The 140,576-nt window shown below is 32.3% G+C and overlaps 2 protein-coding genes across 5 annotated transcripts; one reads left to right on the top strand and one right to left on the bottom strand.

The window, feature by feature from the left end:
* The first annotated feature begins 50,057 nt into the window (after nucleotides 1-50,057).
* LOC134694621 (uncharacterized) lies at nucleotides 50,058-117,957 on the top strand. 4 transcript variants are annotated; one of them, XM_063555656.1, is made up of 3 exons: nucleotides 50,058-50,464; nucleotides 80,364-80,456; nucleotides 114,339-117,957. In XM_063555656.1, exon 3 carries the CDS (start codon nucleotides 114,408-114,410, stop codon nucleotides 117,156-117,158), a length of 2,751 nt encoding a protein of 916 aa, XP_063411726.1. In that variant the 5' UTR covers nucleotides 50,058-50,464; nucleotides 80,364-80,456; nucleotides 114,339-114,407; the 3' UTR covers nucleotides 117,159-117,957. The 4 variants fall into 4 exon arrangements, with proteins under 4 accessions (XP_063411726.1, XP_063411727.1, XP_063411729.1 ...); XM_063555657.1 differs by lacking the exon at nucleotides 50,058-50,464 and adding an exon at nucleotides 71,092-71,207; XM_063555659.1 differs by lacking the exons at nucleotides 50,058-50,464; nucleotides 80,364-80,456 and adding an exon at nucleotides 83,827-83,935.
* Nucleotides 117,958-135,183: 17,226 nt separating this feature from the next.
* Nucleotides 135,184-136,956, bottom strand: LOC134694096 (zinc finger protein Gfi-1b-like). Its single transcript, XM_063555091.1, has one exon. The coding sequence runs from the start codon at nucleotides 136,828-136,830 to the stop codon at nucleotides 135,217-135,219; it is 1,614 nt and encodes a 537-aa protein (XP_063411161.1). The 5' UTR covers nucleotides 136,831-136,956; the 3' UTR covers nucleotides 135,184-135,216.
* Nucleotides 136,957-140,576: the final 3,620 nt, after the last annotated feature.

Raw genomic sequence — 140,576 nt, 5'->3', positions numbered from 1 at the left:
TGTCCCAGTCCCTTAAAAAAAATGTGTTTGATTTTTGAAAGTATTTTTTTCTGCAGTCAGTACATTGAGTTAGATTTAGCATTTTTAAGCAAAGAAACAGTTTATTTTTAGAGGGATTGATAAGATATTATCTCCTGAATGGTTCAAAACAACCAAAATGGCATGTCCCTAGACCGCTTGTTCAACATTCATACTCTAAAATATCGTAAAAAAATGAAGAAATAAATGGGTTTTTTTTACTTTACATATAAAGTTCTTTAATAATTCAAAAGTATGTTCAGAGCCAAGATACTTTAATAAACAGCTTTCAATATAGGTTTTTTAATTTCAAAAGGTGTGTCCCTAACAAAATGTCCACTACGAAACGAAGTCATTAAAATATGCGAATAAACAGTTTTATAAAACCAATGTAAGTTTTGTTTGCAAGAGATATAAACATCATTAAAGAAGTGATGCTTTTATAACGGTAATTAAATTGTTGGTAAGAAAAATTGAGCACATCAAGTGGACCAGAGTGATACCGTATTTTTGATTATGTCCACTGCGAAAAGGGTCAAATCGCCTTCAGTATCTGGTTTAAAATTATGAAAAAAATATCAGTGTACAGCTTGATAAATGCTTTGATGAATACAATCAGTCTTGTTACTATTGCAATATAGGGGTTGTGGAAAAAAAATAAAACATGCGAATACGTCCCTTAAAAAACGGTCCCCTACGAAACACGTATGGGAGAATAACGTTTCGTAGTGGACCCTACCACTACCATGCAGTCTTTTTTTAATCTTTTTTCAATTATATTCGTGCAATTTTTATTATGTTTTTATAAACATATAATAGGGTTGATGTCAACTACGAAACTTTTTGTCCACTACGAAACGGTTTTGTCCATTACGAAACGGTTGTGTCCACTACGAAACGGTTTTGTCCTCTTCGAAACGCATCAAAATGTCTACTACGTAACATGAGTGAACCTTCATGTGTGAAGTACTGTCTAATCTTTATCGATAAAAATGGTTTTCCAATTCAGAAACAAATGATATTTGTCTAGTATTTAAAGTAAACATACTGGAATGTCTATCGGAAACATTTAGAATTGCAAACAAAATGTGTGTTTAGAAGAAGTTTCGTAGGGGACAAAAGTCCACTACGAAACAGTACACAAATTATGAAAATAATATCATTTTAAAGAATATTAAAGATTGCACTTTTTGTTTACAAACAGGTCTATTATAGAGGTATTCAAAATAACTCTTGAAAATAAATTTTAGACGAGTTGATTTGCCATATTTTTTAGGTCTAAAAGTTACGCATTTATTGAAAAACGCCTAGATAAGCCCGTTGGTTTTCCCGTTTGAATGGTTTTACACTAGTAATTTAGGGGCCCTTTATAGCCTGCTGTTCGATGTGAGCCAATGCTCCGTGTTGAAGGTTGTACATTGACCTATAATGGTTTACCTTTTTTTATATTGTTATTTGGATGAATAGTTGTCTCATTGGCACTCACACCACATCTTCATATCTATTAAGTTGAGGAATGGCAAACCCTTTCGCTGGCTGACATCATACAATTTTTTTACACATCATCCTTTTGGAAATACATCTTGAGACACGTTTCAAAATACCATAATAGTTGATAGAAATTTTGACCCTACGACTCAAAAGGAATTTCAAAGAGCAACGAATTCAAATCAATGATTTAGACCTCGGGGACGCATATTTCCTGCTTTAGGAATAACTGAACCACATACATTTTACAATTACATTTCTCCTTTTTTCAGAATCTTCAATTAATACGTTGGTTGGACGTACGGTGTCTTGGTTTTGCTTCGATCGATGTTACAGAATTGAATAAACTCCTCTTCAATTATCCAAATTTACACGATAAAGTGATCTTATTACAGGTATTTTCTAAAGGTTTTATGAACAAGTATTTGGACCAAAACATTTACGATCGATTATCCAAAATCCCTGTCGCATTGGAAAAATTCATGAGTGTAGCAAAAATGGTCGCATAGCTGGTCCATTTTTTACTAGACTTATATTTAATTTATGGAGTTCCCTTTAGGTGCAATTCCTTTTACAGACAACTTTATCAATGACAAGTTCACTACAGTAAATAAAATGAGAATGGAAATGGGGAATATATCAAAGAGACAACAACCCGACCATAGAAAAACAACAGCAGAAGGTCAGCAATAGGTCTTCAATGTAACGAGAAATTTTCGCAACCGGAGGCGTCCTTCAGCTGGCTTCTAAACAAAAAGTATTCTTCTTTTGACAATGCTTCTGATTATGATTAAACGATTGGGTTCAAATGTTGAAATTGGAAAAAAGGATAATAAATACGCCTTCAGAGATTTTTTAAAAAATTATCAAGGGAATTTTGATCTATTAGGGTTTAAAAATAACATGTTTAATCAATATCAACATGATTATTTCATAGAAAAATCATTGCCTATGGGATATTCATAATCAAATTATTAATTTGAAATATTTTCAACTTTTATGCAATGGGCTGTCGTTAATGAGTCCAATTCAAATCTTGATAACTATTTTAAACATTTTGTTTTGCCGGTAAAAGTAATTGTAAGTATTGTTAAAATCTGAAGATTAGTTTTGATACAGTGTGTTGTCGTCTTGGCGTTCCAATTGCTATCACAAAACAGAAGACTTACAACAAAATTGAGTTATTGAGGCTTCCTAATAGATACATAAAAAAGTGTTGTTACAAGTTCCAGTCAACAGTCGACAAAAAATTGGAGTTGAAGTCGAAAATTAAACGGGTATTGGTTAGGGAAAAAGGTAACTTAAAGGAACCTGCAATCTTTGTTTTAAGTTATAATATTTTTGTACAAAAGCTGTACCTGAAGGTATAGCATTTAGCAGACGATTTTGTTTGGCAAGTAGTCACGTTAAGAAACCTCATCTTTATTTCAGAGTCACAGCAGGTATGTATCAAGCCTAAATCCTTATCCTACGAAAACATGCTTACCCATATATAATTAGTATCATTACAATTATATCCGATGACTGACTCCAATACCATAATGTGTGTCCTAATAATCACCAAAGATTTTATGCTGTCCAATACCTGACTCCAGAGACACTATGCTTTCCATTGTGTTACTCCAATAACTACAGGCTATCTCATTCCTGCTGCTATTCTACCATGCTATATCCTGCTGATTCCTATTATTTGATACTGTTTCATGCCTGACAAAAAAAAAAACAATTCTGATTCAATGACATAATGCTTTCCCTTATCTGAATCAAATGATGCATTACTCTGATGACTCGTCTGCCCAACGACATTTCAAAATAACACTGTTCCTACTTTGCCTCACTACAATTTGCTGCCCCATGCTTGACTTCAATAAGTCCAAAGTTAAGTTTCATTTTCACTTTAATGACACCATGCTGTCCCATGTTGTTATAACAATGGTAAGAAGTTATGCGATGCCTAACTTCCAATTTCCAATTTGATACTTCATTGACTCCTTGCTGTCCAATATCTGATTAATTGACTTCAATGTCTGACTTAATTACTCCAGTCTGTTCTATTTTTGACTACATTGACTCTAATATATCCTATTTCTAATCTCCATGACACCATTATGTGTAATTTATAATTATAATGACTCCATGTTGTTCACTGATATCCTCTATAAACACGATGGTGTCACGTGCCTGATTTTAATGACCGTCCACTGTACCATTTCTGACTATTATCACAATTTGGCGTCTATGACATTACTTCAATGAATCCATACTACCCCATGCCGGACAACAATCCCATCATACTGTCACAAAACCTGATTACAATATTTTCATACTGTCTCAAGGCGAATTTTTATAAACTATGTAAGATTCCTATGACATGTTTATATATTTCATTCCTGACTCTTATACCAGTATACGTGGTAAACTGTGTTATGCCAGATTTGAATGCCATCATACGTGGTAAACTGGGTTATGCCAGATTTGAATGCCATCATACGTGGTAAACTGGGTTATGTCAGATTTGAACGCCATCATACGTGGTTGACTGTGTTATGTCAGATTTGAATGCCATTATGACATGTATGAGGTTTTCCAATTTCTGACTCCAATTATTCCATGCTATCAGATGTCTTACTCCTGCGAATCAATGCCTAACCCAATTCCATTTTCTTATTCTTTTCATCTTTTTTTTTCTTTTAAAATAGTCCATATTATTTCAAACACAATATCAATTAATGTAAATTGTTGTTAATCAATCGTTGTATTTGAGCAGTAAACATGCGTTAACTTGAAATTCAGACATTCTTTTGGTTTTTAAACTTTTCCGATTTGAGCATTTGAGTCTTTTGTAGACGACAGGCGAGTCTGTCGTACACAATGTGTCTATCCTGTTATCTATATTACGTTTATTGTATATTTGAATGTGATATTCAGTCCCTGAATCAGGTCACGCCTACAACTTTGTAATGATATTTACACACTTCGACGAGACAGTCACTGACATAAACTTTATGTTTTACCACGAAAATGTATCAATATTAGTGACCTTGTACGTATCATTTGATACATTTCATAGTGTCTAATATTCAGTATTTAATGTTGATATTACATTATAAAGGAGGGACAAAAGATACAGGGGGGGAGTCAAACTCATAAATCAACCTTAAACTGACACCGCTATGGCTAAAAATGAAAAGGACATGACACAACATAGAAAAAATAAAGAATAAACAACACGAACCCCACCAAAAACTAGGGGTGATTTCAGTGCTCCGGAAGGGTAAGTAGATCCTGCTCCACATGTGGCACCCGTAAAAAACTAGTTGCACCAGTTCAACTGGATGCTTTTTAATATCACATTTTAAACGTAACAATTAAAATTCAACGAAGTCCAAGACCCTTCCTAAAGTGAACCTATACATGTAAAAGTCGTTTTAAGAATTTTTTTTGAAAATGAAAATATTAAAATGTGATGAATTATTAATTAAAGTATAACGACTACTATTATTATTGAAATGTTGTCGACTGACATGAAACAATAAAAGTGTACTGACTTCATGACCATATAAAAAGTCAGACTGTAATTGTCTCCGTTCCTACGTCCTTATACACTCGTTACGTCAAATGAGTAAACTATTATTGCTTATAGATCACGTATCAACATTTCAATAATAATACTTAAACACTTTGGTACTATCCAAATCTGTTAGGTAAAAATTGAAGTATCTCTGTATATTTGAATATCTGTTGCTGTTTCTTTTATTTGCATGTAAATAATTCTTTTTGGAAATGTATTCTTTCCTAAAATGAATGAATTCATCCAATTCGAGTGCAACCGATAAAATTATCAATAAGTTTTTACATGAAAAATTTAATTATTTTTGTCATATACATTCATATTTTAACAGTATACTACTTGTACATATTTCTCAGATTCTTAATGACAACAATCATATAAATCATAATTACAAGATGCATGAAATGCGTTGTTCTTTAATAATTTGCTTAAACAGTTGGTAAGCAATGTAAGTACCAGAATCTGAGCACTTAACATAACCTTTATCAAAGGTAAGTACTTATTTGGCCTATCGAATTGGTATATGCCATTTAGTTGTAAACGGTCGGGATGACCATTTTACCTGAAATCCTATATCGTTCGTGTCAATAATAGTAACTCAATTAAATGATTTACATACCGATTTTCTTGTTAAAGAAATATAAATAAACCGTCATCGGGAACGCTTACTCAAAATTAAAAAAAAATACTATCAAAAGTGGTACATGTAACATTGTTTGGTATGTGACGTCACGAATGTCGTTTTCATATTGTATATAGATATCTAGTTCTATCATTATTATCATCAGCCCATCTTCGTCTCATTGTGATTTATCTCAGACAATTCTTACATTCATTCTGTTCGCATACTCTCCTTACTTTACAAGTTCAACATGTATTTTTATCAACAATGTTTGAGAAGTTCAAATTATATCAATGGCCCATGAAATTTATCAAGCAGGATGAAAAAGAACACTGCAACACACAATCCAACTTAATTCAAAATTTAATTACCTTTTCTCGAAGAACCAAAACTGTAAAGTTGAAATGTAATATACCGATGTAGTGAAGTCCTAATTTTTCACAATTCTGATACTTTCCTTTAGTATTAAGGAGGTTCTGAGTTAGAGTTCGTCATAGATATCAGAAGATGTGGTATAATTTCGGGTCATTGTTTTTGCAGTTTTCTAGATCCAAATTACTCTCATCCTCAATCAGACAGCACACATAATAAATAGTAATGCAAGTCTTGTTTTTTTTTACTGTTCATAAAACTGTGAATTTTTCGAAATGCCAAGGATGTTCTTATCCCAGGGTAACCTTAGCTGTATTTGGAACACTTTTGGGGAATTTTTGGTATCAATGCTCTTCAACATGGTGCATTTTAGGCTTGCTAACTCTTTTGATCTGCGCGTTACTGATGACTCATATGTAGACGAAACGCGCATCTGGCGTATCAAATTGTAAGCCTGGTACCTTTGCTAACTATTTGTCTTATTATATATTATTATCATTAGTATTAACATCTGTTTTTGTTAGTATTTCACTTTTCTATGTTTGTACAATTATATGATCGTATCACATAATTTTAGTACTTGAACCTCTTCAGAAGCTGAAGATACATTTGGGTGTTGTCTTACTATTTATAATGGTAAGATGGATACAAATTCTAGTACTGTAGCAATTGTATGTAGTGTTTGTAGGGGGAAATGGCACTCGACATTACACCATCCGAAAATTACATACAATAGAAAAATAACGTTGTCATTATAAAAGATAAAAAATAAAATCATACCAGACTACATGGATTCATTGAATATTATAGTTATTTTTTCAAACTTAGTGGAGACCATTGCTGTTTATAAGCAAGTCCTGAAGTTTATTATCAATATAAATTTCTATCCGATATTCGCCACTGAAAGATATTTTGTTTATAGAGTTCTGATATTCATTCTGTCCGCATAATCTCTTTACTTTCACGTTGAACGTCCCCTTTTTCAACGTTTAAAAAAACTAATACTATGTCAATGAACATTATTTTCACCCGTAAATTATAAAGAATGATGCAATCCAAAATCAAATGGAATGCTCATTCCAGTAAATCAAATTTAAAGTAAAACACAAAAATACTGAACTCCGAGAAAAAAAACGGTAAATTCCAATAATCAAATGGCAAAATCAAAAGCTCAAATACATCAAACGAATGGTTAACAACTGTCATATTCCTGACTGTGTACAAGCATGTTGTTATGTTAAAAAAGGTGAATTAAACCTGGTTTTAAAGGTAGCGAGACCTCCCACAGTCGCATCAAATTTCATTATATTGACAACGATGTGTGAACAAAACTAACAGACATCATAAAATTTCAAAAATAGGCGTGCAGAGGTCAACATTGTGTTATAATCTGAATCACTATAAAAACAAAATAAAATGTAACAAACAAATATGTAACGAAAAAGCATATAGACAAATAACGTTAGCAAAAACGAAAGAAAAGTAAACGAAAATTAAGGTTCAAATGTAATGTTCCGATATAGAGACGTCCTGGCTGTTCATAATAATGATAGTTTTATCAAATATGAGGGTTTTCATAGGATGTTCATGTCGGTATTTCTCAATTTTATAGGGCATTATTATGTGCCAGTCATTTTTAAAATTCGCCTGTTAAATTCTGTGCTTTTTTCAATATTTTAGCGCCCTATCATTCTCTATTCGGCATGCTTTGCTTATTTATCTTTTCTTTTTCTTTTCTGTGTTATTTTCTATTTTCTAAAACAAATCAAGTCTCTCACTTATCAGATTTTAAAATGAACATATACTGATTGACTAATTTGCGTAAACATGGTTAATACCTCTATTACATGTTTATTATTTATTGTGGATGCCGACATGCTCAGAACCTTTGATCTTCGGAAGGAATAAATCATACGTATAATACATTTGCAATGGTCGTTAAAACACTAAAATATTGTTCAGATGTTATTTCCCTGGTTAATCTCATATATTATAAAATGCTCTGTTTGAAGTTTTCACTTGCAGACGTGTTATATGAAGCAGATTCTACATAACTTACCAGAGCACCTGAGATCACCCCCAGTGCTTGGTTGGTTTGTGTTGTTCAGTCTTTTGTTTTTCTATGTTATGTTTTGTGTACTGTTCTGTGTCTGTTTCTATTTTTGACTTTTTACTTAAGCCATGGCGTTGTCAGTTTGTGTTCGACCTAATGTTTGAATGTCCCTTTTGTATCTTTCGTCAATAATTTATACTCCCGATCTGCATTCAAATATGAATTTCTTATCTTTTTGATAAGCAGAATGTATTTAAGTTCAACATTGACGTTAAGTTACTTTAATAGTTATCAAAGGTACCTGGTATAATTAAGTACGCCAGATGCGCGTTTCGACTTCATAAAACTCATGACGCTCATATCAAAATATTTATAAAGCCAAACAAGTTAAAAGTTGAAGAGCATTAAGGATTTAAAATGCCAAATACGTTAGACAACAAATGAATTTGTTAAAAATTTAGTATACACGTTTTTTTCTCACTGCCATACCAATAATTAATTAAAGGGTGCATTTTCAATATACCTAAAGGTTCGAAGTACTGGTCACAACAAAGTTCCAATTTAGGAAATCGAACATTATACAACAGTTAATACACAACTTTCAAAAGTTAAAAATCGTCCCCTAACAAACAAATAATGTTAAACCTGACTAAACCGAATCCTGCATAAATATAAAACCTGTATCAACCAAACGTTTTTAAAGGGAAACTTCGCACAAAAATCAAAATTTGATAGTATGTCCATTCTGTATAAAAATGCTAAAATTTATAGATATTAAAGTTTTATTCCGCTAGATAAGAGATCACCATCGATTTTAAATTTTGAGTATCAGTTCTCTGCGTTTCGCCTTTTTCTCATCTTCCCGATTAAAAATCAACGATATGTCTATAAACCACAATTACGTGTCGATATCTTGTAAATCGTACGGTTGTTTTATCTGATTCACTAGCTTGATACGGAAAATGTTGTTTTTTGTTTTAAATAACCATATAGTCTGTTATTTGTAAACTGTTAATATTGGAATTAGTTAAAAAGTTCAAATCATAAATAAGTGTTCCGTGAAAATTGTTTTCGAAAATCTAATTCGTTTATAATTCTTTAAATAATAATAAACTTTATTCAAATAAATTCGGATCTTCCCTCATCTGATCACAAGCATGGCTAAAGGTATTACTCCCAAAGGTATTGTGAGGGGTGTAAGGTGACACGTCCAGGTATTCAAGCGATTTCCTGTCGGGCTTGCAAGTTCATGCATCGTTTCACCTCTGTAGGTATTGATCAGTGTACATGGCCGATAACTTATAGCTTTCCATTTTGAACTACCAGGTGCTTGTATAATATACATCTCTGTCTTGCATGTCCGAAAGTGATATAATATACTCATACGCTTGTTTATAAATAACAATTCTGGGGTAAAGAATATTATTTATAAAAAAATAAATAATACCAACAAAAAAAAGATTTGAAGAAATACAAATCTATTTACATAATTTTTCCAAGGGTTAATTTGGGAAAAAAGTAATATATACTCGTTGTCAATAGTAAAGGACAGATGGAACATACCAGAAATATTGGTTTAAAAAAATGTGCGCACTTGTCAACAATTCGTTTATATATACGCCTGGATAGAAAGTTACGGAACTATAGCACAATTTAAATTATATACATGTATACATTGAACATAAGAAAGAAACATACATTTTGTGTAAATTGGGGTAAAAGTTTTGTAAATAGACTAGTCCACGTATGCCAACTGTATGTAATCAACGAGTTCGATAGACTATTGTATACCAAAAGAAGAAGAGGACGAATTTGATTTAAATACAGGTCGATCTTGGTTCATCAAAGTTATGAACATAGTAAAATCAAAGATTTATATATCAATTAGATTGATCTCGAATAAAGGAAGAAAGTCGTCATCATCACAATTGTTCCGACATTCATGCAGTATATATGCAACTGGAAGTACACTAATAATCCCCGAGGGATGTGAATATTTTCTAGTAAAAACCATTGAGTATTATAGTTTCAAATCAATTTCGGGATTTATTTTCTTTCTTGATATTCAATGACAGCAATTTAAAGAATAAACTGCTTGTCGGAAATTTGTCCGCTTAGGGGGTATTCTTGCCAGTTGAACAGACTTATAATAACATTCAAAAATAGGAAAAGATGACATTAAATTCGTTGTCTTTTTTTTTAACATCGTTGGTCAAATGGTAATGTAAGTATTATACGTTGTGATTAATAAGGACGTTCCCGATTATGAATAAATTTAGTTGACGTTTTTCACACTTGAAAAGAATATCTATTCGTATTTTTTCGATTCCATTCCAAGAACATCCTTAAATTTCCTGTCAATTTTAAAGTATTTTTTCTTTATATTATATTCCGCTTCGGTAGAGTTATCTTCAGATAGTTTTAAATATTAATTAATACATGGCTTTCAAAGGTCTAATTGTAAGTGTTCTCGTACACTTGTTCGCCTAATAAAGATAAATAAAAATGCTTTGGTAAAGCTATTTCTAATTTCTAAGTTCTCTTTTTTTATGAGACATAAATCAAGGACAAGAGGTGTATATCATTTCATTCTGACATATGAATGTGTATTTCTTAGTAAATTAACTTATTTGAGTTCAAATAAATAATAGCACCAAATATAATTAAATTATTCCACGGCGATCAATTTTTATTTGCCACCAACTTGAATATGTATTTTAAATGTGTGTATTAAATGCTCCCTTGTTTTATAATCCACTGATCCGAATAGACAGTCACACCTGGCAAGGTGTGCCCTAGAGGCGTGGTTAAATACCGAAGTGCAATCAACAATTTACCTTTCAACAAGCCATCTACGAGTATTGCAACAGAACCGTAAATACACACATCGTATAAACCTAGTCATAGCAGAAATAGTAAAAGGTCAATAAGAGTGCACCAACATATTGTCTTTACAGATTATTGTACTTTAATTTGTTCACCTTATCAGTCCGAAAATGCATTAATTAAAAATAAATTCATAAGTTATTGTGCTGTCTACAAAAATAATTATAATATATACGTTTTACATAGAAAATTTATCTCATGAATTTGTACAATTAAACGTCTGTGCGTTTTATCTTCTTATTATCGGATGGTTATTAGATAAAGCATAAGTCATCGGCGGGCTTATGATTACGTTAGAATATGATTCAAAACCAAGACTTTCAATGATTGTATTTTAAATCCCGGCATGCAAAAACCAGGAGAAAACGTCCCGACCTACAGGAAGTTGTTAATATTTTTTCATTGATTATTGAATTTCTCCTTTATTACTGCACATATAGCGATACAACTTTGTGAATATATATATATTATGTCATAATAAACATACATAAACCATTTGTAAAAAAAATCGTGAATTTTCCCTTTAAGCAATGTCATATTAATTTGTATGCGTTGTGAATCTGATAAAACCAAATCGAACACAATCTAAGATCCGAAGAGGTTCGGTTTAAATAGGTTTTACTGTATTTAATAGTTTTGAAAAATGTCACTTTGACTTTTGCTTTTCGGTCTAAAATTTGCTTTATAAAACTGAAAATGTATCTATATTTATTGCGATGTCACAAATAGAGTTTATTTGTATCACTATAGATTTTGGTTTGTGATCCCTCGAATTTGTTTTCGCGTAATATATTTATGACTATTTAACAAACTGTTGCCTTTATTTGTCAAGAGCTAAGATTACTAATTCAAATAGATAAAGACAAAAAAAACCTTAAAAATCCGGTGTACGAACTAAAACCGAGGGAAACACATCAAATATAAGAGGAGAACTACCACAAAACAGAAACACAACACAAAAGTGTAACACACACAGAATATAACAATTGACATTTTCCTGACTTGTTACAGGACATTTTAAACATAATTGGTTGGTTAAACCTGTTTTTGTGGCTAGCCAAATCTCCCGCTTTTAAATATAACTGTAAAACGACAACATTACATGACAGGACTACAATACAAAATATGGGAGAACATAAAGGACAGAGAAACTCAATACTCGGAGTTCAGTATTTTTGTGTTTTTACTTTTTTCATGATTAATAGTTATCAAAAGGTACAAGCTTTATGATTTAATACGTCAGATAAGCGTTTCGTCAACACAAATCTACCCAGTGACGCTCAAATAAAAAAAGTTCGAAAGCCAAACAATGTACAAAGTTGAAGAGCATTTATGACCAAAAGTTCCAATAAATAAAAAAGTAGTACAGTTGTTTTGATTTTGATTTTGTTGTTTGTTGTTTGATAACGTCGATCGTTTGTATCTTTTTAACCAGCGACACTCAGATCAAAACAGTTCGAAATGCCAAAATAAGTACAAAGTTGAAGAGCATTTAGGACCAAAAGATCCGAAAAGTTTTGCCAATGCGGCTACGGTTTTCAGCCTAGGATAAGCACATTATTGGCTTTTTAAAATAATTCATACTTTTGCCAACAGTGAATTTATAAAAAGGACTATATAAAAGATTAACATGATAAAACTGAAGTGGTGACTAACTACAGAATAAAAACAAATACATAAGAAAGACTTTTTTCAATCTACAATGATGTTTATTTCCATCACACTTTTCGTTTAGAACGCAGCTACAAAAAATCATTTTGTTTTATGCAGAAATCGTTGGTGTTATATATTTTTCGGTAGCACAAAAGTTATATTCAATCAGCCTTCCGACCGCATATAATGAAACCTGGCTAAACCGAATCCTGCATAAACCGAAAACCCTGTATAAAACAAACATGTTTTTAAGCACCGTCGAATCAAATTGAATGCGTTTTGAAACTGATAAAACCGAACAATGCCTAATATAAACTAGAGGCTCCAAAGAGCCTGTGTCGCTCACCTTGGTCTATGTGAATATTAAACAAAGGAAGCAGATGGATTCATGACAAAATTGTGTTTTGGTGATGGTGATGTGTTTGTAAATCTTACTTTACTAAACAGTCTTGCTGCTTACATTTATCTCTATCTATAATGAACTTGGCCCAGTAGTTTCAGTAGAAAATGTTAATAAAAATTTACAAATTTTATGAAAATTGTTAAAAATTGACTTTAAAGGACAATAACTCCTTAGGGGCTCAATTGACCATTTCGGTCATGTGACTTATTTGTAAATCTTACTTTGCTGAACATAATTGCTGTTTACTGTTTATCTCTATCTATAATAATATTCAAGATAATAACCAAAAACAGCAAAATTTCCTTAAAATTACCGATTCAGGGGCAGCAACCCAACAATGGGTTGTCAGATTCATCTGAAAATTGTAGGGCAGATAAATTTTGATCTGATAAACAAATTTACCCCGTGTCGTATTTGCTCTAAATGCTTTGGTTTTTGAGTTATAAGCCAAAAACTACATTTTACCCCTTTGTTCTATTTTTAGTTGTGGCGGCCATCTTGATTTGATAGTCAGGTCACCGGACACATTTTTAAAACTAGATACACAAAAAATGATTGTTGCCAAGTCTGGATTAATTTGGCCCAGTAGTTTCAGAGGAGAAGATTTTTGTAAAAGATAACTAAGATTTACGAAAAATGGTTAAAAATTGACTATAAAGGGCAGTAACTCCTAAAGGGGTCAACTGACCATTTCGGTCATGTTGACTTATTTGTAAATCCTACTTTGCTAAACATTATTGCTGTTTACAGTTTATCTCTATCTATAATAATATTCAAGATAATAACCAAAAACAGCAAAATTTCCTTAAAATTACCAATTCAGGGGCAGCAACCCAACAAAGGGTTGTCTAATTCATATGGAAATTTCGGGGCAGATAGATCTTGATCTGATAAACAATTGTACCCCATGTCAAATTAGCTCTAAATGCTTTGATTTTTGAGTTAAGCCAAAAACTGTATTTTACCCCTATGTTCTATTTTTGGCCGTGGCGGCCATTTTGGTTGGTGGACCGGGTCACCGGACACATTTTTTAAACTAGATACCCCAATAACAATTGTGGACAAGTTTGATTGAATTTGGCCCAGTAGTTTCAGAGGAGAAGATTTTTGTAAAAGATTACTTTAATTTAAGAAAAATGGTTAAAAATTGACTATAAAGGACAATAACTCCTTAACAGGTCAACTGACCATTTCGTCATGATGACTTATTTGTAAATCTAACTTTGCTGAACATTATTGCTGTTTACAGTTTATCTCTATCTATAATAATATTCAAGATAATAACCAAAAACTGCAAAATTTCCACAAAATTACCAATTCAGGGGCAGCAACCCAACAACAGGTTGACCGATTCATCTGAAAATTTCAGGGCAGATAGATCTTGACCTGATAAACATTTTTACCCCATGTCAGATTTCCTCTAAATGCTTTGGTTTTTGAGTTATAAGCCAAAAACTGCATTTTACCCCTATGTTCTATTTTTAGCTGTGGCGGCCATCTTGGTTGGTTGACCGGGTCACGCCACACATTTTTTAAACTAGATACCCCAATGATGATTGTGGCCAAGTTTGGTTCAATTTGGCCAAGTAGTTTCAGAGGAGAAGATTTTTGTAAAAGTTAACAACGACGACGGACGACGGACGACGGACGACGGACGACAGACGACGGACGACGACGGACGCCGGACGCAAAGTGATGGGAAAAGCTCACTTGGCCCTTCGGGCCAGGTGAGCTAAAAAGGAGATGTGGTATGATTGCCCTTGAGACAACTATCCACAAAAGACCAAACTGACACAAACATTAACAACTATAGCTCACCGTACGGCCTTCAACAATGAGCAGAGCCAATACCGCATAGTCAGCTATAAAAGGCCCCGATAAGACAATGTAAAACAATTCAAACGAGAAAACTAACGGCCTTATTATGTAAAAAACGAAAACAAATATGTAACACATAAACAAACGACAACCACTGAATTACAGGCTCCTGACTTGAGACAGGCACCTACATAAATAATGTTAAACATGTTAGCAGGATTCCAACCCTCCCCCTAACCTGGGAAAGTGGTATAACAGTACAACTTGAGAACGAACTATATAAAAATATAAATTTGAACAAAATCTGAAGTCCAGAAAAGGTTCGGTTTAAACAAGTTTCACTATACTTTTGTTATACACGTATCCTTTGTGGATATATGGACGTAAATAATCAAACTATGTCCTCCTCTCAAATCTTTTCCGATTTTTTTTTCAGCAAACGGTCTGGTGGTTGTTTTTTTTAAATCTGTAAAACTTCGTCATTCTTTTTTTTTATGTATTTCATTATAATGTTTAAAACTTATCAGTACTTTCAAAACTATTTCATATTTGTATAAATCTTCATTATGTCACGTGGAGCCAACATTTAAACTGCCTTGATTAAGGAAAAGTTCTGAAATTTGTCATTGATTTTGCCTGTAACATTTATTTAATTTATTACTTTTTACTACCAAATATTTTACATTTGGTGGTGTTTAACATTGTCATTTTGGGACCTTTTATAGCTGACTATGCGGTAATGTCTTTGTAATTATTGAAAGCCATACGGTGACCTATAGTTTTAATTTTTGTGTATTTTGGTCTTTTGTGGAGAGTTGTCTCATTGGCATCAACACCACATTTTTTTTTATATTAGACTAAGTAGAGATAAAAAATTTGATCCTCTGCAGATTGCAAAAAAGTGTGTATTTGTTTAGCTAACTTTAAAACCAATTTAATCAACCATTTTCTACATAAGAAGAAGTCTGTATATAGTCTGGAATATGACAGTTGTTATCCCCGTCTGTGAGCTTATCTTTTTAATATTCCTCGGAGTTCAGTATTATTGTAATTATACTTTTTTTCATATACAAGTCAAGTGGTTTATGTTATAAGAAAGATAACTTTTGTTTTCTACAGTGTGCAAACATATAACATGGGAGGTTACTCTTTTGTCATTTAACTTTGTTTTCCCTGTACTGTTTTTTTGTTATTTATTAGAACCTAGCTTTGTGTTCATACTGCGTTTTAAAATAGAGAATGGAAGAGATGCTTGTTTTGTTACAGTTAATTTGTCAGGCTATACATGCTAAACTCGTAACATCATTCACGTTATGAATTGACAATAATAAAAGATCTCAGGAACATATAAACAAAAAGTGTATAAACAGTATATATGAACCTTTCAAGTCAGGTGGACCATACTCCGGCAGTAAATAATGTATTGTGAAAAATATTGTTTGCATGAAGAGATATGTTTCGCATCACAATGAATTGGGTGTGATACGAAAACTGTGGTGATTTGGAAAAATTGTTCAGGATCATAAGACGATATTATGAAATTTTCATACGATATTCGTTACGTCATTTATGACTTTCAAAGATTATAATGAGGTACAAATAATATGTTTCGTCCATAGCAACGAATATTTTCAATTTCTTAAATAACAGACAACAAATACTCACACAATCGACTGCAAATCTCCTTTAAAACAACGTTTATTGCATTCCAAAGCATACAAAAAGTTTATGAATATCTGGTGTTAAACCTTGATGCCGAAACAAGACAATATGATGTCATACTGGTATGTACAGAGAAAATATCATCGATTCGATGAGTTTATAATTAAGTAGTACAATGAAAGTGTTGCTCATAGGTCTAAAATTGTATAAAATTTGTTTAGAAACAATTCGCCAAAAACTAGTTTATTATTTTATTGAAATTAAATGTACTTAACAAAGGCACACACAGTATGTTCGTCCATAGCAACGGCTAGATACGATGTCGTTAATAATAGACCAAAATATAATCACTAAATCGCTTACAAACCGACGTTTATTACATTATAAAGCATTCACAAAGTTTAGAAATATCTGGTGTTAAACATTGACGCCAGAACAAGACAATATGACGTCTTACTGGTATTTGCAAACGAAATGATCAACGATTCGATGAGTTTGTTATTAAGAAGTACAATGCAAGTAATGCTCATAAAAGAAGTGGGGTCAACAACTCGTGAGAATTGAGTCTCGTTTGAAGTCTAAAATTGTATTTAATTTGTTTAGGAGCAATTCGCCAGAAACTTGTTTATTATTTTATTGAAATTAAATGTACTTACAAAGTTGTACACAAATCGAACATTTTAAATTGTTACTTTGATGGAGAGTTGTCTCATTGGCACTCACACCACATCTTTCTATATCTATGTATTATTTTGTTTACAGTTGACACGTGTTTGGTTTATTATAGCAATGTCGGTTCGATTCTTGGTTTAAAGTCATTCGAGTCATTGCAGTCAAAGTGTAAAGAAGCATTTAGACAAATAAATTAATTAATATTATTGACTATATTATTTATTTCCAATTTTGTAGACCAGTAGTATCGGGAAACCAGTCCAAGCTTCTCAATACCTGAGTATTAAAATAAACTTTCCAAATTAGTATACTCAATTTATAATAAATGTGCGCTTGTCTCTGCAAGTGGCGTCTCCGATGTAAGAGTCTTTTGATAAATATTTTATGTTCGTTTAAGTTTACGAATTAGAAATTAAAGTTGATATCAGGCGATACCTAATTTTCAGTCGTAACAAAACCGATAAATATTGTAAAACAGTTAAGAATATTCGTGCATAGCAATATTTTAACTAATAATAGAAAAACTATGATAGCTGATAAAAAAAACACAATATTTCAATGCATTTATTGTGAGCAAACTACACAGTTGACTGCTTGGTTATCTTTATACGGAGGACACGACAGCGAGCCGCATTTAGTGCTGGTGAAATACAGACGACGACCATCTTTGTTTTCCTGTCCACCAGGAACATATTCAGGCTGTTTGTCTACACAGATAAAGGACGATGCACTATAAGCGTAATGATCCGAGGCTAGCAAACCGTTATATTCTTTTTTCCAACCTTGGTAACAATTTTCTCGTCCAGGAATCATGATTGATATATGTGTATTTACACTTTGACAAACTGCACAGGGAATATCTTCGTTTATCGCATCTGCTCGTAAAATTTTTTTTTCATATTCTGTACCAAACAGGTGACTCGCACCAGCGGTTGTAAAGTTCGATAACTCTGGATTATTCGGCAAACAAAGGTTATCTGAGGGACCTCCATAGTGGGCACTGTATTCACTTAAACTTTGGCCAGCCGTAAATCCTGTAGTGTATTCAAATAATCAAACGTCAAATCATGGCACGTGTTAAGTTACATATATCCCACAGTGTTTTAAATAATAAATCAAAACCAAGTTATAGCATGGAGAGTTGATAATAGTGGAGAAAACTTCCAATCTATTAATATGATTATCAAGTCTTTGAATTTAAAGTTAAGAAAAACATATATGATTAGAAAATGCAATAATATTTTCGTTTTTCAACAAATGTTAAGCAAACAGCACAATGCTGGCAACATATATGTATCCATAATGAGTTTTCGTAATATTATTCAATTGTTAAGGAAGCTGGCTTGTCATGTTTTAGATGTTTTGTCAGATTTTCGGAATCCTCTGGTTTTATCCATTTGATTGCCTTGGAAAAATTTGCCCGGTGACTCCCATTGTTCTTTTTGTAAATCTTTTACATAAATAATGATAAGCCATCTGTAAAAGTCTTATAAAAGGTTAATTACTTTTTAACAGTTTTTGAGAACTTCAACTTGTCAATGATAAAGCTATGAAAAGTCAAGAGAGAATATTTTCCCCGCCAAAATGTCAATGGCTAATATCTCGAAAACAAGCACGGTAAACTATATATATTTTTTTTTTATTTGGCTTCCTTTATTAATCCCCTATCTATATAAACTAGTGTTTTAAAAATTGAATAACTCTGAAACTGAGAAGCGAACACCCTTAATACAATCACTTGGAAATTTTCTGGTTTTCGATGGCAACATAAACTTGTTCAAAAGAAATGATTCAAATGGTAGAATGTGTAAATTTTGAAACACTGGGATACAAAACAGAGACGAATGTTCATTATCTGATTTTATAACAGTGTGTCTAGCTGTGTGATCCCTTAGTATGTTGTAAATATATTATGTGACTGTAAAAATTTCTGACTTAGACACTGAAACTCAAAGATATGCCTACAATATCTTACGGTAAAGTTAATCTAGTGTCTATTTTTTTTATATATTAGTTGCATTATTTTATAAGCAATTCGCAACTGCGTTGACTTTTAATTATTATCGTTTACTTTCCCTCTACTATTCTATGTGAAGGGGAGGGGGGATACACACAAACATGTTTCGTTCGTTAAAGGTATATTACAAATCTTTTATTGCATAAATTAGTTTTCTCTTTTGAATTTGTTACCATTTTTCTTGTCGTGGCATTTACAGCTGACTATACGGTATGAGTTTTGTTGTTACAGTGACCTATATTTGCTCTTATCTCTGCAATTTGTTACAGTGACCTATATTTGCTTTTATCTCTGCAATTTGAATTGTTAGATAGTTGTCGCATTGGTCATCATGCCACATCTTCACATTTTGATAAATTTACTGGTTTTTGTCTAATATGTTTACACAAGGGTTTGTTTTGGTGCTTCAAAACAAAAATGTGTTCCTTCGTTAAATATTTTGTTTATGATTTATACCAAAAAGAACATTCAGGAATCTGTACAGTAGTTGTCGTTTATTAATGTAATTTATGTTTCTCGTTTCTCGTATTTTATATAGATTAGACCGTTGGTTTTCCCGTTTGAATGGTTTTTCACTAGTAATTTAGGGGCCCTTTATAGCTTTTTGTTCGGTGTGAGCCAAAGCTCCGTTTAAAGGCCGTCCATTAACATATAATGGTTTACTTTTATCAATTGTTATTTGAATGGAAATTGTCTCATTGGCACTCACACCACATATTCCTATATCTAAGTAAACGTTATTTTTTAGGTGTCTTGGAGTTAGTCAAGAGTACATACCGGAATACACAAGCTGTGTATCTGAGCCAGAGCACGATGTCCTTCCCCAACGAATAATGTAGAGCCTGCACCTTTAATGAACATTAAAATACATTTTGATTATTTTTGTACCCGAAGGGTAGTTATTTGCATTCAATGTTTGGGAAAACAACTACTGCATCAAATAATAAAAAAAAAGATGGCGAATTTAAATGTTGCAAAAGAGACATCTTATTCCATGTCTGAATAGATGATAATTCAAGTTAAATATAGCTTCTATAAATTTATCCCTCATGAATTAGCGATTTTTAAAATACGTTTTTAGTTGATGCCAGCATTTGCAATTAACACAAAGCCAAACTTTCAAATAAGGAAACCAAAACAATAACAAGATAACAAGATAACAAGCTGTCAAATATGCAGTTTTGAGCGTTCTCGATGAAGGTAAATCAAGAAGTGCTTCGGACGAATGAAATTTACATCGTGATCTTTCTATTTTTTCTACAATATAGAAACAATCAACCAAAGCGATCAGAAAGTAAAAACTAATGAAAGATATGTACCGGTATCCATCATGTTGAACATTTAACATTTATCTTCCCTTGGTTGCTGCTTCATAAGCATACGCCGTATATCGTCTTAATTATTTAATTGCTGTATTTTGCAAAACTTTAAGGAATTTGGGTCCTCACTGCTCTTTAATTGCATACTTTCATTGCCTCTTTAACTCTTAGAGCAACACTGATAAAAACTTAATTTTAATCCCGTTATCTCATGAGTATGTTTCCTTTGCCTTTTATCTCTTTTTTATATTAGAGCGTCACTGGTAAATCTTGTAAAGGAGAAACGCACGTCTAGCGCAAAAACTCAATTTCAATCAAAAACTAAATTTCAATCCCGTTATCTCATGAGTATGTTTCCTTTGCCATTTATCTCTTTTTTAAATTAGAGCGTCACTGATTAACCTTTTTATAGGAGAAACGCACGTCTAGTGCAAAAACTAAATTTCAATCCCGTTATCTTATGAGTATGTTCCTTTGCCTGTTATCTCTTTTTTTTTTATATTAGAGCGTCACTGATTAACATTTTTATAGGAGAAACGCACGTCTAGCGCAAACACTGAATTTCAATAAAAAAACTAAAATTCAATCCCGTTATCTCATGAGTATGTTTCCTTTGCCATTTATCTCTTTTTTATATTAGAGCGTCACTGGTGAATCTTGTATTGGAGAAACGCACGTCTAGCGCAAAAACTAAATGTCAATCCCGTTATCTTATGTATCTATGGTTAGTTTATATTCTTTCTGTCTAAGGTTAATATGATTAAATTGTGATATATACCTGCACTCTTCAGCTTCTGGGCTGCAAGTTCTGTTTTGACACCATTCAGACTAGTTGTCAACTGCGAAACCAGATTTGTAAGTGACTGTACGTTCTTCGCCATTTGATTTATCTGACCGACAACATCCGGATCATTTTGAAGTAAACGTTTGTGACTAGCATCCCCTAAAACGGCAGAAAACACATACTGTAATACTATGAAACAATATAAACGTAAACTACTATAAAGCATTGTGAACTGCACTACAAGCACTCTGGGTAAAGTTCGAAAGATAAGACCTTAGATTTAACCTATTTAATAGTAACTTGTATCTGTTAAAACAACATATTGACAGACTCGTGATTTGTGTCACTGAAAGAATTGCTTCAAATATTTTGGAATTTCCGTTCTTTGCTTGACTTTCAACGTCGTAGGATTGTTTTGCAGGCGCTCCATTGTTTAATAACGTCTAGCGTTTGTATTTTTTATTCCTCTTTTTTTGCTTTTTACGTTGAGTTCGATAATAAAAAATATAAAGATGTGAAATGTTTGCCAATTGGACAACTCTCCATAAGAATTGAACAATTATAGGTCATTGCACGACATACAGCAATTAGAAATTTTTTTTTTAGTTTAGTCTTAGATGCATGATTTATTGATAAGTTGTAAGTGGCTTTGAACTAGCTGTCAGATAACTGCGAGTACTCTCAGATCTGTTCATTGTGTCTTTTTGTGTCGGGATGTATAAGTACCCGGCCACGTCCACTTATATTTTTGTCCATCGGATGAGTTAAGCCTTTTCAACTGATTTGTATAGTTCGTTCTTATGTTGTACTGTTATACCACTGTCCCAGGTTAGGGGAGGGTTTGGATCCCGCTAACATGGTTAACCCCGCCTAATTCTGTATGAATGTGCCTTTCCCAAGTCAGGAGCCTGTAATTCAGTGGTTGTCGTTTGTTTATGTGTAACATATTTTTTTCGTTCACTTTTTTACATTTATAAGGCCGTTAGTTTTCTCGTTTGAATTGTTTTACATTGTCTAATCGGGGCCTTTTATAGCTGACTATGCGGTATGGGCTTTGCTCATTGTTGAAGGCCGTACGGTGACCTATAGTTGTTAAATGTCTGTGTCATTTTGGTCTTTTATGGATAGTTGTCTCATTGGCAATCATACCACATCTTCTTTTTTATACTTTAAGTCTCCTTTAAAATGCCCAGACATGGTTAATGTAAAACAAGAAAACTAACAGCCTGATTTATATACAAAAAATACATATAACATACAGCAACAAACGACTGCATCTGCATACAAGAATACAAAAATTATATAGAAGAATAACACAATGACGGAGTGAAAAGGTAAAGAGCAACGTCATATGTATCAAAGACACACAATGACGGAGTGTATAAGTATTAAGCCACGTCATATGTATCAAAGAAACACAATGACGGAGTGTATAAGTATAGAGCCACGGCATATGTATCAAAGACACACATTGACGGAGTGTATAAGTAAAGAGCCATGTCATATGTATCAAAGAGGGAATAACACAATGACGGAGTGTATAAGTATAGAGCAACGTAATATGTATCAAAGACACACAATGACGGAGTGTATAAGTATAGAGCCACGTCATATGTATCAAAGAAACACAATGATGGAGTGTATAAGTATATAGAGCAACGTCATGTGTATCAAAAAACACAATGACGGAGTGTAACAGTATAGAGCCACGTCATATGTACCAAAGAAACACAATGACGGAGTGTATAGGTATAGAGCAACGTCATATGTATCAAAGACACACAATGACGGAGTGTATAAGTATGAAGCCACGTCATATGTATCAAAGAAACACAATGACGGAGTGTATAAGTAAAGAGCCACGTCATATGTATCAAAGAGAGAATAACACAATGACGGAGTGTATAAGTATAGAACAACGTCATATGTATCAAAGAAACACAATGATGGAATGTATAAGTATAGATCCACGTCATATGTATCAACGAAACACAATGGCGGAGTGTATAAGTATAGAGCCAAGTCATATGTAGCAAAGAAACACAATTACGGAGTGTATATAAGTATAGAGCCACGTCATATGTATCAAAGAGAGAATAACACAATGACGGAGTGTATAAGTATAGAGCCACTTCATATGTATCGAAGACACACAATGACGGAGTGTATAAGTATAGAGCAACGTCATATGTATCAAAGACACACAATGACGGAGTGTATAAGTATTAAGCCACGTCATATGTATCAAAGAAACACAATGACGGAGTGTATAAGTATAGAGCCACGGCATATGTATCAAAGACACACATTGACAGAGTGTATAAGTAAAGAGCCATGTCATATGTATCAAAGAGAGAATAACACAATGACGGAGTGTATAAGTATAGAGCAACGTAATATGTATCAAAGACACACAATGACGGAGTGTATAAGTATAGAGCCACGTCATATGTATCAAAGAAACACAATGATGGAGTGTATAAGTATATAGAGCAACGTCATGTGTATCAAAAAACACAATGACGGAGTGTAACAGTATAGAGCCACGTCATATGTACCAAAGAAACACAATGACGGAGTGTATAGGTATAGAGCAACGTCATATGTACCAAAGAAACACAATGACGGAGTGTATAGGTATAGAGCAACGTCATATGTATCAAAGACACACAATGACGGAGTGTATAAGTATGAAGCCACGTCATATGTATCAAAGAAACACAATGACGGAGTGTATAAGTAAAGAGCCACGTCATATGTATCAAAGAGAGAATAACACAATGACGGAGTGTATAAGTATAGAACAACGTCATATGTATCAAAGAAACACAATGATTGAATGTATAAGTATAGATCCACGTCATATGTATCAACGAAACACAATGGCGGAGTGTATAAGTATAGAGCCAAGTCATATGTAGCAAAGAAACACAATTACGGAGTGTATATAAGTATAGAGCCACGTCATATGTATCAAAGAGAGAATAACACAATGACGGAGTGTATAAGTATAGAGCCACTTCATATGTATCGAAGACACACAATGACGGAGTGTATAAGTATAGAGCAACGTCATATGTATCAAAGACACACAATGTCGGAGTGTAAAAATATAAAGCCACGTCATATGCATAAAAAAAACACAATGACGGAGTGTATAAGTATAAAGCCACGGCATATGCATAAAAAACACAATGACGGAGTGTATAAGTATAGATCCACGTCATATGTATCAAAGAAAGAATAACACAATGACGGAGTGTATCAGCATACAGCCACATCATATGTATTAAAGAAACACAATGACGGAGTGTATAAGTATAGATCCACGTCATATGTATAAAAGAAACAAAATGACGGATTGAAGAAGTATAGAGCCACGTCATATGGATCAAAGAAACACAATGACGGAGTGTATAAGTGTAGAGTCACGTCATATGTATCAAAGAAACACGATGGCGGAGTGTATAAGTATAGAGCCACGTCATTTGTGTTAAAGAAACACAAATAGGTATATACACAAAGCACATAATAAATTGACTATGAGGGTCCGTTGAAAACAAAACTTAACGACAAAAGAGATGATTTAGCTTCCTAATTGTGAACTTTCCATTTCTATGTAGCAACATTCCAGTAGCGACTGCACACGGATTTTGTATCTCCCAACTGATACGATATTTCCGGGCTTATATTTCCTAACATGGTTTCCTTGATAGAGGATTGCTGCTCACAAGGAAGCTATTAATCCAAGAGTTTCATATGGTGAAGTTGAAGTCGTCCCTTCGTAAATTTTAAAGACAAGTTGGTTGACCGTTATGGAATAACCGTTTCACAGATGATATCGGATATGTTCCTTATATCGTAACTACAATACCCTTCCCTTTCACGAATTTGACCTACCGAATTATACTATTTACCATATTTGTAATAACATAAGGAACACGGCGGGTGTCTGCTTACCCTTCCAGAGCACATGAGATCACAACCAGTTTTCTCTGGGTTTCGTGTTGCTTAGTCGTTAGTTTTCTATGTTGCGTTTTCTGTACAATTATTTGTCTGTTTGTCATTTTATTTTAAGCCATTACGTTGTCAGTTTATTTTCAATTCATGAGTTTGACTGTCCCTCTTGTATTTTTCGACCCTCTTTTTGCAACAATGAAAGACCAGAAAACAAAAAATATTAAAACAATAACACAATGAGTGATAAATAAGCACAAAGTCATGTCTAATGGATATCACCAAAAACAGACTAAACAATAAAAATTACTATTCATCAAAAACTTAAAGACCAACATGTTGTATCTGTGAAGTTGATACGAAATATTTATCAACAAGGTCTTGATACCTTCCGATGAACTTATTTTTAGAAAAAGCACACGCCGTTCTTTGACATATACCTGGTTCATCAAATTTTTGTTTAGACACTGGTGAAGTACGCCAGAAAGCAGAAAACAGAATAAGACACATATGCAGAAATTATATATGGAATTCCATACATAACTTCTTAGACAATTTGCAAGCAATCGTACATTACATATTTACAGAAAAACCTTATCCAATCAATTTCGTTTTGTATTGAACATGTTCCAAAAATGCATACTACAGTAGTATCTAATAGGTATCGGCATCGTGGTTAACAGGAGTAGCAATGCGGGCGTCACATATGCAGCAGAAACTGTTGGCCTTTTCGGAGTACCAAACTCCACTTAACCCTTCAATAAGATTTGGATGTACGAATTTACAACAACTGTTGTATAACGGTACAGTCATTTTGTTAAACAGATTAAACCTGGTTTTAAAGCTAGCTGAACCTCTCACTTGTATAAAAGTCGCATAAAGTTTCATTGAATTACAAGAATTTTTGTGAACATAACATAACAGTCAACATCACAATAACACGACGGGTGCCGTATACGGTGCAGGAAATGCTTACCCTTCCGGAGCACCTGATGTCACTCCCAGTTTTTGTGGAGTTCGTGTTGTTTCTTAATTATTATTTATGACCGTTGATGTGGGTGTCCTTTGGTTTTGTGAGTCTTTGTTTGCTCCTTGGTTTTGATTTTTATTGTCTTATACTATTATCATGATCACTTTAGAAACAATAAAATAAAGAATGTAAATGGGGAATGTATCAAAGAGACAACAACCCGACCATAGAAAAAACAACAGCAGAAGGTCACCAACAGGTCTTCAATGTAACGAAATATGATGAGGAAATTTCAGATTAAATTTTCCTCTGAGTTCAGTATTTTTGTGATTTTTCTTTTTTTCATACCATATGTCTAGTTTTCTTCGCGTGAAGTTGTTATTTCTATTTAAACGGATTCACTTATAGTTGACGCTTCTCGTGTGTTCAATGGATTCTATGAAAAAAACTATTCAAAATATCAAACATAAGAGGGGCGAAAGATACCAAAAGAACAGTCAAATTAAACTGGTTGAGACAAATGATAATTCACAAGACATAAAATAGAAAGCTAAAGACTTGGGGTGATCCCAGGTGCTTCGGAAGGGTAAGCACATCCTGCTCCCCCATGTGCCACCCGTCGTGTTGCTCATGTCATAAAATGTGATCTGAGTCCGCTAATAAGAATATCAAAATATGCAAGCAATAAGACAAACCTATACTGAATGAACTAAGATGAAAGTAGTTATGCTCTTGGTTTTTTTTTCTAATCTTATTTAGTACTTGTTTGGCTTTATGAATAATGTGATCTGAGCGTCACTCACGAGTCTTATGTAGACGAAACGCACGTCTGGTGTATTAAATTATAATCCTGGTACCTTTGATAACTTTTTATCGATGTTCAAATGTCATTAATTGAAGACACAAAAACTTATGGCATCGCATGAACTTTTTGAACCTTTGACGTTCATTTTCACAGTCATAGTCATAGTTATATTATCTACCACAATCAAATGAATATGCGATCAATATTTTTGCTTTGTTGATTCATTTTCTAAAGAGAAAATTCTAACTGGGACATGCAAGTACTCTCTAACGTCCATTTACTTCAATTGAACATCGGTTAAATACTGTTGCCTAAGATATTGTGTTATGTGACTGTTGTTCGCTGCCTGGCCATTTTTCGGTTTTTTTTTGCCATGGCATTGTTTGTTAGCTTTCAAATTTAAAAGCTCCTTTAGTTTAGTTCAAACATAGTTAATGTGCTTAAATATGCAAATGGGATGCAACAAAAGTTAATCAAACGTATACAGTCTTGCCTCCTTTGGTTTCATTCGCCCCTTTTATTTTTTTATTTCAATTTTTATTTTAATTTAGTTTTTAAACTAACTTTAGTTTTCGATCAAGTTCATCATAACAATATGATACGGTTATCCAAGTTCAAATCAATCATGTTTACCAATTCAGGATAAAGTTAATTTTCTTATCGTTCGGTCTGCGAACAAGAAATTCAGTTACAACCTTCGATCAATTGAAGCCCTGTGACCTTGACCTTTTTAATTATCTCCCACTATATGCCTGCTTACCCGCGTTAACTACGTCATTGTACGTGTCCTACTTAGGTATACATTGTTAGCCTTTGGCATAATTCTTCCGATAGAGACTGCAGACTTATTGATTTCCGTATAGTGTGACGTCAGTCCCTGATTGTTTTTCCTACTGTTGAGTACAAGTGCCTTCCATGAATCTTAAACGCTTTAATTATTTTTTTCCAAAGTGAATGCCCTGTCGATTTTGTATTAATGACAAATAAATCAGGTCAGGTCAGATTTTTAATGATTTTGGTATAAGGTTTACGGTATATTTATTGAGTTTTCAAATGCAAAGGAATTCTTACAAAGTAGTAAATCATTTCTGGTATTGGAAATATAATTTGATTATAACAAGGTAAGAAATTGTCAATAATTCCTGGGAAATATATTTGCTTGTTCTAAAAATAATTAAAAGCAAAAATTTTATTTATATTAACAATTAATTAAACTTTTTTTTGTATTAACTATCGAAATCTTTTTAAAATGCATGTATCGTAATTATGGTTGGACATAATAAATTAATAAATGAAAATCAAGTTCAAAAATAAAAAGTTTAAAATTTTTATTCTTTTTGCAAACGCCCATAGTATCACATGTATAATGTGTATAAAAAAGTTAAACATAAAAAAAAAACGAACTTCAAAGAAAAAATTCAAAACGTAGTCTTTTAACAAATGTCAAAATCTTAAGCACAAACACATCAGTCATATGGAGCATAACTCGTATATTCTACACTTGGAACATGCATTTCCATAGGCAGAACATGGTGCTTAAAAATGATTGTATATCTATCCAAGCCTCTCACTTGTATAACAGTCGCATAAAATTCAATTAAATTAACCAAAAAAAACAATGTGTGTTCAAAACTAACGGACAAACCAGGCATTCTAATATGACGTCCTTATTACGTTTTGTTAACAAAGCCGTGTTCTAATGAGCACAAAAAATATGTTTGACACATGCGCACGTACTTTTTATACTAACGTTATTTCCATCGTTATCATTTTAAATATTTGCATTTAAGCAGCTAACATAAACTTTTATTATATATTTTTATCAAACAACATATATTTACCCTGCTCGTAGTTTTTAAACTTATCAAATATGAAATGTAATATACAGACTCCTCGTCGAGGAAACGGGAACAGCCAAACATTCTTACGGTATTTTCGTACGCTTCGACCAATAAATATATTGTATTTGTCATGTTAGAATCGAAATAATTCCTTCATGTCATGTTCTATGCTCATTTTAACATGAGTATGCATTATATTTGACCATATTTTACACCTCGCTAACGCTCAGTGTAAAATATCGACAAATATAATGCCTACCTATGTTAAAATGAGCATAGAGCATGACATGAAGGAATTATTTCTTAAGTAATGTCAACAATTGATGTTAATATCTAACTATAATCAAAACCATTCCCATTTAAATGGTTTTACACTAGTCATTTTTTGGGGCACTTTATAGTTGCTACTAGGTGTGAGTCAATGCCCTATAATGAAACTTGGATGGAGAGTTGTCTCATTGACACTCATATCAAATCTTCTTATAACTATGAGGGTAAGAGACAAATTCATCTTGTTGGGGCTAATGATAATCACATGCTTTCCATTCCTTTCCCTTCGGAGAATAGTTTACGTTGAAAACAGATTCTAACGTGCTTAAACCTTGTTACACACATTTTGGTTTTGTAAAACATTAAGCCAGTTAGAAGTGGAATATACCATTTACTCATTTCAATAGCTATTATGTCCAAAAACCAAGTGCTTAAACTTTTGAAAATAGCTTAACATTCAAATTAAACAACAACCCTTTGCGTTTTTTTCGTGGTTAAACGAACGTCTGAAAATATCGTGAAATGGTCTCGCTTCTTTAGGATTCCAGAGAGACATTCAAACTCATAGATTAAACATAAGCTGATAGCGCCATGGTTTATAAGAAAAAGACAAATAGAAAAACAATTGTACACAACATATGTACACAAAATAAAAATCTCAATACTAAGAAACATGAGCCCCATCAAAAGCTGTCGGTGATAACAAGTGCTCTGGAAGGGTAGGCCGATCCAGTTTCACGTGTGGCAACGGCGTGTTGCAAATGTTATTACAAGTTGAGACCCCTTAGGTTCTTGTCCATTTTTTTGGTATATATCAACATCAGGAAACTATTGTATCCTCTTCTATCTATATAACGTCTCGTCTACTTGTACGAGATTTAAACATCAGGAAACTAATGTATCCTCCTATCTATATAAAGTCTCGTCTACTTGTACGAGATTTGAACATCAGGAAACTATTGTATCCTTCTATCTATATAAAGTCTCGTCTACTTTTACGAGATTTGAACATCAGGAAACTATTGTATCCTCCTATCTATATAAAGTCTCGTCTACTTTTACGAGATTTAAACATCAGGAAACTATTGTATCCTCCTATCTATATAAAGTCTCGTCTACTTGTACGAGATTTGAACATCAGGAAACTATTGTATCCTCTTCTATCTATATAAAGTCTCGTCTACATGTACGATATTTCAATGAAAATTTTCAAATGTACCGCGAATCCCGAAACAAAGAAATATATAAGAGCGTCCTGTATCCAGGTAACAAATTAACCAATCAAAATAGAGAATACTCGGAACAATTTCTTCCGAGTAAATGTAAACAGTGATTCACGTGGTAATTATCCATTTTTATAAAATCAAAAACTACACTATTGTATCCTCCTATCTATATAAAGTCTCGTCTACTTGTACGAGATTTGAACATCAGGAAACTATTGTATCCTCTTCTATCTATATAAAGTCTCGTCTACTTGTACGAGATTTGTACATCGGGAATCTAGTGTATCCTCCTATATCTATATAAAGTCTCATCTTCTTGTACGAGATTTAAACATCAGGAAATTAGTGTCCACCTTTTATGCCTATCTATATAAAGTATCGTCTACTAGTTCGAGAGTTGTAAATCGGGAAACTATTGTATCCTCATGTCTCTATAAAGTATGGTCTATTTGGACTTGATGTTAAAGTACAATTGTTCTTTGCGACATTGAACGTTTTCATATATATTTATCATCACGACAAAAATAAACACAACACAACAAGAAAAATATTAACCTAATCGATGATAGAAAAATAAATCAGACAAACTCTTTCAGTCTTTAGAAAGTAACCATACGATTAGAATTACTAAGTTTTTTTTCTTCTTTTATAAAGATTAATATTATGCAATTTTATTTATACGGTGCATGAAATACTTACCCTTCCGGAACACCTGATTTCACTTCCGGATTTTAGTGGCGTTCGTGTTGTTTCTTATTATTTATAACTGTTGATGGAAATTGCCTTTGGTTTTGAGAGTCTTTGTTTATTCCTCGATTTCGATTGTTATTTTCTCTTTTATCAGAAAATGAACAATCAATGATATGCTATATCATCACTAAAGTGCAGACTTCTGAACTATTGAATTCGGAAGAGACTCTGCGAATGTACTATAATTCATAAAACTGGAAGCAAAAGTGATGCTGCTGCATCCAAAGTAGATAGCTAGATAACGCTTTTGCATTTAATATACCTACACAGTAACTTTTGCAAAAGGTACTTTTTCATTACCATAAATACATGTATGTAGGTACCTGTACATTACGGTACTTGATTTGTACTTGAAATTAAAATACTACAAAATTTGGTCACACCGTAACATTGTCAGCATTTTGAAAGCTTGTCTTTTTTAAATCTCTTAAATGTATGATTTTCAAACATGGAATATTGTGATCACTGTTGGTACTACTTCTGTACCAAAAAATTATAGTACAAGTCAAGTACTGTGAAATATAAGTACCTAAATACTACAATAATTTAAAAGTAAAGAAATAGTGCTAAATATTACACAGTAAATTCCTGTTCTACTGAATTGGAGTACAGAAAATATACATATGCAATAGTAGTGTAAATGTTAAAAGTATAAATGACCAATAAATCAGATGAAGCAGTTGATCCTGAAATCATACTGACTTGTTGTTGTTATGGTTCGTCATCAATGAGTGCCCTCATGGGGTTTTTGATTATGTGATTACTTGGCCGTTTTTTTAATGATTATTTGATTATTAAGCCAAATATTTCATGATTATTTGATTACCTAGGACTGTATTTTTAGTTTATGATTATTTGATTACTAGAGATAAGCAAATATTTAATGATTATGTGATTATATTGGCAAAAAAAATGGTGAGTTTATGATTACTAGGACCCCCCCCCCCCCCATGAGGTTCGTCATCAATGCTTCCTAACCACAGAGCTGACCACTTTGAACTCATAACGAGGCTCATGACCTAACAATGTTATTGTCCATTCATTAACACTCTCTGTCACACTTTTGTTTTACTTCATCACACGACGCCTTCTACCTTTTATCGTATTAGCTTCCGCTATTGATCTTTCGCTAAGCAGACGATGATTCTCTTTCCCGCCAGCACAAACAGTGACGTCAAACATTTTGTATGAAGAAGGGAAATCGCTTTGAAATTTAATGGGCTCTACGTAGATCATCAACTGTTTACCAAATTGAGTGGTAATATCCTAAATCATTTAACATAAAATGACGAGTGACTTTTTTTATTCTACCAAAACATTGTCTTATATAAATAAAATAATAGTTTTGAGTTCTCTTTTAAAAATTGTAAGCATTAAACCAAAGGATTATGTGACTCCATAGGTGAGTTATTTAACAATCATTATCATGTATACACTCTTTAAAAACTTTTATTTTTCTAAGAGAACGACCATTCAAATCTAAAAGGGGTGTGATATTTTTTTCTAAAATAAATTAGATTTCCCAACTCTGAAAAAAAAATTCTTAATCAAACGAAAAAATCTGTTGACGCTAAATTATTAAGATAAAAATAATTTGATTTGATGCCAGCGTGGTATAAAAAAAGAATAAAAATGAAAATAAAGTACAAAAAAAACACTCAAAATTAAATGGTTATCCCAATTAATGCTACGTTTTAGTATTATCTGAATTTAATTCAATTATGAATTTTATGAATTTTGGTTACTCAAAATGAATATAAGAACATAAATCTTAATTAGCAAACAGGTTACAAAGATATTTTAATTAAGGGTGTACTTAAGTGATGTTTGGTAATTTTTGTCAACTGTTCCGACTCCTATGATTTAGGGTAGAATAGCTTACCCCAAAACACCTATTATTTTCATTTAAGACTTTAAGAGCTCATAAAAGGGCATTTATCCAAGTTTAATGAGTATCTAGATTTCTTTACTTTCGATTTGAGGTTCAAACAATACTAATGCAAATATAAGATAAAAGTCTGAGTTAAATTTTGATTTTTTTTAATTTCACCTTAATTAGTACATCATCATGTTCAACTTCATGTTTCCTTTCATAAGAATGTGTTGTTCTTCACATAATTTCACATTCTCAATTATTCTCATAATAATTTAAAAAAAAAAATTCAATGTTGTCATGCTTTTCAATCCTGTTTTATAATCGCTTGAAACAGTTGAAGAAGAAACCATTAATTTGAAATTGCAATAGAAGAGATATTTCCGCATGAGGATAACTGAAATTTAGATCGGACGTAATAACCTTTATGGCTTTCGAGAAATACTGCGTTAGCATCGGTAAAATTAAATTTTGCATCTAAGACAACGCATCTTCAAAAAAGTGTATCATAATTGTGTGAAACAATTACATGTCTCTGTTTGGTGACGTTTCAACCACGAGGGTATCACCAGCCCAGTAGACAGCACTTCGGTGTTGACATGAATATCTAGTATATGGTCCTTTTTATTAATTTACTGTTTGCAAAAGTATGAATTATTCGAAATATTATTTTTTTATTTTCGCAGACATATAATACCGTGGACGTATTAGGCACATGTTTGGGGGGAATTTTGGGTCCTCAATGCTCTTCAACTTTGTACTTGTTTGGATTTTTAACTATTTTGATCTGAGCGTCACTGATGATGTTTATTTAGACGAAACGCGCGTCTGGTGTATTAAATTGTAAGCCTTGTAACTATTTACCATTATGTGAACAGGTTTATCTGTCTTCAATCTTGTTCATTTTCAAGTATATTAAAGTAGCTACCATAACTACCTTTTTCTGTCATTTTTTGGTTTTCTCTGTTTTTGTTTTCTATCAATTTAAGTTTTTTTTTTAATTTCTATTTATGTTTTTTGTAACTTTATTTAAAGATATGCAATAACTTTTAATAATTATGCTTTGTAAATAATGTATTTTTACTAAAGATAGTAAACAAGGCTTTTTTGTTAACAATTCTCCGTCAAATCATAATTAAATCAGTTTACTGTTATATAGTTTTGCTTAAAAAAATAGCAATGATATTTTTATAAATTTCAATATCGTGCAACTATTCTAATTTCGAAAACTTTAAAAGGAACAACTATTACAATCAAGTATTGTCTTATAATCATTTGCAAACCAAAGAGTTTTTGAGTCATGTTCAGTTGCGTCTTTTGTACTATTATTTGTCTGTTTTTGTTTTTATTCTTTTAGACATTGCATTGTCAGTTTATTTTCGATCTATGAGTTGGACTGTTCCTATGGTATCATTCGCCCCCTTTCAGTCTTCCGATTAATTTTAAGACGTAACGACTGCGGTAATACAGTAAAACCTGTTCAAACCGAACCTCTTCAGGACTTAAGAATGCGTTCGGTTTGGGCCAATATTCGGTTTTATCAAGTTCACAAAGCATATAAATTGATATGACGGTGCTAACAAAAATGTTTGGTTTATACAGGATTCGGGTTAATCAGATTTCATTGTATCAATACTGTTCAAACAATTCACTTGCAGTCAAGTAACATCTGTTCAATCTGTATTCAAACTGTTAAATAGAAGAGGGGCGAAGATGCCAGAGGGACATTCAAACTATGGGTGTTTTCAGGGGCTCCGGGTAGGTAAGCAGATCCTGCTCCACGTGTGGCACCCGTCGTGTTGTTCATTTCTTATGCTCAGTAGCTTTTTTTTACCTGTAGAAAACAATTGCAACAAAATACAGAATTGTATGAAACTATACAAAACAGTGCAGGATTGACTGCATGTAAATTGTTTGAACAGTACTCAATTTACTACAGTGAAACCAGGCTAACCGAACTATGCATAACCGAAAATCTGTATAAACCAAACATGTTCTTAAGCACTGCCATCTCAATTTGTATGCATTGTGAACCTCATAAAACGGAATATTGTCCAAAAACGAACACAATCTGAAGTCCAAAAGTGGTTCGGTTTAAAAAGGATTCATTGTATAAAGAAATAGCTTTCAAATAACTGACAAATAACAAGTCGGGAATGTGACAGTTGTTATTCATTCATTTGAGGTGTTAGAGCTTTTGATTTTGCCATTTGATAAGGGATTTTCCTTTTTTAGTTTTCTGCGGAATTCAGTATTTTTGTGATTTTACTTTTTAAATAAAGGCAATAGTAGCTTACCACTATTCAATAGTTAAAAATACAGTGAAACCTGACTAAACCGAATCCTGTTTAAACCGAAAACCTGTATAAACCAAACATGTTTGTAAGCACCGTCATATTAAATTATGTGCGTTGTGAACCTGATAAAACCGAATATTGGCCAAAACCGAACGAAATCTTAAGTCCTGAAGAGGTTTGGTTTGAACAGGTTTTACTGGAGATTGAACTGATACAAATCTGGGTCAATAACAAAAACTGGTGGAAACACATCAACTATAAAAAGATGTGCATGTATAAGAGGAAACTAATTTAACAACAGAGACACTGAAGTGCATAAAAAAACTCCGCCATAGAAACGGGTTATGTTATAACAACTGTCATATTCCTGACTTGGTACAGGACGTTAGAGGAAAATTGTGAGTTAAACCTGGTTTTATGGCTACCCAAACCTCTCGCTCATAAACTTTTATCAAGACTTAATGTTTTTGTTTTATACTTTTCAGTTGGTGTTAAGATTAAAATGACCGTTTAAGATAAAAAAAAATATTTACTAGTGGATTATTGTTGAAAATCTCTTATTCGTTTGGATTATCTTTCCTTACCATGTGTAGATCAGTACTAAGTACATACACAAATGAATGTACATTAAATTCTCCCTCGCCCTGCTCGTCCGAATTTAAAGTATTTCTACTCTAAATTCAATTAGGCTTTAAACAAAACAAACACATAAATAGAGTTAGTTGCTCGCAGTAACATTATTATCTTCTCTTGCGATACAAATTTTATTTCACTCTATAATACAAGTTTCTTCGATACAAACAACATAATATAAATACATGTAATAAACATAGCAGCCATTAATGTGACTAACTTCGTACTATACGACCTAACTGCGAGCACCTTCGATACTAATACATTTAAATGCTAAACTTTATATAGTACCCCACCCGTAGAAACCGCCAAAACTTTTCTCGTGCTTTGTACACGTAACATCAGACTTTATAAATAGTACATACTCCTGCAGAACTAGTTCTAAAACTAGTTACACTAATTCCCATCTATATATAATAACTACAAATACCTAAAGGGAAAACCCCAATTTCAAACGAAATGAAATATATTGTATATGACCCGGCGCATTGCCGCGAAACACAGCTAGTAGTCTTCATTACTTCATATGTTTACCAATATATATTGAAAAGAAAAATAACTCTTTATGAATTTGGTGTGTCCGGATTGCTTGTCTATGTTCATATTCATTTCTTATTACAACTTTTTTTTTTAAACAAACACTTCTTAAATTTGATGTGTTCAAAGCGCTTTTCTTGTTGGACATTCATCAGGAACGATTTAAACCAAACCATTTCTAAATATTAATACTATAACATTAAAGGAGTTTTAGAATCAAAAGTATGCTTTGTGAACCTGAAAAAGTCTCAAGTCCCGAAGAGGTTCGATTTAAATATGTTTCACTGCAAAACCCTACAGGTGCGTATCCAGGATTCTGAAAGGGGGGACAAACGAGACAAAACGTGTTGTGGAACTGGTTAAAAGTCTGGATAAACCATTCGTGGAGCTCCATAAGATAACCCCGGGCACAAATCCGGTTCTACGCTATTATCTTAAAGATTTCTGTTATTTGGTGAAAATAAAAAAAAAAATGTTATTAAAGACTCATAAAAAAGGAATCTGACAATGCCATAGTTTCTATTTATAGCCTAATACAGAACTACCATACAAAGAACTATAATTTCGTTTTGTTCCTTTCTTTACAAATATAAACTTTTTCTACATTGGTTAGAGGTATAGATGGAGGGTTGAGATCTCACAAACATGTTTAACCCCGCCGCATTTTTGCGCCTGTCCCAAGTCAGGAGCCTCTGCCCTTTGTTAGTCTTGTATTATTTTAATTTTAGTTTCTTGTGTACAATTTGGAAATTAGTATGGCGTTCATTTTCACTGAACTAGTATATATTTGTTTAGGGGCCAGCTGAAGGACGCCTCCGGGTGCGGGAATTTCTCGCTACATTGAAGACCTGTTGGTGACCTTCCGCTGTTGTTTTTTTTTTTATTTGGTCGGGTTGTTGTCTCTTTGACACATTCCCCATTTCCATTCTCAATTTTATTTACTATTTGGTCAAAATTGCACCTTGAGCGAGTTTTAAATGACATAACTGACGTGTATAGTATACGGAAGTACGTATTTGTAGGTTTTATAACTTTACATAATGACGAAGATTAACCAATGCATTATGTAAATATATTTGTAATTTCTCATTCATGAACTCATCGAAATTGCAAATTACACACAATTCACTGTGAAAACTACACGGAAAGTAGTAATAACGCCTTATAACTATTTCGCATAAATAGATGTGTGAACTTTATTTTTATACTTTACCACAGATGAGCATGTTATTATCTATATAGAAAGTAACATGCTTAAAATACATTGTAGCATGGATCATTTACATATCTATGGATTAATTGTTAGGGTGTGTCCCATATTGCGATATAATAGTCTGATTTTTATATGTATATAGGCTTAAAAGGAGATTAACAATATATATAATATTTTCTTTAACATTTCAATTATTAGACTAAAGACTTATCTTAAGATTTTTTTATTTTTTATTTTTCATATTTAGTTTATTATTCGATCTAATTTAGCAAGAAAAACTACAAACCATAACCACCGCCTCCCCCTCCCCCTTATAAGAAAAAAAGTCACCATAATATGATATCGGTTAGAGAGAGTTTCAGCAATCATACAAGGGTTCCATCATGCGGGGTTATAAAGGACCTGCGTATTTGATTTTTGTAATCAATTGGTGTAATTCAAGAAGTAGGGCGTGCAGAGAAGAGGGTGGTAAAGGGTTATTTTCGTGCAACGTAACGTGTTTTGCCATTTTTATTTCACGTGCAGCCGTGAAAAAGGTTGATTATTCACTGTGTTTCGTGAAATGGGTAAAAAGATCATTGTGCACGAAATTTTCAATTGTTCGTTCATCTTGAGACGGCAATTTCATTTCTCGTTCTTTCGTGCAGATACCCCCCCTCTTTTTGCCCCTCAGAGAAGTGACATGAACTGTTTAGGTAGGTATTGAAAACCCTGTCGTATGGAGAAACAGGAATGGGACAAAAGACGTCTGGGGAATAAGGAATATGATTGAAACGAAATTATTATAAGAATACATAAATGCATGTAAGGTGTTTTTGACGGAACCAGGGGGTGGGCGGGTTGGAGTTGGGACCCCCTATTTTTGACGATCAATGCATTTGTATGTGGACATATGGTTGGAATCCCCTTTGTCATGGGTTGGAAATCCTCTTTTGAAAATGGCTGGATCCGCCCCTGTGTGTAAATAGGCTGGGTAATATTTACCGTCTTACAACCTCCCCCCCCCCTCCCTGTGTGTAAATAGCCTCTGGGTAATATTTACATCTCACACCCACCTGTCAGAACAATGTTTCACCAGATTTCACAACGGCATCACTAGCCACAATGGATATTATTCTTAATGATATACAACGCCATTGAAGGTCCCAAGAATCTAAAATTTCATCTTGTTTAACGTTCCCAATCATCATAAACATAATCCATCCAACTTTTCAGTCGAAAAATTGAAAATATGGTCCTTCATTCATAAAATGTCTTCCATCACCTCGTTTTCATTCATGATATAATAAATTTACACCCACCCACGACATGTATTTTATGAATGGGTGTTTTTCATTGATAATAATATAAGTCCTGCATATATCCATTCATGACCCTTATTTATCAACAATTTGTTTAATAAAACGACATTTCAAGCAGATGGGACACAGGGTATTTACATTTATGACTTTGTTCAGCTTATTTTACTAAAGTTGTCCTGCTCGAAATAATGTGGGAGTATAAAGCGATAGTGTCACAACTATATATATAATACTTCACACGCCCCCGTTCAAATTATACTACGATTGTGGAAAGGTAAAATATGGAATATGTTGGTAAATTGTCAGTCTTACTTCAAAACCTACAAATGTTAAAAAGGGCTTTAGAAGGAAAAAACATTCTCTTGAAAGCTTCTATCAGTTATATTTTTCAAATCAAACAAACCAAATAGACAAAAGAAAACTGACAAATAATTCAGAATTATAGTGAAACCTGGAAAAACCGAATCCTGCATAAACCGAATACATGTATAAACCAAACATGTTCTTAAGCACTGTCATATCAATTTGTATGCTGTGAACCTGATAAAACCGAATATTGGCCCTAACCGAACACAATCGTAAGTCCCGAAGAACTTTGGTTTAAACAGGTTTCACTGTACATGTAGTACTTTGAAAAATTATACGCCCTTTTGCGGTCTGTAGTCATTGAGATGAAGGGAGCTTTATAAGATCAGAGGAACAAAAAAGGCTATTGCTTAAGATTTTTTTAACGATTTTCAAGGATTTTTTTTTATCAAAGATGTTGAGAGGAGGCGGAATGTACGCCCTCTACATCCTTGGGCCACATATGAACTCTGTTATCTATTCCGCGTATTTTCTTCATGCAAATGTACACAATCCTTCTACACACGCGACTCTGTGAAACTCATGGGACTGTGCAAGTTTTTAGACAAGTTCTTTTTAGAATAAGTGCCTAGAATATAGTCCTTTAATGATACCACAGCACAGAGGAATAAATACGTAAACACTAGAATTAAGAATTATAGGTTAGTCAACGGAAAAGTCTGGGGAAATCACACGCCTTCAAGATATTCAGTGAACAAATGGTGAAGATCTTCAGTTTAAAAAAAATACATATTAGAGTGAAACCTATTTAAACCGAACCTCTTTTGGACTTAAGATTGTGTTCGGTTTGGGCCATTATTCGGTTTTATCAGGTTCACAACGCATACAAATGTATATGACAGTGCGTAAGAACATGTTATGTTTAAACAGGTTTTCGGTTTATGTATGATTCGGTTAGCCAGGTTTCACTGTATATACTTTATGCTATTAATAGATATTTATAGTTTTACTGACCACTAGTACTAGTTATACATGCAGTTTTACTGACCACTAGTATTTATATATGTGTGTACGCATTATTTTCACCGTTTCCGCTGTCAAACGTTATATATCTTATATATTTCATTTATCTATTTATTTATTAGCTATAGTATGTGACAATATGTAATACTATTACAAGTCACGAATTCTGCCGCATTAACGTAGTACACCCCACATTTTTTATATAGATAATTGATGGAATATTTATACATCCATGATGGGCAATCATACCACATCTTCTTTTTTTATATCAACACATTACACGATTATTGATTGTTTTTCTTTCTTTCTTGTCTTTTTATCAATGTTCTTGACGTATATCATAATTGTGTTGTATAAGTATTTATAATAGTTCTAATAATTTGGATAATTTTGTTTGATTAATTATAAATTACATGTTTACAAAAAACAAAAATCGAAATACAACTGCATGTAGATCCATGTACAAGAACTCAATACTTTGAAAAATCTTTCTTAATTTTGAACCCCCATTGCTCTTCTAACGCTATTATGATCTATTATGCTTTTGTGACTGTTTTTATTCGATCGTCATTGATACATGCAAGTCTTTTGTAGACGAAAGTGTAACTAGCTTACATATTCATATGTGATGAGTTCATTTGAATTATCTCCCTTATACTACGGAATCTATATCGTATCCTAATATAATGCTCGCAATTCGTTTAAGCTTTCTCAAGTTATTGACCCCGTGAATTACATAAAAGCATGATTTATTGTGTTGAAGTATTAGCAGCTGTACTTCGTATGCATGAACCGGACTATTTGCCACTGGACATTTACTTAATGAGTAACCAACGGTTTATGAATCTGTTGGTGTTTCATGTGTTTGTCATAGAAATATTTGAAAAAACCCACGAAATCATATATATGCTTTAGGAGAGGAGTTCTAGGGTTGCTGTCTCATAGCCGTATAGTCCCGTTTTCTTTTTGTCGTTTTTACGATTTTTTAGTAGATAAAAATGGTATGGTGTCTTTCTAAAATGTGCACAATTGTTAAATAGAACAACGTGGATGCAAAGAAATAAAAAAAAAAACGAGAGCGATATCTACAAACAAATATGTCCAAATAATTTCCCCTGAATACATATCATGTCAAAACAAAATCTATTGGTAATTATTTCAATGTGCAGTATATAATTAACAAGTCAAAATACTATAACATAATATATATGTAGCCATTTCACACATATAAGACTGCGATTCGTACAGGAAAGATTAAAAGTCATTTTTTTTTACTAAAGATTTAAAGTAAAAAAAAAGCATGGGCTATGGACATTGTGACATTTTATGTTTAATGTGCGCGCTTGGCTTTGGTTGGTCTTGTTGGTTGGGTTGAGTTTTTCACAATTGTTGATTGATATTAAAGTTTTAGACAGGACACGAATTAGAAAAAATAGCTGTCACTTTACCGATATAGACCAGTATGCAGATCAATACATAATACGTATATTTAAACATTAACAGGGTAAATACATTTTAATAGACCATATATACATGCAGACATTTGATAGTGGTTAACCAAATATTCTACCCGGATATCGGTAATCTAAAGATTACTTGAGCGTGACGGTTGGATTTACGATAACGACTCCACCTACACTTTTGTTTAATCAGACAAATATAGCCTAATACACAAGAGTAGACCCATTATAAAGAACAAATATTATATTGTTCACAGCCCTAACAAGTGGAAATACCGGATACGGGGCGGATTCGTGGAGCACCCGTGGTTAAAGAAAATTAGTCTAAGATCCGTGTAAAAGTTAAATACGCACTAAAATGACTCTACTAAACGTGCTTTCGTTTAAATAACATTCCGACATAGCTTATCGGTTTATGTTATTACTTAATAAACAAGGCACAGGTTAATTTAAAATTTGAAACCTGTCACCTATTACAGTGGCGGATCCAGAACTTTTCCTAAGAGGGGGAGGGGGGGCTGTTGACTGACCTAAGAGGGGGCCCGCTCAAGTCATGCTTCAATGATTCCCTATATAATCAACCAAATGTTTTCCACGAAAGGGGGGCCCGCCCCCCCCCCCCCCCCCCTGGATCCACCTATGCCTAATGGTAAAAAGAACAAGAAACTTTTGTTCTTGTCTGAAAGGTTCCTTTGCAACCAGGGGTGTTACTTTCTATATTTTCGATGGATGAGTTTGCCGCAAAACAGGGTCGGGTTTTCATGCCCCTTTGGTTAGAACAGGGTCCACTTTTCATGTCCTGCTAGATAGAACAAGGTAGATTTTGCATGCCCTGCTGGTTAGAACAAGGTAGATTTTTCATGCCCTGCTGGTGAGAACAGGGTCTTTTTGTTAGCAAAGTATTTGTCTAGAACGGGATCGCTTATTTAACTGTTTGAGATACAGTCTTTATCCTGGGTCTAGAACGGCATCAATTTTATATGTTCTAGAACAGCATCTATTTTATATGGTCTAGAACAGGGTATGCTTTTCTGGGCGTGTCTAGAACAAGGTCTGTTTTTCAATATTTCTGTTTAGAACAAGGTACGTTTTTCAATATTTCTGTATAGAACAGGGTATGTTTTTCAATGTTTTCTAGTTAGAACAGGGTACGATTTGGCAAGTGCTGTCGGCACAGCTATACCCAAAAAGAATAGACAGGAACACCCCCACCCGGCTTTGCAATAATAGTATTCTAGGAGAGGGCGACGGAGAGCGTCAGATCTATTTCAGGATAATTTGACTCTTAACTTTTACAACTTTTTCTCCATTGTTAGCAAAACCGTTTCTTTATGAAATGCTGCAAATAAACTCATCGTATTTACCAGGAATAAATGTAATATTTACGCCAGACGCGCGTTTGGTCTACAAAAGATCTAGATTCATCAGTGACGCTCGAATCAAAATGTTTTTCAAAGAAGTACTATTTGACCAACAGGACTACAGCTTGATACTTTTTGGTCCATCGTCAACACTGTTATTGACATTGCATATAGAAATAAAAAGATGTAATCTCAAGACAACTCTCCATCAGAGACCAAATGACATAAAAGTCACCGTACAGCCTTTAACAATACTAGTAAGCAAAGCCCATACCGCATAGTCAACTTTAAAAGACTTAGAAATGACAAATGTAAGATATACAATTCAAACAAGAAAAATCCTATGCCTCATACAATGTAAAAATTTATATGATTAAAATACAAATATGATATACAGCAACACACGACGACCATGCATTGAATTACAGGATCCTGACTTCGGACAGACACATACGCAAAATGAGGCTGAAAGTTACTGTCTCTTTATTTACTTATTAAAATAAAAATGTCAATCAATTAATTTATTTAACTACTTATTTTTTATAACATATTTCAAGTATAATATGTAATATCAATTCACAGTGGAGGATCCAAGGGAGGGCGTAAAATGAGGCGGGGGTCCGGGGTTGCATTTAAATGGGGTCATATGGTTGGAAGGCCCCCTTTTTCCGGCTGGGTATGGGACCTTCATTTTCAGCATTGCTCGATGATGGATCCGTCCCTCATTCGTGTTCATTGTACAATAAATTATATGATGTGATTAAAAGTTTGGAAATTCCTTTATAGTAGATCTAGGAATACCAAGAAAAATCTTTGAATAAAATCAGATCAAACACACAAACTAGATTTACGTTTTTGGATTGAGTTAAGCCTTTCAATTGATACTTCATCGTGTGGTTTTCTATGTTGTGATGTCATGTATGCTATTGTTTCAGAAAAAGGGAGAAGGTTTGGTACTATCAAAACGTTTAATCCCGCTGCAAATGTTTGCACCTGTCCTAAGTCATGTTCAGATGTACAGTAGTTGTTGTTTGTTTATGTAATTCATACGTGTTTCTCGTTTTTTATATAGATTAGACCATTGGTTTTCCCGTTTTAATGATTTTGCACTAGTAATTTTGGGGCCCTTTTTAGCCTTTTATTTTGTGTGAGCCAAAGCTCCGTGTTTAAGGCCGTACATTGACCTATAATGGTTTACTTTTATAAATTGTTATTTGGATTGAGAGTTGTCTCATTGGCACTCACACCACATCTTCCTATATCTATAAAATTGATGACAATGCTGATAACGATAGATTTGATCGACTCACGCGATCATCACAGTATTTTGATTTTAGAGAACACTGTTTGTTTTGTGGACAGTCAGCGCAAATGTCAGATAGAAAATATGGAATAGAAGTATATCCAGTGAGAACTTTTGAATTCCAACAGAAAATTGATGCAATATGCAAAGACAGAAAAGATTCATGGGCTGCTGACGTTTTGGCAAAACTTGAATATGCACAAGACTTACCTGCAGCAGATGCTATTTACCATCAGAAATGTAGCGTCAACTTCAGGACAGGGAAAAATATACCAATTGGAGGAACACCAGAGCAAAAACGAAAAAAGCAAGGTAGACCAGATCACACTGAAGCAAATACAGCTTTTCTAAAAACCATGGATTACTTGCTAGAAAATGAAGAAGACCAATTGACAGTAAAAGACCTCGTTCATCAAATGACACAGTTTTGTGGAGATCTGGCATACACAACAGTACACATGAAATCAAAGATCAAAACACACTTTGGTGATGAAGCTTTTATTACCGACGTCTGTGGAAAACCAAATGTGGTCACTCTTCGTAAAACGGCATCTGTTCTTCTGCAAGAATTTCATCAGAGTCAAAAAACTTCCGATCCTGAAACAGAAAAAAGAGATATTATCAAAACAGCAGCTAAACTTATCAAATCTGATATAAAATCAATGGAATTTTCAAGGGCGGTGTATCCATCACCAGCTACAATAGCATCTTGTGAGGAAAACATTGCATACTTACCTGACAGTCTTAAACAGCTACTTGGTGGAATATTTTCTGAAAAAGATTGCGATCTTAAAGTGGCAGCCATTGGCCAGTCTATCATGCAAGCCACAAGACCAAGATCTCTGATTGCCCCTTTACAGCTAGGTCTAGGAGTTCAAATGCATCACCATTTTGGTTCAAAATTCCTTCTCGATACCTTATACCAACTTGGCTTTTCATCATCTTATAAGGAAGTTCAAAAACACGGCGTGAATTCTGCTCTTCAAGGTGATGATTCTCCTCAAGACCTTGAAGGGAGATGTATTCAACACGTGGCAGATAATGTGGACCATAACATCAGAACACTTGACGGTCATGGGACATTCCATGGAATGGGGATAATAGCAGGCATCACACCAGGATATAACCACAAAACTATTGTGCAGAGATTAAATGTTTCGCTTGACGATATAAAACAAATAGGGAAAATCGATCTCCATCAATACAACTTTGACCGAACATCAAAACTTAGTTTAAAATTCGAATCACTTGCAGCGCAACAGTCAGGTGCGTTACCTGATAACATCAGTCTTCTCTGTAGTACTCTTTGGCCAAAGAAAAGGATTGGTTGGTCAGCAATGTGTAATTTAGTGCAAGATGGAGCATACCCTGGTAAATCGACAATTGTATTTTTGCCTATGATAGACCTTGAGCCGGGAAACCTTTCATGTATCTTTTCGACCATGAAGTTCGTATGTAACGAAGCGTTTAAGTACAGAGCTAATCCCATGCTTACATTTGACCAACCGCTTTATTGGAAAGCTCTTACAATTATTGACAACGAACCAAAGGACAGCGACTTGAAATCGATAGTTCTAAGATTAGGAGGTTTTCATCTCGAAATGAGCTTTCTTGGTTCCATTGGTAATATTATGAGCGGATCTGGACTTGCAGAGCTCATGGAAACTGTCTATGCACCTAACGCTGTTACGCATATGTTTACCGGAAAGGCAGTTGCGAGAGCAGTGCGTGGTCATTTCTTGATTTACAATGCTTTAACTTCATTATTGTTGTGCGAACAGTTTCATGTATCTTCCACTGTCTTGAAAGATCATGACACTGAAAATGTAGAACATCTTTCTTCTCTTGAAGACTCTGAAATTCACAATGAAAACACTTTTATCCAGGATTTAAATAAATTGAGTTATATTTTTGATGAAATCCTAGAACGACATCTTCCAGTAGACACCCTTGATCAGAATGAGGTATTGAGAAAAATACGCGACAGTATATCAACTTTTAGAAAATCACATATCGAAAACCGGACAGCTCGACTATGGTTTCTATATATGGATATGGTGGACTTGCTGCGTAATTTCATCGAAGCTGAAAGAACTGGAAACTGGACCCTTCATCTTCAAACCATTCAAAAGATGTTACCATACTTTGCTGCTGCAGGACATAACTTATATCTAAAATCTGCGTATGTTTACCTGCAGCAAATGCATGGGTTATCAAGAACAAATCCTGCAATGAACGAAGCTCTCTTGTCAGGCTTCCATGTGATGAGAAGAAGTGATCGGTTTTGGTCAGGTTTATCATCGGATCTGATCATAGAGCAAGTTCTGATGAGATGCATTAAAACAACTGGAGGTCTCACCAGAGGTCGAGGGATGACAGATGCGCAGAGATCATTGTGGATTTTGTCTATGCCACAGTGTATTCAGATGAATGAAGCCATGCAACAAGTAACTGGTGTAAATTTTGAAACGAGCGAACAACACAAAGAAATGTGCATTCCAAGGAAGGTACGGGATACCAAAGACACAACAACATTTCTTGACTTTCTTGGAGAAAGAAGTCCATTTTCTATCGATAAAAATCTGAGGAACATCGAAACAGGAGCAACTGGCGACAGCAACGTAAATTCTGACAATGCACTGGTCAGAGGACACAATATAATATCGTCAATGGAAGGTAAATGTATTGACGAGTTTGTATTCAAAAGAAAAAACCAAGTAACAACTCTATCTTCAAAATTAAATATCAAAGTAGATAATGAAGAAATATCTGTCGATCCACAATTGTTGTTTCAACGACTAGTTACTACTGCTAATACCATGTTTCCAGATGTATCTCAAGTCTTTAAGTACGAACTAAGCGCTGTTCCAGCTGCTTTGTTTGAACCGTCTGGGTTGATGCGACAGGCACAGAAATCAACATTGGCAGATGAAATATGGAACACGGGAAGTTGTGTTTTTTCAGATGACCTTGGTACCGATGTTCGCCACGTAATCGACGGTGGTTCCCTGATACAGCGAATCCCATGGAAAAAAGGTGCGACATTTGCAGAAATATGTCAGTTATACATCGACCATAATAATAACAGATATCCCATTCCAATAATTGTCTTTGATGGGTATGGTTCCGGACCAACGACAAAAGATCATGTACATGAACGGAGATCGAAAGGTGTGACTGGTACACACATCTCATTCAAAGATAGCACACCGTTTAAATCAAAGAAGGAAATTTTCTTAGCTAATGGAGAAAACAAGCAAAACTTTATCAATATGCTTTGTAATAAAATGGATAATGAAGGATTTATTTCTCTTCAAGCTACTGCTGATGCTGATGTTCTTATTGCATCAACTGCTGTACGATATGCATCTTGTTACCCTACCGTTGTCGTTGGTGAAGACACTGATGTTCTCATACTACTGCTTTTCCATGCAGAGGAAAATTCTAAACCATTGGTTTTTCAATCCGATAAAATTCGAAAGTCTAAAGTATGGGATATTAAAAAGACTAAAGAGTTGCTTGGAAATGAAATAGTCGATTTGTTACCATTTATTCATGCTATCACAGGGTGTGACACGACATCTAGACTTTACGGTATAGGGAAGAAGGAAGGATTAAAGCGGTTGCGTGAGAATGCCTTTTTTAGAGAGTTAGCTTCAGTATTTTTAAAACAAGATGCAACGTCAGATGATGTTATACAATCAGGACAGTCAGCTCTTGTTATATTATACGGAGGTGAGACAGGAGAAAGCTTAGACCAGTTACGCTACAGAAAATTTAACCATAAAGTTCTTACCAATTCTTTGTCTTGTGTACATGTTCAGTCCTTGCCACCTACCTCAGAAGCAGCGTCTCAGCACTGCAAGCGTGCATATTATCAGATCCAAGAATGGACAAATGACTCTGTCCATATGTTAAGTCCATCAGACTGGGGATGGGTTCTACAAGGTACATCACTTTGTCCAATTAGAACAATTTTGCCTCCAGCTCCAGATAATTTATTGCACGTGATTAGATGTAAATGCAAATCTGGTTGCGATACACGCAGATGCACTTGTAGAAAAAACGGTCTTGACTGTAGCTCAGCATGTAGCGAATGTAAGGGACTGAACTGTTCAAACTGTAAAGTACTTGAGATTCACGAAGACGAGGACGATAGTGACATTTAATTCAAACATATACATGATTGGTTGGTGATGTGACTCTATAACATTTAAGCAAAAACTTTGAACGAAATTTTGCTTTTATAAGATTTACTTTTATGACAATGTGAATTCAGAAATATTGTATTTAGTCTCCCTCTTCTGTAACTGTGTTTTTTATTCAAACTACATTAATGTGTCAAAATAATGAATACGATGTTTCTGTTGAAGTCTAGTCTTTCTTTGAGGGATCAAAATTCTTCAAGTTAATATTCGAGATGATTTTTTTTTTTAATTTTTAGGTTTATAAATTTTCCAGTTTTCAGCGATTTTCTATTCAAAATCAGCGTTTTTTCTCAAAAAAAAAACTTACGGCTATGCATTTTTAAGATTTCATCACGATAATACATATAATTGCAACGTTTCCGAAAAAAAAATAGGGACTTCGAGTTAAAATTTAAAATTTTTTGATTTTTTTCCAGTTTTCAGCGATTTTCTATTCAAAATCAGCGTTTTTTTTTAAAAAAAACCTGAAGACTATGCATTCTTAATATTTGATCACGATGATACATATGATTGAAACGTTTTCTGAAAAAAAATAGGGACTTTGAGTAAAAATTAAAAAAAAAAATCATTTTTGCAGTTTTTAGCGATTTTTACATAAAAATCCCTATTTTACCCCCAAAACACAAATTTCCCGTGGTCTGTGAAACGCCGATTTTTAATATGTCACTAACAGGTATCCAATGAAACAAAATTGATATAAATTATTTCTGTTGCAATTACTTTGAGGTTGAGCCATTTTTCACCTCAGATTCCCTGGACTACAAAGAATGTACCGAGAAACGACGTCCAAGTCGACTCAACGGGCTTACACAACCGTAAGAAGCATGTGTGAGGGCCCTCATGGGGTTTTTGATTATGTGATTACTTAGCCGTTTTTTTAATGATTATTTGATTATTAAGCCAAATATTTCATGATTATTTGATTACCTAGGACTGTATTTTTAGTTTATGATTATTTGATTACTAAAGATAAGCAAATATTTAATGATTATGTGATTATATTGGCAAAAAAATGGTGATTATGTGATTACTAGGACCTCCCCCCCATGAGGGGCCTCATGTGTCGATACGATCGAATGTACTTCTGATTTGGTTTAATCATTGAGTAATGATGAAATATATATATATGTCACCAAAAATTCAGAATCCCGACCAAGGTCGAAATCAAATTAAGTAGAAAAGCCAAATGCTGAAATAATTGATGAAACAACAGTACAAAAGACGTCATGCTATTATTATTTTTTCGGATATATGTTTTTTAAGAATATTTACAAAGTCCCGTAGTATGTTTGACGTCAGAAAATACGCAAGTCTATCTCCTAGTTACCAGTTTTTCAATAATCAATAACGGGAAAAACGATACAGTTCAAATTATTATGAGAAAAAATGTTTTAAGAGTGTCAAACTCAGCAGAATCGTATTTTACGAACGATTGAAGAAAGAAGCACTCATAATATATTTAAGCAGATATTTTTTTGTTATTTTTTACCGCTAAAATCGAGTACGAAACTGTGGCTATTTACAAGCTCATGTAGAAAGGTTAAGAAGACCTTATTTTGCGTGGGAGGGGAACGAAATTCAAAAGTGTTGCTGTTATTTCTGTGACTTTGTTTACTATTTGAGTTTGCTATAACTTTTTCCTTGGAATTATTAGCTGACATGTGACACAACATTGATACGGATGATTTGCGTATTTACGTTTTGTAAAGTGACAACTCCCTTTAGAATTCTATTTCATCTTACAAACAACACTCAGGGGGAAGGATCATTACACACGGACTCGATATAATCAGTATGTATTTATTTATTATTTTCCTTTCCCTTAATTACGTTAATCATTGTTGTGATGTTTTATTTTCGTATTTTTATTTGACCTATATTCTATCGAAGCAGGTGCACGTGACCTGAAGAAAAATGCAGACGTAAAAGGTCAAGGTTGGATTGAATACACAAACTTTATCTAGTGAAAGGGTCATCTGAGGTCACGATCTTATAGCTATTATTGAATACTCTTGCGTAATCTTGAACACATTGTTTTATATGAAAACTTTACAAAAATGATATAGAAAAAAATGCTATCAATATTTTATTAACATATATTTTTTAACCAAAAAAAAATAAATGTAAAAGTGAAATTTAATATAAATTTATTTTACCAAGGATAAAATTTGTATAGTTAGTCTTAGTCAAAATAATTATGACGTCTGGCAAGGCTATTTTAATTTTTTTCTGCAAATTCTGGGACGCCTTCCTACGACGTCCCAGAAAAAATTAAAATGTAGCCTTGCCAAAGGTCATAATTATTTGGACTATATGTGTAAGTTAGTCTTAATCCTTGAATTTATTGATGATGTATTATACTGTTCACCTGTTCAAATAAAAATGAGGGGATAGGAGGGGTCCTGAGTGATCCCGAAATCCCTGACTTATAAAAACGAAATTCCAAGGCCCAAAATTTAAATAAAGAATATCCCGATGTCCCGAAATCAGAAAAAAAGGATTTGCGGATCCCAAACAGGTGAATCCTAAAATCCCGAGCTTAAAAACACCCAATCCTGGAGTCGTGATAAAGGTCCTTTCCCCTTAAAAATATAACAAAAATCATACCGGCCCGAAATCTCCAAAAGGGAGATCTCATGTCAGCTTCATATATAATACATACATGTATATGACACCTGAGGGGGTGAGTTTGCATGAACAGCATGTTCTAGTTAAATATATATGAGTAACTGATAGCTTTAATGCTTAGTTTACTTCTATTGACAATAAATAAAAGCCAGGGAAATACAAATGTTGCTCATTTTAGGTTAAAATATCTGAATGAGGAATGCTGTTGGTTGCTGTCTTGTCATATAAATTGTTTCAGTTATATTGTTTTCTGGTTTGAATTACAATTGATTCACTTTTTGTCTGACATGTCAGAGCCTCTTATTGAGCACATCAAGCACTGACAATATGGTAAAGGTTGTGCTAATTGTTGAAAGCCGTACAGTGACCTAAATATATATATTACGATCTGAATTTTTTTTTGGATGTGTTTTTGTTCACCTCTTATAAAAACAGAGTTCAACATTTTCCAGAGATCACCTTCATGACCTGGGATTGTACATGTACAAAATGTAGAGGGTGGTAAAGGGTTATTTTCATGCAACGTGATCGCCATTTTTTATTTCACATTCAACATGTTTTTACTTTTTTATTTGATGTTCAGTCGTGCAAGACGGATGCCTCGTTCAACGTGTTTTGCTTATTTAATTTTAGGTGCATTGTGATTTTCGAAGTCTTATTTTGCGTGCTCGGTTTTTTCAAATAATATTCAAACACTTGGCAGGGATCGTCAAGAAATACTTTTTCAAAAGCCGTAAACCAATTATATCATAAATGTGTATACTAAATCGGAAATATCAAGTAAAACAAAGAATTAATATATGCAAGTAACCAGTGACTCAGTCACAAAAGGTACACATAAAAGTATTTATTTTTCGTGCAACATTCAATACAGAAATTATGTCTTATTTCATGTTTCGTTTGTGCAAGCAGCCCCCCTTTACCACCCTCCATGTACATGGTCTTTGTGTGTGAACTGTAAAATGTTGGCACCTCATAATAAAGAAAAAAAATCTAGTATCTGTAATTGGTTTATTAGTCATGTTAGTCATGTTAGTTGTCTGATGTACAGTAGTTGTCGTTTGTTTATGTAATATATACGTGTTTCTCGTTTCTCGTTTTTTTTATATAGATTAGACCGTTGGTTTTCCCGTTTGAATGGTTTTACACTAGTAATTTTGGGGCCCTTTATAGCTTGTTGTTCGGTGTGAGCCAAGGCTCCGTGTTGAAGGCCGTACTTTAACCTATAATGGTTTAATTTTTAAATTGTTATTTGGATGGAGAGTTGTCTCATTGGCACTCACACCACATCTTCCTATATCTAAAATTGCTACATGAAAACAAGACCATTACAAATGTAGTATTGACCATGCCTACAAAAACCTTGACCAGTAGTGACCATGCAGGCTGTAAAACCCAGAACTAACTGGTCAATAATGATGAACTGAAATTTTTATTGGATATATATTACTATATGACTATAAAAAAAACCACCACCACCCTATTGCAAGTCAATTACGGTTATTTATTAAAACAATAAGGTGTTAAAGTCAACATACTCATCAGTAAATACCAGTTAATACCAGTGGTACATGAACATGATGAATGTAGGTAAAAACAGGGGGTGGTATTTTTGTATTTGCCACTGAAACTTGATAATAAAAATTATCACCTTGATTATTTATATGATGATGCTTATGAGAAAATTATCGTTGACCAAAGAACAATATATTTATGTTTAAATGTAAAGGAGTGTTCAATTCACAAATGAGGGGGGATAGGACCTTTAATGGGAATCCGGGATCGGGTGTTTTTAAGCTTGGGATTTCGGGATTGACTCTTTCGTGATCCGGGAATTCTTGTTTTCGGATTTCGGGATATCGGGATTTACTTTATTTAAATTCAGGACCTCAGGATTTCGTGTTTTTAAGCCCGGGATTTCGGGATCAGGACCCCTCCTAACCCCCCTCACAAATGTATGCTAAAAAATATGGTTTGCTGGTGAAAATTTTTAATATAAAAAAAGAACATGTGGTATGATTGCCAATGAGACAACTCTCCAAAAGAGACCAAAATGACACAGAAATTTACAACTTTAAGTCACCGTACTGCCTCCACCTATAAACAAAGCCCATACCTCATAGAAAGCTATAAAAGGCCCAGAAATGACAATGTAAAACTATTCAAATGGCCTAATTTATATATAAAAAATGAAGAAAAGTTAAGTTCATTATGCATGTCTACAAATTATCATAAATATGCCAACAACAGATGTGCATGTTTTGTTGTAAACTTGTACATGTTCTGTTGTTGGTGTCGTACATCTGTTAATTTTTCTCCATTCATATGACTATAATCAATGCATAATAATTTGTAACTAATACATTAAGTATTTAAATGTCTCAAGGAGATTTTATTCCCTTCTGTTTTAACGATTAAAAAAAAGGTTTTGACATTTGTAAACTTGTACATGTACTGTTCAAGCTGTTGTACATCTGTTCAACTTTCTCAATTCATGTGACTAATTAATGTAAAACATTTTGTAACTAATACTGTTACACCTCAATATGAATTAAAAAGACAACATCGAGTTCTTATACAATATTTATATATTGCAAACATGTAACCAACTTTTCACATCCAGCAACAACCTTAAAACTGACCAGAAAATACATTAACTCTGTCTTTATCTTTGAATGTTAATCATGTTAAAATAACCAGAAACTTTGAGTGTTCTTCAGTGGCGACTTTACGACCATAGATAAATAGCATTAATTAATTGCTACAGTTCTCTAGAGTTCATTCAGATGCTAAGAAAATATTACTATTTAACGGTTAACAGGTGTCACAGTTAAAGTTCTTGTAATGTCTATTACACAAATAATACTAAAATTAGCCTTTTAACATCTCCCTTTTCAAGAGAAAACACTGTTTTCGAAAATTCACTTTAAAATAAAATAAAAGGCGTTGCTCGAATTTACAGAGATGTAATAAAACAATAAAGCATAATGCTTAGAGTCAATCTTTGTTATATTCCTGATAAAGCATCGGTATTGTTCTTTAATGCCTCGGACAGTAACAATAATAGCACTTCGCCCCCAGGTTCAAATTCTCTGAACCTTGTATGATTGTCGTACCAAGCCTTGATCTTTTCTTTAACAATTTCTGGCATAGCTGCCAAACAATTACGCATAGTAATTCCATGTTCAATAACTGAACAGTGTTTCTCACGAAGTATATGTATAGTCATCGGACCTCTCATAGGCCAGCCATACAACAACACAAACGGCGCTGAAAAGCCTGTTTCTTCATACGGAACTTAACGATACTCGCTTAACGCATAAGGAACCAATTCATTTCCAGACGAAATGTTACCAATAACAATCTCGTCATCTTCGTATATTTTCATCACTTCCGTGGCATGTTCAACTTTGCTTTCAGGTGTATCATCGTCAGATTCAATTTCATCTTCGGCGCGCTTGGCTTTTTCTCTGGTTAGAACAAATGCGTTACTAGTTCGCTCTAGTATATCCATTCCCAAAAGTGCTTCGGCGGTCAATTTCGGTACGAGTCCAACTTTAGCGATACCTGTATAATACGGTGTGTCTATGTTAACAACAGCAAGCTTAGCACAAAACGGTTGTCCAATAGCAGATTGTAGAGTTACATTTTGTCCTTGTAAAATGTTCTTTTTATCCACAAGGTCTTCACGAATTAATGTCATGTCGGTACCAGTGTCTTTCACAAAGCTTACTTGCTTCCCGTTTACTTCTCCTGAAACACAAATAAGTCTATGCCCAACAAGCGGTTTAACCAAATAAGATGCAAGATTTCCTGTTGTCTTGTCCTTTTTTTCACAATCACGTGCATAATGTCCAACAGCTTTACATTTGAAACAACGGTTATTGTCAGTTCTATTTTCATCATTTTGTACATTGTCATTCTTTGTCGGTACTATATAGTCTTCTGCTGCTTCTAATACGGACGCGCTGCCTTTGTTTCTTCTGACCCATTGCGCTTGAACGGGTGAAAGAGCCATCAGGAAAAATTCCTCTTGTAAACTTTTGATCGGATCTTTGTCCTTGGTACATCGATTGAGATTTTGTATAATCCGCGCCATTAAAGCTCTGTAAGTTTCATTGTCAGCTTTTCTAACATTAACTAAGTCAACAAAATATTCATGGGGTCTCTTTCCATATCGATCGATTACGCACTTTTCAGATCGTCGTACGAAGTGGACGCTTGTGAAGAAACCTGTCTTGCTTCACCTGTCAACAATGTTCTTAATTGTAAAATCCTAATGTCATTAGACCAATTTGCCTGACCACTTACTGCATCGAATTCCGATAAAAATGTTAAAATGTCATCGAGTTTCGGATCAAATGGTTGTAATTTTACTTTAAATGGTAGTGACTGATATTTATCAGTATTTAAACAGTTTAATCCCTGTAAACGAATTCTTTCTCTTTCGATTTCTAGTTTTTCCCGTTCGATGACAAGCTTTTCCCTTTCAATATCTAACTCATGTCTATTTGTCTTTCTTGTTGCTTTTTTCGGCGGCGGAGTTTTCGGTCTTTGAAATACTTCTTCCTCAACTGGCACGTCGCTTTCATCTGCGCATTCGGCATCTGTAAATTGCATTAAATTTATATTTCTTCTTGGTCGATTTTTTGCTATGCTGCTTCCTTCTTGTACACCTTCTTCTGCCATTACGGATAGTATAACTAACTACAATTAATCCTGTGATTAATGGAAATATAACGAAAAAGTGAGTTTAAGGCTATGCTCGATAATTCAAAGTCAACGCTGAATCAACAGCCGGATATATTCCAAAATACGAAATCAATATCCAATAAACTAAACAAAAGCTTCATATCCAATCAATCGCTGAATCACACAGCTGGATATACTATATCCAATCAATCGCTGAATTACACAGCTGGATATACGCCGGATTAACGGCAAAAAAATAAAACACTGATAATTCACATCAGCTACATAAGCAATAATCCTATGATAGCACATATATCCTTTAGGAAAATTACGCTTATATATAGTCCACTACAGAATAATTAATAACTTAAATTAATTAATCCCATTTCCGCTGCCACCATTTATGTTACACCTCAATATGAATTAAAAAGACAACATCGAGTTCTTATACAATATTTATATATTGCAAACATGTAACCAACTTTTCACATCCAGCAACAACCTTAAAACTGACCAGAAAATACATTAACTCTGTCTTTATCTTTGAATGTTAAACATGTTAAAATAACCAGAAACTTTGAGTGTTCTTCAGTGGCGACTTTACACCATAGATAAAATAGCATTAATTAATTGGGACAGTTCTCTAGAGTTCATTCAGATGCTAAGAAAATATTACTATTTAACGGTTAACAGGTGTCACAGTTAAAGTTCTTGTAATGTCTATTACACAAATAATACTAAAATTAGCCTTTTAACAAATACATGTACACTAAGTATTTACATGTCTAAAGCAGATTTTATAATGATTTTTGATTCCCTTCTGTTCCTATGATTTTTTTGATAAAAATAAAATTTTCAACATTTATATTTGAATGTTACAGAGGTGAACAATACATGTATGTATGTTTTCATAAGTCATTTGTAAGTGATCTGGTTTCTCTTTTTTTATATAGATTAGACAGTTGGTTATCCTGTTTTAATTGTTTTACACTCATTTTTTGGGGCCCTTTATTATAACTATATTATAAGCTTGCTGTTAGGTGTGAGCCATGTGGGCTCAATGTTGCAGATCATACTTTGACGTATAATGGTTTAAATTTTACTTTTACAAATTGTGACTTGGATGAAGAGTTGTCTCATTGCCACTCATACCACATCATCTTATATCTACATATATATGTCACTCATTTTTTTTTTTTTTTTTTATGTACTAGTATTTCTGAAACAAGAATTATTCTGGTTAGTGTTAGTTGGTTCAAGCTGACTTTTTTTCACATGAATTCCCTGTCAAATATGAATACTCTAAACCAACTTATTTTCGCGAGCAATTTATTGTTGCGACTTTAGCTAATAGAAAAATAATGCGAATATTAATTGCCGTGAATATCTTATACATAAATCATACCTTATTGAACTTCAGAAAATCAGGAAATTAAATAGCCGCGAAGGTGTCTAAAAAGAGTAAAATGCAAAATTAAGTATCTGCGAAATTAAGTTAGTTTACAGTGTGACACCTGCATGGATTTTGTTTAAAGGACAGCTCCTATCCTCCTTCACAAATTTCATAGTCAAATGATAATGTAGCCTTAGTTGTACTGCTATAGACAAGACCTAAATTAATATATTGTTTGTTTCCCCAATCCAGACCCTGCCAAGCCAGGTACATGTATGGGTACATGTAGGTAGGTAGGGAATTTTTTTTTCTCCCAAAAAGCTTCAACATTATCTTAAGATCTGGCAAGCCTGAAAATCCAAAATGAATAAAATAATATTTGACTGAGTTTAGACAACAACATTTTATGAGTAGCACCATTTTTGCAGGGTCGGTCGGGATTGGGGAAACAAACAATATTTTATTTTAGGCCTCATTTTTTGAATCAACCAATCTTTCACCTCTGACCTGCACCGTACCTGCATTGCAGAAGTTACCTATTAACCCACAACTTTGGCCTTATACTCTTTAATTGGTAATCAGATAGTAGCTTTAAAGGCTATTTTTAAACTGTGTATACATGAACAATGATTTACATACACTGTACTTGAAAATTATACAAGTAGTTCTAAACTGTGAATTGATGACCAGGCCTACAAATTGAACTACTTTTTGTTGTAGTTCTTTAATATACTGAGTAAAATGTCATGAATGTGTACCAATTTAAAGACAAGTTTATTTGTCCAATCAATTGTTTGCTAATTGTTTAAATATTTGCATTGAATTTTTTTAGCTGTCAATAATGTCTTTCAAAAGAAGGCTGTCATACATATATATTGAACTTTCTAGAAATAATTGGCCATCATTTAGTTTTGATTTAATATATGTAGTTCAGTATATATGACTGTGACGCTTAGGGGGAGATTGATTAATACTGTCAGACTATAAACATTATGGTAAAAATTAATATTTTTGCAACCAGTTTATTAGAGTAATCACATATAAATCATAGATTTACAAACAGTTCTACAGTGACCCATCGTTGTTGATTTCTCTGTCATTTTGCTGAATATATATATGAATGTGTATAATTAGGAGTTACGTATATATCACATGTTTATCACTGAGCTAGTATATATATATTTGTTTAGGGGCCAGCTGAAGGACTCCTCCGGGTGTGGGAGTTTCTTGCTGCATTGAAGAACCATTGGTGGCCTTCAGCTTTTGTCTTAGCTGTTCTATGGTCAGGTTGTTAACCTCTCTGACTCAATTTCCCCATCCAATCTCAGTTTTATATGTAATATTTGCCACTGTTGAAATTAAGCACCCATCATTCAATAACCCATTATTGATCACTAATTTTTCTCTTTTGACTTTGAAACAGATTGTGCTTGTCCCAAGTCAGGAGTCTGTAATTCAGTGGTTGTCGTTTGTTTATGTATTACATATTTGCTTTTCGTTCATTTTTTTACATATATAAATGTATATATATATAAGGCCATTAGTTTTCTCGTTTGAATTGTTTTACATTGGCGTATAGGGGCCTTTTATAGCTGACTATGCAATATGGGTTTTGCTCATTGTTGAAGGCCGTACGGTGACCTATAGTTGTTAATGTCTGTCATTTTGGTATGTTGTGGATCATACGTTGTCTCATTGGCAATCATACCACATCTCCTTTTTTATATTTTCTAAAGGTATCCACTGAAAAAAGAAACCATACTAAAAAGTTCTCAATTATTCAAGGATTAATGAGTAATTGGGAGTGCATTTTTGCTTCAAATGAAAGAACAAAAAAAGAAATAAATGTAACTTTATTATATATACCTAAAGATATCATTATTCATTCTTCTGAAAACTCTTTAAGAATTAGTAATTTAGTAGGTGGCATTATTATATACCTTAAGATATCATTATCATTCTTATGAAAACTTTTTAAGAATTAGTAATTTAGTAGGTGGCATTTATTAAAGCTTCGTAAACTTTTTATTCTATGAAAAGCACTTTAGAATGTAAGAACAATCCACAAGAGACCTATTAACAGAATAACTAAAGGCGGACAAAAAAAATTCATTTCACGAAGAACCAGTGTAATAAACGACAAGTCAATACATTTCACGAAATGAGGGGTATTTCTCCCTCAAATTGACGTCAATTCTTTAGTCGAAGGATGAACAATAAATAACAAATTCGTAATTATCCTAATAAATTTTACGACCAGCGTCGTTGAAACAATAGGGAAATCATTTTAAATAGTCACCTTCATCAGATGAACGTTTCCAAAAATAAACCGATTGTCTCTGAAATTAGAAATGTTACAACTATTATTAGTTTTATGAGGTTTTGACGTAGGTTCAAAAATAGCATAGCACATTTATGGAAGATATATATATATAGGATATACGATATGTATCCTATATTGAGTATTGTTAAACCATAACCAGATAATATGATATTAAGACAGAAAATAATCAATTTTCTTCTAATGGCTTTTGAAACAATAAGCAATGATAAGATGTTTTCATATATAGAAGATTATTATCAATTTATAGTATGTTATTTTCATCACTATAACGTAAATACATATACCTATCAGTTTCTCGGAAGTAATTAAGTTTATATGGAATTATGACAACCTTAAGTGCAATACAAGTTCAAATTGGGAAGGTAAGAAAAGATATACTGTGGATTTATTATTATATATATGTTGAATGCCAAATTTTTCCTGGATTTCTTGGGTATACATTTTGAACCTAGAATTTAATTAAGGTGGTCCCTAACACTACAGGAAGATAACTCTGTAAAGTCAGCTTAAAGTTTTAATTATGTTGTGATGTAAAAGGAATATTAAGCTTCTCAATGATCAAAATTGGTGTTTGTTAATTTAACTGCTATATAACCAGTGTAATTTTTCTGACAAAAAGATTGGTTAAAATGTTTTAAAATTTAAAAATTTTTGTTAAAGGGTTTTAAAAGTAAATGTTTTGTCAAAATTTTATGAAAATTGAATGAGCCAAATTAATTTATATGAAAGTGTTGGGTAACCACCTTAATGTACAAAGAACTTGTAATTTTCTATCTGTCATGCAGTCTATTGTATATCGAAATTGGCAAAACCATAAAATTTGATATCCACAAAAAATGTAAGTTTTCCTAAATCCACAAAAATTGGTACCCACAGTTAATATATATATAATATATATTTGAATCCTGTAGTAAAAACAAATTGTATAAGCATTATCTTTTAAAAGAGTTTGGATTAGAGAGAGAAATTAAAGCGTCAAATGTTTATTTAGTCTCCATTGTCAATCTGATTAAAAAAACTGACTTTTTCACCTCAGGACAATAAAAGATTTTGAGTAGGCAGCTATTTTTTGGGGTAGGTGAGAACTAGGTAAAGAAACATAATCTTTTTATATGGCCTGGCAATATCTTACCAAATCTATGTTTTTTGAAATGTCAAGCTTCATTAACCTTATAGCAAACAGAACTGAAACAAAGAAAAAGAAAACTTTGGCCTTGGGTTTATAAAAGAGTAAGTTATTGACTTAATTGCAAAGTACATGTAGCTATATATTTATTATGTCTTGTATGTTGCTCCACCCTAATTTAAGTGGTACTCGTGCATTAATGTAACATTAAATATACCATGTATACAGTGAAATTGATCAAGGATGAGGGTGTTTAAAAAAGATTTATTGATGAATAGTTAATATATAATAAAGAGGGATATAGACCTTTTGCAATCATACTTGACTAGGATTGTCAGTTTTCCCAGTGAAGGTCAGGGTTCTCTCTAGGCACCCTGGCTTCCTCCACCAATAAAAACTGAATGCACAATAGTGTTTAGAATTGCATTAAAACACCAATCACTCACCTCTTTTAAGAGTGTCTTGTCGGTTGACCCTCTAATTTAAGTTACACATGTATTTATGAGCATATAATAATCATTATGAATTTTGAACCTCAAATAAAACATCACTTTTCTTATAAGCTCAGTTTTCTTTGGTCTTAGTTGGTCATGCTTAGCCTGTGACATACCTAAAATTGCTGTCAGAACTGCAATTACAGACTTGTAAATTATAAGGACTTAGGGCAGATTTTACAGTATTGTGTTCTGTCTCCTACTTTCATGTTGCTAATGTGACGGAGACAAAAATGAGTAACGTTAGCAACATTTGGACATGTCACATGAGCAACAACATCTTTAAAAGATAAAATGTATGCACACAGTGATGTTTAATATATGCCTGGAGTAATAAAATTGTACAGTCTGGTTTAGAATTTCTAAATATACAGAATGTCATTTGCAGGTGTACTTTATATCAAATGAATACACAAGAAACCAAAAAATTAGTAACGTTAGCGACATTTGGACATGTCACATGAGCAACAACATCTCTAAAAGTTAAAATGTATGCACACAGTGATGTTTAATATATGCCTGGAGTAATAAAATTGTACAGTCTGGTTTAGAATTTCTAAATATACAGAATGTCATTTGCAGGTGTACTTTATATCAAAGGAATACACAAGAAACCAATTTGTAATAGTAACATTAGCAACATCTACTATCATGACATTACGTTTTGTTGCTAACGTCTTTTTGATGGACGGAATACATTTAAGGTCCTCTTGTAACAATATTACATACAACTTACCTTCTTTGCTTCCCCATCATGTGAAGGAACTGACTCCGAATCTATTTCTGCAAAGGGCGATATCGTAACTCCTATACAGGAGAGTTACAGATCTAAATATATGTTGCTCATGTGACACTGATTTGGACGGAAACCTCGAGCAGTAACGTTCGCAAAAATTAAAACAGCCAATGATATTGATTCCTCAAGTCCTTTGACCCCCTTACGTCATCCAAATTTAATATGATTGCTATTTTCAATTATTTAAAAAACCCGGGGTAAAAATAACTACAATGGGCTGTCTGAGAACCAAAAAGAAAATTGCGATCGTGACATATCACAATGGACGGAAAAGACGTGACGTTAGCAACAATATTATTAAATTACCTTTTTTAGCCTTTACCAATAAAAATCTGCCTTAAAGTAATGATTAAAACACAAAAGAAGACTTTTTCTTAAAATATAAGTCCATGTTATTAGGCTCCACTTATAAATAATGCTTCAAAATTCCACTCCAAATAAGCTGGATGTCAGTAAAGTAGGTCATGAATGTCTATTCCATGTCCAATATTTTGAAATTGAAAACCCTCTAATTCTAACATAAAACACAAACACAGAGTAATTTTTATGTTTATTTACTCAGAAAGACACATTTTATTCATTAACATAATGCATTACTCCATTACACAGTCTGTTTCACAGTTTCAGCAATTGCTTTTTTGATGGATACAAAAAAACAATAATTCCTTCTTATTGTAAAATCTGCCTTATACAAATTATCATTGGTACCTCTTTAATGCTTTAAAATACAGAATGTCTTCTTGCACATTTGTTTCAGGTAAAATCATAATAATTCTCAATTTCTGTTATAAAATTTCTTCAGAAAAATCTAAACTTTGGGTGACCTAGACCTTGACATTTTGTATATAAGTACTTGCAATTATCATGATTTATATCTATTATTGAAAGTTAGACTAGAAATTGTGTTGGCTTCTAGATGCCTTTTGGTGTTTTGTGCACTGGAAATGTGGGTTGCTGTCTAATTGATGTAAACCCCATCCTCTCAATTCAATACACACCTCATGTTCAGAGCAGACGGTCATGCATATGAGTGTAAGATAGAGTTTAAAGCTATCTTTTCAATCATTGAAGCTAACTGATGCCTATTTTTTATGTGTGCATAAAGACAAAATACCCCCACATGTCGTCAGAGGGTGGATGTGTGGACAAGTATACATACTTTTTTTTAAAACAAATTTCCATCTGCAACAAACGGTTATTTTTCTATAAACTTCCCTCACTTCATTGTATGCATGGCTATACAGTACCATGGTATGTCTTCTGCAGAAATAAACATGCTAGAAAATTTAATTAAAAGGAGAAAAAACACGAAAAATGGGACCACAAGTGGGGGGACAGGGGTCTTATTGGTCAAGTACTATCTTTCAAAACAAAATTACTATAACTTTAATTTTCTGTAAAAATATCCCTCACTTTATTCAATGGCTTACCACTCACTGTACTATGGTATTTCTTCTGCAGAAATAAACTGCTAGAAAACTTAATTAAATTGCCACGAGAAAAACCTCGAAATGGGGACTCCTCGTCAATAAACCTCGAAATGGGACTCCTCGTCAATACCCATGATGTGATGTATGTTTATATGTTAGCGTGATTCGTAACAATCATGTAACGTGAAAAAGTTCACTCCAATCTTAAAACCACATCGTATTGTGGTCTGTATTTATTGATTGGTTTTCTCCATTGACGTAATAACGTAACTCGATTATAGATATTCCAATAACTTGTATGTAGTATTATTCATTGTGCGATAAAAGTACATTGTGATTATTATTTCTACTAGCTAGGTTAATGCTGATTCTCATTGGGTTTTTATATCGGGGAAAAAATCAGTGTAGGGAAAATCTTGTGGTTAAAAGTCCTTATCAATTATTGTGCTAGCTAATCTTATAATTAATAACCTAGTAGTAAGAAAAAATAATCTTGTGGTTGAAAGTTAATCAATTATTGTACTAACTTGACCAAGAAGTAAGGCAAATATTGTGGTTTAAAGTCCTTATCAATTATTGTGGCAGTCAGTGGGGCCCCTACGTATGAAAAACTCTGGGCCACTGAATATTATTATCACATATTTTTATTCTTATACATATATATATAAGCAATTAGTATATGGGAATAGAGCTTAATAGCTTTGCCATCAATGGGTCACTGAACTTCTTTCTTGTAATTTCTAAAGAGAAATTTGGTTACCTCAGTTAGGGATCTTTTATTGATGACTATGGGGTATGGGTTTTACTCATTATTGAGGTCGATGGTGACCCATACATTGTTAATTTCTGTGTCATTTGATCTTTTGTTGAGAGTTGTCTCATTGTCAAATTGCAATCACATACACATCTTCTTTTTATTGTTATTTTCACATCTTGAAAAATAATCATTATAGAATTGCACTTACAACATGTACAAGCAACTACATGAACTAATGTAGCTATTAAATTACACAATTCCAAACATCCAATAATGGTCAATAAACTCCAGGATAAACTGTTATTGACCTTAGAATTAATAAGCAAAAAAAATCTGATTTTCTAGAAAGTGAACAATCGCAATACATATAATTTCAAAGCTGAAATTATAGATGTGTGTAACTGTGTACAAAGGTTTGCTTTGAAAATATATAATTCTTTGACGCTTAATTGATTATTATTTGTTAGAATATCACATCTTTATCTTAACTTTACTACTCAACACAAGGAAATTAAAACTAAATTATAGATGATTAGTTGGTACCTAACATACGTCTGCAGGGAGATAACTCGGTAAAATCAGCTTAATGTTTTAATTACGTTATGTTGTAAATACTGAATGGAATATTAAGCTTCTCAATGATCAAAATTGATGTTTGTCAAACTGCTATAAAACCAGTGTAATATTTCTGACAAAACGGTTGGTTCAAAATTTTTGAAATTTTTATATTTTTGTTAAAGGGTCAAAGTAAGTACTTCGACAAAATTTTATGAAAATTAAACGAGTCAAATAAATTTAAGTGAAGGTGTTTGGTACCACCTTAAAAGCATATTAACTAATTAGTCTATTCATTTTAGAGTTATGTCCCTTACTACTATTAATAATGTAACAGCCAAGTTGATCAATACAATTCAAATGAAATAGCTCAACATGTATTCAGCTTGACAGATTTAAAAGTTTTATTATTGAACACAATTTAAAAATTTTATTGTTATTTTTTGATAGTTTTTGTCAATGTCTTCAACAAAATGCCAAAAAATATATATTTATGAAATTTGTTTGGGGTTTAGACATTGCCTCATTATTATGGTCTCTTTTGTTCTCTCTGGTGTATAGTTGTCTTATTAGCAATAACACCTGATTTTAAACTTATATAAGCTTTGGTTACATCTTCTGACATCAGACTTGGACTTCTCTTGAACTGAATTTTAATGTGCGTATTGTTATGCGTTTATTTTTCTACAATGGTTAGAGGTATAGGGGGAGGGTTGAGATCTCACAAACATGTTTAACCCCGCCGCATTTTTGTGCCTGTCCCAAGTCAGGAGCCTCTGGCCTTTGTTAGTCTTGTATTATTTTTATATTAGTTTCTTGTGTACAATTTGGAAATTAGTATGGCGTTCATTATCACTGAACTAGTATATATTTGTTTAGGGGCCAGCTGAAGGACGCCTCTGGGTGCGGGAATTTCTCGCTACATTGAAGACCTGTTGGTGACCTTCTGCTGTTGGTTTTTATTTGGTCGGGTTGTTGTCTCTTTGACACATTCCCCATTTCCATTCTCAATTTTATTTGATATAAAATAATAATTACCAGGACAGAAAGTAAAAAAAAAAGGGGGGGGGGGGTGGTGGTGGTGGTGTCAGATTCTTTGTGTCAGCAAAGTTTGGAAACCAATCTGTGTTAAGGTGGTACCTAACACTACAGGAAGATACCTCTTTAAAATCAGCTAAACATTTTGATTACATTGTGTTGTTGAGGGAATATTAAGCTTCTCAATGATCAAAATAAGTGTTTTTCAAATTGCTATATATATATAACTAGTGTAATTTTTTCTGATAAAACGGTTGGTTCAAATTTTTTTTTTTCATATTGTTGTCAAAGGATCAAAGTAAATACTTTATCGAAATTTTATGAAAATTAAATGAGCCATATTAATTTTAGTGAAATTGTTACAGGTACCACCTTAAAATTAGATTGAAATTCTCCCTAAAACAATATTTTCTTAGCTTAAAATGATAAACATCTGGTATTGGTCTTTAATAAGTTGTTTAAAGTTGTGGGTGTTTAAAAGTATTTGATCCCCTTATTAAGGTTAAATGCCTGTGAAAATAGATTTAATTTCCTCAGTTTGTTAGAAGTTTATTAAATACAAATATTCATAAAATAATCCTACCAACATGTAAACTATAATTATTATTAGTTCACCTAACTATTAGATTTTATAGTGAAAATATGAAAAATATCCTTTATTCATTTAATGCAAGTATAGTTTAAAGACTGGGGGTTGTGGAAAAGTTCAAAATAAATAGGTCAGATTACAATGATGTTACATAGCTTAAATTTTTAAGACATTAAAAAGACATAGAATTTTTAGTTCAACTGTCCTTATATAATGTTTATAATATTTTTAAGTCATTTTATATATGAAAAGTGTCAAGGTCATATGAATAATAAAAAAATGTCAAGGAGTCAGTAACATTGTGACTGTAAACCATCCGTGTTAAGTAACCATAGCATATTACCAGTGCAGTGAACTGGCACAGTAGCTGTTATCATGAATATTAAAAATTTGTTTTCTTTTTATATTCCAGATATAAAATGTATTGTATAGTGAAAAAAAAACAGGTTTGAAAATTATTGTCTTACATTTAATGTAAGTGGTTTTAAAAACTTGTAGGGTTATATATTTGTTTAAAAGTTCAAATATAAAAGGTCAGCTTACAATTTTGTTATGTAGCTTAATTTTTTAGACATTAAAAAGACGTTAGATCTTTCAGTTCAAATGTCCTTATTTTTAAATCTCTTTAAGTCATTTTATATTAAAATGTCATATTAATAATAAAATAATGTCAAGGTCATATTAATAATAAATAAAATGTCAAGGTGACAGTAACATTTTTAGTAAACTTAAGCACTACCAAAAGATACCAATCTATATAATCTCGATCACACATGCAGTATTATCTAAGAGAAAATTAATTCGACCTCCCCTCCCCCTACCTACTCCCCTACCTCCTACTCCCTCCCCCTTCCTCATTTTTATTTAGTAAACTTAAAGCCACTACCAAGAGACATCTATACACAATTTCTAATTAATCTAGATCACACACAGTATTATCTAAGAGAAAATTGATTCTACCTCCCCTCCCCCTACCTACTCCCCTACCTCCTTCTCCCTTCCCCTTCCTCATTTTTATTTAGTAAACTTAAAGCCACTACCAAGAGACATCTATACACAATTTTTAATTAATCTAGATCACACACAGTATTATCTAAGAGAAAATTGATTATACCTCCCCTCCCCCTACCTACTCCCCTACCTCCTACTCCCTCCCCCTTCCTCATTTTTATTTAGTAAACTTAAAGCCACTTCCAAGAGACATCTATACACAATTTCTAATTAATCTAGATCACACACAGTATTACCTAAGAGAAAATTAATTCGACCTCCCCTCCCCCTACCTACTCCCCTACCTCCTACTCCCTCCCCCTTCCTCATTTTTATTTAGTAAACTTAAAGCCACTTCCAAGAGATATCTATACACAATTTCTAATTAATCTAGATCACACACAGTATTATCTAAGAGAAAATTATTTCTACCTCCCCTCCCCCTACCTACTCCCCTACCTCCTACTCCCCCCCCCCCCCTTTTCTCATTTTTATTTAGTAAACTTAAAGCCACTACTGAGAGATATCAATCTGTATATATATCCAAAGGCTAATTAATCTAGATCATACACAGTATTACAAAGAAATTAATCCATATCACCCCTCCCTACCCTCCCTGACCCCTTCCCTACTCCCACCCCCATTCTCATTTGTATTTAGTAAACTAAGCCACTACTTAGAGATATCAATCTATATATATCTACAAAGTCTAATTAATCTAGATCATACACAGTATTACAAAGAAATTAATCCATATCACCCCCTCCCTACCCTCCCTGACCCCTTCCCTACTCCCACCCCCATTCTCATTTTTATTTAATAAACTAAGCCATTACTGAGAGACATCAATCTATATATATATATATACAAAGTCTAATTAATCTAGATCATACACAGTGTTACGTAGGAGTAAGAATTAATTAGTAAAGTATACCTTATCACACCTGTCATAAAGCAAGGTTAATTACAGGTAAGTCAGTGGACAGGTGTCTGAGGTGTGTGTTAAAATGGCATTGATGTAAAGGTAAGGATCGCTAAACATTTTTGTTGATAAATAAATCTCCATTTGCCTTATTTTGCTCTAAATTTTTCCTGTTTTAATTAAGTTTTCTATGAGACTTATCTCCCTTTAAAGAGATCTTCTTTATTTGGTCATTTACAGTCATTTCTAGTTGATAAACAATTTTGTTTGATAAATATATAATCTCTATTTTCCCAATTTTTGCATAAAACTCTTCATGTTTTACTCAGCCTTCTATGTGACTTATCTCCCTTTTAAGAAGATCTTCTTTTTTTGGTCATTTTATTTATAGAGTCAACTCTAGTCGTTGAACAATTTTGATTGATAATAATATTAAGCAAACCTCTGTTTTTCTAATTTTTGCACAAAAATCTTCATGGTTAGGCTTCTCTAAGACTTACCTCCCTTCAAGGAGATCTGTGGAAGTTATCTCCCTTTAAAAGATCTTTTTTGTTATGGTTGTATACAGCTAAGTCTCATCTTCTGAAAGACGAAGATGATTTAAGATCTAAGTGTTTGGAAATAAATGTAAAGAATACTGTAATGTGACAGCAACCCTAATGAAAAGTTGACACATTATGAGGGAGAATAGGAGGGGTCCTGATCCCAAAATCCTGGGCTTATAAAAACACGAAATCCCAAAATCAAGGGCTTAAAAATTCGAAATCCTGAGGTTCTGAAATCTGAAAAAAAAATCCTGAATCCCGAAATGGTCAATCCGAAAATCCCGAGCTAAAACACACAATCCCAGAGTCCCGATAAAGGTCCTATCCCCCCTCATCATGAGGTCAGGTTGATACGGTTGTAAAGATGTATTTTTCGTCTTGATTTCAACCAACAATGTCTGAATGTCATGAATGTAAGAGCTGTGTTTTTGCACTTGTAGATTTATATCTTCCCCTTACTACTATCATGACTATGTTGCTAGCGTTGGGTGATTTATTATGAAGCAGACATGATTGTTGATGATTTGAGGTGATAAATACTTCGAATTAAAGCATGGTAATGAGGTGTTCCTCTTGCACTGAGTTAGGGTTCACCACCCAAGTTATTAGTATAAAAATGTATTTATTGGTCTGAAAAATCATACTTTAAAACTTTCAGCAAATTGTAACTGAACAGTCTTTTTTTACACAGAATATCTTAATTATTCTTATGGTGCAATAAGATTAGCAAAGCCACATTTTCTACTTTCATGCCACAATCTTATAAGTATGGCATTAAGTAGCATATGTTAACCTTATGACTTTCTTTTACAAATTGTGACATGGATGGACAGTTGTCTCATTGGCACCCACAACAACAATATATATTTTCACTATATTCAATAGAGGTCAATATCTATTGATGCAATCATTGATGCAATTAGAAGTGAAAATCTAATTACGGTAGCAGAGCCATTTTGTAGTTTCATGCTTCAGATACTGACATGATCACATGACAAATGGTTTGTTTACATCCTATCTGGCAACATTACGTCTATGCATGATAAAAACCAAACAAACTTCATCTTTTATTAAAAGATTATTTTATCAGTGATTCTGATTGAAGTAGGTATAAACAGCCGCCCACGAAAACAATATTTCCACTATATTCAATTAGAGGTCAATATCTAGTCCATAAGATAAAATATTTGCATCTTCAGCACAGTGTACTGTTACATGTGTAAACAACAGGGTCATTGAATTTTATACTCTGTATCAAAAGTTGTGCATCACATTTGTATAGCATTTATATAATTTTTAATAAAAATGTATACATGTCTTGCATGTAGGCCATAATTGTCAACCATTCTTTTTTTTTTGTCTGAAATGGTGAATAAATTGTAAATGCAGAAACTGTGTTTGTTTTTAAATTATAGAACTACTGTATAGACTATTTAGGAATTTACTGATTAAAAAATATAAAGATCCAATGGCTTTTATTTTTTTGTTTTTTTAACATACTATAAATAGCAATTCTTAATTATTGAAATAGAAAAAATCTATTTCATGCTTTTTAGCTCACCTTGCCCAAGACAGCTGAATAGCTTAATTTGTTAAACCTCCATGGAATTTAAAAAAATTGACAGAGGTTGTTTATTGTCTCTGTATACATTTTTGTTCAGTACCTCAAAAAGTATACATAACAAAAACAAAACTTTGGTGGCAGTGGTGAAAATATGATGTTGTTCACTATACATGGCTGTTTATAGCTAGGTGTTTTGCTGTTCAGTATATTTAGTACAACTTTGGTGGATAAAGGTGTACAAAGGTTCAGTATATAAAGTATATAGTATATATTTAGTACTAATTTGGTTGATTTAATGGTGCAGGTTAATTGTTGTTGCAGTATATAAAGTATGCAGTATATTTAAAACAATTTTGGTAGATAATGATATAGTAGGTTTTATGTTGTTCAGTATATAAAGTTTAATTGTGGGCGGTAGTTGTTGTAGGTTATGCTCCGTTAATCAACATAATCTTGGCCAACTATCAAAATATGTATACTTTAAATAAACAATACCATTGACCAGGTAAACTACAGGTAAAAACTGTGAAGGTTTTTTTATATAATCATTAAAAAACTTAAGTGGATTTTCCGAGTAGGTCATATTTCTGTTTAAAACTTTTACTGATCAGGAAGCAACATGTGATTTGACGATCAGATAAATTTTCTGATTGCTATTTTTTTTTACTTGAGGTAAGAAGCCAATTACTTATTTTATGATTTTTAGGTCTTTAGGATGTAAATATATAGGAGTGGTAATAATTGAGGTCTAACTTTAATTGATATTGAAGGAACTTTTCTATTGAGTCTCTTTTTTTTGCCATGTCTGTCATTTAGACTTGGTTCCTGGAAGACATTTGGGGTATAATGAAGGGTCAGGTTTTGGAAGATTTATGGGGTCCCCCAATTATACTACATATTTGAGGTCATTAAGGATGTAAATAAATAGGAGTGGTAAATAGTTGAGGTTTTCAAGGTCTAACTTTTATTGATGTTGAAGGAACTTTGATATTAAGTTTCTGTTTAAGCCATGTTTGTTATTAGACTTGGTTCCTATAAGTTATTGGGGAGGTAAATGGCAGAGGTTTTCAAGGCATAACTTTTATTGACTTAAAGACACTCAGAACTTTTATATTGAGTTTCTGTTTTAGCCATGTCAGAATTAGTTCCTGGAAGACTAAAAGGTCATGAAGGGTTAACTAATTTTCCCAATGCCAAAACACATTTGGAACACACACAATTTTCACAGAATTGATTACTTGTACAATTATTTGCCTATTGAGCAATCCTCCCATTGATTTCTTTATTGTGCTGGCTTTTTTGCGATGTTAAGGGAACAATCATTTTAAGGGAGACAAAAAAGAATATTCTGATTGCAGATTTACCCCATATATATTATTGAATTAAACTTTGAAAAAATAGTTGCATAGATTATGCGTCGAAACTAAATAAATGTGTTCGTTCTTTAAGCTAAACCCATAACCCCTTTTGAAGTTAAATGGTTGCTCCCTAATTTGAAGTCGTGTCATGGGGGACATTAAGTTAAAAGTGTATGTCATGTATGTGGGTGGAACCAGCTGATGGTTTGTTTGTGAGAGACAGGTCAATTATGAAGTTGACAATACAATTTTATGAATAATTAATAAATTCTTGATTTATCTGATTTTCAAGGACAAATGTACTTATAATTGTGTGGTTTTGTTTCATTTTCTGTACTTATAGTGTTAGACTTTATAAAGTGGTCACTTGACTTAATTATCAAAATATAAGAATTAAGAAGATGTGGTATGATTGACAATGGACAACTCTCTACCAGACACCAAATGACATAGAAGTTAAGATCTATATGATGTAAGAACTTCAACACCCAAAACCACATCATATATTAGTCAGCTATAATTTCAGGTCCTATAAGGACAAATGTAAAACTATTCAAACAAGAAAACTTAGTACTTGGGACAGGCACCTACATAATGCAGAGGGGTGGCAGGGGCATATCCAGCCATTTATAAAAAAAGGAGGGAGTCCCAACACAGGAGAAAGTGGGGTTCCAACCATACGTCACCATTCAAATGCATTTATCGGCCAAAAAAAAAGGTGTTCCAACCCCAGAGCCCCCGCCCCCCCCCCTGAGTGGAACATGTTTGCTGGTGTGCCAAACCCTTCCCCTAGGTGGAACATGATAATGCTGGTGTGCAAAACCCTCCCCCTAAACTGGTACAATGGTGTAACAATACAACTTCATTTTATTTGGACTCTGAAAAATTGGCATACATTGTCTTAATTGTACAATACAAATAATAATGAATTTGCTGTGTCATTATAATAGATCATTATACCTTTAGATTGATTTCTTAATTCTTTGATGTTCAACATCAAGGTTTAGTTCGTATAGTTTGTAGGAAGAAGATCGATTTTAATCTACATCCTGTACGAAAAACCTTGGCATATTTTCTATTTTTTATATATCTTAATTACTCCAGAAAATTGCTAATTTTAGGCGTGTAAATGTATCTAAAAAATTTTAAACTGCAATTTTATAGTACTATATACCAATAGAATTTAGTGTCTCGTGAAAATGTAATTTTGTGAAGTTTAAACAGGTCCTGACACTGTCATATTTTCCCCAACCTGAACGATGGAATTTTGGTCACATTTTTTTACACAAATCATTTAACAATTTTTGTTCCTGATAGATAATCTACACTAAACAGGTAAATTATGAAAATGAAATAATGACTCTCATTTTAAAATTTTGAAATTTACATTATCAAGTTATTTTAAGCAGATTATGATTGAGTCCATATACATGATATGTATACCTATATATAGGACCTGAAATCCATGAAAATTGTATTAGAAAATATTAACTGTCAAAGATTCATGATTACTTATATAGATCTTGCTGTCCAGGGGTGAATCCAGCCATTTTAAAAAGGGTGGGGTGTTCCAAACCCAGAGTAAAGGGGGACAGGGTTCCAACTACATGCTCCCATTCAAATGCATTGATCGTCCAAAAAAGGGAGGGGGGGGTTCAACCCCTGGATCAGCCACTGCTGACCATCTATGGAGTGCTGTTTATAATGACCTTTGATTTATTTCTGTTTTTTGCTGACCTTTTGTTTATAAATTACTTTAAGAAGAAAAAAATATAGTTTTCTATCTTGTCCTTTTATTCATTAAGATATAGTTATGCCGGAAGATGAACCACAAAAGGTCAGAAGAAGATAAAATGCAAATGTGGTTTAATTGACATTAATAAGAAAATAACATATTAGGCAAAGAACAAATCACTTGTCACATGACCTTTAAGATATGACCTTAGCCTTAAAAGTCATATAGTTTCTTTTGAAGATATTCATGTCTTGCTGGGCCTGGCATTATACCTTTATTTTTTGTCATTTTTTTTAATGATTTCACTCTTGCATTCCAAAACAATAGACTTTTATGATTATTTAGTCCTTGAATATTGTTGACCATCTTTTTCTCATAACTGCATAGTCAGCAAATTAAAGTGTTGGACTATTAGGCATTTTGTGTACATTCTCATTTGAATGACAAATTGGATGAATTAATCTCTAAACCAGGATTAATTATAGCCTCTGACCCAATGTTTGTTTATAGTAGATGTTATTACAATGCCTATAAGACACTTACTACAACCAGGGGATATTCTATTATATATACAGTGAAACCTGGCTAACCGAATCCTGCATAAACCAAAAACCTGTATAATTCAAACAATTTTTGTTCTTAAGCACTGTCATATCAAAATGTATGCTTTATGAACCCGATAAAACCATACATTGGTCAAAACCGAACCAAATTTAAAAGTCCTAAAGAGGTTCAGTTTAAACAGGTTTCACTATATATATATATACATTCTACAATCATTCAATTTAGACTTTATATTTATATATACTAAATATTTTTTCATTTGGGCTTGTATTATATTTGCTTTCGGGTTTATATGATTCGTTCACCTATTTGGACTGAAAATTCAGGAGTCAGTAAATTGATGTTAATTATATGTAGCCTCTCAATTACTCTTTCAATTCCTTACATCACTGAAGAGACATTTATTGATGAAATACGGATATGCCCTGTACCATTTTTTGCACTTTGTTTTAGCTTTATATCATCTTTTCTGCAAGTTTATTGTTTTCTTTTGAAAATTGCAGTTTTTATCCAACGCAATCATAGGGATTGAACATTGTTTTCAATTTAGACTTCTATATGCATGTATTGTATATATAAATCAGGGATTTTTTTTTTTATTATTATTGTTCTTATTCACTGTACATTATCTTTATACATGTTACATGAACATTGACATATTTAAATTTTATATATTAATTTGGTGTTCAAAATTATAGAAAAAAAATCATTATTTCAATAAGACCCGTATGCATTGATGGTAAAATTTTACAAACTTATAGGAAATTTTAGAATTTGACCCTCTGAATTCATTTGTAGAAATTACAAAATTTTCTGCCATGAAATAAATTTTGCAATCTTCTATTCCTCAGTGGATCAATTTTTTTTATATTTTTCATTTAATATAGTCATGCAAATATCTATAATTTGTTTTAATCAAAATTTTATAAAAATCAAACGAGCCAAATCTATTTTTAATCATAGCCGCTATGTTCCTCCCTTTTAAGAAGGCTCGCAGGTATAAGATTTTCAGAAAAAAAATAAACATTAATTTTTCAATACAAATTTTATTTATAACCTTCAGTAGTTGTTACTTTATCATTTGGTACAAAAATCGTTCCAAAAATTCAATTTGTTATGACCTCAGGTGACTTTTAAAATGTAGATATCATTGAAAAAGCTCCAAATTATCTCCCTTTGGTGCAAAAATGCCATTTTTTGGCATTAAAATTGAAATATCTTTTTTAACTTATCGGTGGCCTATATTTTTTAATGTTGTTTTCAAATAAGCTGTACATAAACTAAATAATTGTACAATTTGAGCGATTTCTGTAATTTAGTTCTTTTTTTATTTTGATATTACCGTTTTTTCTCCTATAAGTTCAACAGAATAAAAGGACATCAAAAAAAATGTATGCTTCTTTCAAAGGCAGATTGTGAGCGTAAATGAACGGTGACCCCATTTTTTTTATTTCATTTTTCTATTAAGTATAAGATAAAGTTCATTTAAAGAAAAATATAAAGAAATCCTATATTAAATAAAAAAAATCATTTAGACCCGCGAGCCCCCTTAAGTGTGAATAAACATTGTATTATACTGTTTGGTAAAAGTCTTACAATTATTCCTGTACTGGCTCAAATGTTTTATATATTTTTTCGATTGGTTATTAAATATTTTTTTTTTAATTTTATAAAATTTCTTAAAAAAATAAACCAATTTTATTTTAATCAAAAGCTAGTTTTACCCCTCTTTTAAGTGTGAGTACACATTGTATAATACTGTTTAGTAACATTCTTCTATAATAATTAAACAAGCATGACAAGTATTCCCGTGTTCAATTTTTTTTCTTTCTTTCAAAAGTGAAAATAAATATTTTTTATTTTTTTTTGTAAAAATTAAACAAACCCATATAGATATATAGGAAGATGTGGTGAGTGCCAATTAGTCAACTCTCCATCCAAATAACAATAAAAAAAAAAAAAAAGAAGGTAAACCATTATAGGTCAATGTACGGCCTTCAACACGGAGCCTTGGCTCACACTGAACAACAAGCTATAAAGGGCCCCAAAATTACTAGTGTAAAATTTCTTAATAAAATTAACCCATATTATTTTAATCAAAAGCCATTTAAGGTACCCCTCTTTTAAGTAGGAATACACATTTTATAACACTGTAAAGTAACAGTCTTGCAAGTATTCCTTTGGCTCAATATTTTTATATTTTTATATTGTTTTCATTACTTATAAAAAAAAAAAAAAATATTTATATAAATTTCTTTAAAAAATTAACCATTTCTACTTTAATCAAAAGCCATTTAGGTACCCCTCTTTTAAGTTTGAGTAATACATTATACAATGTCTGTTTAGTAACATTCTTACAAGTATTACTGTAGCTTAATTTTTTTTTATATTTTTGTATTTTTTTTTTTTAAATTTTTATGAAAAAATTAAAAAAAATTAACCAATTCTATTTTTATCAAAAGCCATTAGGTACCCCTCTTTTAAGTGTGAATACACATTGTATGATACTGTATGGTAACAGTCTTACAAGTATTTACTCAGGCTCAAATTTTTTATATTTTTATATATTTTTTTTTAAATTTTTATAAAATATCTTAAAAAAATTAACCAATTCTATTTTAATCAGAAGCCATTATAGGTACCCCTCTCTTTTAAGTGTGAGTTATACATTATACAATGCCTGTTTAGTAACATTCTTACAAGGCTAATGACTAGTACAAGTTTTATTAATTGTCTAACATTATAATTCATGTTGACACATTGTTTTTTGTCAGTCGTACAATGATAAATGAGAGGTATAAAAATAACCTATCGTAAAAGACACTTGACGAGGCGTAAAAAAAAATTGGCAGTGACTGTATGTGTAGAGCACCACCAGTCGTTAAATTGACAATATGGTCGTCTAGTATCATGGAGTTTTTGTTTTAGATGTTTTATTTTCGATGGATTATTTTCTTGGAAAATGTTTGGAATATTTTTTTCTTGGTAAATGATGATCTATGTGTCAAATTGTATATTCGGTTTTTTTTCTATTTTCATTATGTGTAATGAAAGAAGAATTTAAGGAGTTATAGGTAGATGTAGTAATATATATAGTTATTATTTAGGTAAGAAATTAATCTTTCAGTTGCTTTTATTTTTTTGTAGTAGATAGCTAGAGTCATCAATATAAGTAGATGTATAAAAAAAAACAAATATTAAAAAAAAATTAAAAACCATGTATATTTTAACTTTCGTTAGTTTAATACATGAAGTACTGTAACCTTACCCCAGCCTTGGTAACCTATAATAAAGATAAATATTTAGCTGTAAAAATATTGTTTTTGAAAAAAAATGTTTGCAAACATCTTTTGCTTCAAAAATGAATTAAGTGAAACTTTAGCTGTATAATGCAAAGTGATTGAAAAATCTTGAAACTTTGAAAAGAGTTAAAACAAAAAAACAAAAAAATTGTAAGATAATGGGTCCTTTCAATTTGGATTATTTCCCTTTTGCTTCATATGTAGAGTTGTCTTTCTTTATATGTTCTTTGAAAGAATCGTTGAAAAAATATAATGAAACTGTATTGCATCAAAACTATTCCATGTATTCACATGGAACATCATTAGACTTAAGCTTTAAAAATACTTTATTCATATTTGCTTTATTAAAGTGTCATAAATGCAGTATTCAGTTTCATTTTATATAGAGAAATATATGCATTTACTGAATTAAAAGGGGGACTTGCTTAAGTGCATAGTTTCAATATTTATTTTGTTAATTTTATGAACTTCTTTTAACATTTAAACACTTAATTATTACTGATAAAAATGCATTACAATTTAGTATCATTTTGTGCATGGTTATTTTGATTGTTTTCTGTGAATTTCATTCATTAAAAAACAGGAAAGAATATCTTATTGATATACATCTGAATAAATGAGAAAAACCTGAATTTATGAAATGCATTATTAATGAAAAGTGCTATACATATATATTATTAGAAAAATCATGTTTTTTTTTTAAAAATAAATGGCTCAAGGCAGCAATTGCGTTGTTTCTATAATAATGTATTGTATTAAAAATTTACTAGTCATTGATAGCTTCACTATCATTAAAATCCATTTTACAAGAACCTGTTTTATATATTAGTGTTGATATTTTAATGGATTTAATTGTATAATATATTCATGTTTGAACCATATAAAAGACAGGTGAAATATTATACACCAAAAGGACATTCATACGCATTAAGTCATTAAGTGGCAATTATATAATACCATATCCTCTTCAAAAATCAAAACACATCATAGAAAACAAAAGACTCGATCAGAGCAACAAGACAAGGGTGGATCCAGCCATTTTTAAAAGGGGGTCCCAACCCAGGATAAAGGGGGTTCCAACAATATATCCCCATTTAAATGCATTGATTGGTCGCAAAAAAGGGATACCCCCTAGATCTCTCACTGAAAGAACCCCGTCGAAAACTTGGGTGACTTCAGGTAATTTAGAGGGTCAGCAGATCCTCAACATGTGGCCTTTTATATATATATATATATATTTATTGTGATTATTATGATAATTTTGGAAAAAATGCTGTCAGATTTTTTCTTTAAATTTTTAGAGTTTATAACTGTATTGACTTTTCAACTTGCAGGCAGTTTCTAACTTTTCATTCCAATGGCTGATCATTATTTTTAATAAATAAAAAATGGCTGTTCTTATAAGAGGGAGGGTAGGAGGGGTCCTCAGATCTTGAAATCCTGGGCTTAAAAATACGAAATCCAGAATTCCCAGCTAAAAAACACGAAATAGGCTGAGGTCCTGACATTTGAAATAAGAATTCTTGGATCCCGAAAGGGTCAATCTCGAAATCCCAAGCTTAAAGAAACCTAATTGTGGAGTCCTGATAAAGGTCCTATCCCCCTCTTATAACCTGTAGTATTATCACCTTGTGAAGTGATTTGGTTTACAGATGAATGGTTATGGTATATAATAATTAATGACACTGCTAGATAAGTGATGTGTATTGTACCATTATAGTGCTCTGAAAGTCATTATAAATACTCTCCCCAAGGTCAACATTTATCTTGTACAACTTGATACTGTAAATTCAGAAATTATTGTGTGCATTTATTATTGTGATTTTGTGATTTGAGAATAAAATGTGATTTTAATTTTTGCGATATTGAGAAAAATCCTGTTCAATTCATATATATATTGGTAAGAGGTATAGGGGGAGGGTTGAGATCTTACAAACATATTTAACCCCGCCACATTTTTTGTGCCTGTCCCAAGTCAGGAGCCTCTGGCCTTTGTTAGTCTTGTATTATTTTAATTTTAGTTTCTTGTGTACAATTTGGAAATTAGTATGGCGTTCATTATCACTGAACTAGTATATATTTGTTAGGGGCCAGCTGAAGGACACCTCCGGGTGTGGGAATTTCTCGCTACATTTAAGACCTGTAGGTGACCTCCTGCTGTTGTTTTTTATTTGGTCGGGTTGTTGTCTTTTTGACACATTCCCCATTTCCATTCTCAATTTTATTCAAATTGAAAATGTGACTTTATGTTATTATCACTAATGACAGGTGTAAAAGGTTGTATACATAGGAAAACAGCACACTCTTAAGAACAAACAGGTCTCTTCTAAATTTCAAACACTGTTCACTTGAAGAAACACTTATCAATAGCAGGCCTGTAGCCAGGAATTTCCAAGGGGGGGTTCGTTGGACTCACAAACTCGACTTTAACAGTCACAATTCAAACAGAACATTGACTTTAACAGTGCTTATTTGTTTTCAAGGGGGGGTTCGGACCTTGGCTACAGGTATGAATAGAAAAGAGAAAATGTTATATGATTGCCAATGAAACAACTATTCCCATAAGCCAAATGACACATAAATTAACAACTATAGGTCATATAGTATGGCCTTCAACAATGAGCAAAGTCATACATCACCCCACTCTCACCTAATGTATATGTAGTATGTCCTTGCTAGGAACACTGCAACCTTGAGGCCAATGGTCTCTTCTAAATTTCAAACACTGTTCTTCAGACTAAAGGCATACTTACCTATAAATTACATCTCCCTACTCTCACTGATATATATGTAGTATATACCACGCGTTGCTATGAGTAAATAAGTGCATACTGAAAGTGCCACTAACTTTTGTATTTTTCTTTTGTAGAAAATGCATTGTGCCAAAGTGAACTGTAATATGAAGATGTATTTTATGGTAGTTTTGGATATGATATAGATCTGGATTTATGAAATGTATATGGTGAGTAGTTGATTACCTATTTGTTACTGTCACCCCCTTTTTTTGAGGGGGGGAGGGGGGTCGAAGAAATGTGAATTCATCAGTTTGCCTGTACATAAAATTAAATGCATTTACTCCTTTTGAACTGCTGGAAAAATTATTGATGAGGCTTTTTAAAATTACACTTGTATCTGTATCATTTAAGGCCAGGGGCCTCGGTGGCCGATAAGGCTAAGTTAAAAAAAATTACTTCTGTAATCACTAGCCGGAGTGAGTTAACACTGAGGTTGTGAGTTCCAATCCTGCTCGTGCAGGTGCACTCAACTCCAATCTTAATTGACGAGGTTTGTCAGTTTTCCTATTGAAGGTATCTGGTTTACTCCAGGCACTCTGGATTCCTTCACCAATAAAGACTGGCTTCCACGAAATAGCCTTAATGTGGTGCTTAAAAGTGATGTGAAAACACCAAAAAACAATCAATCATTTCAGGCCATAAAAAATACATTTGTTTGTCCTAACCCACCTTCCCAGAAAATATATTTATATAAATGACATCAAATCTATATAATGAATAAATATGCCATTTCTAAAGTGCATAAGAACCCAATAATGCATAAAACATGAACAAAACGATTTTTACAAGTACATTGGACTCATATTTTATCAAGCTCTCATAAACTATTAAAAGTCTCCCTGCTTGAATAAGCTGTGGCAAATTTACATACGACTGCCTTGTCTGATCATTCATCCGGAAAAATAGAATGAATTAATCTAGACATAACCATTAATTGATAATAAGTGATCAAAGCCGGTTAAGTGTTGATTTCCTCTATTGTGAAATAGATTCTGTTAATTGTGAAATAGATTCTGTAAATTGGTGGCAATATGGAAAATTATGGCAATAATCATTTCTAAGATATGAAATAGAAACTTTATGTGTCAGTGTATTTGTTTATTAATTTTTGACATCCTGATGCCATAAATATAAAATAGGATATATGCTGAATTGTTTGTTGCCTGTTTTGTCATGAAATACTGTGGATTCATTTATTTTCATGGGCACCAATTTTCGTGGATTGACGAAAAACTTTTATTTTTTGTGGATATTTCCTTTCATTAATTTGGCAAAATCAGTTAAGATTCCTTTAGAAAATTTGTAATTTGTTGAAAATTTAAATTTGTAGTTCCCCTGTACCCATGAAATCCACAAAGTTGGTATATATGACGAATATTAATGAATCCATAGTATAATAAAAGTGTGATGAAATACCCCCTTTCATTTCTTTAACAAAAGCTTTCATTTTTGTATCTGAGGGTCCTCTGTGGCCTGCAAACACTCAGAGGCAGAGTTGGTGAAAAAGTGTCAGTCCTCAGAATTTCACCACCAAAATTTTGCATAGGACTGACATTATTTTAGTATTTTTCAATATTAATAGTGAGCAGATTTTCTTCAAGGACCACCAGGGGAAAAAAGATTTCGTGAACTCTGCAGTCTGGTTGTGAGTTCGAACCCCGCTTAGTGCGGGTGCACTCGTTTCAAATCCTAATTGACTATAGGATTGCATGTCTTCCTATCAAAGGTTGGTTTTCTCCGGGGCACTCCAACTTCCTTTACCAAGAAAAAACGTGTAAAATTTGTAATTTTCCAAAGAATTGTCTTATAACAGAAAAAAAGAAAAATTGATGACATATGATTTCTAGGAAATATATATGTAAAACTGACTGAAAAAAAAAAAAAAAAAATTGTTGTTAAATATATTTCCGGGAGAAGTTTTCGCGCAGCCTCTTTTTTAACATTGAAAAACCAAGGTTCTTTTATCCCAGTTTCAAAATACATTGATTGTTAAGTAAACTTGTTCAGTACCTTTTATAGCTGACTAACAGATATGGGCTTTGCTGAATTGTTGAATTCCGTACAGTGACCTGTAGTTCTAATTTTTGTGTCATTTGGTCTCTTGTGGTGAGTTATAATCATGGCAGTATGATACCACATCTTCTTTTTTATATTGTAAATTGTTGTTATCCTTTTTTATTGGTTCATTTAAAGTACAAATGTTTGTGTGGTAAAGGTTTATGAATTTATTAAGTCTATATATTACATTTTGATTAATATCTTTCGTAGAATTAAAATAAAAACATGAAAAATGAGAATTTATTTCAAGTAACAAAAAACATGTATGAATGAGTCAATCTAAAAGTAGGCTATTTATTATTCGTATCATTTGCATGAATATGCAAATTTTGACTAAGGGGTCTAGATAACAAAAGATGTACAAGAAATTTCTGTGTATTAAAAATATGCAGTGCAATGCCCCCTGGGGGTAGACATTACAAGATTTAGGTAGGAGAATTTGTCATTTTTTTAGGCCGTGTAGGTGTTTTTTTTGTTATATACACTTGTCATCATCTTGTATGTATTTGGTTTATGACTTGTCCCAAAATGATATATTTCCGAAATACATAAATTGACGATTATATCGAGGACAATAAACTGAAAGGATAATATAGGGATCACCTGCGATTCTACTGTACATCGTTTGTAAGGACATTAACTAACTGTAAAACTTTATTGTTAAATGCTTGGCAAACATTTTGATCAGGTGTAAGTTATAATTATTACCCAAAATATTACACCCACATTGTGAACTTCCAGTTTTTACTTATATGTCAAGGGTAAATAAACTGATATAAGTATAATACACTTACTGCAATATTTTCTGTCTTTTGAAGTATGATAAGAAGAAAATCCATTACCTTGAAATTTGACCATATTTTTGGTAATATGTTTAATTTCATTTTCTTTCATTTTAAAGGTGTTATAATTAAAACATAGTTTTACGTTTTTATAGTTTGTTTTTAAAGTTTAATGAGTTCAAAAAAATATTTTAAAGTTTTTAAAGTTTTGATAAGTACCTGAAATGATTTAGATCTCAAAACTTTCTTTAGTCTATATTTTCCTTTTAAACCACCCACTGAATGACTGATGATTATTAACAATATTCCTAGTTATTATTTTGTAAAAATTGATGAATTACTTGTGGAAACAAAGACTTAGATTTGTTCCATATTTTGCATGAAACAATGTAAGCTTAGAAAATGAGAGTCAACATCTTCCTAGTTAATATCTTTAATTATAAGGATGACCGACAGGCCCGTAGCCAGGAATTTTCAAAGGGGGGTTTGTTTGACTTACAAACTCGACTTTAACAGTCACAATTCGAACAGAACATTGACTTTAACAGTGCTTATTTGTTTTCAAGGGGGGATTCGTCCGGAACCCCCCCTGGCTACGGGTATGACTGATACCTGAAAAAAAAACCTGTTTTCTTCCTTCTTGGCATTTTAGTTTGCTCCATCATAACACTGAAAATTTCTTTTTTTGATTACTGTAGGATGAATAGTTTATCAAGGGTAACCTTTCAAAACAGAAAATCATACAGTCATCAAAAAAGAAATTATCAGTGTTTAGCAAACTACAATGCAAAGAAGGAAGAAAACAGGTATTATCGCAGATCTAATTTATTCGTTCATTGTGTAATCATACGTTTTTTGATTGAGTTAAGTCTGCCAATTAATATTTTATCGTATGTTTTTCTATGTTGTGATGTTATGCTATTGTTTCAGAAAAAGGGAGATGGTTTGGGCCCATTAATATGTTTAATCCCGCTGCAAGTGTTTGCACCTGTCCTAAGTCAGGAATCTGATGTACAGTAGTTGTTGTTTGTTTATGTAATATATATATGTGTTTCTCGTTTCTCGTTTTGTTTATATAGATTAGACCGTTGGTTTTCCCCTTTGAATGATTTTACACTAGTAATTTTGGGGCCCTTTATAGCTTGTTGTTCGGTGTGAGCCAAGGCTCTGTGTTGAAGGCCGTACTTTAACCTATAATGGTTTAATTTTTAAATTGTTACTTGGATGGAGAGTTGTCTCATTGGCACTCACACCACATCTTCCTATATCTATTTAAGTCATAAATGAGAGTCAGCATCTTCCTTAAGTTGATATCTTTATAAATTATAAGGATGACTGATATCTGAAATATATATATATACACAGTATGCATTAGTAAATGATTATAGTTACTTAGCATATAAACTGATGTGTCCTTAAGTCACTGTGAGTGCTGAGTATGTAGAGGCACATTATTAATTTTAAAAACAATCATATTTTGGGCTCTTTATAGCTTGCTGTTCAGTGTGAGTCAGGGCTCCATGTTGAGGATTGTAAATTGACATATAATGATTAATTGCTTTTTCAAATTGTGACTTGGATGGAGAGTTGTTTCATTGGCACTCTTACCACAATTCTTCTACATGTTCTAATATCTATTGGTTCCTAAATCATTCCTAAAACATTATGCCTAATCCACAAATAATAAGGATGATAAGTATATGATATTCATGCAAAATTGCAATATATACAAAAGATTGATACCTCCTAGAACTTAATTATTTCCTCATATTTGACACCTAAAACTGTCAGTTTTTGTAAATAAATATTACAACAAAGGGGACAAAGTACTTTGTGGTGGGGGGAAGAATGTAACACAGTAGTGGGTGCATATCTATTTTAGTAGGAAATCTTGGCACGAAGTCACTGGCACTATATTACTGTGGGTGTATAATTAGGGGGGTATAAATAGGATGTAGGTTGCACTTAATTTTGAGGTTCAATCCAGGGATTGTTTTTGTTTTGAGAAAGTGCATTTTCTTTTTGTTTCCTCTTCATTGTCATGTGCACTTAATTGTGAATGAAGTATGGGATATCATTTATACATGGCCATGCAGGTATCAGTACACGTTTAATTATAGTTACTATCAGTGTGTGTGAAGCTGGTCATAAGAGTGAAATAAGTAACTGAAAACAAGAGGTGCCAACTTCAGGGGGTCCAAATATAAATATAAAAAAGAAGATGTGGTATGATTGCCAATGAGACAACTATCCACTATTGAATATTAGATTTATCCTCTTTGTATTTAAATAGTTGCACAGATTAAACAGTTGTGAACACAAAAACAAATTATCCTGATAAGCGTCAGGGGCGGATCCAGACATTTTAAAAAGGGGGGGTTCCTAACCCAGGACAAAGGGATGGGGGGGGGGGTTGCAATTACATATCCCCATTCAAATGCATTGATCGTCCAAAAATAAGGGGGGTTCCAACCCCCGGATCCCCTCTGGATCCGTGCCTGATCGTACTAACAGAACTTTCAGGTTTAATGGTTACTAAATTATTGAACCTCCAATATCAGATCGATGCAATTAAAATATAATATTTTTAGCCTCATGTTTTGCAATGGTTTACCACAGACATATTAATTTTCATAATTTAAAATGATAAAATATCACTATTTATGCAATCAAATCTAAAAATATCATTGATATTAATTAATAGTAGAAATGAGTAAATTTGAAACAATAAAATGAATGATATACAGTGAGTAATTTTTTTATATGTTTCCTTGTACTGTGAATAATTGTAATTAATATTCCGGTCAAAGACCCTGAAGGAATGACAAAACAAATCAGTTTAAGATTTGACATCTTGTTTGAATTATGTTTGGTCAGCTCTGCAACAGATGATTCATAAAATTAAAATGCACATTCAGAAAGAGTGACGTGGGGACTGGATGAGATATTTTTAATGAGACGGCAAACACACAATACAATTACGAGTTACAACAAAGTGCAACAAAAGGCCTTTTGAATGTTGGAAAATTCTAGCTGTTTTGAATAGGCATTTGTAATGAGATGGCAAACATATAATACAAGTTCAACACAAGATCGAAGGACTTTAATTGAATTTTATGGAAAATTTTGAAAACTTCTAGCTGTTTTGGACAGACATTTTTAATTAGACAGCAAAAACACAATACAATTTTAACAAAGAAGGACTATTGAATTTTGAAAACTTTTTGGACAGACATTTTTCAAAACAGTAAACACACAATACTATTTGAAAAAACAAGGACTTTTGAATGTTAATGCACTTTTGAAAATATTCTACATGATTTTTTAAGGTCTTTCCCCTACATGGGAAAGACCTTATTGTTTTTCTAATGTTTTTTTTTCTTTTTTTTCTTCCAGCATTTTTTTGGCACGCCCTCCTACCGCTTCTATTGGAGTTATCAATCCCAAAATTGAACCATCGATAGACCTCAACATGAACTTTTACCAGATGAACTTTTGTAGGATTTCACCTGCCCCTTAAGAAGTTATCTCCCTTTTATTAATTTTTTTCAACATGGTCCCCCCAAAATGTGTTTAAAGATATCATGACTTTATTTGGACAATAGGTAGATCTCACAATGATGTATTACCATATGAGGCTGCATAGGATTTCATCATCTACTTTGAGAGTTATATCCCCTTGAAGCAATTTCTTTTATTTGCATTTTTTTCAAAAAGTATCAGAGATAGAATTTAATTGAAAATGACAGCATGTATTAGAACAGAAGGCAATGTTTATAAACATAAACAATTAATTTGTTACTAACCCTTATAAGGAGTTATTTCCCTTTAAAAATTAAAAAAAATAATTCAAAAATTTTATTTCGAGAACCGGAAGTCATAGAGACTTTGAACCTTCACCAATAATCTTTAATTCATGTGACCTTCAATATGCATCCAAGGTCAAAGGTCACAGAGTGCAAAAAAAAATTACGCTGCAATTTCAAGCTTACATATTAGGAAAACGATAAGACTTTGCTGCCTACATACAGCGTATAAAATGTTCCTCTCGACGAACTCTACAATTTATATAATAAGCCCAAAAATGTCCGATCGTCTGTTCAAAAGTTACAACGGGATGATTATTAAAAGTAAAGTATTTTGTGTATATCTTTTTAAAGGTAACAGATATCAACCTACTATGAACTTAAAAGATGATCAGTAGTTCAAGACCTTCAATTTGAGGTCAATGTCAGGTCATGATGAAATTTCACCTTGACCTTCACATTATACTATGACAATGACCTTGTGATATTTATAAGGTCAAGTGGTCCTGCGTTGAATGGTGATAGTCCCATGTCTTTACGACTTCCGGTTCTCAAGTTTTGTATTGCATCATATATTTGATGATTAATTGTGACCTTAGTGAACTTTATAATTGTCTTAATTCTTTTTCTATAATGTTGTCCTTTAACTGTAGATCATTTATCATTTAACAGATTTGAGATATCTATTGTCGTTTTAGAGATAATGCAGTTTTAAGTTTTGCGAGCGGAGGCATGTATTTCTGAATCATCAAGAGCTTACCACTTAAAATGTTTAAGAAATTGAAGAGGTTGACATAGTTATATGTTTGACAAAATACCAAAAACATTCCATTTAAAAAAACACTAAAAAATTCAATTTGAAATTTTCATGTTTTGCATTGACTTTGTAAGTTTCATAATTTCTATTTATAAAGTTGATATTGCATCATTATTTGCACTTTGTCAAATGGGGTCATCTGATATATCAAATTGAAGGTCTTAATAAACTCTACTTAAAAATGAAAATTTGAAACCCCCTTTTCATCCATGGGAGACGGGTGGGGTCATTTAGTGCAAACATTCAAATTTCTCAGATGGTAAGGTTGTCGCATATCAAATGAAAGAACATAAAGCGAACATTTCAAATTTCAAATTGACGTCTCCCAAAAATGAGTTGGATGGGGTCATTGAGTGCAAAAAATAAATGTTCTTTTAAGGTAGGGTTGTTGTATATCAAATGAAAGGTCATGATGTGTACATTTCAAATTGCAAATTCCTGACCTTCAAAAATTAGTAAGATAGGGTTATTGAGTGCAAAAATCAAACTTTCTAGAATATGGCGTTGTCGCATATCAAATGAAAGCTCATCTACTCTATGTTACATATATAATAATTCCGATCTCAAAAATGTAGGCGGATGAGGTCATTAAGTGATAAAAGTAAAAAGTTTCAGAAGGTATGCTTGTCGTATATCAAACGAAAGGTCGTACAAAGTACATTATGAAAGCATCACTTTTACAGGAAAGACCTTTCAATTGTTTTACAAACAATTGAGATACTAGTTTATAATTGAATTTGGTTTTGGGGGAATAATAGAAGGGGGCCTTTTGTTTTCATGTCTGCAATAATTTACATGCAATGCTATCTTAGTGTAAATTAGATACATTCATTAGGTCTTACGCCCTAAAAGTGTATCTAATGCTTTATTTTCAGTCACAGATATGGGTGGGTGCTGCATGATGATATACTTCACAGTGGATTAATTGTTATTGAGACCAAGAAAATTGATACTAGACATAATTGCTGTGTAGTTGAAATGAATATATTGTTCATGAGGAATTTCTTTTACTAATTCCCTGATTAAGACAAAAATTAAGATAAGATGGCTTAAACATGATCCATTAATTGAAGTGCTAACAAGACAAACATGAAAATGACACTTTGGCATGTTTTCAAACATGTTTTGAGCTAGAAATTGTGAAATTTTAAACTGTGCAAAAATTAAATGCTTTGCAGTATCAAATAGTGTGAACTAAACAGCCATATTAAGGATTACTTTTATTTAAGTACTGCTATTCTTGTAAGATCATGACCAAGAGACATGTAAGTGTTAAAAAAAGGGGGCGTCCAACCACATGTCCCCATTCAAATGCATTGATTGTCCAAAAAAGGGGGGGGGGGGGGTCCAACCACCAGACCCCCCCCCCCCCCCCGGGCCAGTAATTTTAATGTTTAATGGCAGAAATTGGAAATAGAGCTTAATTTGAGTCCTTTGACTAAATTCTTAGACTTACAAGGGGCCTCAGTCAGGAGTGACTAATTCTTAGACTTACAAGGGGCCTCAGTCAGGAGTGACTATTTCTTAGACTTACAAGGGGCCTCAGTCAGGAGTGACTAATTCTTAGACTAACAAGGGGCCTCAGTCAGGAGTGCTCTATTTGCCCATTCTTGTTGGACCTCAAATCTAAATTATCCTGGCCAGTAAGTTTTATGCTGATGTTTTGAAATAGTGCACTTCTAAAAGTATTTGATTATTCCTACAAGTGTCGAGTCATGCTCGTTCCCCAAGTGTCTTAAATTAAGTCCTCAAATCAGGTCTCATTTCCTGGCCGGTAACTTCTATGCACTGAACCTCATCAATAAGTTATTGACACACTGGGATTTTGTAGATCTAATTAAGTATTAAAGAAGATTGATTTTTCTATTTACTTTGCCTTAAAAATAGAAAAGTAGGCCATGCAAATATCAATACATGTGTTATGTCTTTTGTCTCCATCAAAAATAGAAAGTAGGCCATGCTAAGATCAATCCTTGTTGCTAAGACAGGGCTATCAATCAATCAAGTTAAGGTCATCACTCAATAAATTTAACGGTCGCCATCATGAGCTGATTGGCTGCATTATGACAAAAGTGTTTCAGAAATCATATCTGATATTCTTCCTCAATAAGTCATAATTAACTTCCATCATTACTGAACTGAACAAAGACGTAGAGATATTTATACAACACTGTAAGGCCTTCAACAATGAGCAAAGTCCATACCACATAGTCTTTTGTCTCAAAAGTCGAAAAGTAGGCCATACTTTAAGATCAATAGATGTGTTTTAATATGTCTTTTTGTCTCGGTGAGTCACACCTGTTATACATTAGTAGTTGTAAGAACATAAATGCATGTATGCATGTATATCCTTTTCAATTACAACATTCCTGTCTCATATATAGTGCATATAGTTTGTGTCCAGATTCTTAATTAGAGAAAAGTACATAGTTGTCATTTGTTGATGTGGTTCATAAGTTTTTCTTGTTTCTTGTTTTATTAAAGATAAGACTGTTGGTTTTCCTGTCTAAATGGTTTTACACTAGTCATTTTTGGGGCCCTTTAATAGCTTACTGTTAAGAGTGAGCAAATGTGACTCCGTGTTGATGACTGTATAATGGTTTATACTTTTGTAAATTGTGACTTGGACGGAGAGTTGTCTCATTGACACTTATACCACATCTTCTTATATACTGTATATATATATATCTATACATAGACAAAGTCGTAGATTCTTGATTGTCATATTTGTTTTTTTAGGCGGTTATATAGTTTTCTCAATTGAATTGTTTCATATTTTTCATGTGGGGGCCAAATTTATGGCTCAACAAATGATTTGGGATTTTCTCATTGTTGAAGGCCTTTAATTGTTAACACCCACTTCATTTGAACTTTGGTGGATAATTGTCTCATTGGCAAATCTAGCACAGTTTTAAGTAATTTATATCGAAGATTTGCTAATTTTAATTTGAAGGTCCCAGACTGACCAGATATTTTAATATTAAAATTCATTTGTATGGCAGGAAAAATCTATTTTGCTTTCAACAAAAAAATGCCTCAAAAAAGCTTTTCTATTAAAGTTTGCAGGCCTTTTCTAAAACCTTTGTGCTTAGTAAGTCTAATGGTTCTAATTAGAACTTTAAGGTACTTTTAGAGTAATTTATACATGTAACCGTACATGCTTTGATAGGTTTTGGCCTTTGTGCTTAGCAAGTGAGAGTAATGTTTATTGCTTAAAAGTACTTTATATAAAGTCACTACAAAAGAATTGTTACTTGCATGTATTTTTTAAGTTTTGGCCTTTTTTTTTGTCTTTGTTCCTGAGTAAGAGTAATGTTTTAAGGTACTTTTAAAGTAATTACATGTATTTAATTAGAACTTCTACAAGCTTCTTATTCTGATAGATTGGGATTCAATGAGATTTAGATATGCTTAGGATTACGAAGTTAGAGTTACGTGTCGTGGAAAGTAAATTTGGAGCAGTTTTAGTATTACAAGTCTAGACTCCATGTTTTATGACTGAAACAGATTTTGGACAAGGTCAAGATTCTCTGTAAATTTAATCATATTGTCTCTCCAACTTAATTATTCTTTTCTCAACATGGGTTTAATCATCTATTTGTCACAAATTTTATACAAGACTTTTCTAAGATTATTTTGTTTCTAAGGTCTAACCTGAAGAGTCAGAAAAAGGTGTTACACTATTGTTTCTGATAAGGGTGAAGGTTGGAACCTATAAAAATCGTTTAAAGTCGCTGTATTTGTTTGCACCTGTTGTAAGTCAGGAACCTGATGTTCATTTGTTGTTGGTTGTTGATGCAGTCTATAAATGTTTCTTGCTTTTTACATCTAGATATAAAACTGTTGTTTTTACACTAGTCATTTTGTTGAGCCATTTATAGCTTGCTGTTTGGTGTGAGCCAAGGCTCCGTGTTGAAAACCATACTTTGACCTATAATGATTTACTTTTACAAATTGTGACATGGTCGAGGAAATTTCTCATTGGAACTCATACCACATCTATACTTTGAGACTACCTAGACACTGAGAGTTTAAGAAGGAGCTTCATATCTTGTCCAGTTGGTTATATCTATTTATTTTTACCTCTGCACTTGAAAAGTATTTTGTCCTATAAATCCATTGTTTTAGTTTTTGTTTCTGTAACTCGCCCCTACGTATCAATATAAAAAAGAAGATGTGGTATGATTGCCAATGAAACAACTGTTCAATGTGACACAGACATTAACAACTATAGGTTACCGTACAGCCTTCAACAATGAGCAAAGCCCTTACCGCATAGTCAGCTATAAAAGCTATATCAATGCTACTTGATGTTAGTTTTGTAAATGCCTCAATTTATTATTTCGTTTATCATGTTTGTTTCTGTAACTATCATGCTTCAAGGCTTTGTGCTTAGATCCCTTACTGTGAATATTTGTTGGATACCAATTTTCCTGGATTTCGTACAGGTATAATTGAACTACTAAATTTAATGTTCAATGAAGGATATATTTTCTATAAGAGTATATTATGCAAAACTCGACACAACCACACAATTGAAAATCAAAGGACATGTTAGTTTTCCTTAATCCACGAAAATTGGTACCCATGAAAATAATTGAATTCAAAGTATACTATTAAAAATCTAATTTTTACATGTTTCTGTAAATGGTGCTCCAAGGATTAAAAATGTGCTTTAAATCTCTTATTATTAGTTTTCAGCCTACTATTGATTTTAATTCTCTAAACATGCTAAAGGTTATAAGCACTAAATTGCCTTTGGATCCTCGCTCTGATTCTCCGAGGGAGCTCAATTTTATATAATTTGCTGTGATTGAGACCAGGAAGTAATAAAGGCAAGTAGGTGACGGACGAGTTGAAAGATGTATGTCAAATTTCGTATGTATTATCATCTTATGAAGAATGGTAATAGATATAAAATACAGCTTATGTACAATTTACAAATATCATTAAGTTCATCTTAGAGTTATAAATTGGAAATATGACATATAAATTGATTTAATATCCGTTATATAATGACTGAACATTTTGTGTCCTCTTGTTTTGGTGGGGTTTTATTGGTCAACTAGATTTATACTGCTGTTAAGAAAGGGGGTGGGGTTGGGTGGTTGGGGGTCACTTCAGTAATGATATTTATGGTAGACATATATTTTACTCAACAAAATTGAAGCCAGCATAAACATCATGTTTAAACCAACTTATATTACTTGAAAGACAATTGAAAAAGAGTTTTATGTTTTCAAAAATTCTTTAAAAAAAAGGGGGGACAAAAATAGTTAGAAACTATTGTGACTAGGAAGTAATAAACGTATGTAGGTGACAGACAAGTTGAAAGATGTCAAATTTAATGTTTATTATCATCTTATGAAGAATGGCGATAGATATAAAATACAGCTTATGTACAATTTACAAATATCATTATACAGTTCATCTTAAGGTAATAAATTGGAAATATGACATATAAATTGATTAGTATCCGTTAAATAATGACTGAACATTTTGTGTCTTCTTGTGTTTTATTGGCTAACTAGAATTTAATACTTAAAGAAGGGGGAGAATAATCAGTAACGATTTTTTTTCGGAAGACATTTTTTATTCTACAAAATTGAAACATCACATGTTTTTACATGTACCACCTAATAACTTCAAAGAAAATTATAAAAAGATTTAATCTCTTTTTTTTATCATAGATTCTTTAAAAAAAAAAGGGGGGGGGGGCAAAATAGTTAAAAACTATTGTTATGAGGAAGTAATAAAGGAATGTAGGTGATGGACTAGTTGAAAGATATATGTCAAATTTTGTGTTTATGATCACATTATTAAGGATGGCAATAGATATAAAATACCGCTTATGTACAATTTACAAAGAATCATTATAAAGTTCATCTTAAGGTAATAAATTGGAAATATGACATATAAATTGATTTGATATCAGTTATATAATGACTGAACATTTTGTTTCTTCTGGTTTAAGTGGTGTTTTAATTTTCAACATACTTGAAACCATCACACACATTATTTTTAAACAATTTTTTAACTAATGAAAGACAATTTATAAAGGTTTTTTTCTTTCTCATAAATTCTTTGAAAAAAGGGGGGGGGGGGGGGGGGGGGGGGGGGGGTGAGAAGTAAAAAAATAATAACTACTAAAAAAACTAGAATATAGTAAATCTGCTGTTGATGAACCTGAAGTCATTCAAGTGAAATCATTAAATTCTTTTTTAAAAAATAAAAGGGGGGATAGTTAGAAACTTGAAAGGGTTCTGATATTGCATGGTGAAGATTACATCAAACACCGTCCATAATTTAGTCATGACAGTGAAATCACATTATATATAGAATTATGATAAATTTTAAATATTGTCTAATGAATTCAATTGGCATGTACAGTTTTGAAGTCAATAAATTTACATAAAATGATTTATTTAAATTTTTCAACGTATTATAAATAGAATTTGCTGCTATAAGAAGAGGGAGACTTAAGGAAGCTGGCTTGTCATGTTTTGGAATTTTGGTCAGATTTTCGGAAATCCTCTGGTTTTATCCATTTGAATGCATTAACAAATTTTGACTGGTGACACCCATTTTTCTTTTTATAATTCTTTTACATGTTTAATCATAAGCTGTCTGTTGAATTCTTTTAAAATTTTAATTACTTTTTGATAGTTTTTGAGAACTTTAACTTGTCAATGATAAAGCTATGAAAAATCAAGAGAGAAGTTGAACAGTACATTTTCCAGCCAAAATTCAAATGGCTAATACATCGAAAACGAGCACGGTGACCTATATATTTTTTTTGCTGTTTGGATTCTTTTATTAATCCCCTATCAATGTAAACTAATGTTTAGAAAAGTTTATTACTTTGATACTGAGAAGCGAACTCCCTTAAATCAATAAGGATACTTTTGCAATTGGTAAACATGTATTTTATTCAATAAAATTGAAGCCATCACAACCACCATGTTTACCACTTCTAATTTCTAAATAGTTCATTCTTTTAAAAAAAGATGGGGGACAAAATGTATAACAATAGTAAGAAATTTGAAAGGGATTCAGGCATCATGGACATTGGTGAAAATTTCATAATATGGCAACCAGAATTTAGTAATGCCAGTGAAATCATTTTATATATATAATTATGTTAAATTTAACATATTGTTTAATGAATTCAATTGGCATGTACAGTTTTAAAGTCAATATATTAACATAAAATGATTTATTCAATTTTTTAACGTATGATACATATGAAGTATCTTGTTTAACTGTTTCACCTTTGTACGTTATATAGTCCACATGAATATACATGTACAGAATGATTGATCGGTAACTAATGCGTTATTTACACGAATTCTCTTTATTTGATACACGTAATTACCCCCACACCTACCATCCGTCATGTGAGTGTATACGCCTACTTTTTATGACTTTACTAAGTACCGATATTTTTATGAATACATGCAGATGAAAGGGCATATAAATTTACAATTTAAAAATGTTTTTTTTATGATTCAGGATATATTGTAAATCTAACATGATTTTTATAGAAAAAAAGTCATGATTTTTATAATGTGTCTTCTCTTGAATGATTTTGTAAACCAGAAAAAAAAATGGAAAAGATAGTTTGTAAAATTGTATCTTTTTTTAGTATAATTTTTTAATGCATTGATGATTTTGTAAACCAAAAAAAAAGAAAAAAATAGTGTTTATAATTGCATCTTTTTTAGAGCATCAAAATGTTATAACTCTCTAAGTTTCTGACCGAATACAAATGCGTTTTCGCCTGGTAAATATTAATAAAGGCGATATTACGACTGGACACAATGAATTCTATGAGACAGAAAACAAACAAACATAACCAATTACACGTAAAGGGCAACATACATATTCTTCCATGATAAACATGGCGTCCATTCTATATTTTAAGCTATATTAATTGACCTGAATCTATGGGAGTGCCGATAGACCCCCACAGATCCCCCAGCAAAACTTAATTTTCCTAATAACCAAAAAGACATATGAAAATAACATGAGACAACCACTGTTGAGGTTTATGGTATTTTATAATGCAGAATCTGCTTAACCCTTCCGGAGCACCTGAGAGAAAGCCCCAATTTTTGGTGGGGTTCATGTTGCTTTATAGTATTTAGTTTTTTGTGTTGTGTTTTGTTCTGTTTGCCTTTTTTCTTTTTAGTCATGGTGTTTTCAGTTTATTTGTGCTCTATGACTTTGAATGTCGGCTAGTTCCCTCTTGTATCGTTCATCCCTATTTTACATGCAAATGAATTTGTAGCTATAATGAGGTTAAACTTGACACAATTTACGCGTAAAGAACTAAAAGTTTGAAAATGACCTTGACCTTGACTCTGATGACCATACGGCATATTGCTGTTGAGCTTTCAATCATTAGCACAAAACAAAACCTTGAAAACCAACCTTAGCCACTTTAAGTATGTCAACGTTTATTTTTTTGGTCCACATACCGTTACTGATTACATAATATAAGTTGACATCAGACAGACGGTTGTTTAATCACATTGTTAACTATAGATTTGACAGAGTCACTGTATGCTTAAATTAATTAATTGCATTTGAAAATAATGTTGATTTTTTTTTACATTCAATCCATATCATGCTGTTATATATATGGCAAACATTTTTGAAGACTATAAAATGTAAATCGGAGATTATTGCGGTTCAGAGAGCGTATTGTTAATTTCTGATAAAACTTTGTCAAATTTTGCGTTGTCCTCAGTGCTATATATAATATAAAAAAGAAGATGTGGTATGATTGCCAATGAGACAACTATCCACAAAAGACCAAAATGACACAAACATTAACAACTATAGGTCACTGTATGGCCTTCAACAATGAGCAATGCCCATACTGCATAGTCAGCTTTAAAAGGCCCCGATAAGACAATGTAAAACAATTCAAACGAGAAAACTAAAGGCCTTATTTATGAAAACAAATGAAAGAAAAACAAATATGTAACACATTATCAAACAACAACCACTGAATTAGAGCAAAAGGATTTGACGCAGCGGCCATTTAGTGTCAGAGTTTAGACCCCAGTGATATTGTTTCAGGGCATGTTCTAGTCCTAGGCGCTCAGTTATAAAACTTGACTTATTTGATTCAGAGTACACAAATTATGCTCTTAACATGCTTAATACATGAAATTCTAAATCTGATAAATAGAGTCAATATTAAGACTAAGATATCTGTCCCTTCAACAAAAAATCCAATATGCAAATTTTTTTTTATTATTTTCAAGACCATGTAATTTTTTAAAAATTATTTTTATACTGATTATTGATGATTTTAATTTTAATATGTCAAATATACAATTTATTCTTATTTTTTCAAAAATAAGTTTTTTTTAGAATTTTTAATTTATCTGAAGATTGGCTGCCAAAATTTGATTGACATGTTTCATTATACGGTAGATATGTATTGGTAACGAATAAAAAATCAAAAGAACAAATAGATTTCACTTCTGCTATGACATTTTATTGTAAACGTATGGAAAAGTCAAATGAACAAATTCAAGATTACACTACTGTTGTGACATTTTATTGTAAACATATGGAAAAGTCAAATGAACAAATTCAAGATTTCACTACTGTTGTGACCTTAACATTCACTCGGGAGACCGTACTTCCTTGTTGAGAAAAATCAATAGACTTACCTCCCCTTAATTTTTTAGTACAATGACAGTGCCTTTGGGGTTTTTTGTCAAGAAATTGATTATTTTGTAAATCTGAAAAAGATAATATTCTATTCTCAAGAATTAATTTAAAAAAGTCTAGGAAAATCTTTTTAGTGTTTTTTTTTTGCAATTTATAGGGATAGGTTAATTGTGTATAGTTTATATTAGTTATTATTACAATTTTAAATATTTATATATAATCAAGATTTATTATCAGTTATTGCAATCAGTTAAGTACATTTGTCCTTATTTTGCATCTATAATTTTAAAACATCTTGTTATTGAATTCAAAAATTGTAATAAAAAAGATAGTAATGTGTTGATATTAGGCCAGGCTTCCAAGTAAACTTCCCTATTTCGTGCAAAATGCCTAGAAATTCTCAGAGAAGAAAAAGGATCTGATAGTTATCAGATTATCTTTTGTTATCATTCAGTCTGAAGTGGTTTAAAAACAAACAAAACAATTAGTCAAATTTTTTTTTTGAGAACTATATTAAATCAAATTGTTTTGGGTCCTTTTGTTTTACGTTAAATACGCATAAAACCTTTTTATTTCTGATAGAGTTATCTCCCATTAAATCAATAATAAATAATAATATTTCAGAGTTCACAGAATCTTTCTTTTCCTGGTGGTCATTGAAGACATCTGCTGGTCCTCACTATTATTTCTATTGTAAAATGCCAAAATTGTGGTGGTCCTTTAGAAATTTTGATGGTCAAAACCTGAGACTACTATAACACAGTCTCAGTCAAAACCTACGGAACACCACTTTTCAAGAACTCTATAACTTCAGTGCTGTTTATTTCTTTTGATAGGGAAATATGAAATAAACAGAAAATGGTATCTATATTGCCTACATACATTATAAATGAATCTTAATAAATCATTCGGCATTGTGATAATTATCTCCCATGAATTGTTCTAGTTATCTCCCCCTGGTTAGCATTTATTTAAAGTTTTAGCAGGAATAAGGATTTTAGTGATTCAATGAACAGCAAACATGAGTTATCTTTTCCTCTGATAAATAGAATTTTCAAATTAGCAGGTTTTTTACCCCCATTAAATCCCTGAATGGTAATTTCAGTATAAACTCACTCTGACCATCTGTGTTCAACACCAGTTTTGATGGCTTAAATACTATTTGTACGTTTGTCAATTCTTTGTTTAGCTATTGCAGCTTATACCTGGGTTTTTTTACTCCAACTTTTTTTTATTGTTCATACTTTTATGAAATGTCCTTTCCTTTGATATTTATTCACTAAATATCATGTACAATTATGACTTTAAATGATCTTTCACAATTCTAAACCCCCTCAGAACCCCTAAAACATAAATTGTCTTGTTTTCCACTTTGAAGTATCTCATCTGTAAAGAGCCTCATTACAATAAATTTCTGTGAGTAGGTTGGGAGAAGTTCCACATAGAAATGTATTATGGCAGGATTCTATTTACCCCACCCAAAACCTTGTCCCTTAAACATAAATTGTCTTATTTTCCACTTTCACTTTGAAATCTACTCTAAGCTATCACCTGTAGAAAGCCCCACTACAATAAATTTCTTTGAGTAGGTGGGGAGCTTCCACATAGTACTACATTATGGTAGGATTTTAAATACCCCCACTCAGAACCCCGTCCCTTAAACATAAATTGTCTTATTTTTCACTTTCACTTTGAAGTGTCTCACCTGTAGAGAACCCCACTGCAATAAATTTCTGTGAGTAGGTAGGGAGCTTCCACATAGTAAGATATAATGGTAGGATTCTATTTACCCCAACCAGAACCCCTTCCCTTAAACATAAATTGTCTTATTTTCCACTTTCACTTTGAAGTCTATACTCTAAGCTATATCACCTGTAAAGAGCCCCACTACAATAAATTTCTGTGAGTAGGTGGGGAGCTTCCACATAGTAATATATATATTTACCCCACCCAGAACCCCTTCCCTTAAACATAAATTGTCTTATTTTCCACTTTCACTTTGAAGTCTATACTCTAAGCTATATCACCTGTAAAGAGCCCCACTACAATAAATTTCTGTGAGTAGGTGGGGAGCTTCCACATAGTAATATATATAATGGTTGTATTCTATTTTTGTGTTGTCTGATATATAGTAGTAAATAGAGTAAACAATATTTGTAAAAGAAATCAATAACCAGTGTATATTGCACTCAGGAGAAATTTACATGATGTAAACAATGGAATATACAACTTCTTATACAACACAGGTAAGGCTTTTAACAGCTGATTGTTTAATTGATAATTAACCAGAGGTGTAATAAGATATTTATAGATTCAAGTTGTTGTTTTGCATACTAAGGTTATTTTTTGGGGTGGGTTAGAACTAGGATTACTTTCTGTTTTGAAATGAGGTCAGTTAGGTCACTGTGGATGTTGTATCTGTGTCAAATGGAAAATTAATTGATTTCTGCTAATATTGGGAAGCTAAAAATAGATGTGTACTTTTCTAGGGGGTCCTAATATTATAGCCTGCTTTTGGTGTGAGCCAAGGCTCTGTGTTGTATACTATACATTGACCTATATAAAAAAGAAGATGAGGTATGATTGCCAATGAAACATCTATCCACAAAAGACCATAATGACACAAACATTAACAACTATAGGTCACCGTATGGCCTTCAACAATGAGCAAAGCCCATACCGCATAGTCAGCTATAAAAGGCCCCGATATGGCAATGTAAAACAATTCAAACGAGAAAACTGACGGCCTTATTTATGTCAAAAATAAACGAAAAACAAATATGTAACACATAAACAAACCACAACCACTGAATTACTCTGAATTTTCTTTTACAAACTGTGACTTGGATGGAGAGTTGTCTGATTGGCACTCATACCATATATATATATATATATATATATCTTCTTATATCTATTTTAAGCACAAGTCAACAACTGATTTAGTAGACCTTTTTACAATATATTTTATCAAAAATGTTTGTCTTATTTGATTAGAAAAAGATAAGAAGACACTTAAAAGGAACAAATTAGAAACCACTTTAATGGAATCATTTTAAACAGACAATAACAAACAAGGCTAAGAAGGAAAACTATCCAAAAGATAACCAAATATCCATATAATACTAAAAATTGAGCAACAAACCCCAACAAAATCTGGGGGTGAAGTTGTGTGCTTGGCAGGGGTCAGTATTATAGTACCTGCTCCACTTGTGTTCCTGTCTTGATGTCAGTAATGAAAAGTGTGAGGTTTGGCATGCCACAAAACCAGGTTCAACCCACCATTTTGTCATTTAAAAATGTCCTGTACCAAGTCAGGAAGATGGCCATTGTTATATTATTGTTCGTTTCTGTGTGTGTTACATTTTAACGTTGCGTCGTTTGTTTTCTCTTAATGTCATTTTGGTCCTTGTGGACAGTTGTCTCATTGGCAATCATACCACATCTTCTTTTTTATATTAGTATTGTATGAAGATTTTATGGGTATTATATCGAGGTATGGTGACCTATATTTGTTTACTTTTATGTTAGTTGATCTCTGTTTAAGATTGCCTCATGTGGCCTCTGTCGCTGAGTGGGCTAAGTAGTAATTAGTACTGTAATAACATATAGTCCGTCAACACTCACTGTGGTTGTGAGTTGGAACCCCATTGAACCATTCCTGGGAATGCACTATAAGTCTCCAATCATGACTGACTGTTCCTTTTGATGGTTGGTTGTTTTTCTCCAGCCACTCTGGCTTCCTCCACCCATAATAACTGACCACCACAAAATAGCCCAAAAGCAATGCATTAAAGTGTTGTTTAAACACAAAAAATCAATTCATATTTGTTGAAATGAACCATGATATAAATACTGCTTTAAATTTTTTAAACCCTATTAAAATTATAACATTGATGCTTTTTGGAATTACGTACTATAATAAATTAAATCACTGAGTTCCTTTTGTGAAATTGAAATCATATTTTGGGGACTAATTGCTTTAAAAAGTCATTAAGTTTTCTGGTTTTTTTTGCGCTTTGAAACACATATTTCTGAATGTAACCCACCCGTCTCAGATTTCAAGCAGCATTTGTGGTTTTACCTAGTTTATAATTCTGTGAAAAAATGCAACTTTATTTCAAACTTGAATTAGCCTCAAAAGGGGTGGCTTAGTCTGTTTTATATGTGCAGTTATATTTTGTGTTATTTTATGACAAAAAATATTTTTAGTCTCTGAAGGCAACTGACATTACTATTAGTGTAACACATATTCATTTCTTATATATATAGGATTATATTTACATTTATGAGATAAAATATATTATTGTTAAGTATCGATCTTAAAGATTTTTTTATCTTTTACATTTTATCATGAAATTTTAATATTGTAAATTTCGGAAATATCAAAATGTTGACTAATTATAAAAAAAAAAATTGTTTATGTTGTAATTGTGACAGTTGAGAAATAGTTTTTGCATTTTAGATTAATCGTTCCTAGCATTTTACTCTAAGTAGGCCATTTGCCAATTACCGATTTAATTCTATTATTACGTACACACTTTTTAAATAAATTAATTCCCTTTGTCAATTGTAGACTGGTTCCATACCGGACAAGATTCCCTTTTGCCAATGCAAAGCATGATGAATTGAAAGTGATATATCAGGTGTTTAACTAATTTTTCATGAAAAATAATTTCTGATGTCAAAAGTATTTAGCTAAACAACAAATTACATGTAATTTAAAGATTTTAAAACCTTATAAAGTACTCACATTCCGCACAGGTAGATTAGTTCTTTCTGCTAGCTCTCCATTGTAAATAAAAATAATGGCTGTCATAAGGGAGACAACCAAATTAAGGATCTCTTATTACAGGGTCAATTATGTGATTGGCAAATAGCCTATTAGACCAATAGATTATTTATCTTTTACATTTTATCATGAAATTCAAAAATATTAAAAGGTTATAACTAATTTAAAAAAAAAAATTGTTTATGTTGTAGTTGTGACATTTGAAATAATGAAGTTTTTCAGAGTTCGCGAAAAGTGTCAGTCCTCAGGATTTCACCACCAAAATTTTGCATAGGACTGACACAATCTAAGTATTTTTCAATAGATTCATAGTGAGGACCAGCAGATTTTTTTCAAGGACCACCAGGGGAAAAAAGATTTTGCAAACTCTGGTTTTTGCTAAAAAAATATTCTTGCATTTTAGATTAAATGTTAGTAGCATTTTTCTCTGAAATTAGATCATTATAGAATATAGCATGTTGTCCTTGTTTAACAATCACAATATAATAAATGCATCGCAAAAACTTTATGATTTACAATATTCATTTTTATATATAATTAATAAGAAGAGAATAACATCAATTTGACATTTAAGATTAAATGATACAATCTGCAGAATTATCTTTATCACCAAGTTAAAACAATCTTTAAAATAATTCCACAGGGAATAAACAGATTATCTTTTATGACTGTGTAATAGTTAATTGATTGTTTGTTCCAATTATCTGTAACTACTGTGTTATACAGTGAAACCTGCCTAATCCAACACCTGGGTATTCCAACATCCTGCTTTCACCAATCCATTTTCAAAGTCCAGAAATATGCCTATCCTTGCTGAAAATACATGAGTATCATTCCACATCCTGCTTAATCCAACAATTTTTTCTTGTCCCCTGAGTGTGTTAGATAACACAGTTTTCACTGTAGTTAATTTGATGTTTGTGCCATGACAGTGACAGGTCTCACTGTAGTTAATTTGTTATTTGTTCCATGACAGTGGTGTGGGAGGGAAGGTCGTTGACTTTATGACTGAACTGTCATTAGTATTTATTAAAAATCTGTCATCACGATTCTTGAACTACTTTTTGTAAGAATCCATGCTGAAGTCTATTATCTGATTTTATATAATATATACTCATTATAGATCATGCAACGAGGGTGTTTGTACTTTTAGGATCTTCTTTGGTTTTCCTTCTTCAAGGTTAGATTGAATATTATAAATTTCTTTCCAGGCCTATTATTTGACACATTTTTTAATTGAGTTTCAGTGATACCTTTATTGATCAACCAAATCCAAATCTTTCCCACAAATTGGGGGATGAGGTGGGGTTGTTGGCCCTTAATATGTCTCTACAGTGTGACTATCATTGTCTTAAAAAAAGGGGGGGGTTGACACATTTTTAGGATGTTGGATACAGTGGATAAATAAAAAAAAAATGTAAAATTTCCCTTTTAAAAACAGGTGGTTAAAAAATGTGTCACTCACAGGGATCCCTCTCTTTTCATTGAGGCTTTTAGAAAAAATGAAATATTGGGAAAAGAGAGATAACTTTATGTCATTACTCATTACTTCATATTAAAATTATTACTTACAATGCAAGGCAAATCTTGCAAAACAGTCATGGACTTTTTTTTTAACAAATTAGACACTGATGAGAATTATCACTTCCATTTTAAAGTACATTTAACCTTTAATTCTTTGATGACACAGTTTTTTGTGCACTTTTGTGATTTTAGTAGAATATTTTAACAATAAATATGTGATGCCAATTGATTCAGACAAGACTAAAGTAGGTTCAATTTCTACATTCTAATCCTTCAAGTGTTTTAAAACATGATGAAATGAAGCATATAATCAAGTTTAAAACCTTCCTAGATTATTATTAAATTTGATGTCAAACTGAAACTATGTAGATGCAGACAAACATTAAATTTTATGATTTAGCAATTTGTAGTGATTTTTCTATTGAGAATGTTCCATCGAGGCCAGACATTAAATGAATAAATTGATCTGAATTCTTAAGCTCCACCATCATGACATTAGGATACACTGACATGTTTCCTTATTAGGAGAATTGGGGGGGGGGGGGGGGGCAGTGACAGACCTATATATAAAGGGCTAGTAACCTGCTGCCCCCCCCCCCTCTGGATTCACCTATGTTTGATATTTTTATGTCATGAGAGAACAATAAGCTAACATCTAATAAACATTTTTTTTGGTCATTTATAAAACCAATATTGAATATAGAGCATTTATAAGGTCTTAAAGGGGCACTAGCTGTCAAATTCATGGTCACCGATTTGACTCAAATTCTCATATTTGATTTATAACAATATTATATGTAAAACATTTATCCAAACTATCATATGACCATATAAGCGATGTAAACATAATTGCAATAACGATATGAATAGATTAAACCAGCACATGCAATTGGATTTTTATAGGTCTGTTTGATTTTATTCTATAGATTAAAAATGTATGTTTATCATTGTTTTTAACCGTAGAATGATTTTTTATAGATCAAATTAGTAATCAAATGATTTACCATAATTTCACTTTCAATGTTGACATTTTTTTCTTTAAATAACCTGTACACGTTTAATGCATGCGTTGTCAATCTCTAATTAGGGGTTAAATTGAAGTTCACATGAATACAGATTTAATGAGGTCGTCTAATTCACTTGCAAATGAATGAGTAATTATCAATATTTCTTCGCTTAATTTGACAAAATTGAACCATTTTGGCTGTTAAAAGCGAATTATTATTTCACTATTTCACTTTCATTATTGATTGAACAAAAACAATCTTATTTAAGATTTTTATATATCTCGTAGCTAGTGCCCCTTTAAAGATTGCTCTACTTTTTAAATATGTGTTTTTTTATTAAATGTAGGACAGAATCTGTAATAAAGTTTATATATATATATTATAAAAGGTTGACATATATTTCTGTATTGAGAAAACTGTGAACAAAAAACTAAAGTTCAAAGATTTTTTTAAGGAAAACATTATGATACGTACCAATAATGATAATTTCTTCCAACAACTGTGAACAAAAAACTGAAGTTCAAAGAATTTTTAAACAGAAAACAATTATACTGATGATGATTTATTCCAACAACTGTGAAATAGTCATTAAAGTGCAAAGTATATTTGATTTTTTATGGTAAAAAATGATACCAGCAATTAAATATATATATATATATCAAAAACTGTGAAAAAAATAATTTGAATGGTATAGTAAATATTTTTTTCATATTGAAAAAATGATATCAGCTATTTATACCAAAAACTGTGAAAAAATAGACTATACATTATATTAATTTACATAAATATATAAAAAAAAAATTAACAGAAAACAATCATAATACCAACATATATAGTTTATACCAAAAACTGTTTAAATTTTTTTTTTAGTACAAAGTACATTTGATTTTTTAAGGGATAACAAACCAACAATATTTCAACCACTGACATTTTTTGTTAGAGTACAATGTATATATTGAAAAGTTTTTCTAGGAAAAAACAATAAGGAAAGAATAAGATCTACATTTCCTACTCAATAAAGCTGACGGCCTTGACCTAGATATTATTTTGACCTCTATATCTGAGAAATAGTTTGGCGTTCATTATCACTGAACTAGTATATATTATTTTGTATAGGGGCCTGTGAGCTGAAAGACGCCTCCGGGTGCGGGAATTTCTCGCTACATTGAAGACCTAGCTGTTGGTGACCTTCTGCTGTTGTTTTTTTTTTTTTTTTTTTTTGGGTCGGGTTGTTGTCTCTTTGACACATTCCCCATTTCCATTCTCAATTTTATTGTAATAGTTTATTAAGATCCATTTTGTTACATCTTGTGATCAATTTTATTTGGCAATTGGCAATGGCAGTCAGCAGGGTTTCAGAACATCAGTTGTACAACCTGCTAGTCAAATGGGTTTTGCTTAAATATACACTTTTTCACTTTTTTGGTCTTTTGGAAAATGTTGTTTGTGCTGTTTTTTTACCCTTCTACAACGAAATTTGATTTACATGCACATATATAAAAATTGTGTTTTTTATCCAACGCAATCATAGGTTTGAACCTAGTTTTCAATTTAGACTTGTTTATATATATATATATATATGAGCTGTCATGCATCAGCAACCTTGAACCAAGTAAAATGACAATTTCAGATTTAAATTCAAAGACTTATAATGATAGACAAGAACAACTATCTGCCATTTACAATCTAAACTGTACTTCATGCCAGAGATATGAATTTCAAAGCTTATAATTTTGTATTTGCCTGAAATTTAAAAATGATTAATAAAACATATATATCTATACATATTATGTATAGTGTTTACTATGCATTGTGGTTTTTGTCCATTGTTGAAGAATTTAGGCTGACCATGCAGTAGCTGTTAAATTTAAGTCTTCAGTTGTGTATAATATATTCATGTCCTAATGCTACCAACTACATTTTTGTGGTAAACAGTGCATATGATACAAAGTCCAGTCACTAAGTTTTAACCCCACACAAATTGCAACAGAAAAAGTTTTATTTCTAATCTATAGCATTATAGGCCCTAAATATACACAGACACCTCTGGGTGCGTGTATTTCTCACTTTATTGAACACCTGTTGGTGACCTTCAGCTGATGTTTTTTTCTGTGGTTGCGGGTTGTTGTCTCTTTGACACATTCTCAATTTTACAGACAAAAGTCCCATAAAATCTATCTTGTGGAAAACTCGAGGTTTACGCAATTAGTATTTTTAATTTCCTATGGAAATAAACATTGAAAGTGGAGATAACTCTGCAAAAATTAGTATTTTTTTTGTCAGATTTTGTTTTCTTTCTTAAAATGTATTTAAAGTAAGATACTTTGATAGGGATATTATTTCGTTTTTAACTATATTATATAATCTTCTGCTTCTGCATAACACCAAATTACGGTAAATAAATTAGGTAAAATGATTTTTATCTTTTAAAAAGCTTCTACCTTATTTCCTTAATTCTGTATACAGTATAAAATATGAAGACAATTCCGATTGACATCTTCCTTTTCGTCATTTTGTTAATTTAGCATTAAACTTGATTAAATGTTCTAGTCTCACTGTAATTTTGCATTCTTAGAAAATCATAATACAAATCAGATATGAAGAAACAAATTGCTCCCAAGAGGCATAACATTTATATATTTTTAGAGTTAGAATGTTAAGGTGGTACCTAACACTACAGGGAGATAACTCTGTAAAATCAGCAGAACGTTTTAATGACGTCATGTTTATAAGGGAATATTAAGCTTCCCAATGATCAAAATAAGTGTTTGTTAAACTGCTATATAACCAGTGTAATTTTTCTGATAAAACGGTGGGTTCAATTTTTTTGAAATTTTTATATTTTTGTCAAAGGGTCAGTAAATACTTTGTCAAAATTTTAAGAAAATTAAACGAGTCAAACTGATTTTAGTTAAAGTGTTAGGTACCACCTTAAAAGTTGTTTTCTATTTGAGTCTTTGTATGCATTTGTAAAGTGAAGACAAAAGAAAATCATTTTAAATCTTTACAATTTATATGCTTTTGTCTATCTAATATTTATGGGTGTTGATTGGCATAAATATTCTGACAAATATGATTTACAATGGAAAGACATTATTTTTGTTGACCCTTTTTACAGCAACAGAAAATTAAAAATATTTAGAAATTTAGACCCATTAAAAATTAAGAATATGAAATACTACTTTAGATTAGATTTTAAACGGGCATCTACAATGTGACCTCTATTATACATGGACCCTCATTTCTCCCACTCATCCATAGGAATGTGATCTGTACCTAGATAAAGGTGAAAGAGTATACCATTATATCATGTTTGTAAGATGATTAATATTGTCATAATTTATCTATTGTTTATAAGGGGGTCCTTCATAAGGGAAGCTAAGATGATGTGTTAGAGATGGGGGCTTCTTGAGGAAAAATTTCCTCATTTGTTTAACATGTTTAATGGAAGTTGAAGTAATAAAGAATTATAGGTATTTAAAAAAAAAAATGTTTTGAAATATTTTGAAATTTAAACTAGCATGTTTATTATTCATGTTATTGATTTATCAATAATGACATTTTTTAAGCCTTATTTATTTTTTATTGCCAAATTTTCAAATAAAACGTTACCAGAGGATTTAACTAATTTTTCATGAGATTGACTTTAATTATAGTATTGAGGCAAATTAATTAGAAATAAGGTAAAAAAAAAACAATTCCTGACTTTTATCATGTTTATGGTTTTATCAGCTCTTGTAATTATTGTAAATTTGGTTTTGGATTCTCAAGTATTTTGTTCTCCAGTATAAAAAAAGACATTTATTGTAGATATGTACAGCTCACTAGGTTAAAGGTCACTAAGTTAAAGCAGGGTTGGATCCAGGATTCCCAGTTAGGGGGGTTGCATATTTTGATTTTCACCTTGCGGAGTGAGGCGTCAATTTTTGTGACGACTTTTTTTAGGTAAAATTATTGAAATATTCTTCTAAATGGGTGAAATGTAGATATCTCTAACTTTTCAGTGTTAAAATTATCGAGGAATTAAAGTTTGAAGCTGAAACTGCCTTAATCCACACCTGACATCAATCTACAGATGGACGGGCGCGACACAAAGTGAGACGAGACTCTCAGATCACAATTGCTCACCTGACCAATATATTTTTCAAACGAAAAGTTCTACTTTTACCAGCGATTTTTAATTGTCCTTTCATACTATCTGTTTTTACTTTTTTGATTTTCGGAGGTCGTGCCACTATACTTGACTGTGTTAGCCACAAACAACTAAAATCAGAATGAGATGCATTTACGCATTTATATTTATTTTATTAGAATCCCAAGCATACAGTATTACGGTACAGAATTCGGCTAAATATTTAGGTTGCAAGTGAGAAATAAATATAGACAACAAGATACAAATTAATAAACTTACCTTTCGCTTGAAACAGTAATATATCTTTCATTATGGATATTATAAAAGAATCTCACCTGCCGACTGTTTTCTTGACCGTGTCATGATGAAATTGTGAAAGTGAGTAAGGGCTGTTTTGGAACTTCGATTATCAAACAAATTGATTATAAAAACCGCAAATACAATGTAACATTTGTTTTTACTTTAACTGCTAAAAACCTATTATATTTGTCATCAAATGCAGCTGCGCATTTAACACCTTCCTTTGAAATTATGATTACCTATAGAACTTAAATAAAGCGTAGGTCAGTTGATTAGTAATCACGTTGATTCTGTTAGACTGACTGTTTTATATCCTTTGAATGTTAAAAAAAGATTGAATGTTGAATGGTCTCTTCTGATACTTAAATATGTTGAAGTCAACCCATGCTTTGCAAATTTTAGGGGGGCGCAGGCCCGCCACGCCCCCGCCTAAATCCGCCCCTGTAAAGGTCATCTGGTTTTCAGTAATTGTAAAATTGAAAGAAAATTGTGTTTCTATTTTTAGGAGACTTGTTTTTTACTTCCTGGTTTCAATATTAAGGTTTAAATTAGAATTTTGGTTAACAAAAAATCATTATTTTCCTATGTAGAAAATCAAGTGGATTGTGAACCTGATTTTATAGCTAGCGAAACTGCATGCTTAATTCAAACAACAAGAAACTGAAATTTTTATTATCATTAAGTTCCAACCCCATTAATTATCTGGCACATGAAAAAGGTTTACTTTTTATTACATCATCAGAAATGAAAAGTTGAAAAAATAGCTATAAATGAATTCAATCACTTTGGGATCAAAAATCAACTACTGTGGATGCCCTTAACTGGTCAAAATGTTTCAACTGAGGTAATACACAGGCATCAAAAGGCGTCATTGTGGAGTAAGGGAGCTACCATTTGATTTTTATGGGGGGGCTAGGATGAAATTTGAAAAAAATAGGCAGGACCGGAGTTCTGGGTAAAAAAAAAGGCAGGATGAGACACTTGCAAAAAGAAAAAGTCAGGACGACAATTTAGGTAAAAAAAGTCAGGATAAACTAAAAAAAAAAAGGCAGGACCGAACAGAGTGAGAAATAAAAAGGCAGGACTGAGATTACAGCTAAAAAAAAATGCAGGACAACATTTTTCATCCTAGCCCCCCCCATAAAAATCAAATGGTAGCGCCCTAAAGGGTGTGGCGTCAAAAGGTATCACTATGGAGGAAAGGGTTAAGTAATTGTATACACAGTTTTCATTAAAAAACAACCACTGTGGGACAAAACTGCATGTTAAATGAATCTTGAATAGCTTGTATACATATTTTCATAAAAATAAAACAGTGTCTGTTTGTCAAAACTGTATCTGTGGACTTGAATGCCTATAGTTAATTGATTTAAAAATGAAATTTAACAGTTTGTCTCGTGTTATGTTCCTCGAAGGCTTTTAATGATAACTGCTCCTTTTAAATTTAAATCAGGATTATGAATTATAAGTGTGTAGGCAAATTTTCATAAAAATAAAACACTGTGGGTCAAAATTGTATATGTGAATGTCCTTAACAGTTTGTGTCTAATGTTTTGCTCCCTAAAATTCTATAAACCTGCATCCTAATTCGATTCATAAATAGTTTTATTTGTAGACAAATTTTCCCATGAAGAAATAAAATTGTAAGTCAAAACTATCCACTATGTCCATCAATGTAAGTGCATGGTTTTAAGACAAGTTTTAACATTTAACAGTTTTTCTTGCTTTAATTGTTCCCTAAAATGCACTTTGATTTGAATTATTGGAAAGATCAACATCTGCCAATGTTCGTAGTTGATATCGTAAACAATATTTTACACTTGGTATTAAAAATTATCTGGAAGTAATTAACAACTTTTCCAATTATCACATACTGTGGATTCATTATTATTCGTTGGATACCAATTTTCGTGGATTTCGTGGAAACAGTTGAACCACGAAATCAAATGTTCAACAAATGACAAATGTTCTCATGGTTTGTATGCAGACTTCGGCAAAACCGCGAAATCAAATATCCACGAACATGTAAGTTTTCCTTAATCCACGAAAATTGGTACCCACGAAAATAAATGAATCCACAGTAGACATGATAGATGTTTGTACTTTACATTAAAATCATATAGATGTATTTCAAATTTCACAGTTGTTCCAAGAATTTAATTCACCTTAAACTTAAATAAATTACCGGATAGACAGGAAAATACTGCTCTATTCTGGTCAATTGAAATTTTGAAAAGGCATTTATAAGTGTTAAAAACAACCTTAAACTGTAGCTGATATTTCAAACAATAAATTAGAAAAATTGATGTTATGAAGCACTTTCAATAAAAAAAATCATACATTTGTTGTTCTAATAATTTTACTCCCACCAATAAAATACAGAAAAATACTGGTCTTATTCTGGTCAATTGAAGTTTTGATAAGGCGTACATGTTATAAACAACCTGTCAGTTCTAACAAGATTAAATATTAGTTAAAATGATTGAAAATCAGTGGGCAAAAATCACAAAAAAGTTCAGTCCAAAGTTCTATAGTCTAAAATTTGATTCTTACATACATAGCTAATTCGTTACCCCTTGGGTGTACTTTTTAACTAATCTTTAACCCTCATTTAAACAGAACTATTTTGATGACCTTAACTATTTGATATCAATTGAGACATACCAAATTAAAACATTTTGACGTCAGTTGCTGACATTGGTGCTAATAGGGAAATAATTATCGTAGATTTAGTTTTCTGTTTTTTTCTCCCACTTCTGAAGTTTATAATGTGATATATAGCTTCCCATTGATGTTTTGATGTTTCACACACAAACATTTCAATTGAATTGACGTACATTTCATTGGTATTTGACAGTTTGCAGGATTATTTGTTCTCCGAAATAGTTTATCTGAATGCCCTCCTTAGAGTTGTTTGAGCAGAAATCTCTGAGATAGTTTATCTGAATGCCCTCCTTAGAGTTGTTTGAGCAGAAATCTCTGAAATAGTTTATCTGAATGCCCTCCTTAGAGTTGTTTGAGCAGAAATCTTTCGCTTTGAAACAGTAATATATCTTTCATTACGGATATTATAAAAGAATCTCACCTGCCGACTGTTTTCTTGACCGTGTCATGATGAAATTGTGAAAGTGAGATAGGGATGTTTTGAAACTTCGATTATCAAACAAAATTGCGAAATACACACACATTGGTATCCCACACAATAATCGAGTTCTAACCGCCTCTACCCATGAAATACACACATATTGGTATCCCACACAATAATCAAGTTCTAACTGGTTTTGTGAAGAATCATCCAGTTCAAAAGTGCTTTTTACATAATAAAATCAGATTGCATTCTAAACAAGATTTTTTCCCAACCAAATCTGACAGCCAAATCTATACTATTAAACGAGAAGACCTCATTTTTGGTGTCGCTTCTCTTCCTTCCACAATAAATCAATCATCATGCCTCTGTGTCCTATAGGTAACATGCATAGTCGCATTTGGCATCTGTTCTTATGATTATTCATATTGAGTTATTTTGGGAGAAAAACGACAAAAAAGGAGTCCGGATCTGATTCCGTCATCAGACTGACTTTTAGTCATAGATAAGACTTCCTGTTTGAAACATGCACAAATACAACTAATCGTTTGATAGATAACAAAAATGAAAAATAGATAAGCCAATCAGAGCGTTCTCCATTTCATGGTGTTTAGATCGCAAGAACCACAACTATTATACCTCCTTACAGTTGACAATTATTTTTCGCGTTTACCTACATGTAAACTACGATTATACTTAGAGACTCTCTGTATTCTGTTTACTGTTTCTTTTTAAATGTTTACTATTTAAGGGGTCATACCAGTTGCATTTATATTTAAAAAAAAAAGTACAACCAATCGTAGAGCGTTCTCCATATATCATGGTGTTTAATAGATCGCAAAAATCACATCTATACTTCCTAATAGAGAGGACAAATATTTTTCGCGTTTATCTACATGTAAACTACGAGTTTACTACTTTAATATATAGAGACTCTCTGTATTCTGTCAGGGAATTTCTATGTTAGTATAGAAATTTCCTGATTCTGTTTACTGTCTTCTTTGAAATGTTTACTATTTAAGGGGTCATATACCACTTGCATATATATTAAAATCAATAAAACATGCTCAACTTCATCTAAAACTACCTCGACCAAAAGCTTTTACCTGAAGTGGTACAGATGGACGATACGGACGGACGGACGACCAAACAAACGAAAGCACGGATGCACAGACTAGAAAACATAATGCCCATAATTGGGGCATAAAAAATTATGGTTAAAAGGGAAAATAGTGATTTGGCAAAAATGAAAGTAAGGTAGAGATTAGAGGGAGGCAGGACCTTTTTCGGGGCGTCGGGATGGGGTGTTTTTAAGCTCCGGATTTGGGGATTGATCATTATGACTGAGATCCGGGAATAAATTTTTCTATTTCGGGATATTAATTTCTTTAAATTTTGCATCTCGGGATTTCATGGTTTTAAGCCCGGGAATTCGGGATCAGGACCCCTCCAATCGACAACCCCTCAAATTAGCCTTAGTCGGTATTAGTCATTTATACATGATTCAAATCCTACCATTGGCATGTTAATAAGGCTCTCCAAAAAAAAGTGCTGATGGATTGTCATAGAAGCATATTTTTTAGACTAATAGTTACATTTAGTTCATGTTTGAAAAGGTGCAAATTTTTAATTTGATTTGTCTTTTACCAAAAGAAGCATTGTTGCAAAGGAGAAGATTATAATTGAATTTAACAGAAAGGAAACAAATATCGGACTTTGGAAAAAGGGAGATACCTTTTATGTATTTCTCCATTCATAATATCTTTTACAAAAAATCATCCTACAAGCTGTATATGCCCGCGATTTTGCGGGTGTGTTCTAGTAGCTATTAAAATGAATACATGGAGTAGTACCAGTTCAATGCAGTTTGAGCTTGTTATTTTCCCCTGGATATTTGGGATAGTCCCTGTTACAGCAGGTTTTTTTCTAGATTGTTTGCATTCACAGTTTTAATATACTGTAAATTAATATTTGTTTTTGTGTCAATAAACGTTGAAAATATTAATGAAAGTTTTTAAGTGCTAACAAGTTTTAATTGTTTTTGTTTTTTTATTTTCAGGTTTGATTGAACGTAGCACTGAAAGTTACTCAAATTTATGAAAAATGAAAAATAGATGAAAAAGACGCCATGAGAAGTCTAAATGATGGAGACATGACAATTACCAACCCCCTCCCCCCTCAGAATTTGAACACAAATATGATTGGTCAGTTGGGAACAAATGTTGGGGAGGAGCCAAGAAGGATTCTTGTCAAACAGGAAGCTGTAGACGAGGAAGATAGCTCGGTCAATAAAAGGAGATTTTTACGTCCCGAAGTTCCTGATTTACCGAAACAACATAGTGATCCATGTGGCCGTGTATCAAAAGAAGGAAAATATGAATCTGATTCAGAAAAGTTTTTTGCATATAACAGAAATTATGAATATGATAGAGCATATAGGGAACAAAGATCTGTTGTTGAAAGATATAATGTTGAAACTCTACAGTATCAAAGTTCCTTCGAGCAACGGTCTGTTATACGAATGCCTTATAATCAAAGTGCACCTAACCTTTTATATGATAAACAAGAGGATTCAGAAATGACCGGAAATTTATTTACACCTACGACCTTCAGGGATTCTGGTTATCTTGGCAATTATCACCTCGCTAAACAAAAGGAGGCGAAACAATCGTATTTATCAGTTTCTCCAAGAAGTTTAGGAAGAGAAGCATTTAGATCAGCTCGTCTTCCGAGAAGTGATGATAGCATAACTTCAAAAGGTCATTCAGATTTTAGTGGATCAGAAGACAGTTTTAGTAGTCGAGAACCTTCGCCGTATTCAAAGGACATCAGATCACCATCTCCTCACATCACGAAATCTTCGTCAACAGAAAGTAATGAGATTAAAAAAATTCATCAGATTACTAGCATTGTGATAACTAGTGACGATGATGTTGTGACAACAGTGAAAAGTGATATTGACACAATGACAGGACATGAAGAAGGAACTGAGGGATTGTTGTCCTATAAACGGGCATTGTTTCCAGGAAATTTCAAGAAAAATCTTCAACATCGTTACTTTAGTAGTCAGAAACGAAGTGGCTCTCAATCATCGTCGGATGCTTCTAGTTTTGATAAAGCGGAATCTGCTCGTTCTCTATCAAACTCACCCTCTCAGGAACGTAGTTTTGAGGAATTACCAAGCCATTCACCAAGTAAGTCAAAATCTTTAGACACTGAATCCATTTCAACAAACACAACAGAAGAAAGCGATGTTTTTATGGAGACTGCATCAAAAGTTCAAGCGCCAAAACGGTCTCCTCAAGGTTCTCCAGACTTTTTACAGATGTCATTCACTCAACAAGGGCATCTGCCCACCCAAAAATATTTTGGATCAGAACTTACACCCAATAAAGAACAAGTTCACCTTGTTCCTAGTCATCCGTCTCAGAAATATTTTGGGTCGGAAATGGTGATAGGTACTAAAGAACAGGAAATTTATGGACCTCAAAACACAAAACCACCATTTCCTTATCTACATCACCATTCACCAGGATTCCCTTCACCACATTTCCTGTCGTCGGCTAACCCATCACCATTGTGCTCTGTTCCAGAAGGAGGCCATATTTTCAACTTCAATATGTCAAACCCATTTGAGGGTTTTCATTCAGATGCAGAAATTCCTTCACCAAGCCCTGGTATGTCGCCTGGAATTCATTTTGCATTTCCACCGAGAGCAATGATGCTAAACTCCATGTCAGAACTAAATCGATTGGCCGTTTCTCCACGAGGAATTTATCCTAGTCAGCCCATCAGTATGCCGTTATCACAGATACCGTCCAGTCACCCTATCTTAGAACAAAATCGTGATCAACGTAGGACTTTGTCAGACTCTGATGCTTACATTTGTCCTGTATGTAATCAAGTGTTCCCGTCTTACGATAACTTAGCAAAACACATGGCAAAACATTTACCGACCGAAACTGTTCGACAGGGCGATAACAACAAAGTACACTATTGTAAAGTTTGTAACAGATCGTTTTCTCGTAGCGACATGTTGACACGCCACATGAGATTGCATACAGGCATTAAACCATATGAATGCAGTGATTGTGGACAAGTGTTTAGTCGTAGTGATCATTTGAACACACATAAACGCACTCATACCGGTGAAAAGCCATATCGATGTCCTCAGTGTCCGTATGCAGCTTGCAGACGTGACATGATCACCCGTCATATGAGAACACATTACAAAAGATCGGCCAAGCGGGGAAAGTTTCTGTCGGTACCAGAGAGAGAAGGAGATTTACGAAAAAGTTCCGTATCAAGTACTGACACGACCGATTCACAGGATGTATCTGGACGAACATATTCACAATCCAGTGTGGAAAGTGTAGATTATGACTCGACTGGATCTCGATCCATATCAAGAGGTGATAGTGGTGAGAGGATGTTGTTTCCTCTATCACGTGGAGATAGTGGAGAGACAGATAACAGAGCAGCAAGACCGTGGTCCAGTACAGAAAGTGCAGTGTTTGAAGATTCTAGCACTGATGGCAGATCAGCTAAACTACATTCTATTCAGCGTACTTCAGCAATTCATCGAGACATACCTATACAACGTGACACCCTTAAAGACCCGTTTCTTGGTTACAGGAAAATGAGAAACTGGTCTACAACAAGTTTTGAAAGTGTTGATTCAGAAGACTGTAGATCCCTTAAAGATTCCTTTGCAGAAGACACAATATTTGAAGCAGACGGCAACTCTGTTACCATGACAACATCAAATGTACAAATGGTTTCTAGACAGAATGAGAAATGGGAAGGACCATTAATAGGGGTTGAGAACTTACAAGAAAAATGTTCTATAAGTTCTGGGAGTAAAACAGTAGAAGATTGATAATTAGTTTATTAGGGTTTTAAAATGTTTATTTTTGCTGATCTTTTCAAAGAAGTTACAAAAGGCCTATTGTTACCTTGAAATAAGGAAACGACCTTTGCTGACACATTTTTTTCGCATTTATAAACACACATAAGATTATAAGTATTTAAAGTTAAATAGACTTTATCCTACTTTTTCCTCAGGTTGAAGGATAATTTTTCCCACAGCACAATAGTTTGACCTTTGGAAAGATCAGTAAAACTAACAGTAGAACAAATTTTATACTTTTTCTAAAAGTCTCAGAAACTGACGCATTCCTTTATTATATCAACACAAAGAATTGATATTTTTTAATTAAGAGTTTTTTATATTTGTTGTTATATTTTATATTGTCCATCATTAAACTCATGTTGTTATTATCACTCAACTGTATGTTAGGGAGTATGAGCCACACCTCATTATGTCATGTGACTGACATGTGACTGACATGTGACTTATCTTGAATATAACGAAGGCATCTGTAAGGCAGAGGAATCTTAAAAAAAACGTATGGAGGACATTTTCCCCCAAAATTCAATTTTTTTTTTTAAATTTTTTAAATTTAATTGAATTCTTGGAACTTATTTGCTTAACATGGGTGATTTTAGGGGCACCATTAACAAAGATTTATAAACAAGAAATTAGAAGAACAGTTTTATTCTTGACCTGTGCTGTGTGGTGGCCGGTGGCTTGTACTTCTTTTTATACGGTAGTGATAAATAATTGTCACTTTAAATTAAGGTGGGCTTTGATATTTATTTGCAGGAAGATACAATCTAACCAGATAACCCAACATTATGATTATGGCTGTATTTGAAAATATTTTTTTTTGAAGATTCTTTAAAAAAATATTTATTTGAAAATTGCTTGTGTCAAAATTTCATTTTAAATTAATTCACTAGTATTTGATGTTTATCTATGCTTTTCGGATAAAACAATTACAGCAGATTATATTTACCGATTTTGAACAAGTATACTGAATTATCTTCCCCTTGACCTAATTTACATATCAGGACGAATGCAATGTAGGAAAGAAATATCAGGGTCAGACCTTAATTAATGATGACAATTTTATCAAAATGCATTTTGTATTTTATTATGAATGAGGGTTGATAGTTTTAAATGGTACTGTTTTTTTTTATTATTTGCATATATATATAGCTATCAGAGTGTTTTCTCTAATTTAGTGCTGTTTGACGATTTCTATAGAAGAATTTTTATTTAAAAATCAGAGGTGAAAGTAAAATTACAACATGTTATGAAATGCAAATTTATTTCAATTGTTTTTCAAAAGTTTGGTTAAGGTGAAATGAACATTCCTGTGTTTCCGTTATCATAGTTTTTAATTTACCCTAAATATAAGCTTTAATGTATGCATGATAAAGAATACTGATCATTTTATAAATTAATAGATTTCTTTAGTTTTTTTCTTGTGTAAAAGAAGAAGGAAAGTTATATATGGTGTGAAAAATAAAGTAAAAAATGCATTTTGCATATTCATCAGAATTCTTGGTGTTTACGTCTGAATTTTAAAACAGTGAAATAATCTTGAAATTTTCACTTACTTTTCATATAAGTTATAAGGATACAATATTTAACAATCCTTATCCTTTTAATTTTACTAGATTTTGTAAAATTTTCTGATAATGATAAAAGTTTCTATCAAAGAATCTGTAAATGAATTCTGCAAAAAAATACTTAAAAAGATGAAGGTTGTGAAATGTAAGACGAAAATTTTTGACAGATTTGCATTTTTTATTTTTAAATTCAGACATTTAACATCAAGAATTTATTTCATATTTGTTTCATACCACAACTTTGTTGTGTTTAAATCAGTATTATGATAGTGGATATTATTTTATACAAGTGCTATTTATATGTTTAAAAAAAATTGTAATTTGAACAGTGTTTATGTTCAAAGGAAGTAAATTTGAATTTAAGGGGAGTTAACTTGTATTTTCAAGGGAAACAACTCATGTTTACAAAAATTCCAATTATATGTAGTTAATTTTTAAAATTATTTATTTGTAGTTTTAAGAGATCTTCTCAAAAAAATATATGTACATTTATTGAGTAAACATTAAATCGATAACTTATTTAAATTCCAAAGAAATGTCTGTATTTCAATGAAAGCATGTAACCATGGTAACAAAACATAACTTTTGAACATCTAAACAGTTTAAATTACAAATAAGAGTGGTTCCTTAGTTTGCTTTTCAAAGAGTACATAATTACCTTTATCTAGGAGAGTGTTGAATTATGTCCCTTTATTTCTAATTATAATCCAGTTATTTTTATGGGTTTTTTACAATGTATTTATACAAGCACTGCCAGGTGTTTTGTGCTTAGTTTGGAGTAGGCCACTTTTGATATATTAAGGCCATTTATTGGATTCTTAGATTCAAATGTGATTATTATAAGATTTTGGGTAATTAGTTATTTCAAAATTTCAATTAAGTTGCATTTATTAGGTTTTTAAATAATTCAATACTTTTCACCATTTTTTCTTTTGAAAAATTCTTACTTACAATGCAACTATGATCTCTTAGGCAGAGTTCAATTCAAACTCTTGAGGTAACTTTACTTATTAGGGTTTCAACAATACCGTTTCATTTGAACCACTCCAGTTAACCCCTCGTACTCTCCTTCAAACCCTCACCGAGCCAGGGTTAAACTCAAGGAACTCTTGAATGACGTCAAACCAATGAAAATATTTTATTTTCTTATGCTTGGTCAGGGCCTGACCCTAGAGTTACTTAGAGTTGTTCCGAATATCAACTCGAGTGCGTTCACGTGATAATTTACTAACTCTGAAGTCGATCGTAGAGTTTGAAGTGAACTCTGCCCTAATGTCAGGATGAAAAATCTAGGAAATAAAGTTATCTGGCCTTAAAAATGGAACCCTTCGAGTTTTGATCTGAATAGTATCTTTATTTCAAGTGCCTTAGTATTGATCCATTTCAACGACACATTTTTTTAATTTTTTTTTTAGTTCCACTGTAGAAATGGAGATAATCCAAAAAGGGAGATAATCCTGATTATTTATGGTAGAAATTTTAGATAGAACAATGTTTGTAAATAAATGATACTAATTGTACTGTTGTAAAATCAAAATATCAAAAAAGCAAAAGCCTGACATAGTGTGTGAGTGTTATATGAAGAATTCATCTTATCATACTCTAAAGGATTATGGGTAATCTCATTGTTCCTACACCAAAATGAAAACAGTGTTACATCATTGGATGGATTTCCAATGATCAGAAATTTTTGAACAAATTACCACGTTTTGGTGAACACTTTTGAAAATATTACCCAGAATGCATTAGATTCTGAAAGGCAAATTATGCTTAAATTCTTAACAAAGAATATACACAGAATATCAATTCATATCAATTAAGTTTTAATTTTTGTTACTGATTTTGCAGCTTTAAAACTTTGGTAGGGGTCATCAGAGGTCATTTAAAGGAGATGATCCTGTATCTTTGAAATTTAAAAAGCCTCCCTGTAATCTCCAGAACCACCCTTATTTCTTAAAGTACCTTTTAACTAAAACTGTGGTAAAATGGGGAGGGAAGTCACATTTCTTTCTGAATTGAACATTTTTATTATTTAAAAAGACAAAAATCATCAAAATCATGACAAAAATAAAATCTTTTTGTACATAGATAATAATGTTTTTTGTCAATTATATATATAATTTATATAAGTCATTGACACAAACTAATTTTTCAAAACATGTCACTGACATGCCAAAAATGGAAACTATCAACTTGAAAAGAAGATAATTTTAGACAGTTCATGATTTCTGTGGGCAAAAAATTACATTCTGTTTATATTTACACAATCACACATGGGCAATTAATGAAAGAATTTATTATAAGTGCTAAGTGCTCAATAACTTGTTTTGTAAAATTTCCCGGTGAATAAATATATATCGTATATATGCAGTGTATAGGTTTATTTTTGATGATTGAAAAAAGAGTGAATTGAAAAGTTGTAAATGATTTTTTTCACAATTTTTGAGAAAAAAAATAACACAGTATTAGGTTAATCTTAAGAGTTTCAATTAAACATGTATTTAAACAATGTGTTTAGCTTTGATATGAAAACGAGCAAAAAATCAAACATTTAACACACAACTATCTATCTTCAATTACTTATGTGGCATTTATTCAATTGTAATTATCATTCCAAAGTTCAGAGATCAGTTGTAAATTGTTTTTAATGTCGTAAGGGACCCATGAAAACTCTTTGAAATCATGTGCAATTTTGTGATATGTATATGTAAGAGCCTTATCATGTTTGGTACATATAATGTACATTTGTTTTCATCATTTCACATTCAGACATTGTAATTACCTCCCCCTTATTTAGACAGTACATTACCTCCCTTTCATGTACTTTTTTGTTTTATTTGAACAACAAATATCAGTCTATCCAAAGTTATTTATGATTTAAATACACATCAAAATAATAATGTTTTTATCAGCTTTTACACGTTAAAAGTTTGCATTATAATTTAAAATAACTATTTTGCATTTGATATTTGCTAATAAAAATATTAAAGTATGTTTTAACATAATTTCAATATGATTTTGTGGCTGTCTTATTTAAAATATGATAAATGTTTCAGTTATTTTGATGTTTGATGATGACTTAAAATATTCAATGCTTTATTTCTTTACCAGTATGTCCTAGTTTTTACAGCTTATTCTGAATGTTTTCAATAAAGGATGCACTGCAGTGAGAGTGTACTCCTTTTATAGACATCACATTAATAGTTTGTCATAGATTGTACATCTACTACTAAATGTTGGTTAAAACTGATTCAATTATGTGAAAGGTTTCACTGCAGATTTTTGTTTTTTCATGAATGTATATTGGTTACAACTTAATTTAGATAACATTAGACATGTCTGTGTAAGGGTCCATTTTCTACAATACTGTTAAATTAAAAATTCTGTAAATTAAGAAATTATTATGTGCGTTAACTATTGCAATTTTGTCATTTTAGAGTTAAATGCAATTTCAATTTTTGCATTATTGATAAAAATCCTCTTTAATTTATATAAAAATTTTGAAAATGCAAGTTTAAATTATTGTGATTAAACTTGTCGCATTTACAGTATTAAAAAGGACTTGACCAATTAGGACTATGCCTAATGTTTGTGACACATTAGTGATCTATAAAGCTCCATGAACATAGAACAGTTGCTGTACAATGTTTTATTTTGTTATTTTTTTTCTAATTTTGTAGAAAGTTAGAGGGATAGTGCAATGTCATCTTTTCATTTGCCTCAATCAGGGTAGACAACTCATGTTTATTGTGCAAAGCACAAATTATCTTGAACAAAATATCTGTCATCTGTCCAACAAGTGTTAAGATGTTAAGAGACATAAATCCTGCCAGTATTCAATATTATTGAAAAAGAAAAAAAATGTCAGCCATGTACGGTAGTTGTGAAGTAAAAATAAAGAACTGAAGAAGGCCAATGGCCAAAATGTCTTAAAAATTGGTTTATTACTACAATAATGTAAAATTATGTTCCTTATTTGGATTTTTAAAACTATGATAATTCAACATGGTAAAAAAAACTATGATTATTCAACATAGTAAAAAAATTGTCATTAAATTCTTATATATAGATTGAATATATAAAAAAGAAGATGTGGTATGATTGCCAATGAGACAACTGCCCACAAGAAACCAAAATGACAAAGACATTAACAATTATAGGTTACCATACGGCCTTCAACAATGAGCAAAGCCTATACCGCATAGTCAAGAATGGCATTTTATTTTTTACAAGTTGTTATTGGCATAGTCTGTGTTGTTGATTTAAAAAGCATATGTTAATGAAGTGTTAAACATTTTGTAATATTGACATCATGGTTGAACAGAGACAGATGTTTTGTTCAGGATAAAAAATTACATTTCATTTGTTGACATTTTAAGAATCATTATATTATAGATTGTTTTTACAAATTTTTATTCAGTTTTATATTGTGTGACATATTTTTTAGCAGATTTGAGCAAACTTATAGATCAGTTTGTCAGTGGAGTGTCTTATATAGAAAGCTTTATTTTTGTTTGTGTTATTTTAGAAACCTTATTTTAACCAGAATTTATTGTGTAAAATCAAAATGAGATTTTTTCACTATAGAAAAAAAATTGCAAATACTTAGTTCAAGATTAATTTTATTTTTTGCTTGTTTTGTTAGGTTTTTTTTGTCAAAAAATATTTTGATAAAAAATTATTAAATAAAACTTTCAATTTCTTAACCAATGCGTAAGGGCTTTAATTATGATAAAGGAACAGTAAAAAAATCACGTACTAATGGTCTAATTTGAATAATGTTTGCACCAAATAAAAAAGAGAGTTCAAATTAATTATCCCCTTATGTCCCTGCCATGTCTCTTTTGGAAGGGAACTTTTCATTTTTAAAATACAAAAGTTAAGTACCTTTCATCCACTACATCAATGCTTGAACTGGACGTTAAGCAACCAACAATCAATCAATCAATGAAAAGGATCTTTGACATTCTAAAGAACTGTTTATTTGAATATTCAAACAATACAGAGTCTTTCTTTATGTATAGTAAAAAAATTATCACTAAAAGGAAAGTTGAAGCATAAATTTGAATAATGATGAATTTTTTATTAAATCTACACGTTGAAAAAGTACATTGCAGTATGAAAACATTAATCTACATTCCAAGTTTAAAATACTACTTAAACTGTTTTGGCTGCCTGGACAAGACTTATTTAGTTATACAATAACAATAAGATGACCGTTAGTATGAATTTTCATTTCAAATCTTCATAAAACAATTTTTTTTATGATAAACTTTTCTTTTTAATGAATTCAAAATGTCAAGTGTGTTAATTGTCCTCCTTTTCATCGTAACCCATGTTGGTGCTCCTACTAAAGGAGGAAGATACAGAACATACAAACATGCAGTTACATTTTAATGAGCCAATGAGTAATCATATCATATTCATGTTTGATAAAGGGTAGATAATTTAGTAAGCTGTTAAAAATATATTAAAAATATCACAATATCACATATATTACAAATTTAAAGATCCTACCTGCTTAGCACGAAAAGAAGTAAGCTTGTAGAAGTAATACATTGAAAAAACAAGAGTATACAAATTAAAATTGTGTTTAAGGAGGTTGATCTTTGTAATGGGAAATAGCTCTTAAAGTCTTCAGCATGTTTGCGTCAACTATTTTCATAAATATATTCTAAGCTTCCAAGTTACATAGATTATTTCCAATCTGTTTCTAGTCAAAGCTTAAAATACACTGATGAAACTTGACTTCTATAAACGCATAACTGATTTAAAGAGTTATCTCCCAGAATTAAGGACTACCCCTGCAGTGAATTCTGTCAAATTGGATGTAAAAGAAAAAAATATCTGTGTTTTGAAAACAATTTATATATCTGTTTTCATATAACTGTTTGACCATATAGCCATACAGTGTTTGCTATTTAGAATGGTGCATTATTATACAGACAGGTTTCATTGTAAAATTAAACAGACAGGTTTCACTGTAAATCCAGTGGTTGTATTGTAAAAATAACAAAATTTTGCGTTGTGAATTAAGTAGATTTTTCTTGATAAATTGCATAATTTAATCTTAATAAAACTTTAAAGTACAAAATATTCTGTGACTTGGTGAAGTCAGTGATATAATTAAGCCAGGTTTTATTTCTAAGGAGAAGTTGGTATCTACTATCCTTCTTGTTTAAAGCTAATTTCCTAGTGCATGAAGAGTAAGACTTTGGTTAGCCTGCTTGCTGTGTTTGTATACAGTAAAACTGTTGTTGGGATAAGGATTGGATATATGCAGGTTTAACTATAATTGTCAATATTGTTTGAAGATGTCAATCTTAATTACAACGCTCGAGCTAATGTTTATACAAACAAATCAAGCAAGCCAACCAAAGTCTTAATCTACAAGCTTTAGGAAATGAGCTCTAAAAATATATTTTATGATCCGAGATTGACACATATGTGGACTATGTTGGTCTCAAATGATGTTTTTTTTAAAATTAGGCAATAAATATAGATAGGCATCTTAAATATCAGAGTGAACTTAAAAAAGAAATTATCACAGAGTAAAAAGATATAATTATTTTTACGAGACCACTTCAGATTGTTATACTGTTGTTAAATTGTTGAATTTTAAAACTTCATTGTCCTAAAATGTTGTTTTTAAGACATTTTGATCATACTAACTTGCTTTGGAGACAATTTCATCATTACATTATAAATTCTCCTTTGCTATTAATCCTTAAAATTGATTACATGTATAAAATGCTAAACACGATGTGATGAATTATAAAGAATATTCTTTCTTGTGAAAATGTTCTTAAAGATCAAAGCTATGATAAGCTTTAATAACCATTTGAGAAATATATTTCACATTGCTTAAGCTATTTTCTCATGTTTAACTTCCTTTAAAGGTCAAAAGCCATCAATATTTTTATATCTGTTTGGCTTTTGCATTAATAATGTGTATGGCTGTTATTTATTATCATTTTTTGCTATATTTTGTTACTATTACCCAGGGTGGTATATAAAAATATTGCCCAGGGCAGTATATAAAAATATCACCTTATGTTTTGTTATCGTCATTTTGTTTTGTTTTCATTGTTTCCCACTGTGCTCAGTGGTATCTATGGTTACCTCAACGATATGTCAATGGCCATAAATATGTCATAAAAGTGGAAAAAATGAGCTTTAAAACATGTGTTGTTGTTTATATTCCAATAATTTTCTAATCTCTGCTGCATCGGGAGATCAGAACGAGACCACATAAAACGCGGTAATTTTTCTCCTTCACCGAAGCTTTAAAACATGTGTAGTTTATACTCCAATAATTTTGAGCATCCTAAGAAGGGGCAACAGATACCAGAGGGACATTTAAAAAATCGTAGATGGACAATTAACTGACAAAGCTATGGCTAAAAAGGAAAAACACAAACAGGCAAAAAAAACTACACAAGACAGAACATGGATAACTAAAGACTAAGCAAAAACACAAACCCAACCAAAAACTGGGGGTGATCTCAGGAGCTCCAAATTTTGTCAAACAAATACATACTTATGCAATCTATAGAAATAAAAAGACGTTGTTTGAGTGCCAATCAGACAACTATCCAAGTCACAATGTGTAAAAAGTAAACAATTATTGGTCCAAGTACGGATTTCAAAACGGAGTCTTAGCTCACCAAACAGCTGTCTATAAAGAGCCCCCACAATATCCAAACAGGAAAACCAACACGAAAAACGAGAAATGAAAACACACTTGTGAACCATATCAACAAACGACAACTACTGAACAACAGGCCTCTGCCTTTGGACTGGTGCAAACCACTGCAGCGGGTTTGAACGTTTTTGGAAAGATTAGAAAAGATGGACGAAAGATATCAAAGGGACAGTCAAACTCATAAATCTAAAACAAACCGACAACGCTATGGCTAACAATGAAAAGGACAAACAAAAAAAACAATAGTACACATGACACAACACAGAAAACTAAAGAATAAACAACACGAACTTGTTCTTAATCTTTACTTTAGCACTGGCCTCCCTAACAACATGACAGGTTAGCTTCTGATACTACATGTATTCACACTGAAATGTAGTTCCCTATAGTTCTCATGTATGTGCACTTAATACACATGAACTGAAAAAATAGTATATTTTTGGAGCAGTTCATTCAAGAATGTATGTTACTAAGGTGTGTTGATGTGCAGGCTTTTTTTATATAAAATTTTGATTAGGTAATTGGGTATCGATACAATACTATATTGATTGACAACTTTCATTATCACCAAACAATCAGAGACAAGGTTGACCTTTAATTACAATGCACCACCTCCTAAACTGTCAATCAAATTGACAACATTACTTATCAACCTCAGGCTTACATAATAAGAACCTTCAATATATAACTTCAATACACAAACATTTGACCTCATAATTGAATACACAAAAGTATATATTAGATAATATATATAAGGATGATAGATTTATTCATTGTCGATTACTTTTGATCTACAATACACAAAGTGATTCTGTAAATTATGTCTGAAAGATAAATGATCAATGGATTAACAATTAAAATCTTTAAAAAAATGAAATATGAATAATATGAATATATAAAAGCTTTTCAAGTAAGGCCTACAATTTACTTGGTCAATTCCAATAATCATCTGTTATTAATCAACAATTATTTCACTTATTTTTGAAATTTTATAATTGAAATAAACCGTTCTTTATTAATTTATTCCCCATCAATCATTATGTCTATTTTAGTCATTTGAATTTATTAGAAGTGAATATATATTTTTGAAAGAAAGAAAGAATCCACATTTTAATAAAAAAAAAATTTCAATCCCCTGTTTTGAAAAATACTTTAATAATTGATCAAAAAACACTCTACTGTGAACTTTAAATCTTCAATGTCCTATAATATATGTTTCAACTTACAAAATGCCCCAAAAACAACATTATTTAGATTGATTTTGTTGACACTCTAAAGTTCTTACCTGTTGGTCTAGATTTTATGTCTTACAATGATAGTTGGAAGCATTTACTAGAAGAATTTTTGATTTGCAATTGTTTGTTTTTTTAAAATATGTTCAGAACAGGTAACATTATTTGGATAAGATATAAACTGCAGTTTAAATAAAATTGTATAAATTAAGAGACCCATATTATTTAATTATTATTCTCATACTGGAAAAGCCTGCTGTTTATGCAATTGTCAGCATTAGTGCTTTATAAATGTTCATTTTCCCCCACCATACCTTAATATGAAATTTTTCAAACTACTATTCTAATCTTTCCATGAGTGATTTCTATCACTTTGATTAACAGGCGCCAACCTTCATCTTAATATGATACAGTAATGTAAAAGAGGGACGAAAGATACCAGAGGGACAGTCAAACTCATAAATCTAAAATAAACTGACAACGCCATGGCTAAAAATGAAAAAAGACAAACAGACAAACAATAGTACACATGACACAACATAGAAAACTAAAGAATAAACAACACGAACCCAATCAAAAACTGGGTGCGATCTTAGGTGCTCCGAAAGGGTAAGCAAATCCGCATAGAAAGAAAATATTTTTACAAGATAACGGTATGACTATATAAGCAACACGACGGGTGCCACATGTGGAGCAGGATCAGCTTACTCTGCCGGAGCACATGGGATCACCCCTAGTTTTTGATCCTTGGAGGTTTCACCAGCCTAGTAGTCAGCACTTCGGAGTAATCATGAATTATAATAATATGGTCATATTTATAAATTAACTGTTTGCAAAAGTATGCATTATTCGGAATACTAAGGATTTTTTTATACCAGGCATTGATTACCTTAGCCGCTTTTGGCACAACCTTTTTAGAATTTTGGTTCTCAATGCTCTTAAACTTCGTACTTTATGTGGCCTTTTTAACTTTCTTTCTTTCAACCGTCATTGATGAATCTTTTATATGGTACCTTTGATAACTATTGTAGGCAAAACTCGCGTAAATTCTATTTTTTTTATTTTGGTATCTATATATGATGAGTTTTTACATGAAACAAAGTCGCATGCATACATCCTTTGGTGGACTGTAAGATCCTGCTAATTGGAGTTTATTTCTCTTAAATAACAATATATACGTCTTTTTCTATACTGCTGACGTCAATATATCCTAGCTTAAAAGATGACGAATTGATGCCTCACGTAAGAATAAACCACTACGTGTCTACGTTATACAAAAAATCACAGCATTTGAATGAAAATGTATTCAGTCATTTATTTTAACCGCACATGGTTCAGTCCCGAGGGTTCAGTTATACTTAAGACCGTCATTGTTTGTAATTGACCAAGAAGGTCAACATAAATACTCCGACTCAATATAGAAATCACGTCATTCAATTGCTTGATTTTTTACCGCACATGTTTCAATTAAATTAAGGTTCGTCATCGTTAGTAATTGACGAAAAAGGTCAACTTCTACCTCGGATCTATAAAAAACGTGGCAACTTTCCCCATTTTTAACATTGTCTTATTCATTATTTGCGTTTGATTATCTTCATTGATAGGCTACATTTGAATTTCGTTAACGGGGTGTGTCCCTAATTATAATATGATTATTTCATTCTTGGATCTATTAGAAAAGTGGCAATTTTTCCTACAACTTTAACATACCGTCTTATTCATTATTTACGTTTGATTATCTTCATTGATAGGCTATATTTGGATTGTCATTTACAGAATGTGTCCCTCATCATGAATACCAGGACCAAATTTCGTATCTACGACAGACACCAGACACGCGTTTAGCTTTCAGAAGACTCATCAGGTTCAACCCACCATTTTTATTCCCCTTTAAAAATGTCCTGTACCAAGTCAGGAAGATGGCCATTGTTATATTATTGTTCGTTTCTGTGTGTGTTGCATTTGAATGTTGTGTCGTTTGTTGTCTCTTATTTTTGAGATATTGAGATAAGGCGTGGCACAGTACTTGTTTATCCCAAATTATTGTATTTGGTTTAGATGTTATATTTGTTATTCTCGTGGGATTTTGTCTGATGCTTGGTCCGTTTCTATGTGTGTTGCGTTTCAGTATTGTGTCGTTGTTCTCCTGTTATATTTATAATGCGTTTCCCTCGGTTTTAGTTTGTTACCCCGATTTTGTTTTTTGCCATGAATTTATGAGTTTTGAACAGCGGTATACTACTGTTGCCTTTATTCATCAGTTAATCTCGAATCATTTTTTTTAACCTACTATGTTCGGAATTCAGTACAATGGATTCATTATTAATCGATGGATACACATTTTCGTGTGTTTCGTGAGAACAGGTAAACCACAAATTCAAATGTTCAACGAATAACATATTTTCAATAGGTTTTGTATACAACGTTTGGCAAAATCACGAAATCAAATATCCACGAATATGCAAGCTTTCAGCAATCTACGAAAATTACCCATGAAAATAAATTAATCCACAGTATTTTGTTGATTTTACTTTTCTTCCACTAGAAGCCCTTTATGGAAATGTATGCGACTACCATACAATGGAGAGGTGAAACTAGCTATAAAACCAAGTTTAAACCACCATTTTGTACATAAAGAAATGTTTGTACTAAGTCAGAAATATGACATTTGAGCTGATGATTTTATCATTTTGATGTATGCATGCTCTTTATAATAATTATTGCTAATGAGATTAATCTCAACCAGAGAACAAATGACGTAGAAGGTTTGCGACTACAGGTCTTGTACGACCTTTAATAATCATTAACCTATGCCACATACTAAGTTATAAATACCCAGAAATGATCAATGTTAACAATTCATAAACGAGAAAATTAACGAAACACAAATCGAAAAATAAATTTGACAAATAGCAACAAACGATAGCCTCTTAATGTCTGACTCCTGACTTATGAAAGCAGTAACAGAATTTGTCAAGGCTAAACATATCTGCGGACGCCAAAAACCATCCCTTAACCCGTGCTGCACCATGAACAATAACATAAAAACAAACTTTACAAACCAGCTAAACAGAGCTTTTTTTACATTGTCGTTTCCGGACCTTGTACAGCTGACTATGCGGTATGGGCTTTTCTCATTGTTGAAGGCCGTACGGTTACCAATAGTTGTTAATTTCTGAGTCACTTGGTCTCTTATTGAGAGTTGTCTTATTTGTAACCATTTTTTTATATATATACATATCAGATGAAAAGAGCTTAACTGATCAAACAAACCACAACAAACCACAAAATTGTCTTCCAGTGTCATTCATTGAATAGCAATGATGTCAATGGAATATTTCACTCAGATAAAAAGAACATCATCGTATTACACAAAACAAAAAGTAAAATCACAAAAATACTGAACTCCGAGGAAAATTCTAAACGGATAACAACTGCATATTCCAGACTTGGTACATGCATTTTCCTATGTAGACAGTGTTGGATTGAACCTGATTATTTTAGCTAGCTAAATCTCTCAATTGTATGACATTCGCATCAAATTCCATTATATTGACAACGATACGTGAACAAAACAAACAGTCATAATAGATACATATGTCAAAACTACAGCAGTCAACATTGTGTTATAATCAAATATATAACAAATATCAGGTCAACATTTGCAAGCAGAGCCGATACTATAACATACACTTGTTTTCGAAATACTTATAGGGATAAGCATATGAAACGATTTTAATCAATACAAATCAAAATGATGAGAGTTGGTGTTTATCCCGAACCTTCGCGGCAATTATTACAAAATCAAGGTTCGGGATAAACACCAACTTTCATTGTATCGATGTATCTTGGGCAATACAGAGTTCATTATGGAATATAAATATTTCATTTAATAATTATGATGTTTTTCTTTTAACAAGTGAGAGGTTCAGCTACCTATAAAACAAAGTTGAATCCACCATTTTCGACATAAGAGAATGCCTTTACCAAGTCAGGAATATGACGGTTGTTATCAATTCGTTTAATGTGTTTGAGCTTCTAATTTTGCCATTTGATTGGGGACTTTTCTGTTTTGATTTTGCCATTTGATTAGGGACTTCCCTGTTTTGATTTAACCATTTGATTGTAGGGACTTTCCTTTTTTTATTTTGCCATTTGATTAGGGACTTTCCTGTTTTTATTTTGCCATTTGATTGGTGACTTTCCTGTTTTTATTTTTGCATTTTATTAGGGACTTTCCTGTTTTTATTTTGCCATTTAATTAGGGACTTTTCTGTTTTGATTTTGCCATTTGATTGGGGACTTTCCTGTTTTGATTTGTCATTTGATTAGGGACTTTCCTGTTTTGATTTTGCCATTTGATTAGGGACTTTCCTGTTTTAATTTTCGTCGAAGTTCAGTATTTTTATAGATATTATAACCATGAAACATATTGCCACCTTGTTGCAGTACCAATCAAAATCCGTTTGGTGATTTGTTGATTTCGTCGGTCAACGTTTTTGTCCTGATACATATTTCATATAGATTTATCAAGTTTAAACATCAGAAAACTATTGTCGTTTACTCGTTCCTGTTACTTAAAAAGACATCAATCTCTAATTTTTAATGAACTTTGCATTTGTATTCAGATATCGCAGATCAAATTTATTCGTTCATTGTGTAATCATACGTTTTTTGATTGAGTGAAGTCTGCCAATTGATATTTTATCGTATGTTTTTCTATGTTGTGATGTTATGCTATTGTTTCAGAAAAAGGGAGAAGGTTTGGATCCATTAAAACGTTTAATCCCGCTGCAAATGTTTGCACCTGTCCTAAGTCAGGAATCTGATGTACAGTAGTTGTCGTTTGTTTATGTAATATATACGTGTTTCTCGTTTTGTTTATATAGATTAGACCGTTGGTTTTCCCGTTTGAATGGTTTTACACTAGTAATTTTGGGGCCCTTTATAGCTTGTTGTTCGGTGTGAGCCAAGGCTCCGTGTTGAAGGCCGTACTTTAACCTATAATGGTTTACTTTTTAAATTGTTATTTGGATGGAGAGTTGTCTCATTGGCACTTACACCACATCTTCCTATATCTATGAAAACAAAAAGCCAAAATTTGTAATTTTTCCATAATCACCGAAAATTAATACCCACGAAAATAGATGAATCCACAGTATTTTACTGTAGTTTGTATGTAGTGTTCAGTGCACTGTTTTTTTCCCTTTCGTTTTGTTCACTTAATGCCATGGCATTACCAGTTTTCTTTCGAATTATTAGTTTGAATATTCCTTTGGTATCTTTCGCCCCTCTATTACAAACCATACCCTCCACGGTTAAGTTTGCTGTTACGTATATGAAAAAAATCAAACGTGTTATTTTAAGATGATAGTATTGTTAAATTAGAGCTAAGTGTTGGTCGTAACTTTTTTGGTATAGTATATGTTATATACATTCTAAACTGTTAAGTATTGATTGCAATTTTTTGTATAAGGAATATGTTATATGCTTTTCAAACTTAAACTATAATAAAATACGCTATAGCTAATTATGGATTGAATTTTTTTAATATGCATGAGACGCGCTTTTCATCTTCAAAAGAGGGACGAACGATACCAGAGGGACAGTCAAACTCATTAATCGAAGATAAACTGACTCTGCTAAAAATTAAAAAAGACAAACAAACAAACAATAGTACACATGACACAACATAGAAAACTAAAGAATAAACAACACGAATCCCAAAGACTCATCAGTGACGCTCGAATAAAAAAGGGTAAACAGTCTAAATTAAGTACGAAGTTGAATAGCACTGAGGACAAACATGACACACTGTATAGAAACCTGCCTATATTTCAAAAGTTTATGTTGACATTTAGATGTCATAAGGTTATTTGTATCGGACGTATACTGTCCTTCTGGCGTTCACCCGACATTTTTACTTATTGTGTTTGTTTGTTTTGGTCATGCATCGGTTGTCCATATAATGGTATTTGAAGCGACTGTCACACAACTGAGAGGTTAAGCTGTCTATAAAACCAGGATCAATCCACCGTTTTCTACATTACAAAATGCTAGTACCAAGTCAGGAATATGAACGTATTATCCATTCGTTTAATGTGTTTGAGCTTTTGTATTACCATTTGATTAGGTATTTTTTCTTTTTGAATTTTCCTCGGAGCTCAGTATTTTTGTGATTTTACTTTTTCATGTATGGTTAATTGTTTAAAAAAATATATATTTTTATATATGCCATAACGATACTCGTTGATATATTTGATTATAGTCATATTAATGATAAAATTTAGTTGAAGTAATTTGCTACCCTTATGCATGCCATGGTATGGTATATTTTGTTAGCATATTATTTCGTTCAGCCTTTATTTTTGATGAATTTGTCAATTCATAAAACGTAGTCCCTTGATCAAACAAGTAAACGCTAACTATGTAGATTAATTTAAAGATCAGTATTTTTCACAATATATGTAATCCGAGTAGAATGACATATATAACACCAAAACCAAATACATGAATTTGGGATATAAAAGTACCGTGACACGTCTCATAGTAATGAGAATTCAAACTCAAATATAAGAGAAAACAAACGACACAACGTTAAATTGTAACACATACAGAATCGAACTATGTAAAACCCAGAAAGGTTTCCATGTTTTTATGACGTCACTGAACTTCGAAGCATATGTAGTTTCAAAAGGACGCCAGAACATGTTCTTTATAATAACGTCCGATCATGTATTTTTTTTGTAAACCGCGCAAAATGTTTCGACCAAGAATTATTTTCTGATATAACCAATCAGTTTGAAATTAAAATCGAGGCACAATTTTTAAAATCTATTTTGTATATAGTTCTCAAATCAATATATAACTGATCAAAATACTTAAACTGACCGAAAACAAGAGGGACAAACAATATCAGAGGAACATTCAAATTCATTATCGTGGCTTATGTTCTTTTATTAGCTAAATGATACAAAACAGAATGACAATGATATACATTTAACACATATAAATAGAGCTATGATAACAATAATAGATAAGTAATAAAAACTTTTATAAGGACAAACTTAATGAATGATAAAGTTCAGGATGTTCGCTTCTCTATTTCAAAATAACAAGCTTTTTAAAGGCATATTAAAATTTAGCTTTAAATAAAAAACAAAACCAAAAAAAAAAAAGCAGACATAAATGTTACCACAACCCCTGTCCTTGTTTGCAAGAAATGAACCATTGACTATTGGGCCGAAAATGATTTCTCCAAATGTTTCTGTTGTCTTTGGAAAATATTAGAACATAACAAAATTTTAGAGATTTTCAAGTTTTTCATGATAAAATCAAGAAACGAAAAGTAGTTTTAAACAAAGTAGACAAAACTTGTAATGGCGCTTCATTGACCAAAACAAAAATATAACAAAGAAGTAAACTTTCTTAAAGAGACTCTTTAAAAAATAATATGAAACATATGCAAAATGATGTGATACCGTCAATATTGTTGTTCTTTGAACCACATTTTAAGTATTTTTTTAATTGTATTCCCCACTTTCTAAACTAGACTGTGAAAACGTTCGTGTAGATGATGTACACTTTGAATCGATCGTCTCGGTACTTGAAACTGAACTGTTTCGAACATGTTCATCTCTTTCAGGGACTGAAAGAATATTTACCCGCTTTCCCGCATTTTTGTAATGCGTTCTCATATGACGTGTGATCATATCCCGTCTGCAAGCAGTATAAGGACATAAATTGCATCGATATGGCTTTTCTCCTGTGTGGGTGCGTTCGTGTGTTTTTAAGTGATCACTTCGACTAAATTGTTGTCCACAATCACTGCATTCATACGGTTTTATTCCAGTGTGAAGTCTCATGTGGCGGGTCAACATGTCGCTTCGTGAAAAAGACCTATTGCAAACTGAACAATAGTGTCCTTTGTTGTTGTTGTCACCATGTGGCACAGTTTCGGTTCCTAGATGTTTAACCATATGTTTTGCTAAGCTATCATAGGAAAAGAACACTTGATTACACACTGGGCACGAGTAAGCATCGGAGTCGGACAAGGTTCGACGATGATGATGATTTTGTTCTAATACAGAGCGCCTCGGTATCTTAGGTAAGCTCCTATTGAAGGACTGACTAGGATACATTCCTAGAGACGACATTCCTAGTGGCGAAACGAACAATTGATTCATTTCTGACATTGGATTATGCTTTATTGGACTCTGTAAAAATGATAAATTAATTCCCGGAGACATCGTAGGGACAGCTGAGGATACCTTCCGATCTAAATGAAAACGTGCATATGGCATATCAAAGTTAAAAATATTACTTGCCTTTGGAACCGGTCGCAATAGTGATGAGTTTGCAGAGGATATGAATACTGGGGAAGGAAAGCCTGGTGAATACTGATGTAGACGTTGCTGTTTTGTGTTTTGAGATTCATAAATGCTCTGTTCTTTAGGCCCGATCGTCATTTCCGACCTGAAATATTTCGGAGAGGAAATACCGATAGGGTTGCTTTCTATTTCTCCTTTATGTAAAAGTTCCAATCCTTGTTTTTGAGTAGAATAATGCCCTTTTTGTATGGATGGCATCTTTGGGAAGTCAGGAGAAACCTGAACTGGACGTTCTTGTGCATGCACTTTTGCAGCCAACTCAATAATAACATTGTTATCATCTTTTGGTGATGCTGTTTTAATGGACTTAGTTGGAGAATGTCTTTGTAAGTCATTCAATGCAAGTTCATGAGACGGCGAATTCGATTCAGAACTTCCAGCAGTTTCTAATGATGTGAACCTACTTGGAGAATATCTTGGTAAATCCTTTAAACGAAGTTCCTGAGACGGTGAATTTTGAGAACTTCCAGCAATTTCTAAAGATGTGAACCTACTTGGAGAATATCTTGGTAAATCCTTCAATGCAAATTCCTGAAAGGGTGAATTCGATTGAGAACTTCCAGCATCCACTTGTTTCTCACTACAATAACGATTTTGAAGATTCTTTTTTAAATTTCCTGGAAACGATGCCTGTTTGTAGGATAATGTTACCTCTGTGTGTTCCTCTTGTTCTGTCGTTGTGACATCTTCATCTTCATAATTTGTTATAACAATGCTTGTTGTTTGGTGAATTTTGTTTCTCTCCATACACTTTGTTGATGATTTTTTTGAGACAAAAGGAAATTATTGTATGTTGTTCTTTGAGTGTGGCAATTTATATCCTCTTCTTAGTGGTCTTCTAGAATTAGACAGTTCTAATAACACGTGCTGATTTTAATGCTTATCTTCAAAGTTTTATCGAGAAACTGACAAATCTGTTGTCCAGCTTCTATTTATTTAGCTAGGTGATAATTGCTCAGATTTCTGACAGGCAAAGGTGTAAATTGTTTTCAAGGCATTTTCAAATCTTCTTGTTTAATGACGTCCTTTTTGTTAACCCGAATAAAATAACAAGAAAAATTTAACCAAATTTAGAATAAGCGATCAATGTCTCTTAATAGAAACTAGACGATATACAAAAATACCTCGAAATTGAAAGAAATTTAAAAATGTAATATCGTAGACGATAAATTCAATTTTTTCTTTAAGTGAAAAATTAATAAAAAAAGAGAAATCTTTCTAAAATATTATATACAAAAATGTGTAAATTTTGATACACTTAATTTTACTGATAAATTCGTGATTATACTAAATTCATCAACACCAAATGATGTAAAAGCACTTGTTTCTTTTATTTAAGAGTCATTAGAACTTAGGAAAGGAGACCAATAACTGTTTTGATCATGTCTATTATAATTTTGTCGAGTTTTCATTATGTTTGTGTTGTCTATGTATTTACCATAACCAAAACTGGATTTCGTTTGTTTTACCAAAAAAATAAATAAAGTAAACGATTTTTTTTATCAATTTCAGAATTTCACATTGACTCTCAATGAAACCCGACTTAGAAATTGAACAATTGGCAGTGCTGTAAAAAGTAAACTATTACTGGTCAAAGAACTGCCTTCAACAGGGAGCCGTGGCTCACACAGAATAGCTTGCTTTATAGAGCTACAATGACTAGTGTAGATCATTCAAACAGATAACCAACTGTCGAATCTATTTACAAATAAAGGCAACAGTATACCACTGTTCAAACTAATAAATCCATGGACAAAAAACAAAATCGGGGTAACAAACTTAAACCGAGTGAAACGGATTAAATATAAGAGGTCAACAAGGACTCAACACTAAAATGTAACACACACAGAAACGGACCAAGCATCAGACAAATCCCACGAGAATAACAAATATAACATCAAAACCAAATATATGAATTTGGGATAGACAAGTACCGTCGCAATGTGAATTTACACTACAAAATAAGAAAAAACAAACGACGCAACGTTAAAATGTAACACACACACAAATGAACAATAATATAACAATGGCCACAATAACACTAAACGCGAAACGAGAAACACTTATGAACCACATTGACGAACGACAACCACTGAATAAAGGCTCCTTACTTAGGACAAACAAGAGATGTAAATCATCAACCAAAACAGAAAAAAGACTAACAACTCATTAATTTACCATGGTTTTGGCCGTGGTTTTGACCATAGTATTGGCTATTTTTCAAGTGAGTGGTGGTTATGTCCATGACATTGTCTGTTTTATATTTGACTAGTCTTTCACCCATGGTATTGTCTGTTTGACTGACGGTCAATGGTTTTGTCTGTTTTTTTTTCGATTTGACAGGTGGGTTTGATAATGTTTTATTTTAGTTTTGGCCATGGTTTTGTTCTTGGTTTTGACCATGGTATTGACTGTTTTTCATTTGACTTGTCATATTACCATGGCATTGTCGGTCTTTAATTTGACTTGTGAATCATGAAATGACATTGTCTATTTTATTTTTATTTTACTGGTGGTTCCTCATTTAGCTGGTGGTTTTTACTTATCCCCTTTGTATATGTGTGTTACATATTCTACGTTTGTCGGCAATCTTTAACCAGTAGTACATCCTCGATTGTATAAATGTTGCTGTACTCTCTAAAACGAACTACACCACATATCAAAAGAAGTCTAAACTCGATAAGTGATAATTAGTGGTTTCTTTCTAAATATTTTTGTTCAGTCACAAGTTATTTATAAGATTTCATTACTTGCTTTGAAACAAACCTGATTTCTTTTTTTTAAATAGTATTGAATTTACAAAGTGTTAATGTGATTTTTCCTGTTTTTTTAAAAATTAACAATGCTTGTTGAAACTGATAATAAAATCGCTAAATTAAGCTAGAAATGTTTTATATATAGATATAGGGAGATGTAGTATGAGTGGCAATGAGACATCTCTCCATCCAAGTAACAATTTATTAAAGTAAACCAATATAGGTCAAGGTGCGGCCTTCAAACGGGAGCCTTGACTCACACCGAACAGTAAGCTATAAATATAAAGTGCCATAAAAATTACTACTGGAAAACCATTCAAATGGTCTAATCTGTATAAAAACGAGAAACGAGAAACACGTATGGACCACATAAACAGATAACAATCAATGAACATCAGATTAGACTGTATCAAGTCAAATATGATATATATATTTGTGCATTTTAAAGCAAAGCTGATCCTTTTTTGAACTTTCATTTGACTGTTAGGTTGGAGAACGAAATCTTTTTTTCATTTTGGTGGTTTTGATTGTGGTAGTGTCTGTTTTTCTTATTCGACAAGTGGTTCAACCATGACATAATATCAAATTAACACTTTGTAAGTTCAACCCTATTAAAAAGAGAATCACGTGTGTATTAAAGGACATAATTATATCTTATATTTAACTTGTCACCAATACTGATCCCCAAAACCTCAAGTGAATTAAAACCCAGTCAAAAGAAAAAAAACAGCCAATAGTATGGTTGAAATCACCAGTCAAAAAAAAAAACACCAGACAATGACATGGTTCATTCCAACAGTCAAAAGGACAATCAGACAATAATATGGTTGAAACCATCCGTCAAATAAAAATAGACAATAAAATGGTTCTTTCTACCAGTCATCAGGACAATCAGACAATACCATGGTTCATTTCACCAGTCATAAGGAAAACGGACAATGTCGTGGTCAAATTAACCAGTCAAATGAAAATTGTCAATGTCGTGGTCAAATCAATCAATCAAAACATACAATGTCGTGGTCAAAACCGCAAATTAAATGAAAAATAGACAATGATATGCTCAAAACAGCCACAAACAGCCAAACGAAAAACAGATAACCATTGTAAAAACAGACATTGTTATGGTCAAAAGCACAATTCACCAGAAAAAAAACAGTCAATACAATGGTCAAATGAAAAAGACAAATTAAAATTTAAAAAGATTAATACAATTTAAAAGGGGAACACGTTTGTTTTAAAGGATACAGCTACATTTTATATAAGACGTGTGAATTCTTAGAAATAATCTATAAATCAAGCTTATTCAATTATCAGTTTCTATAGATATCTTGTACAAAAGAGGATTACCGTGTTAAATATCAAATTAACACTTGAAAAGTTCAACACTATTTAAAATAAACACGTTTGCTTTTATAGGTTGACGTTAAACCATGTATATAACTTGTGTCAGAACTATGATATTTTGAAAGGAAACGGTTAAAACTTGTTATAAACAAACTTCTTTCAAAATGTTGTGTAATTTGTTGTAAAGGGCACACCAATACTTTTACAATTGTGGATTTGCTACTAGTTGAGGATTGTTCAAAACCTCGGAACCTTTGTTACCCTAGATAGACTAAGAGGACACTCAAATACCACCAGTCAAATGAAAAATAGCCCATCCGTTTGGGAAAAAAAACCTGGGCAAAACATAAACAAAGAAATACCAGCATTTAAATGAAAAACAGACAATACCAT

This window comes from Mytilus trossulus, chromosome 13, assembly GCF_036588685.1.
Source record: "Mytilus trossulus isolate FHL-02 chromosome 13, PNRI_Mtr1.1.1.hap1, whole genome shotgun sequence".
NCBI classification, from domain to species: Eukaryota; Metazoa; Mollusca; class Bivalvia; order Mytilida; family Mytilidae; genus Mytilus; species Mytilus trossulus.
Note: the sequence above shows the minus strand (reverse complement) of the source record. Positions and strands in the feature narration are given on the sequence as shown.

Bases quoted from the DNA above. Each gene is read 5' to 3' on its own strand.
- LOC134694621 (XM_063555656.1), top strand. From the start codon at position 114,408: ATGAGAAGTCTAAATGATGGAGACATGACAATTACCAACCCCCTCCCC.
- LOC134694096 (XM_063555091.1), bottom strand. From the start codon at position 136,830: ATGGAGAGAAACAAAATTCACCAAACAACAAGCATTGTTATAACAAAT.